Source organism: Schistocerca piceifrons, chromosome 2 (genome assembly GCF_021461385.2).
Source record: "Schistocerca piceifrons isolate TAMUIC-IGC-003096 chromosome 2, iqSchPice1.1, whole genome shotgun sequence".
In the NCBI taxonomy this organism is placed as follows: domain Eukaryota; kingdom Metazoa; phylum Arthropoda; class Insecta; order Orthoptera; family Acrididae; genus Schistocerca; species Schistocerca piceifrons.
In genome coordinates this window covers 664,275,165-664,406,477 of record NC_060139.1, presented here as the reverse complement: position 1 = coordinate 664,406,477, position 131,313 = coordinate 664,275,165, and the positions used below count along the sequence as shown (strand labels likewise).

The window sequence follows — 131,313 nt, the reverse complement described above, 5'->3', positions numbered from 1 at the left end:
TTCGCTTTTTTATCATCGAATGTAGCATATAATTTCATAGCAGTGCTCTGAGTAGTAGCAATATTCTTTTGTGAGTCATGTTATCACAGAGATATAACAGTCAAATCCGAAAGAAATGGATTTATATCTACACTGCCTTTCAACAAGAAATACATAATATGCCTTCATATAATTATTTGGTGGATCCAAATTCCACATTTAATGAGGAAATATTTCATTCCTTCTAATCAGAATACAAATTTTCTGTTTTTTAACATGATTATACAATGAAAAATCAATCAACTGATTATTTTTTTGATTAGTTTGAAACATAACGAAAATAAAATAAGTTATTTCAAGGTTTACTGAATAATAACATGTCATGATATCTAACTTGAAATTGTTCTATCCACTTAATCCTGCTACCTCAGCTGTTTGTATTTTATAGAAACGTACTGGAATATTAGGATTTTGCACTATATTTTCTTGGTGCTGAAGTTCATAATTTGGTTAATATTTAACAACAGGTACCAATATTTCCATAGATTCTACTACAATTTTACCTTCTTTTGGAAGTGTATTTTGTACTTCAACTAACTGTACTCCCTAAAGAAACCACTAAGCATATTTAATGGATAGAGCACTTCACTTTTCTTACTCTGTACTTTACCATTATTGAGTGTATGTTGCTCCATAGTTATTTTATCATCAAGAGATGAAGTTAAATACAACAAAACTACATGAAATAAAAGGATCTTCTATTCTACATATAACATCATCTCCTTTCATTACACTTATGAAATCTAATAGCTTTGCCATGTAATTAACAATTAATTTTTTAACATATTTTGCTGTAAAAGTTTGATAATCAACTCTAATAATACTGAAGCTCATGTGCAAGTGTGGATGATCAGGACGAAGCTGTCTATCTCCTGTATTTATGGTAATTACTGTATCCTTATTAGGAATAGCTAAATAATTTTTTGACATTTCATTCACAGGGAATATGTAGAACTTTCGTTTATTATTTATTAAAGCCAAAAAATTACTGATACACCGTAAAATAACTGTTTAAGTCACACCACTGAAGTCAATCAAATTATTATTTTCATCAGTTATAGTTATTTCTAATCCAGCTATAATTCAAAAAGTTGGCATATATACAGGATAATGTGGTTTGCGATTTGTTGGTCCATCAAATTCAGCATTAGCCTTGAAAAAAGCAATAATATAACTTTCTCAATGAAAATGATCAGCTTGCTTCACAAACATTCTATCAGCCAGATTAAAATTTGTGCTGATTAATTCGAATCATTAGCAGCAGTTTTTATTAGTTTCAATAATTTGGTTACTACATCCAGGATCACTTCCATTATTATCTTTTACATCCATGTACAATTTAACATCACTCTCAATGATAAATATAATTAATATTTCATGTACTGTAATGTGAATATGTAGCTTTCATGGCTGAATAAATTTTTCCAAGCTTCCCAAACTATATTGGCCCACAGGAATTTCTGTCAGTTCTCCATCACAATATAATTTATTATTTTTGTGTAATATTTGGACTTTGAAATGTCATACAAAAACCGACTAATGTGACATTATTAAAACTTTTGCATGTTTTTGAGAACAGATGACTTACGACTCAATGGAAACAGATGACACATTTAATGACTCATTTAATATTAATAAAATTTTATTCAGTTAATGGAAAACACTTTAGTAACGAAAAATAAGAATTCCAGAAAAGAACGAAAAAATACAAGTGATAAACTGTTACATAACTTTCTTTGATATGCTGAAATAGAACCAACTTATTGTGGAAAAACAATGTTAATGTTTCATAGCTATATTCTAGGTGCAGGATTGTTGAACTTGAATAAGATAAATCATTTGCATATTTATTCTAATAGTTTAAATCAAAGAAAATATCAAGAATTTATGAGAATGTTTAAAAAGCTCAACATAATGAGAAAATTACTTCATTTTTTGGAAATAGTGAAGGAATTATACTACTAGATCAATACCAAGATACTTCATTTGTAGTATTTGATGATTTCATTCTTGGAAATCAATACATAGTTATAAAATATTATACTAGAAGAAGACATAGAGGAATAGGTTGATTTTATTTAGCTCAGACATATTAAGAAATACCTTGCAATTACTAAGGGAATATGTAAATTTTAAAAATATTTTTATACAAGATGATGCACATTTAAATAGTATCTACCATGAGTTTTGCTGGTGGTGATTAAAATTTGATATTTTTAAAAAAAAATGTATATTAAATGTTGCAATGATCTCATTTTACAATAGATGTGACTAGAAAACCTAACAAAGGGAAATACAGATATCTTATAAAAGATTCCATTAACTACATATAAATTATATATGACTGAACAAAACCATTGCAAAATACAAGTAATTAATACAATAGATAATATAGTATAAATTGGATCTACTAGAAAGCTGTTGCAAAATAAAATGGGATGTCATAAACCTGATTCTAACAGAACAAGAAGTGCAAATATTCCGCTTTATGTCAATATAAGTCCTACTGCTTTAGAAAATTTTTGTATACAACCTACAAAAGTGGTAACAGGACCTGATAGAAATGAATTGTTTGATAAAGAATATACTGAAATTCAAAAAATTGATATAAATAAGTTGATTAATGGATATCAGTATCTGAGATCAAGGAAATTAGAGAATAAAAAATATTATGTTAACAAAATAGAAAAAATAAATTAATGAAACAATGAATATTATAATGAAAATAGAGAATAAATAAGGAATAAGGAAATAAACACATAGCATAAGAATAAAGAAAATACATAGTATTTAGAAAAAGAAGAGTAAAACAGTGATAACTATGTTATAAAAATCGAGAAAACAGAAAGTTATATGGACAGGAATGTTATTATAAAAAGAATCAACTGGAGAACACATTAAAATAATTATGCCATATAGACTTACATGAAGAAAAATTCATAAAATGAAGGAATGTTAGAGGAAAAGATTTTTTAACAACAAAAGGTAATATGTTAGTATTTTTATATACTTATTAAAGCAGCACTTTAAAAGATGATATTGCATATCTGTTAGACCATGGTGATAGTATTTTACACGAACACAAAAATGAACTTAAAGAAGCTCTTTACCATATAACAGTATATGAAGAATTACGAAGAATTTGTCACAAACTATTCATTGTGTAGTGATGAAGATACCTGTGGAACATATACTTGTGGTTGTTATTTTATAAGTGTAAAAGCAGAATGCAATATTAGCTTTTTAAAATCTATAAATTAAAAATAAGTTTTCTTAACGATTTTTATCCTTAGTAAACAGTTTTGATATATGACACCACAAATTAAACAATATGATAGTCCTCAATATGACTTTATGCTAAGTGAATAAGGAATACAATGTATATTGCCAAATGTGATGAAGAGGTTAAAGATAGAAGAAAGATGACTCAAGCTGAGTTTGCTGTTAAAAAAATTAAGGAGGGTGATATTAGAAAATTAACTATAAGCGAAAGAGTTTTGAAATATATCAACCAGTATTTTTAACTAAGGTAACTTGTTAGCAAAATTGGATAGAGATAAATTAACAGTCGATTATAAGGTAGAGATTGCTAATGAATCTATCATTTGGAAAACACATTTCTATATATGACATGGGTATAGAAAGTTGATGGTGTTGATTTATCAAATTATGCAGATATTTTGTACCAATCAAGAGTATTAGATTAAAAAAAGAATCGAAATAAATAAAATCAAGTGAAGGTAATAATGTAATCTGATAAAAGAAATTGTTGATGACCATTCCCCTAAATTAAGATGGTTACAATAAAATACAGATTCTTCAGAAGAAAATGAGAAACTAGCTTAATGCTTAATAAAAAAATAATGCAGAATTCCCAATTGAATATGTTTGAGTGAATGATGTTAGATATTTAATCGATGAGTTATCAGTTATTCATGGAGAAGAATCACCTGGAAATAAAAATTAAAGTAATGAATAAGTGGGAATAACAGAAATGTTAACAAATAAATTTAGTGATTTTACTATCAATAATCCTAAGGGAATTCCATGTTTGATATTTTTGAATAACGTCCTACACACCTTTTATAAAAATGAAACTTATGGAAAAATGTTAGTTAATACTTTCAATAACAAATTCCCATTGGAAATGTATTTCCCTGGCTATAATTATTGTGGTCCAGGAAGGAAATTAGATGAAACATAAGCTAGAGGCAATCAAGGAATAAATCCTCAAGATGAAGCATACAAAAAACATGATATTGCAAATAGAGATAATAAAGATTTAGGAAAGTGACATAAGGCAAATAAAAAACTTCCAGTAGCTGCAAAAGAAAGAAAGCCTGTTTCTGACCCTTCAATTGGAGAAAAATTAGCAGCAGTAGCAGTTAGAGAAATAACACTAGTGGTAATTTACTCACTACATTTACATTTACATTAGGTATACCTCTTGTGAAAAAAGTTATTTAATACCTAACAAAAAAGAAACAATATTCTGGATTAACAAAATACAAAGGAGGATTTCTTCCATTACTTTAGGTGGCATTACCATATTCAGCTGCTGCCAGTACAGTAGTCTGTATAGTAGCAAACACAGTAATAAATAAAAAACTGAAAGGTAAAGAGTAGAAGAACAAAAATGACATGATTGAACCATGGAGAAGAAAGCCAGCACTTGAATAAAAAACTGTAAAAAATAATTCATGTATATTCTAAGGCATTAAGTAATTAGAGATCAAATTATTAGATGTTGTTTATATGACTGATCAAGGATGTTTCGTTTTAAAATCAATTTAAAAGTGGTAGTGACCATAGACTGGTAAGAGCGAGAATAAACATAAAAGAGTTGCAAAATGGCAAAGCAGGGTGTCATGACGGTCTGACAACTGACATACTGAAGATTACACGGGAAGAAACAGAAAACCATCTGGCTAAAGTCTTTACTTGGTGTATACAGAAAGGCAGCATCACGACCTGCTGGAACAAAGCAAACATAATCTTACTACATAAGAAGGGAAGTATTCACCATCTGAAGAACTACTGCTTACTTTCTGTCATATATAAAGTGTTCACTAAAGTACTGATAAGTCGCTTTAAAATGTTAGTGGAGACTGCACAGCCCACAGAACAAGCTGGATTCTGCAGTGGTTTCAGTACAATTGACCATATAAATACACTGCATGAGGTAATCAGTCGAGCCAATGAGTGTGAAATGCCAATATACATAGTCTTCATTGGCTTCGAAAAAGCCTTTGATTCTGTCAGCCACACTGTAGTCATAAAAGCAATGGACGACAAAGGAGTGGAAACAAAATTTATAAACATATTGTGCAATTATGACATGTCTGTAACATCTATCAACATAGGAAAAAACATGTGCGAAATTCCCATTGGAAAAGGAGTAAAGCAGGGCGATCCTATATCCCTGTAGTTATTTATAGCTGTTCTCGAGATGGCTATGTCCAAAATTATTTGGAACAACAGAGGAATAACGATAAATGGTAAAAGGCTCACCAACCTGAGATTTGCTGACGGTATAGTGGTCCTAGCTAACAGTAAGATAGAAATGTAGTACTCTATAAAAGACTTAACAGATCGTTGTCAGGAAGTTGCACTCTAAAACTAAGGTTACGCATAATAAGTGGGTAGCTGCAGGACAAGTAACGCTGAATGGCAACATCCTAAACAATGTTACAGAATACGTTTATCTGGGGCATTTAATTGACGCATAAGGGGATTTGAAACCTGAAAGTTTTCGTTGAATTAAACTGGGTTGGAGGGCTTATGGAAGGAGTGCAACAGTGTCCAAATCTAACATGCCATTCTACTTAAAGAAGACAGTTTTTGATCAATGTGTCCTACTAGTCTTTAAGTAGGGTGTGAATCTTGGACTTAAAATTAATTTTTCAAAAGGAAACTTAGAACTGCTTGGAGAGCTATAGAAAGGTTAATGTTAGGTCTCACTAAGAAAGATCGAAGAAAAGTGAAGAAATTAGAGCAATAATGGGAGTAAAAGATATTATAGGGCGGGTTATGACTTTAAAATGGCAGTGGGTAGGATATATTGTACGAATGAAGGATGGAAGATGGACAAAATCAGTTTTAGGGTGGAGTCCCAGAGAAAAACGAAGACCATCACGGAGACTACCTGATCCCTGGGATAAGGAACTCAGGAAAGTTGCAGGCTTCAACTGGCAGAAGACAGCAACTGACAGAGGCGCATGGAAAAACCCCTTAAAAACGTATTTAATAACTTAACGAGGCTACGTCTTGTATAGATTGAATTAGCTGAATAGTAAATAAATAAATAAAGGAATATGACTGATGAAACACTTGATCATCTTAGACAATATGACTCTGGAATTCGTAATTACCAATTGAGACATCTGATCATGCTGTCTCACATTGGATCTGTTATTACAAGAATAAAGGTAAAAAAATGTGTTTGATTCATTTGGAGGAAATATTCGTCAAGAAGAAAATATCTTGGCCCAAGTGAGTTGTACTATACCAGACAATGAATACAAAGTTTTAATGAAGTTATTTGTGGCCATCCCCCCATGAACCATCGACCTTGCCATTGGTGGGGAGGCTTGTGTGCCTCAGTGATACAGATAGCCGTACCGTAGGTGCAACCACAACGGAGGCGTATCTGTTGAGAGACAGGCAAACGTGTGGTTCCTGAAGAGGGGCAGCAGCCTTTTCTGCGAACAGCTGAAAGCAAGGGGAAACTACGGCCGTAATTTTTCCTGAGGGCATGCAGCTTTACTGTATGATTAAATGATGATGGCGTCCTCTTGCGTAAAATATTCCAGAGGTAAAATAGTCCCCCATTCGGATCTCCAGGCGGGGACTACTCAAGAGGATGTCGTTATCAGGAGAAAGAAAACTGGCTTACTACGGATCGGAGTGTAGAATGTCAGATCACTTAATCGGGCAGGTAGGTTAGAAAATTTAAAAAGGGAAATGGATAGGTTAAAGTTAGATGTAGTGGGAATTAGTGAAGTTCGGTGGCAGGAGGAACAAGACTTCTGGTCAGGTGCCTACAGGGTTATAAACACAAAATCAAGTAGGGGTAATGCAGGAGTAGATTTAATAATGAATAGGAATATAGGAATGCGGGTAAGCTGCTACAAACAGCATAGTGAACGCATTATTGTGGCCAAGATAGATACGAAGCCCACACCTACTACAGTAGTACAAGTTTATATGCCAACTAGCTCCGCAGATGACGAAGAAATTGAAGAAATGTATAATGAAATAAAAGAAATTATTCAGATAGTGAAGGGTGACGAAAATTTAATAGTCATGGGTGACTGGAATTCGGTAGTAGGAAAAGGGAGAGAAGGAAACGTAGTAGGTGAATGTGGATTGGGGCTAAGAAATGAAAGAGGAAGCCGCCTGGTAAAATTTTGCACAGAGCACAACTTAATCATAGCTAACACCTGGTTTAAGAATCATGAAAGAAGGTTGTATACATGCAAGAACCCTGGAGATACTAAAAGGTATCAGATAGATTATATAATGGTAAGACAGTGATTTAGGAACCAGGTTTTAAATTGTAAGACATTTCCAGGGGCAGATGTGGACTCTGACCACAATCTATTGGTTATGACCTGTAGATTAAAACTGAAGAAACTGCAAAAAGGTGGGAATTTAAGGATATGGGACCTGGGAAAACTGACTAAACCAGAGGTTGCACAGAGTTTCAGGGAGAGCATAAGGGAGCAATTGACAGGAATGGGGGAAAGAAATACAGTAGAAGAAGAATGGGTAGCTTTGAGGGATGAAGTAGTGAAGGCAGCAGAGGATCAAGTAGGTAAAAAGACGAGGGCTAGAAGAAATCCTTGGGTAACAGAAGAAATATTGAATTTAATTGATGAAAGGAGAAAATATAAAAATGCAGTAAATGAAGCAGGCAAAAAGGAATACAAACGTCTCAAAAATGAGATCAACAGGAAGTGCAAAATGGCTAGGCAGGGATGGCTATAGGACAAATGTAAGGATGTAGAGGCTTATCTCACTAGGGGTAAGATAGATACTGCCTACAGGAAAATTAAAGAGACCTTTGGAGATAAGAGAACCACTTGTACGAACATCAAGAGCTCAGATGAAAACCCAGTTCTAAGCAAAGAAGGGAAAGCAGAAAGGTGGAAGGAGTATATAGAAGGTCTATACAAGGCGATGTACTTGAGGACAATATTATGGAAATGGAAGAGGATGTAGATGTAGATGAAATGGGAGATACGATACTGCGTGAAGAGTTTGACAGAGCACTGAAAGACCTGAGTCGAAACAAGACCCCAGGAGTAGACAACATTCCATTGGAACTACTGACGGCCTTGGGAGAGCCAGTCCTGACAAAACTACCATCTGGTGAGCAAGATGTATGAAACAGGGGAAATACCCTCAGACCTCAAGAAGAATATAATAATTTCAATCCCAAAGAAAGCAGGTGTTGACAGATGTGAAAATTACCGAACAATCAGTTTAATAAGCCACAGCAGCAAAATACTAACATGAATTATTTACAGACGAGTGGTAAACTAGTAGAAGCCGACCTCGGGGAAGATCAGTTTGGATTCTGTAGAAATACTGGAACACGTGAGGCAATACTGACCTTACGACTTATCTTAGAAGATAGATTAAGGAAAGGCAAACCTACGTTTCTAGCATTTGTAGACTTAGAGAAAGATTTTGACAATGTCGACTGGAATACTCTCTTTCAAACTCTAAAAGTGGAAGGGGTAAAATACAGGGAGCGAAAGGCTATTTATAATTTGTACAGAAATCAGATGGCAGTTATAAGAGTCGAGGGTCATGATTGGGAAGCTGTTGTTGGGAAGGGAGTAAGACAGGGATGTAGCATCTCCCCGATGTTATTCAATCTGTATATTGAGCAAGCAGTAAAGGAAACAAAAGAAAAATTCGGAGTAGGTATTAAAATCCATGAAGAAGAAATAAAAACTTTGAGTTTCGCCGATGACATTGTAATTCTGTCAGAGACGGCAAAGGACTTGGAAGAGCAGTTGAATGAAATGGACAGCGTCTTGCAAGGAGGATGTAAGATGAACATCAACAAAAGCAAAACAAGGATAATGGAATGTAGTCGAATTAAGTCAGGTGATGCTGAGGAAATTAGATTAGGAAATGAGACAAAGTAATAAATGAGTTTTGCTATTTGGGGAGCAAAATAACTGATGATGGTCGAAGTAGAGAGGATATAAAATGTAGACTGGCAATGGCAAGGAAAGCGTTTCTGAAGAAGAGAAATTTCTTAACATCGAGTATAGAGTTGTCAGGAAGTCGTTTCTGAAAGTATTTGTATGCAGTGTGGCCTTGTATGGAAGTTAAACATGGACGATACATAGTTCTGACAGGAAGAGAATAGAAGCTTTCGAAATGTGGTGCTACAGAAGAATGCTGAAGATTAGATGGGTAGATCACATAACTAATGAGGAGGTATTGAATAGGATTGGGGAGAAGAGAAGTTTGTGGCACAACTTGACCAGAAGAAGGGATCGGTTGGTAGGACATGTTCTGAGGCATCAAGGGATCACCAATTTAGTATTGGAGGGCAGTGTGGAGGGTAAAAATCGTAGAGGGAGACCAAGAGATGAATACACTAAGCAGATTCAGAAGGATGTAGGTTGCAGTAGGTACTGGGAGATGAAGAAGCTTGCACAGGATAGAGTAGCATGGAGAGCTGCATCAAACCAGTCTCAGGACTGAAGACCACAACAACAACAACATTTGTGGCCATCTGTGTCTATTTGAGTTAAAGCTGTTGTCAGATAATCATAAGTTTAATGATATTTTGAATCTAATAAATGAATATTTCTTGAACTAAGGCATGGCGTTACAACATAAAAAAGCAACTAAACGTATAAAAATTTTTAAAAATAGGAATCAGAATGAAAAACTGTATACTTTCAGTCAAATACTATGAAATAAATAAATCGAAAAACAAAAAATTTGATTAAAAACTTCAACAAGCTTCTAGCTGATGTCAATAATACATGTACAGTATTAAGATCATTAGTAGATGGAAAAATAGATAGTGTAACTAAGCACTTTCAAAATGAATTAAGTGACATTTTTAAAGCATCTAAAGGTTATATTGATTTTGAAGGTAGAATGCTAGTAGATACAAAATGTCCTGTGAAAGTTTATGATGCACTTACTAAACAATAATTAGAAAATGAGTAAGCTAGTCTTGCTAGAAAACCTGAATACATGAAGACTCCCACACTTATTAAGCAAAGAATAAGGATTTATGGTGGTATCATGGAACATTATAATAAAGAAATAAATAATATGAAAACAAGCCTTTATTACACATGAAATAAGATAAATTTACTAGAAAGTCAACTTAAGTCATTAGAGCCATTAATTAGTACGAATTAAGAAATGAAAGTGGATAAAGTTCCCGATAATCAAAGAAATGAAACTTAAGATTGTTATATTTGATGCCTATAATGTTGAAACTGTTTGCCAACACAAATCATCCAAACAGAATAGCAACAAAACATAGAAGACAAACAACTGAAAGAATTTGTGTAATATGTAAAACTAAGAAGAGTAAATTTCTTAAATAATTTTTATGAGTTATGGGGTGAAGTCTGATTACTGTGTGCAGTGCAGAGATTGTATAAGCTCTCACTGCTTCACCATTACTGTCTGCATACACATTGAAGAAGTACTTAGTCCTACAGGACATATTTTTGAAAAAGTTATTAATGAATTACGTAAACCAATGAGAAAATTTTTTAAAAGAATAGATGTAATATCACTAGATGTAGACAATTTATGTCATGTCAATCTAGTAGAAATGGATACTGGTAAATAAAAAGGAATTTCAGAAATAAATAAAGGATGTAAATATTTCTTAGCTCTAATTGATATTTTTTCCAAATATGCTTGGTCTATTCCAATTAAACATGAGACTAATAAAAATGTAGTTAATGCTTTTCGAAAAATATTTACATAGAGAACTTCAAGAAATTTACAAAGAGATATTGGCAAAGAATTCTACAATAAATATTTTTGGGTACTTATGAAGAAATATATTATTAATAATTATTCAGCTTTTAATGATTTAAAAGCATCTGTTGGAGAAAGATTTAATAGAAAATTTCATAAGTGACTCATGGGATAAATTAAGTTGATCTTATATATCAAGGTATCAAATATTATCTGAAAAATGTATAAGATAATATCAAAATAAAGTGGGCTGGGATATTATATCAGCATATCAAGAATTATTAGAAGACTTTATGTGAGAATAAGAAGATAAATTAAATAGGAAATACTTACCAGTTGACTAAGAATTATCTGAGGACTCTACGTGTGAATTTAAAATAAAATAAATTGCAGTGTTGTAGCATATAACCAAAAATTATCTGAAGATTTAATGAGAGAATTTCAGAATAAATTACATTGGGATGATAATAAAACCTTATGAAATATTATCTAGTTCAGAAAAAGGTTGTTCTGTTTGCTTAATTGGTGAAAATTTTTCATTTCATAAAAACAAAATATAATCATGTTTTTCAAACAGTATATATTAATAAGTGGTTGGAAGATCAAGACAATTCTATATGTCCAAAGTGTAGAAACGACATTAAAAAATATATCTGATGAAGACTAATTACATCAATAATCAGTTGTTGGTGTGTTACCTGTAGTTCTGCAAAGTAATAAAATAACTGTGTCAACAAGCAATTCTTAAAGTTTCTTTCATTCTTTGGTATAAATTTACTGAATATTTACGTTCTAACATTCCTTCACAATTTGGAGTTCTATCTTAGATTCTACACAATTTCCGTTGTAAATGTTTGTAATGCCCAAATTACATAACAATTATATTCAAAGTCTTCATCAAATAATTTTAAAAGAATAAAAACTGGTTTCAATTCTGATCGAATCTTTGCGGAACAACATGAGGTAATAAAGTACCAATGTCTCTTTCTTGTACTATGTCTAAAGCATTATCTACAATTCCCTTTAAATTGACCTTGATACATCTCTAATTTACATTCTCCATGTTTGCAAACTGATGGTAAAACTTGTTCAGAAAGCCAAGCATGGGAATTTACTGCAAAAGTCATTACATATAGAACAGGCTCATTGGTAACATTTGTTTATTTTTGTGTTTATTTTGGTAGCGCTACTGTAGCACTACTGAAATTTTCATATCTTTTACAATATTTTTCCTTAACATGGAATTCTACAGCAGCTCGAGAATAAGCATACTCTAAAAGATCACCAACTTGATTTGCATAATACCATAGATTGTTTTATCATTAATCGTTATTATGTGTAACCTTATTGTTGATGTGGTCTATGACTCACTCCATTGATTAAAAATAATTTTCATTAGAAATACTTTTTATTATTATTTTATAAACATACTTCATTGATAAACATCTGGCCTGTATTTTCATTTTATTTATTGATCCTCAATGATGATATTAAAATTTAAGTTTTCATCATCAGGATTGAAGTAAATAAATTTACAAGGTAGTTGCTCTTCTATGAATTTCTGTCTTTTTATTTCTGCTGTTATATTTTGGGCATTATGACCATTTTCATCGCATTCAAACACAATTCTGTATTTTTTGAAGTAATCCTATTCTGTGCTTTCCAGTAGAGAACTGTGTCTCAATTTTTTTGTTCTCAAAATTATTAATACTAATACTAATGAATTATTGTTCCTTTGATCAAGAAACTAAATTTAGTTTTAAATCAACATCACTAATGATCTTTTATTTTTCATTTTGTGAAGTGAATGTCCTATGTTTCCTACTAATGAATTTATGTCTTTTTTGTTAATGAACACTGTACAAGGTTATATATATTCATAAACATGTGAACTATTTTTCAGTTCATTACAAGTTTCATTATCTTCATTAGGTACATCGTATTTAATTGTATTCCTACGACTTTTATATCCTAAAAGATTGGCAACTTGACATACATTTTACCATAGGTTATTCTTTTTGCCAATAATCAAACACACTTTTTTATTATTATATGTAAGCTTGTTGCTGGCAAGGTTGATGACTGACTCCATTTAATAAAAATAATTTTGATTAACAAAACTAAAAACCTAAGAAATTTTTTCTTTATAAGTGGAAGCCATTCAATCTAAAATGCGTAAATTTGCATATGCCAGGAGTCAATCGACAATTTTACTTTACAAAAATACACAGAAGGTGATTATACGAGAATGTGTAGACAATGTATAAATGAAAATCACACAAGAGTATTCAATAGTAGACAAATTCCGTCTACGAGTGGAAAAAACGTTTCTATATATTATTATGAAAAGATTTATGACAAATTGTGAGTTAAGAACATTCAAAGTTATTGTTGTCGATGAAAAACGATGAACAACAGACTAAGACACATAACATGAAAAAATGTGTTGACTGTCAACAGGGTAAAGAAATAGAATATTATTATTCAGATCTATCACGTTTAGACAAACACGCAAGTAAATGTAAAAAAATTTCTCTAGAATGCATCAAAAATAAGAAAGCCCATTTTAAAATGCCGTAGTAACTTTTTTACATTAAATAAGAGATGAAAATGGAGTGATTCACGATTGTCCAACTTGGTGATTATTGTGGAAAAAATAATTTAATCGTGTATAGTAAATTAAGAAAGTCTGATCTACTAATATTCATTAACAGACACTGCAGTATAAATGTTTGGAAACGATTAGCTTATTCTATAACTTCCAATGAAGATGAAATTTGCCAAAATAATAAAGCAAACCACTGAAAGAAATATTTCCTTTTTCTAATGGTGTATGGAGAAATTATGAAACTTAAGAATAATTAGATGATATCAATGATACAGCATTTGAAAACAGACTATGGACTATAAATTTCGAAAACAATCTAACCTTGCTTGACCCACACTTCTTATTCAATGCATCTAAGGCGATTATTCTGAAAATTCTGAAACACTATCTAAGAATGCAACATGGCTTGAAATTTAAATTAAAATTTTTAGTGCATACATGATGCAGACGTATGAAAATATTATGGAATTTATATTTCAAACAGGAAACTACAGAATCACTAAAGAGAAAGAGACAATTAAAAAAATTTGAGGGGTTTGCTGTAAAAATTGGTGTTACCTCAAGTTTTCTGGTTTTAGAAAAAGGGAGTGAAATTTTAAGAAACCATATAAATTAACCATTACTGCTAAAAATATTGTTCTTTTTACTTGTAGTGATATTATTAAATGTATATATTTGCTCTCTACTTGAAGTTATAAAATGAGTTTTCAGTGTCAAAATTGTGGGTTACACCATTTTACCTCCAACTAGTACTTTTATACATCATTATTGCTCTCTACAGATAAAATATGTATTTACTGCTAGAGTGAAGTAACCTACATTGTCATAGTTGTAAGAAAAATAATGGAAATAAACAGGGTGTATTAAAGAAAATAAACAACATTTATTTAACAGTTTGCTACAACCATGAGATGCAAAGTACAACTTCATTCTTTACTGACTTTATTGCTCAAAATAATTTGGCTTTTTAAGGTAATATTACAAAAATGTCTAGGAATTTCTCCCAGTAAACAAGCAATCACTCATTTTCGTCTTGTTCACTCAAAGGTATGCCTTTACCAGACTCTGGAAGCGTAGCCTGTGAGTTAATAATATCTTCATAAAAGCTGTGATGAATGGTAGGAACATATTTCATCAGTTTTCTTAATCTTTAGCTTTAGCATGTGTTATTGTCAGTTTTTTCATCTCAGATAATTTCAAAAGTGTGAGAAAACTTGGTTTATGTATTTTATGTTCTTTTTTGGTTTTCTTGCAATTCATGGACGTGTATGGCATATCTCGATTTACTGTTTCACAGAAATCGATTTGAAAAGCTTTCTGCCTTGTGAAATATCAGCCACTGTATCTTAAGCCAGGTGATGTTATCACCATTCATACATAGTTTATTTTTAACAGTTATATGTTTCAAAGGCTTGATGCTTTTAAAATTGTCTTCCTATAGACGAGTGACTCGAAATTTATTTCCTTTCTTATGTGCCCCCCCCAAATTCTAATAAGACTTTCAGAATCAAAAATATATTGTTTTTTCAGCATCCCAATATCTACACATGAGAAATCCTGGTCACACACCACAAAAGAGTGTCTTGATACAAAAAAATCAAATGCAAAAAACATCTCAGGATCATATCTGGCCAGTTCTACATCTTCCTTCATTTGGGAGGTTATCATTTCAGTTATTGCTGTGATAGTTCCAGTATTTTCATCAGTTAAAGGTGCTATTTCTGTTTTCTTAATTTCACGAGTTTTTCACATATCATAATGTGGTGGATGGAATGAAAGAGTGACATCTGAAGTAAATACTTGACAGTAGGGAGATTCTGTTATGGGGTTGTAATCTTGTTCTTTGCACCAATCCAAATACAAACGTTGCTTTTTTGCAATGATCTGTTCAGGATTAAGGTATTCTCGATTTCGATTTTCCTTTCTGGATTAGTGACTGGTAGCTTGGTAATGAATCTGTGTGTTCTTTGACTTGATGTTTGACTTCTGCAAGAGTTTTATTTGCAGGTTCACATTTACCACGATTGACTGAGGCGACTTCTCCTCTTGTTTGTAAGAATTACCAAGATGAAACTGCCAAAAGGAAGCTTAAAAAGCCACACGAAATATGAAAGTTGTTTTGGAAACCACAAATTAACGTTAGTACCACCCTGTTTCTTTAAGGTGTATGTACAAGTGAATGCAAGATGTGGTTCTGTTGTTCCATATGACCGCTTTTGCACTGTTTGTTGTAGCAGTACACAGCTAAAACTTTTTTGAGCTAACTCACCTTCTTTGCCAACAGAATAGAACCTTTTAAAACTGCACTGCCTGTCTTCTGCAGCAACATTAACCTCACAGTTTCTAGAAGAACTGCAATGATTGAAACTAAACTTCATGTACTTGCCAGCAACACATTCTATCTTCTTCTCATTTCTTTCCCAGAATCAATATTCCTTGTTTTCTTTCCAGCCTTTTTTTTGAATGGCAGGAGGGTCATTTTCAATATCAATAATGAAACTTGGAAGGTAGGAGACGAGGTACTGGCAGAAGTAAAGCTGTGAGGACCAGGCGAGAGTCGTGCTTCGGTAGCCAAGATGGTAGAGCACTTGCCCGTGAAAGGCAAAGGTCCCGAGTTCGAGTCTCGGTCGGGCACACAGGTTTAATCTGCCAGGAAGTTTCATATCATTGCACACTCCGCTGCAGAGTGAAAATCTCATTCTGGAAACATCAATAATGTTTCCACATGCATCCATATCAGGAATTTCGTCTACTTCAAGGACAGGAACTTGTTTTATTTGAAGTACTTGGCATTTGTCCATCATTTCCAGTATCTGTGAAAGTTGGATTATCTCTTTTACTTTGTGAATCAGTTATAGGCACAACAGATGCTCGTAGTCTTGCTGTTTCAGCACTGGCCTGTCTTTTCAAATTTCCCCTTTTTAAGCTCCCTTTGGGCAGTTTAATAATCAGAGTTATTTTTGTATGAAGGAGCTTTTGAAACACATTTTTCATCAGAATCCGAATCAGAATCACTAAAATTTTCTTCAATAAATGAATCCAAAGTGGGTTACACCAATTTTGTATTCAATTAATTTCAAAATAGTTGTCTACAAGTTACACCATTAATGTTTTACTCCTGAATGACACCTGCTAGAAGTACCAAAATGATAGGTTATAAAAAACAATGTAATGAAGTAACCAAAAACAGAAAAATATAAAAAATGGGTACTTGTGGCCTACATTATATCTGAATGAACCCCTCATTTAAGACTGTTGAATAAAGTGTTTTATCACAAATATCTTCTTTTTAACCTTGTGGTTCTGTTTGGTCTTTAAATAGAATTATTGGCCTAGAAATCGGAATTAATAGGTATGTTCCATTAAGAGCTTTATCTGGTACTGGCTTGCCAGAAACAATAAAATAATAGAAAGATTGTATTAATGTAATAAATAAAGGTCAAATATAATTTCTATATGTGATAAAATTTGTATTATAACCTGTGAATAAAAATGTGGATAGAGTCATGAAATATGGAGATATAGGTCATAGTATTGCTCAGAAATTCGAAAATTCTGAATTTCCTGTAGTGGTTGATAATATTCCGAAAAGTAAAACTAAATTGATGTGTCTAGTAATGTTTAATCATTTGATGAAAATTATCAATTGTCTCTCTTAAAAGTAACACTGTCTAAAAGACAGAATCATGTAAATCCCCTTGTTTCACAAATGAAAGTAGTTCACACTACTGTCATATAAAAAAATTTATCTAGGCTTGTTTCAAGTCAAATTACAAAACATGACAAAGTGAAATTAATTTGTGATATGTGTTTACTCCTCTTCAATAGTAAAGAAAAATTAAATCACATTGCTAAGTTAACAAGACACTTTAAGTTAAATTATGAGAGAAAGCTGAACACATGAGTTTTAAAAATTATCAGTATACGCAGAAAGTTTTGTTCATTATTTATGCTGATACTGAGAGTTTGCTGTTGAAGACAGATACCGCCCAACCTGACCCCAAAAATTCATATAAAATGATATATAAGAACCATAAGCTAAATGATTTCTATTACATTAAATATATAACTGGACACTACAAAGATCCGGTTGTTTATCATGAGCCAAATTGCCATAAATAATATATTAAATCTGTGAAAGAAGGGGTTGAAGAAACTAGAAGTTATTCTGCAACTTAAGAAATGAGACCATTTACATCTGAAAAACGATCAAGACATGCAAGATCAAAAATTTGTTCATTATGTAGATGTCATTATTTACAAACGAACAAAAAAGTTCTTCATCATGAACATTGGACTACAAAATATATAATACATTATATAATGGTTGTAATTTACAGTGAAAACACCCAAATTTTATATCTATTTATCTACATCATTTATCTGGATATGATTCTCATTTGTTTGTAAAAGAACTTGGTTATGATAGAAAGGATATAGATTTAATACCAAATAATAAAGACAGATATATTAGTTTTGGCAAGAAGACAGAAAACATGAATATGAGGGTTTTTGACACAGTTTCATTTATGATTTCAAGTCTTGATAACCTTTCATCAAATTTGAAAAAGGATCAAATGAAAAACATTTTTTCCCAAAACTCTAGTAAATCTGGTAATTAAGAAAGTTGTCTATCTGCAAGATTACATGAATAGTTGGAAGAAATTGGAAGAAAAACAGCATCCATCAAGACATGACTTTTGAAAAAATTGAACAACTGTGAAATAAGTGATAAAGACTATAATCATGCACAATAAGTTTCGAAAAAATTTAATACAAAAATCTCTCTGACTAACATGTTTGATATCTTAAAACTGATGTTTTCTTTTGGCTGATGTATTTGAAAATTTTAGACAAACTTGTATAAAAGCTTGTTATTTAGACCTATCTTGGCAAGTTCTGCATATGATTTATCTATTGATGATGTGGTAAATATGTCTGGACAAACACTTGAATTAATACATGATTACAATATGATTTTAATACTTGAAAAACGAATAAGAGGGAGTATATACAAATATTGTAAGAAGAAAGTGAAAGCAAATAATAAATATATGAAGTACTATGATGTAAGAAAGTGGTTGAAATATTTAGCATATTTAAACGCAAATAATTGATATGACTAGGCTATGAGTCAATATTTACCATATGAGAGGTCTGACTGGGATCATCCAATTTCATTCAATTTTACAAAAATAAGTGAAATTTCTAGCAGGTCATCACTTGGATATATATTCAATTTGATCTAAAATATCCAAAAAATTTCCATGATGCCATAAAGATTTAGCAAATAAAATTGTGTCTGGATCTAAGGAAAGCTAGTTATTAACCACTCTGCAAGGGAAACATAATTATGTAGTTCACCACAGAAATTTTAAATAGTATTTGTATCTTGGAACAAAGATAGCAAAAATTGATAATGCTTTAAAATTTAAAGAATTTCATTAGTCAAAAAAATATATAAATTTGAATAATAATTGATAAAGCTTTAAAATTTAAAGAATTTCATTAGTCAAAAAATATGTAAATTTGAACACAGATTTGAGAACTAAGGCAAAGAATGATTTTGAAAAAGATGTCTACAAATTGATGAATAATTTTATATTTGGAAGAAGATGGAAAATATATAAAGCAATGTAGACATAAAATTAGATTTGGATGGAGAAAAATTTGAAGTGCTTGTAGCAAAGCGAAACGTTAAATAGAGAATACATTTAATCAAAATCTTGCTGCTATCCATATGAATAAAACAGAAATTGTGTTTAATAAGACAGTTTATGTTGGAATTGGTATAGTTGATTTATCTAAAGAACTGATGTATGATTTTCACTATAGAGCTATGGAATCAACAAATGGTGAGAAAATTTAGTTGTGTTATCAAAATAGATAGTTACATATACAACAGGAGTCTGAAGATTTCTATGATGAAATGAAATCAATGACTGATATATTTGGTACTAGTGACCATCCAACAGCTAATATATACAATATTCCCCAAGTAAACAAAAGAATGGTAGCAACACTGAAAGATGAATGTAACAGTAAAATAATGGAAAATTTCGTTTTTAAGATAAAAAATGTATGCCTATAACATAGGTCGCCGTTGGTGAACGGTAGACAGAAATGCGAACTTGTACGATGGATGCTTCTTCTGATTTAAGATTGGATGATTCATTGCCTGGATATGCAGTAGTTGTTAAATCTTATGACATCCGCATGATACACACCACCAATTGCAAGGAAACATTGTAATTATCAGTATTCTCGTATGTTGTTGGCTCATTGCTATTGAGTTGTTGAACCTGTACAAAGCGAGATCACGTCTGAGTGAACCTATGCCGTAATGTTAAAAACAAATTGTTCTAAAATTCTCTTTTCAATTAGGTATTTTGATATTCACATTAAATTGTCCCTGCTGAACAGTCGTTGGTTAACTATCATTGATTAAATCACTTAATAATGTAGTCCACGCTTGATATTTCACTTAGAACGAACAGTTTATTGTTCCCTGGCCACTAAATACTTCATAACTTTCGCACCACATGCACACGCAGTTGGTTGGTAAAGTCAGTTCTATTAAAATTGAGTTTCTTGACAATTACGACAATTTGACTCTTCAGTGTAATTGTATTATCTTCGTGAAGTCGTGTAATTGTGTCCAACTCAAGACTAATTGAGTGTAGTCCTTTGATATACTATCCACTCTTCTTTTAGTTCCAACTATTTGCAAGTCAAGTCCAACATTCACTAGTATCGTCAATAACGTTCAATTAACCCATTATGCATGGTTAAACGCATCTATCAGTTCCTGTCTGTGCTTAGAAAATCAGTTTCCGAAGTTCGTGAATCACGTCCCACAAGAAACACTCCTGAACTCAAAAAAATCTCGTCGCGTTCCGTACTCTCAATAACTAAGACAAGAATTGTTCTCGCACGTCTTTACAGGATGAGAGCCAGCAAGCGACTTCTTCTGTGAAAGAGTATTGTAGGCGCATTGAATTTCTTTGTTGTGCTTACAACTCTCTTACACATAAAAGATATCTCTGACTAACGTGACCTTGGACTTAGCTTTCAAGATTTTAATTGCAATTATCACTTGCCTATTTGTCCATTAATGAAATCTGAGGGTTCTTCCTCCTCTTTTCATAACAAAAACTCTCCGTGATGTATAAGGTGGTTGTTATCAGAACTTCTTGGTGTTAGCTTTTCGGCTAAGATGTCGTATTTGCCAAGATAACTCTATCCTACTTCATATTATGATATTCTGTCTTAATTGACTGTGAGGGGGTCGTTGGCGTGTTATACTTGCCCCCTGGATGATGAAGTGGGTATTTCATTCCTACTTCGAAGTCCTTACTTATTTCGGGTCCTTATTTTGGGTTTTCCATTCTCACATACATTTACAAATTTGAACTGTACACCATTCATACATATACATCGTCCTTTACAGAAAATGAACGTAATGTTCATAACTCAAATAATCCATTTTATTGCACTGTTGACGTCGCATCGTCGCACTGTCTCTGCGACAGCACTGGACCATGTGGTCTGCGAGACATGGCCCAGTTCGAAGCCTGTTCTTCCGCTCCGAACCGCTGGCGACGCTGCTACTGCATCAGATCGTACAATGCAGCGATTATGATCCGATTGTCGCCGGTCGAGGGTTGATCTCGTTTTCCTGTGGTGACATCAGCAGTAGACTGAACCACAGCTTAGTGCAGCCTGCAGCTTGGCTGTCCGCAACATCACAGTCGTAAATCTAAAACACTTATTACACTCCCTCTCTTTGAGCACACACCCACCCAACACTAATGGTTCACTGTTTACTAACGACAGTATATTTTGTTTCTGCCTAATAATGTCATCCAATAGTTCGAATGGTGTCTGATTATTCTATGGAAACTTCTTTAGCTTATTACTCTTGGATTGTTCACACTATTATCACTTAATTGTTTTGCTTATGTCATTTAAAATAGTTCTCACTATCTGGTACCTTCATGGTTACTTGGTCTCTTTCCATAGCAACTTCGTTTGCTTTCCCCAAAATAAGTGATCTTATTTTAAAATTAATCTCCTATCCCCATTAATCCTGAGTGTAGTTTTCATTGTGCTTGCGTGTGTATATGTGGTGCCTTTGTTATCACAAAACATGTCAACAATATTCCAAATAAACATTCATCTTAATCTAAAACAAACACATAATTAATCGACTAAAATTCCAATATATTATTCTTTTTTATGGTTTGATCAATTAATAATTCAATTGAACTTATATTCATTGATTAATCCATCTTGACTTAATTAAACTTAATTAAGAAAACACTAACGATTACAAATTATTAATCTACTAATCTAAATAGAAAATATGAACTGTCTTGATCTTGTATCACTTTACAAATCTCTTGATATAAAATTCTTTCTTATAAACTAACTAAAATATCTTTTTAACTCAAAATGAGGATAAACTACTTTTACTTTTCTATGTTCTTCATCTCTGAGAAGGTAACTTCCAGCATGAGGTATCTGAATAATTCGATAAGGTCCATTATACAGATTACACCACTTCTTATTCAATCTCTTTTTCCTTGATTACTTGTTTTGATTTGTTTTGTTCTTGTGGTGGATGCTGTCACACTGGTCGACGATAGACACACACGGTCGTGGCGACCGATCGCCATGCTTTTCTGCCTGTGAATGGGACCCAAATGTGTTTCACTTTGTGTGTTAAGTATAATATTATTGTACCTACGACAGAAACAGTAAAAAACAGAGCAAAGAAAGAGTTGGCAATGGAAATCACCTGATGCTACGACATTTTTAACAAACGGTTGAATTGGCGGTATTATTGACATATCAGCGTGATTCACACCCCGTGCGATATTAGTAGAATGTTATGCAAACAAGGGAAAATGAGACTTTATGGGGAGCATCATTTCGGTGTCAGGACTTCGGTTATGAATTAAATTAGTGATACAAATTTCTAGACTTCAGAATTAAATATTGGGTAGATGCTCTCTTGTGGGCTCTTGACCCTGCTGGAGTGGCTGTGCGGGTCTAGGCGCTACAGTCTGGAGCCGAGCGACCGCTACGGTCGCAGGTTCGAATCCTGCCTTGGGCATGGATGTGTGTGATGTCCTTAGATTAGTTAGGTTTAATTAGTTCTAAGTTCTAGGCGACTGATGACCTCAGATGTTAAGTCGCATAGTGCTCAGAGCCATTTGGGCTCTTGTGACGTAAAGACCGTGTTCAGAATTTTTGTTATGACGTGAGACACTTGATGCCACCTCAGTCACGACAGTGTTATGATACACACCCTTGCTGGAGTCAGCCGTTGCCGTCCGACATAGTCCATTGTGCACGTCAACAAAAATAGATCAGACAGCCATGTTCCGAAAGCAGAAAGTAAGTCTACAGTGGGAGAGATTAAATGCAACCATGCAAATATAATCTGAAAAGTTTCAGTAATACTGGCAAATTAATCAAAAATCAGTGTATTTTCAAAAAACTATTTAAATTTTTTTGAAAAGTCTATAAATGTCGAGTAGTCACATATCTGGCACACTAGTAAATCTTATAATTCATGAAAACACAAAATTTACATAGTCTGGGCTCAAGTGTTCTTAAACATTAATGGCAATAAAAATTGGTACTTGATCTACATAGCTACAGTAATTCTTGTAACTGAAGCAGCTGATGAACTTTAACATTTCACTGCCATTGCGTAATCAATTCCACTGTACATTTTAATTTAACTAAACATTCTGTACACACTACTCACCTGCAGCATACACAAGACAGAATGCTAGCATTTTCATTTACAAGAATTTTTTAAACTTTGTTAGGTGGTCTAATGGAGCAGTCAGTGCCCATTTCTTCTCACAGAACATATCAACACGTTGCACTGTATGCGCATTGATTTCAGTTTTCTTACGGTATGGTGCCCTCCAAGAATTAAGTTGCTTTGTGGTGCAATCTTATTTCTCCCCAATGATGTAGAGCAAGATGTAGACAACATGGATATTACAATTTAAATTTAATCTAAGATAGTCAAAAATATTGAACTAATATTTGTCTTTGGGCAATTGGGCGCGTAAGTCGAAACATTTTTCATTAATATTACTTGTACCTCAGTCGAAGAAACATTTTGTACGCGAGTTTACGGTCAACTAGAGCACGCCCTGCTTCTGAAAGTGAGGAGACAAGTATTCGATGCAACTGAGGTATGTAGGGTTGCTGTAAACCTTGGTGAGTATTTCAGCTTGCTTGTCTTCGCTGCTGTAGCTCTGTTGTATGTCGACTCCGTGGGCCTCCACCCCGAGTATGACGCCCATGAGGATTGCGCAATGAAGGGCGATGGGAGCGCAGCGGTCCATGTCCCTCCGGAGCTCCTGCAGTGGGTAGGCGTCAGCTTGCTGGTGCAGCCCCAGCGCCTTCAAGGTGGCCTGCAGTGTGCCGTGGTACTCAGACACCAGCTGCTCCAGGTGCTGGCGGTGGGTTTCCTCGCTGGCGTTTGCGTACAGGAAGTGCACCACATCTATCGTGGGAGCTCCAATGTTCACCATCTGTGGATTTGGAAGTGGGATCTGTTATTATCTGGTGAAAAGTAGAAGGTAAAGAGACTGTTCATTAATTCATTAATGGCGTTTCGCAGATCCCATCAAGTAGGATAACCTTCACTGATGTAGGACAACTTACGTTACACATTAACAAAAGACATGGGTATCGTAGAAACATAATGAGTTCGCTGTACTAACAATGGACTGTCAGTACACTACTTAATGGTATTCCTCTTCAGTTACACTAGATATTTACCCTTCATATTCTATTTGTAGCGTAATATTTGCTTCAATGCAGTGGTATTTGAAACAATGTTATCAGTATCTCTTAATATAGAATCCCGTTGACAGTATATTACTAACTGCCAGGCAGCTTTACAGTGAACAACAGTTCAATGTTGAATGAGTCCATAGTAATCATGTAATTACAAAATATGGTCGCTTACGCTTACCGTTGTCAAAATTTGTTTTTTTATTCGTTGTTTTTCTCATCTTCAGGGACAAATCCCAAGTGCAAGTTTGCACACAGGCGTAAATACAGCCGCTAGTCCATAACTTAAGCAAGTTAACGAATACACTAAAATATCTTGGACCACCCGTCAAACAGCAACTGAGATGGAAGCCTCGGGTACTAACCACCCAAGAGGAAGCCTGCAATAGACTGAACTACTGACTGGCCGAAATTCGGGGATTACACCACTCAACTATCCTCCGCATCCACAAATCCTATGGTTCAAATGGCTCTGAGCACTATGGGACTTAACATCTGAGGTCATCAGTCCTCTAGAACTTACAACAACTTAAATCTAACTGAGGACATCACACACATCCATGCCCGAGGCAGGATTCGAACCTGCGACCGTAGCGGTCGCGCGGTTCCAGGCTGCAGCCCCTCGAATCGCTCGGTCACACCGGCCGGCACACAAATCCTTTATTTCACCAGTTCTCCCCTACGAAAATGTGACATGGTTGTATCGCTCCACCTACTAGTGCCTCCAAATCCGTGAACGTAATGCACTCAGCCTTATTTCTTTGCATCATTCGCCTACCTGTATCGCCTACCACCTCATCATATTCGACCCCTCCTGATGCACATTAAACATCTCCACATATCCTATGCTGTCAGCAAGCTAGAATCCTAACCCTACTGTTTACCCTCAGATCATCAATTCCGATATGCTGCCGCGCCTTTACCAATACATCCCACTGTCCCTACACATACATAAATTCCGTATTTTATCCCAACGTAACTTCAACCGACTTCTAAAACCAGACAATAAAATTCGCCCTGATATTTATCCATCCTGTCAACAGTAACTCTACCCTACCCATCTCACTATACATAGGGCCTACCCCCTCACTCTTCCCTCTCTTTTTCCTTACTCTTCTCTTTTCCTCGTCACCCACCCTCTCCCTCCCAACCCCTCCTCAACCCAGCAGACTTCTCCTTACTTTTGTCGTTCCTCCCACTATCAAATTCAAGATCTACTCTCATCGCCATAATTGATATCTGTGGGATCCAAACAACGTTAATCACAACCTTCATCCATATAGAATCCAGGTCAGCAACTGGAAGCAGTTAATTCCATAAATTATCTGGGAGTACGCATTAGGAGTGATTTAAAATGGAATGATCATAAAAAGTTGATCGTCGGTAAAGCAGATGCCAGATTGAGATTCATTGGAAGAATCCTAAGGAAATGCAATCCGAAAACAAAGGAAGTAGGTTACAGTACGCTTGTTCGCCCACTGCTTGAATACTGCTCAGCAGTGTGGGATACGTACCAGATACGGTTGATAGAAGAGATAGAGAAGATCCAACGGAGACCAGCGCACTTCGTTACAGGATCATTTAGTAATCGCGAAGGCGTTACGGAGATGGTAGATAAACTCCAGTGGAAGACTCTGCAGGAGAGACGCTCAGTAGCTCGGTACGGGCTTTTGTTAAAGTTTCGAGAACATACCTTCACTGAAGAGTCAAGCAATATATTGCTCCCTCCTACGTATATCTCGCGAAGAGACCATGAGGATAAAATCAGTGAGATTAGAGCCCACACAGAAGCATACCGACAATCCTTCTTTCCACGAACAATAGAAGGGAATAGAAGGGAGAACCGATAGAGGTACTCAGGGTACCCTCCGCCACACACCGTCAGGTGGCTTGCAGAGTATGGATGTAGATGTAGATGTAGATTTTCTCTTCCCCGTATCCGTTTCTCCCAGTGAAATCCCTTCAGATTTTAGTGAAAATGCAGCCAGTTTTTCTTTCTTTCTTTCTTTTTTTGGAACACAGTTTCTCAGTATTTTAAAAATATATCTTTTCTTTTAATCTTTTAGTCTTTAGATTTTAAATCCAAACAAATAAAATCAACAGCTTTAATGTTTTTTTTTATAAACGGCAAGAAAGCAAGAAACTTTATCTTTTTATAAATTTTAAAAAGACGTGGAACTTCCCTTCTTTTAAAAAAATCAGGTGTGTTTCGTCTTTGTTTATGTTCCTAAGCCCTTGGCTGAAAAGCGGAATCTTGTACCGCTGACAGCCGACCACCACCCATCTGGAGTGAAGGGAATGGAACAGAAATAAAGAAAAAAAGAAACATCAAACGAGTACTAGTGATATCCATATCGTGGACTACATGAATAAACACCAAAACAGATAAAATCCACCGCTTTAACATATGTCTGTCGCTCGTATGATCCCACTTGATAGATGTCGTATTTTTCGACCATCGTTTTTATCTGGTTTTGTGTTTATATTTATGTACTCCTTGATTTGATACCGTTCATACTCGCTTGATCGTTGAAACAGGCTACATTTATGCTAGTGTGCATATTTGCATTTCAGTATCTGCATGAAGGCGAGTAATACTCGAAATTACAACCACAATAAATAAAAATTAAAATAAATTTTAATAACTGTAACCGGAAACGATCATGTTTAATATTTACAACCAACACTGCTGCTCTTGCTGTTGCTAACAGAACTTTTCAACCCTTGCCTCTACATATGCAGATCTTTCGGAAGAGTAGCTGATGAGAAATGCTTTTAGTTGTTTTTTAATTGAAAGGGATTTCAAAATCTGTAAGTTGTATGGAAACTTGTTGAATATACACACCACAGTAAATAATCAAGTTTGAACCCTAGACCACCAGGTAAAGCTTACAAGAAAGTTACTTTTCTGATTTGTATTGTAAGTGTGGAAACCACAATTCAGCCATGACTGATTACTATTCTCAGTAACAAAATCCACTCAGGAAATAATGTTTTGGGAAGTGAGCCAAAGAATTCTAAGATTCCGGCAATGTGAATAGTTATCTAATTTACACAAGATTCTCATTGCTCGTCTCTGACGAATAAACACTTTATTTACTTCAGGTGCACAGCCTCAGAAGAAAATTCAATACGCTCCCAGGAGTGAACACATGCAAAGTAAGCCAATATTTTTGTTGTTAGGTAAACACAATGAGAGGTACTTCACAGAAGAAAACACGTTGAACTTTGCTTCCTGATTAGGTTAACAGTTTTACAGAAACAGATAACCACATATACACCGCCAACTGCCTTAAAATGATATCCTCCTGGGTGTGGCACGCGCAATGTTTGTAACAAGTAAAGAACAGCGTACCTCTTAGCCTTCGACCTCAAAGAAGACACAGTCCTGTTGCTTGAACACAACGAAAGATCATGGATCATGTACAGCACTCACTCTGGTTTTATTCAAAATTGTGACGGGAACAATGAAACAATTGAATGCAGACATTGCAAAAACGAATTCATCAGTAGGCAGTGCTACGAAAGTGGGTAATAAAATGAGGGAAATTTGCCAATACAAATCGTATCCTCTTCAGACAAGTACATAGTATTGGAAATCGGTATAAAGGCATGGACATTTGTAGGGAAATCAAAATTGCCGGTTGGAATAATTGTGTCCAGTATGTACGCAATAGTATGAGATCCAGTATACTGACAAAAGCAGTCAAATAATATCGCATGCGATGTCAGTAATACAGTATACAACAAGACATCAACGATTCAGGTGCTAGAGGGTGGAACTTGGTGTGTGTGTAAGTGCCATTTCTGCAAATTGGAAACAGAAAACATTATCGACAGTGTGTATTGTGTATAGAAGCCACGATTGGGACATATCCACGCGGAAAACAATTATCATGTGATGAAAAAGTAAAAATCTGTGCGTAGAAGAAAACGGCACTCTCTAATCGTCAAGTCGCCAAGTAGTTGAACCGTTAAAAATCAGTGATTTATAATTTCGTTAGATTCGGCGCACAATATGGACAGAACGGAAAATATAGGCAAAGTAGAAAATAGTCCGAGACATCGAAACGGTTACATTTCCGCAAATGAAAAGCCACAAATCGTTAATCTTTTTACGTTTTTGCTGATTTACCCTTACCAGTAACAGCCAGACGTGTACGACAAATTTTGTCAAATGAAAACATCTTGTATTAAGAAACGCCTGCATAAACAGGCTAGATTGAAGTTTACTGAAAACATGTGCCATGGACTTGAGAATGGGATAAATTTATCTTCATTAATAAGAAGATGCTTATTTTAGGTAGTCCGAATGGATTTCAATATGACTGGCATGACCTGAGAAAAGAGCAACAGGTAAGAACGAGCAGAAATTTTGGTAGTGGAAGATTATGATTTGGGCAGCATTCTCCGCTGAAGGTAAACCATACATTGCTTGAGTGAGGATTAGAATGAACTCAGATTCTAGAGACAGAACGAATTAGACTGTACGAGGGCCTAGGGGCGAAAGTCTAATGTTTCAATAAGATAAGGCACCTGTGCATGTTTCTGCAGAACGACAAAAATGTTTAAAGATAATGATATCAATGTCTTGTTTGCCCTGACCTGCCCGTAGCCTTGATCAGAAGTCCGTGGAAAACATTGGGAAACACTTGCAAGGCGTGTTTCTCGCAATGTAAGACAATTTGTGGCCATATGTGAGCTGAAAAGAGAGAAGAGTAGGCGATAATTTCATTTCAAGAACTACAAACCATAATAAAATCAATGGCGAAAATAATTTTTGAGGTAATTAGGAAGAACGGAAATTGGACAAAATACTAACAGTGTAATAACACAACAGGACAGCGAGTTCTTTAACACCAATTTTCATGCAGGAAATTGGAAACGCCTTGGTTTGTTACCCGTGTTGTGAAGGAAATTATGTAATTACGTCCAGATTGTTTATATCTACTTATACATATCTATTACATTCACAATAAATTCGATATATGAATGCTTCAACAATTGTATATTACTTTCGTAGGAACCCTGCCTTAATACTGATTTCCATTGCTGTAGATGGTGTTGGAACACAGAAGCCACTTCAGCTGGTGGAAACAACCATACTTACAGTACAGTAACAACACATTTTGTAAGGAGGAAGGCAATATAAATTAAGGAAGCCTTAGAATATTCAGAAGAAAAAATACATTGCTACAAACAGGATGAATATACAATCAGGTCACTGAAGATGTTTCACATATAACCGAAACAAAATGTGTGTGACTGTGCTCATACAATCAAACAGGTTGGTGACTTATGATAACGTCAACAGTCTTGTAAGTCGAACGGTTGCCCATATGGAGTATCGCAAGCCCGTAGCCGTCGGCATGCGGACCATGCTTTCGAAAGTCAACGTTGACGGTGTCAAATTCAGCAACCTGCTGAACGCTCAGAAACGAAGCGACCTGTGCATACGGTCCGTGTGCCTCAATGTGGTATACGCGAACGCAGCACGCTCCAACGGAAGTTGCCGTCTGTAATTGGCTCGCAAAGAATACTATTTACGAAATGGACGGCCATGAAATTCCTACGACAGTTCTATTAAAACCCACATTTTCTTCTCTTGTCCACATGCTAGTGATGTTGTTCTGACGGTAGTCTGCATAAAGAAAAATTTCAATATCCATGAACATGGTATAAGGCAAAAAGGAAAGCCCCACGTCCAGTTAGTAAGGATATCGGCTTACGAAATTTCCATTAGAAATAGCGCCATGAAAATACAGCATAGTTCTCTTCACAAGGTAAAAATTACTTCATCATTCTCACTTTTCAGTAAAGACCTAACGTCATTCTTACTATATCTCTGTTTCTGTTCGGCAGCAGAATATTTACAACATGTGAAATACAAAACTTGAAACAAGAATGTGCAAAATGTCTTTCTACAAGCAGTGTAAGTACTCTTGTACATAAACCCAGTCTCATTAAATCTCTCCTCAGTCTGAGTACACTGATTTTTACATAACTTCCATTATTATAAAATATTCTTATTGGTAAGAATGTATCAGAAACTATTAGAAAACACGGAGGTTAGAAAAAAAAATATACGTCGCTGCTCATTATGCCACACCTACCCCAAACAATTTACGACGAAAATTTGTGTCTTACCATCTCCTGAAAGCTTTAATTGTAGATATATTGTTAACAGCCATTGAACAACAACGCACTGTATAAAGAACAAAGCGTTCCGGTTCTTGTTGGATCCTCAGTATACGACATAAATTCATAATACGCAGTTTACAACAATTCTTTAACCATCAGAATTCAGCTTAGAGGAAAAACAGGCGAGGCTTAGAGGATGACTGCACAGAATCTCAGGAAAACGACAAGTAAATTCGTTAATGTACAAGGAATGGCACGGACACATAGTAAAAAACTAAGTGGGAGTATTAGGGAGTGACGGGCACCAGGAGTCGAAACGGAATTTGGTTGGAATCCGTGTAGGGAGCATACATAAGGAGTAAGAAAAGTACGAGTGGGGAAGGTTGGTGTAGTCAATTCGAATAAATACGTGAAAACATATCATAAATTCATTTTTTCCTTCGGGCAGCGTGTGAACGTGCCCATAAACACGTTTCTGCTTACTGTTTCTACTCCATATCTTCGCAATAACGTGAATTCATCTTCTTCACAATTTTATAAATTTGTAAACTACGACAGGGAATTACAATGTAGTTAACGGTGATTGGTGAAAGTCTGTAGTCATCTGTGCTATCACTAATTAATTCGACACCGCTTGCGGTTTTTATTATGCACAGCTTATCTTCAGAACATAAAACGTTCTATCAACATACTCAACACCAGCGTTGTCAATGCAACAAAGTCGTGGCTAATTTCCTTTTCCGATCCTCGCCCAAACTGATAATACACTACTGGAAATGGAAAAAAGAACACATTGACACCGGTGTGTCAGACCCACCATACTTGCTCCGGACACTGCGAGAGGGCTGTACAAACAATGATCACACGCATGGCACAGCGGACACACCAGGAACCGCGGTGTTGGCCGTCGAATGGCGCTAGCTGCGCAGCATTTGTGCACCGCCGCCGTCAGTGTCAGCCAGTTTGCCGTGGCATACGGAGCTCCATCGCAGTCTTTAACACTGGTAGCATGCCGCGACAGCGTGGACGTGAACCGTATGTGCAGTTGACGGACTTTGAGCGAGGGCGTATAGTGGGCATGCGGGAGGCCGGGTGGACGTACCGCCGAATTGCTCAACACGTGGGGCGTGAGATCTCCACAGTACATCGATGTTGTCGCCAGTGGTCGGCGGAAGGTGCACGTGCCCGTCGACCTGGGACCGGACCGCAGCGATGCACGGATGCACGCCAAGACCATAGGATCCTACGCAGTGCCGTAGGGGACCGCACCGCCACTTCCCAGCAAATTAGGGACACTGTTGCTCCTGGGGTATCGGCGAGGACCATTCGCAACCGTCTCCATGAAGCTGGGCTACGGTCCCGCACACCGTTAGGCCGTCTTCCGCTCACGCCCCAACATCCTGCAGCCCGCCTCCAGTGGTGTCGCGACAGGCGTGAATGGAGGGACGAATGGAGACGTGTCGTCTTCAGCGATGAAAGTCGCTTCTGCCTTGGTGCCAATGATGGTCGTATGCGTGTTTGGCGCCGTGCAGGTGAGCGCCACAATCAGGACTGCATACGACCGAATCACACAGGGCCAACACCCGGCATCATGGTGTGGGGAGCGATCTCCTACACTGGCCGTACACCACTGGTGATCGTCGAGGGGACACTGAATAGTGCACGGTACATCCAAACCGTCATCGAACCCATCGTTCTACCATTCCTAGACCGGCAAGGGAACTTGCTGTTCCAACAGGACAATGCACGTCCGCATGTATCCCGTGCCACCTAACGTGCTCTAGAAGGTGTAAGTCAACTACCCTGGCCAGCAAGATCTCCGGATCTGTCCCCCATTGAGCATGTTTGGGACTGGATGAAGCGTCGTCTCACGCGGTCTGCACGTACAGCACGAACGCTGGTCCAACTGAGGCGCCAGGTGGAAATGGCATGGCAAGCCGTTCCACAGGACTACATCCAGCATCTCTACGATCGTCTCCATGGGAGAATAGCAGCCTGCATTGCTGCGAAAGGTGGATATACACTGTACTAGTGCCGACATTGTGCATGCTCTGTTGCCTGTGTCTATGTGCCTGTGGTTCTGTCAGTGTGATCATGTGATGTATCTGACCCCAGGAATGTGTCAATAAAGTTTCCCCTTCCTGGGACAATGAATTCACGGTGTTCTTATTTCAATTTCCAGGAGTGTAGTTTCGTCCTCAATTATGACGACGTCCTAGGCGCATTAGATTTTACATACTTGTTTTTCCTGTTGCACGTCCTGACAGTTGATTAAGTGAACAGCACAAAGCATTTGAAGAGTGAAACAGTGAAAGATGTATGAGTGATCAATGTAAAAGGTCCCGTAGGACTGCATGTCAATCATCGTGACTTGGTTCAAATGGCTCTGAGCACTATGGGACTTAACATCTATGGTCATCAGTCCCCTAGAACTTAGAACTACTTAAACCTAACTAACCTAAGGACAGCAGACAACACCCAGCCATCACGAGGCAGAGAAAATCCCTGACCCCGCCGGGGATCGAACCCGGGAACCCGGGCGTGGGAAGCGAGAACGCCACCGCACGACCACGAGATGCGGGCTCAATCATCGTGCTGCAGAGTATTACAGCTATTTAACTTCTCGTAAAATAATTTTAGGTGTAATGTGATTAGTTATTATTGTATTTTGAATAACCACTTAAAATGAACATATGTTCTACAAACTACACACACAGTTGTACCAGCTTTAGTACACAGGTTTGGTTTTGTAGTTGAGTACAGAAAGAAATTTTCATTGTAGTTGTCGCATTTCTGCAGTACCCTGAGGAAGATCGAACGGTAATCGTCAGTTTGCAAATAAAACGGAGGCTTTGTGACGCACAGAAGACGCACAGATAACGTTTAAGGAGCTATTGAAAGAAGCTCAAAACATCGCACACTACAACGGAGGATTCTGCTTAGTGATTCCTGGAGTCTGTAGGGGACACTGGGAGGATTTCTCCTCCGAATTAGGGGTACACAATTTTGTTGGTGAGCAGAATGATGATACATGGTAAGGCTTTAGTAGAATACACGACAATAAGAGGAACGTAACTTTGCAAGTTTTATTAACAACTAAATATGGCCCATTTTCGACTTCTAAGAAGGGCTAGCGACAGGTGCATAACTGTTTTTTTATATTTATTGGACTCTAAAAATTATATGACCTGCTCTCCATCTTTTGAAACGACTCTTTTTTTGCCTTTTTGCACTCTTCCATGTTTCAGCAGTATTCAGACTTTACCTAAGACATTTTGTCAACAAAATCCTTTGAGTTCTGAAGCGGTCAGTAACACACTCTAATATCACAGATAGTTACTCAATGAAATCATATGAGGGTGGAAGCATCAGAATGACTGGATGGCAGTTTTGAATCATGTTCCTCCCGAATACGGGTCCAGTGTCTTAAGGTCGATTCGCTCTGGACATCGTGCAACGGAACGTCAAAACCTCCCACAGCGTATTTCAATCGGCGGCATGCGCACAGTACGTCAACGGGACTGGTCGGAACGAAAAGGGACTTTTCTGGGGGACAATGACGACGTCTGCTAACGTTGGAAGTTAATCTGTTCTCACTCAAATCACTTAGGTACCAGCAGTCTCTTAAGTTTTTCTATTTTCTTAGTATTTATTTTATGTTTGTTTTCGTGAAAGATTGATTATGTTCCATGAGGACTTACAAATATTTTCTGTGACTGTTCTTCGACGAAAGAGGTCAAATACCCGTAAGGGAAAATTGATTTACGTTTTACAATAACCGGACAAAGAAAATGCCTGCACTGCACATACACAATAACAAAAATAGTTAAAACAACTTTAATTGAAAAACGTTTTTCAGCTGTGAAAAAGTTAGCGCTAGGGATAAAAATACAGTGGTTTTCAACGTTGTTTGGTACTTGAAACGAAAACGAAACATAATGGATGAGGTAAAGAGACTCTACATACGGTCTTTTAAATTCCGTTTGACGCGTATGAAAGCGTAAAAAAATGGTTCAAATGGCTCTGAGCACTATGGAACTTAACAGCTGAGGTCATCAGTCCCCTAGATCTTAGAACTACTTAAACCTAACTAACCTAAGGACATCACACACATCCATGCCCGAGGCAGGATTCGAACCTGCGACCGTAGCGGTCGCGCGATTCCAGACTGAAGCGCCTAGAACCGCTCGGCCTCCCCGGCCGGCTTGTAAGCGTACATTTTGTTGGACGGTTACTTGTCGGTGTCTTGAACTGTGTGGATAACACCTTGATACACTTTCATTCCTCAGCACTGTGGGAGATTTATTATTCAACCTTCGTCAAGAACGTAAATTATGAATTTTGCTTCGGGTATTAATAAGCTCTACCATTGCTACTTCCTTATTTCTTATACTACACTGCGCAACAGAATTAAAGGATCACTTTTTCGAAACGTCGTAATTGTCTCCCGTTCCGGCGCATAAGTTTTAGATCTGACTCAAAGATGTCTACGACCTTCTTCTGTAATGGTGCAAAAGCGTGGCGCACTGGAACGCCACCCACGGACTCGAAAACGCTTCAAACAGCCAGGAGTCGACACATGCGAAAAGAAGGCAGAGCTCAGAAGTGTAAAGTTGCTGGACGATGTGACATTGTCACCAAATTTCACAACTCTGCCCAACGCCGCTGTGGACGTGTCACACTATGTGAAGGTCGTCACAGTCCCCCCCTTACCAACATTTCATCCCTCCTTTTGAGACCTCTGCGGTGCAGGAAATAACCGCGATGCCCAGTGTTTAAATTACGTAGTTTTCTTAGGAGTGGCCGATGAAAACATTTCAGATACTCAGCTGCTCAGAATCGAAACGTAAAGCCTTCAAGGGAAAGTGCCGGTTGATCAAAAAGTCAGTATAAATTTGAAAACTTAATAAACCACGGAATGATGTAGAAAGAGAGGTAAAAATTGACAAACATACTTGGAATGACATGGGGTTTTATTATAACAAAAAATAAAAAAAACAAAGTTCACAAAATGTCCGACAGATGGCGCTGGACAGCAAAACGTCAGTGATTGCTCATGACAATCGTGTATAATAGGAGCTGTAACGAGAGAGAGAGAGAATCAGATGCGCCAGCAGTCGCAGCATGTTGGCGTTACCTGAAAAGGCACTTTTAGTGAAGCTGTATTATCAGAATGGGGAATGTGCTAGTTCAGCGTTACGATCCTATCGCCAAAGGAAGGGGATTCGAACGGGTAAAGGTCCGTTGACAAATGCAGCTGTGGCGAGAATGATTTCGAATTTCGAAGCCACGGGTTGTTTAGACGATAGACCCCGTAGTGGCCAACCGAGCACAAGGCGTAATGCTGCTGATACAGTTCAGGAACAAATGGAGATTGTGGCTGGTTCGTCTATGCACGGGGAAGTCAGCGCTCGTGCAGTCGCACGTCGCACCGGCATTCCATACACTACTGTTTGGTTGGCACTTAGGCGTACCGTCCGATGCTATCCGTACAAAATCAATCGGCATCATGAACTGTTACCCGGCGATTTAGTGAAGCGGAGGGCATTTGCGGTGTGGGCGTTTCAAAAGATGGCGGAAGATGACGATTGGTTGAGTACCGTGTTGTGGACTGACGAAGCTCATTTCACGCTCCGAGGGTCTGTCAACGACCACAACTGCAGAGTTTGGGCTACCGAAAATCCTAGAACTGTCGTGGAAACTCCACTGCACGACGAGAAAGGCACGGTATGGGTTGGATTTACCACATCTACCGTTATCGGGCCTGTTTTCTTCGAGGAAAAGCGTGATTCTGGTTTTGTAACTGCTACCGTGACGGGTGAGAGGTACGCCGATATGTTACAGAATCGCATCATCACCAGCCTGGGTGATAAACACCTGCTGGAACGTACGATGTTTATGCAGGCTGGTGCTCCACCCAATATTGCTAGACGCATGAAAGATATCTTGCGCGCGTCGTTTGGTGATGATCGTGTGCTCAGTCGCCACTTTCGTCATGCTTGGCCTCCCAGGTCCCCAGACCTCAGTCCGTGTGATTATTGGCTTTGGGGTTACCTGAAGTCGCAAGTGTATCGTGATTGACCGACATCTCTGGGGATGTTGAAAGACGACATCCGACGCTAATGCCTCACCATAACTCCGGACATGCTTTACAGTGCTGTTCACAACATTATTCCTCGACTACAGCTATTGTTGAGGAATGATGGTGGACATATTGAGCATTTCCTGTAAAGATCATCATCTTTGCTTTATCTTACTTTGTTATGCTAATTATTGCTAATCTGATCAGATGAAGCGCCATCTGTCGGACATTTTTTGAACTTTTGTATTTTTTTGGTTCTAATAAAACCCCCTGTCATTCCAAGCATGTGTGTCAATTTGTACCTCTCTATCTACACTATTCCGTTATTTATTCAGTTTTCAAATTTATACTGACTTTTTGATCACTCGGTATAATGGAGGCCAATGAAACCACCACTTCCCTCAGGACGTTGATTCCCACACATTTTAAGGTCGGAAACATCAGTTCGTGGTTCGACGAGCAGAAGGGCAACCTGTGGCACTCCCGGCACATTCTGCGCGGTTCTACCGTTCTCAAAGAACATTTCGAGGCTGCAGTCTCATTGAATTTGGTCTCAAAACTTTGGAGTCCAGTGTGATCCCGATTTTTGCTCTTGTGTACCGGATGGAATCCTTAGGGACCGTTCAAAATAATTCGACGAAATGTGAACGTGATCTGAAGCAGCGAAGTTTCATCACGCTTTTTCAGTGCTCCTGTTTTGCGCGCTCCTGTGGCGTGATCAGGGGGAGGTGTGACGTCGACACATGCATGAATAAAACGGCGAAGGGTTCCTCAAAAACCTCCGAGTTTGGCAAAACTATCTGTAGCAAACCACCCACATTTACTGAGAATTTTAAAAAGATATGTGTCTTTGTGGAGAAAATGTGATGTAGCTCGAGCTGCCTGGAGGCAGGCAACCACTTGACACTTCTACGAGGCCAGTTGTGTGCCTGCAGGCGCTCAGGAGTGTTTTGCAGGTTTTCTCTGAACTAGCACATTTTCAAAACAATAAATGTGGTCAGATACCACCGAGGGTTTTGCTGAACTGGAGGGGAGGGAGGTCTTAGAGGGGTGTTTTTCTGTTTTATGCATGCATGTAATCACGTCACAGGAGGGTATGGAACAGAAGCACTGAAAAAGCATAGAGCAGAGGGAAACTTCGCTGCATCGGATCATATTCAGATTTCGTCGAATGGTTTTGAACGGTCGCTAGTGGTTCCATGCCCTGCACCAGAGAAAAAACTGCGATCATACTGCACCCCCAAGGGGTGATATCATGTTTCATGAGACTTGTAGCGTATTACTATCTTTACGACTTTTCTCACCGAGCCATATACGTTATCTCGCATTTGTAGCTACTTCTCTCACACAAATAATGATAAAAATTCAGAAATTCAGGGTCGCCACCAGCCCAAGCCCTTCCTAACCATTAAAAAAAAAACGGAGCTGGAAAATTATTAGTTTAATTACCTTAATAACTTCATTACAAGTACGTAAATTTATTTAAGTAGCCAGATAAGCAGCACTGCATGTCGTGCATGAAGCAACTTGATTAATTCAGGATTGGAAATCGGAGTAAGTGGGTAAGAACAACAATACAGAATTTATCTTTCACGTAGATTATTAATTATATCTAAGTATTTGGTTGCACATCCCAACTACACATAACTGGTGCCTGACTAGAAATATTTAAGTAAGAATTGCGTGAGAATGTAACAGAGCACTATTTAATTACAGCAAGAAGAAACACAGAAAACGGGGGAGGGAGACAATGATACTATCATCTCCTCTTCATTCATACCATAAAAATATCTCAGTGAGATTCGCATTACGATTCTACGCATGCAGTATTCTGGACAGAGGTTTAACCAATGCACGAGGTTGTGCGATAATTATTCAACATACTAACTGCGTCTGCTGCTTGCAAACGGCCGAACTAGAGCACGTGGTGCATTCCGAATCAAACTGTTGCGCTGCTTTGTAGAAAGCGCACGAAAGGACAGATATTCTTGCAGAAATTATAGCTCATTAAACAAGCAGTTAAAATAAAGCGTATTGCGCTGCCGTGGTGGGCCAGAAGGGGCACTGATTAGCAAACACGTGACCAAAGTCGATACACAAAGACAAAAGCAACTTCCACAAAAAATAAGATTAAAAATCATACTCGCTTCGACACAGTACTACACTCACGTACGGTTGAAGTGATCCTAACCAGCTTTTCCTAATCAGTTTTACCGTTTGAAATTCTACTTCACCGTTGTTCAAAATGAACAAAGTAACTTCCGCACTTTTAACTCAAACACACAAAAATCGCCTATTTAAAGCAATATAATCATGGCACTTTACACGCTTCAGTTAAGCTGAAGTATTTCAACAGGTAAACATAACGAAGTCCTAATTCAACCTGATTCTCATCACCTGAAACCCCCCTTAAGAGCTGCTATCCGTACTCACCAAGCATTCACCGAAGTGTGCTCCTTTCTCTTTCGAGATTACCTAGCTCCCCGTGCAGCGGAAGCTACCAGAGGGGTAGCCCTCCGTCACCAACCTCACACACAAAAAACAGCCTTCGACTAAGATGGGTAAACCTCTCTGTTCCGCTATTGGAAACCTATGTTAGCCATCCTGTGCTCTCCTTCGAACTAGAAGCAACATCGTCTGTTCCCAGCAGACGATAACCAACTCAGCATTTCCCACAAAACAAAACCGAAACTCCACATTAAAACACACATATATTATTCAACAGGAGTTATTTGAGTGCTCAGTCTTTCTGGAAGAGTTCATGAATTGAGTTAAAATCAGGTAGTGAAGTGAGTAAGTTGTACAGAATTCGACAAGCGTCTTATGAAACGACTCCACAGAGACGTTTCAGACTGCTGTTCCGAGATGTCTATCAAGTCAGATGAATCGCACAGGAGACGTCAAGATTGCCAAAGGCTGTCTACAACGTCGTCCTTTTGTTTATTGCTCAGCAAACTGTCATTTTCTACCCTGAAATGTATGAGGGTGAACACCCCAAGGAAAGGCGTTGTTTCAGTGACGCCCTTTATGCCATGCCACCCCCTAGAGGCCCTTTCGTGTCGAGTCTGAGCGGCGGTATGTCTCAGCCACTCATAAGGAAACCGCATGATTTCAACTCTGGACATCGCGATCCACCGCAGGGGCGCAAAAATAAGGGTTGAAATGTTGGTAAGAGAAGCTGTGACGAAATTCCCATCTAGTAACACGTCCACGGTGGCACTTGGCAGTATTCTGGCGAAATTTGGTGTCAAAATCACATAATTAAGTCAACTTATACCTCAAATGAACTTCTGAACTCTAGCCTTTTTTCCGTAAATGTCGAGACCTTGGCGTTTGAAGTATCACCGAGCCGGACGGTGACGGTGCAGCGCGCCAAGCTTTTGCACCAGTAGCCGGCCGTTGTGGACGAGCGGTTCTAGGACCTTCGGTCTGGAACCGCGTGACCGCTACGGTCGCAGGATGGAATCCTGCGTCGGGCATGGCTGTGTGATGTCCTTAGGTCAGTTAGGTTTAAGTAGTTCTAATTCAAGGGGACTGATGACCTCAGATGTTAAGTCCCATAGTGCTCAGAGCCATTTGAACCATTTTTTGCACCAGTACAGAGGAAGGTTATAAACGGGTACCTTTGAGTCAAATTATATGCTTAAGCGTTGGAATGGGAGACATTTACGGGGTTTCGAAAAGTGATCTTGTAATTTTGATGGACAGTGTATATTTGTAGAGTGAGATTTTCACTGTGCAGCAGAGTGTGCGCTGATATGAAACTTCCCGGCAGATTAAAACTGTGTGCCGGACCGAGACTCGAACTCGGGACCTTTGCCTTTCGCGGGCAAGTGCTCTACCAACTGAGTTACCCAAGCACGACTCACGCCCCGTCCTCACAGGCAAAGGTCCCGAGTTCGAGTCTCGGTCCGGCACACAGCTTTAATATGCCAGGAAGTTTCAGTGTATACCTGACTTTCTGTAATGTGGGCGGTTTCTCATAACCTCACTTTTGTTGTTCGCTACTGGTCTACGAAAACTGACGTCCTGTTGGTGTTTTCGCTCGTGTGAACACGGTTGCATACCGTCCTGTTGACGTTTAGTCATTGTGTTACCGTCCCGCTAAGCTAGAAGAGTAGGCAGTGCGGTACCACTTGCCTGGAAGTCGAGTAGGCGGACGTCGGTGGGCTGCTGGCCCGAGTAGCGGAAGAGGAAGTTGTTCTTCCAGACGTCGCCGTGCAGCAACACCTGCAGCGCCGGCGGGCCGCTGCCGTCCAGCTGCCTGAGGCGGCCCACGATGCGCTCGGCCGCCGCCTCGTACCTGTCGGCTAGGCCGCCCCGTCCGCTGGCGGCGAGGGCGGCGGAGAGGGCGAGCGCGTGACGCGGCACGATGCTGGCCAACTGGTCACAGGCCTCGCGGCTCGTCAGCGGCGACCGCAAGAACAGCGCGTCCGTCCGCAGCGGGGGCGAGTCCTCCAGCAGGCGCGCGGAGGCGGCGTGGAGGCGCGCCAGAGCGCGCAGGCCCAGCGAGCAGTGCGCGCGGTCCAGCCCCGCGCCGGGTGGCTGCGTGCGGAAGCCGCTTGCGCGCAAGTCCTCCAGCAGCAGCCAGGCGGGCCGGCCGTCGCCCCCGGTCGCCGCCCCCAGGGTGCGCGGCGCCAGCGGCCGCCACTCGCCGCCGCCGCCCCCCTCCACCGCCCGCAGCGCCTCCTCAGCCCGCGGCAGCAGCTCCTGGTAGACGCGCGCCTCGCGCTCGAACACCTGTGCCTCCTCGGCCAGGTCGGCCATGGGCCCCGCACCCAGCCCCACCTTGAGCACAAGACTGCGCGCCTCCGCCGCGCCGCCGCCGGCCAGCCGCACCTCGCACGACAGCCGCAGCAGCGAGCTCATGAAGTTGGCCCCCGGCTTCACCGCCGGCTCCACCCTCACACACGACACCTCTGCTATCTGCTTGCCCTCCGCTTCACTGAGCGCTTCCTTTACGAATTTCTCGTCCACCCAGGCTGGCGTGATCACAGCGTTCTTTTCTGATGAAGACATGATGATTCGTCACGAATACCTAAAGCACAAGAAGGGAGATGGTTGGCTAGCTATTTCCCACGTTCCGTGCATCGTAACTACGATTTCTCAGTGGGATGTGGAACGACTACGTTTGGCAGTTATAATGTACATCCTCAGTATGGTAACACTTTCACCATTTGCGTGATTTAATAATTTTTTGAAACGTAAATGTAATGAAATAGCGCTCTGGTTACCTAACTTTAAGTGACAATCACTCTTGACTGCAATTCTTTTTATTAAAAGTTAAAATCACGTGTCAGTGGTAACCCATTTCGATCATACGCAGATCATCTTCAGATCATGTCTCTGGAACGCAAAATAATAATCCTCCTTACAGGGTAACAGTTATCAAAAATATTCAAATGTGTGTGAAATCTTATGGGACTTCACTGCTAAGGTCATCAGTCCCTAAGCTTACACACTACTTAACCTAAATTATCCCAAGGACAAAGACACACACCCATGCCCAAAGGAGGACTCGAAACTCCGCCGGGACCAGCCACACAGTCCATGACTGCAGCGCCCCAGACCGCTCGGCTAATCCCGCGGGGCTAAAAGTTGTCAAATTTATACAATGCATATACTCACCAGGGGACGTCATGACGGATATACTTCAAACTTTGTTCACCCTTAGTTGGTCATTAAAACAACATAATGTGCAAGTAGTAAAGTGCAGTACTGCGGCAATTCCGAGAAAATCGCAAGGGAAGGTTCATATGTCTGGTGTATCTATGCGTAGGCTACAGACATTAATGGTGGTCTAGTGGTGCCGACAGGGTAGCTCAGAGTGTTCGGTCAGAGGGTTAGCAGCCCTCTGTAATAAAAAAAACAGACTCAATGCAATGACGACTGACTTGAACAAACGTCATGGGACGTCCACCCCGAATACATAAAACGATCCATCACGAGCAAAATGAGATCAAACAAAATAAAAGAAAGTGGTTAGCGTTCGAGCTTCCGAAGACGAACATATGTAAGGCGGTGGGTCGACTCCAGCTAAAAACTCCATTTTTTGTAATATAAGTGTAAGTTCTGTGACTGCACCTACACTAATACTTCTTGCTACTTTAGCAACGCCGCGCGGGATTAGCCGAGCGGTCAACGAACGGTGCAGACGTCCCACCTGACAACCTTGCCGCCGAACAGGCTCCCACACCGGACGCTGAGGAGACCAGTACATCTTCACAACACCTGTTTGACAATTTCATTGTACCCACCGACGCCTTCGAACCAGGTCGACGCTCCTCCTTGCCGTCGTCCGACACTGAGGAACACGTGCGCAAACAACGCTCGCCACGTAGGCGCAAATGGGCTCTCAGAGCGTTGCCACCCGCGACGACGAAGACGACACCCAAGCAGCCGACATTTCCACGCAGAGGTCGGCAAACAACTTCCACGATGAACAAGACGTTTCGCAGGACGGGACCACTATGGAGGTCGCCACGCACAATGTAACGATCGGTGCGCCGGTTGAGACGCCTGTCTCCCCGCCGACAACTCCAGATCTCTCTCACCACGACGCAATTCCCATGGACATTGGACAGACCCACGGCACAGGAGCATGGGCCGACGACATTGAGGAAGGTACGCCTCCTCCTCCGGATGAGTTGCCTCCGCCGGACGAGGCTGCCTGTTAACATCAAAGCGAGGCATTGCAGCTGGTGGGACGGGACTTCCTGTCGGTGCCCTCCTCTTACTTCCCTTGGTGATGGTAGATGCGCGTCCACCACCACTGAAACAAACGTACCGGTTTGCCACACTGAACATCAACATGATCGGCACTGCACCCAAGCTGCAACTCCTATGTGACATGCTTCGGGCCTCTGACGTCGACGTCGCCCTTCTTCAGGAAGTACCCGTTGCCACACTACCACCAGTCTACGGCTACGACTCATACACGTCCACATGTGATCAATCAGGGCGTGGAGTGGCTTTCTACATACGCGAAGGAATCCCACTCACGGACACGACAATCCTTCCCTGTGGAAGAGGCATGGCTGTTACCATCTTCGACACGCGCGTCATCAATATCTACGCTCCGTCTGGCTCCACGAACCGTCGGCAGCGGTCCACTTTCTTCGGACATGACGTGGCGCTCCTGTTTTCTGGACGCTATGATCGCCTTATCATGGGAGGCGATTTCAACTGTGTCCTCCATCCGCAGGACCAAGTGCCTGGTTATTCGCCATGCCCGGCGCTGCTCACCTTAATCGAAGATTTTCATCTAGTGGACGTTTGGGAGAAAATTCAGGGCAATGCCCCTGGTTTTACCCATTATACAGCACATTCTGCGAGCAGACTGGACCGGTTTTATGTCTCTGCTCACCTCGGCAATGAAGTCGCCCAAGCTGAACGATGGCCCCTTGCATTTTCGGACCATTGCGCCGTCATTTGCTCCCTGGCTCTGCCACCTCAGTCAGTGTGGCGCAGCAGAGGTTACTGAAAGCTTAATACCTCCCTCCTTAATGATCCACACTGCCGACAATGTATTGCCACTACATGGGCGTCTTGCGAAAGACGCCTTCCGCAGTACACATCCACGTTCCATTGGTGGCTCAAATGTGCCAAACCTGCGATCAGAAAGGGCTTCATACAATGTGACAAGGAAGCAGCAGCATGGCATCGAGACACCCCAAATTTTCACTACGCCGTCCTCCGTGAGCTCGATGCGCTCCCTCCATCACCTGACACCCACAGGGAACGACAACGTACTAAAGCTCGTCTCCTCTCTCTTCAACGTGTACGACTGCATGGTGTCGTGGTGCGTTCCCGACGACAAGACCTCCTCCACGACGAAACCCCATCCACAATCCATGCCGCATCCGACCATAGTCGTCGACGTCGGCTTCTCGACCCCAACATCACGACCTCCGATGGTGTTCACCACACAACACAGGCGGCAGTCGTGTCTGCCTTTGCTGAACATTATCGCCAATTTTATGATGATGAACCGATGGCGACGCCCATTCCTGATTATCTCCGTCCTTCCCCTTATCGGACCCTCACCGTAGCGGAGTCAACGTCCATGATGTCTGCAATCACCGCAGAAGAGGTGGTAGATGCAATCAACAAAGGGGCCAAGAACAAATCACCCGGACCAGATGGCCTCCCAGTGGAGTTTTACCGGTCGTTCAGCACGTTAATGCTTCCTCGCTGGACGGAAATGATTCAGGAACTCTTTACTCCGTCCTTCCCGATTCCACCTGAATTCGTCACTGGCATTCTTCTACCTGTGCCTAAACCGAAGGGAGGGTCTCATGTCTCTGCATATCGCCCCCTTACACTACTGAATGCAGACTATAAAATCTATGCACGCCTCTTAGCAGCGCGCGTATGCACCGTCTTACCTACGGTCCTTTCACCTGAGCAGACTGCACGTGGTTGTGGGGCCACCTTACAAACAGCCCTAGGAGAATGCCGTGACCTCATCGCACTGGCGTCGGTTTGTCGCCTTCGTGCAGCACTGGTATCCGTCGATTTCACGAGTGCCTTTGATCGCGTTCGACACCCATTCCTCCTCATGGTGGCGACACGTATGAGGTTCCCATTGCTTTTTGTCGATGCCATTCGCCGGTTACTACTTCCCGCGGTCTCGATGGTACAAGTCAATGGGAGGCTTGTAGGACCGATTCCTATACGCCGCTCTGTGCGTCGAGGATGCCCTATGTCTACTTTACTATATGCCATTGCACTTGAGCCCCTCATCACTGGACTTACCTCTAGACTGCAGGGCCTCACTTTGCGTGACCACATCTTTCACTGTAGGGCTTATGCGGATGATCTCCTCTTTCTCAACTGCTCCTCCACGGAACTCAATGACGCCATCCAATGGATCCACCAATATGGACGTCTTTCTGGTAGCATTCTTAATGTCCGTAAATCGACTATGATGCACATTGGACGCGGCCTCCCAGCTATGGTGCCGACCCCACTCCCAGTCAGTGCCACCCTTCGTTACTTGGGTATCGAATTTACGAGCTCCACACACCGCACAGTGGCCCTGGCTTACCGGCGGCTTTTGCAGTCGATTCGGCACCATGTCCGCGGTCAAGTGCACCGTAACTTAAACCAACTCCAACGTGTGTCCTACGTCAACATCTATGTCGCCCCTAAACTGGTACACGTCGCCCAGATCCTCCCAATGCCGTTACTCCTTGGCCGCCGCATCCAATCAGCCTTTGGATATTTCGTGTCAGCAGGGGCACTTTTCAAAGTCCGCTACAACACTCTAACACTGACTCCTGCAAAAGGTGGCCTCGGACTCATCAACGTGCGGGCACGCTCTTCTGCACTCTTTGTCCACACTCTGTTGCGGCACTGGCAGGGGCCGGTCCCGTCCTTAACACGCAATCTCTTAGATATCCTCCGACCAGCTTCTCTCGATCCACCGATCAATGTGGCACCTATTTCTCCATTATTGTACTACGTCGCCAATTGTTTCATAGCACTCAGCTACGTTCGGGCCGATCTTCCAGTCACCCGTCCTCCCCGTAAAAAAGATTATTATCGTTTGTTTATGCTGTCCAACCCTTGCGACCCCATGGTGCTACAGCATCCTGACATTAACTGGCGCACGGTTTGGGGGTGTGTGCATGCACCCTTTTTACCGTCGTCTGTGTCTGCACTCTGGTACGTTATAGTCTATGGAAAATTCGCGACTAATAGTCGACTTTATCGCATAGGACTGGCCACCTCCCCACTCTGTCCTGACTGTCAGCTCGAAGACACCGACGAGCACCGTCTTACGTGCCCCCTCAAACAAAACGTATGGCTCCTCATCCAACGAATCGTGGGCTTTTACCTCCGTGCCCCGCCAACGACGGTAACCCCGGATTTCCTGTTGTTGCCCCAGACATTTCACTACCCTCTTGCTAAGCACCATACCCTAATCTGGTTTCGAGGACAGGCTTTAGAATATCTCTTTCAGAGTGGTCCGCATACAGTCCTTGACTTCTGGTACAAAGTTGTGACCGCGCATAGCACCCTCACCCGAAAACCATCTTACCGACAAACTTTTTCCGGTTTTCTCCGCAGCGTCTTCCTTGACCCCCCTCAAAGTTGGGGTGTACCATGCCTACCTGTCACATGATGCAACACCCTTATCCACGTTCACATGCATCGACCAAAAACAAACACAAATTTGTTTTTTTTTTAAAAAGGAAGAAGACAGAATATGTTATATTTTGTTGTATTTAATGTTTTTCTTTTTTAATATTTTTTTTGTTTAACTAACAGTCATTTGTATATTTTTAAATGGTACCTTGAAGAACTCTTGCATAGTGAATATATATGTACTTTTAGTTTGTTCAATACAAATTTTTAAACAAAAACAAAAACAAAAAAAGAACAAAAAAAGGAAACAAGATATGTACTATTTTGTTGTATTTAATGTTATTCTAATAATTTGTTTACCTAACACTCATTTGTATATGTTTAACTGGTACCTTGAAGAACTTTTGCTTTGTGTATATATATATGTACTCTCCGCTTGTTCAATAAAAAAAAAGAAAAAAAGGGGGTGGACAAAAATATGGGAACACAAAAAAAAGCGGTCTGCGTCTCACCACTACGCAGGTTAACTGCCAAATGGGACCTGCCTCTGTGTCTGCTGCTTGAAGCGTCGATGTGCGAACTAGTTCCGGGTGCCTTACCAGAGTGAATGTATAATGGATTTCGCAAATTACGACAGGCATACGTTTTCAGCAAAACTAAGTATGTCTTCATTTATTTATCGATAGTTATAAATATGTTTGTCCTAATACTAAAAATAGCAAGTAGTCAAAAACATGAAATTGACTATAACTTTACGCAAATACATGTGTTTTTTTAATTATACTGTATCTCAAACGTCATAAATTAAATGATATGGCCAATGACGAAACAAATATAGATTAAAAATTAAGACTAAGCGGGACTTGAACTGTCACCTTTTACACGTTTGTCTAACATACCTCGAAGATAACCACTCGACCACCGTGAACTTTAACGTGCAGCACGTACGCACAGATACATCAATTACATAAAAGACATATAAAACTTCTCTTGCGATTTTCTCGGAATTGTCGAAGTAGTTCACCTTATCAGATTATTTTTGTTTTGATGGCGTTCTAATTGTACAAAGTTTGAAATAAATCTGTCGTGGCCTCCCCATGCCAATAAAATATGGAGACAAGAACATAGTAGGATATAGAGAGCTTTCTCACCGTTAGTTGTCGACCAGAGACGATGAGCGGAACGATGACGTGTGTCGCAAGGTCACCTCCAGCAACTGATAAGCAGCACCAAAACGCTACGCGTTATAAAGCGGAAGCTCCGCCCCTGGCCTTCTGCATAATGTCATCGGGAACCAATAGCTTAACATAAGATCGTAACGTATGTGAAAACTTAAAACATCAATCGAGATGCAAATAGAATAGTAATTATTCTTACGGCAAACTTACGTTTCTGTAATCTTTCATATTGTTCTTATTTTCTATCTCGATTGATATTTACGTTTTGACGTATGTTGCCATTGTACGTTAAGCGCTATTGGCTCCCGATGAGATCATTCAACAGGTGAGGGGCGGAGCTTCCCCTTCATAACGCGTAGCTCTTTTTTTCCTTTTCTCTCCTTTTTTGACGCTATTCAGCAATTGCCGGAGGAAAGGCTCTACTTAAGCACGACTCCCGCTGTTCGAACAGTTTAACTCACACTTCGAGAAATCTCGGGTTCTTTTCGATCTTTTGACCGGCCTGCCATCTAGTGGGTTTTGTTGGTTTATCACAACGATCTGTCTTAACGTTTTTAATCTACTATGCATTTTAAAAACGAAAAATAACTGAAACACTGACTGAAATATCTTCTAGGGTGCAGGCCATCCGTAACAACCGCAGCTAATAAATAATATCTTTCCTTAAAACGCAGCATAAATGTTTATACATCCAAACCTACCAAATACTGTATGGGAACTCGTAAATTTGATCAAACACAATAGGAGTTTATGCATTGGTAGGATTCAATGCTATTTTCTCCACTGTTTCACCCAGTCTCCAGTCATGAAGAGTCATAGCTTACTGTTGTGTCTAGTTCGTAGTATTCCTACGTATTCCTTGCACACCCGCCGAGCGAATCAAAAGTCATGTGATTGTTCGAACAAGCTCGATACTGTATCGAATGCAGCGGCGTATCACGAGGCTATTCGAACGCGATATCGTTTGCACAGCCCTAGCCGGAGGTATCTGGCGACATTTGTCAGCGCACCGCTTGTCACCTATGCTCACCATGCTCACCACATAATGGTACATAGCTCCTTCTATTTTATTATGATCGCGCATCCATGATATATTCTGTACATTGACTGCATAATTTTGGCATCTGTTAACCTCTAAGGAGAATTACATTTTTGCATTGCAGGGACATGATCTGACGATGATCCAGATCTGATCGAAACCGTCTACCATTGGCACGTGATTTTAATTTGACAAAATGGCAATCAGGATTGATTATTATATTAGATTTAGATGATTACCTTAAGTTTTTTTTCAAACTTCCTAGATATTACACAATGAATTTTTGTCCCAATTTTCCTAGCCGGACGAAGAGTTAGAAATGGGCAGATGGGGTATCAAACTATACAGCATGAGATATAGTTTTGCAAAGTTTTGCAAAACTGCTTGGAAGTAATTAGGGTAATTCGGAAAAACTTAATGAGTGACTTGAGTAAAAATATAAATATTTCACAAATATCAGCTGGTAACAATCTAAATGAAGTATCAAAAAGTTCATTTCTTCAAAGGGAAGTTATTTTCGCATCAGACATTTCACTGATGTGATATTGTCAATAAAAAATTTTGGAACTACAAGCTTTGAAGAAAAAGGTCAATTATTCTGTGACACCATTTGCATAAAAGTAAGAAATAAAACAAATTAGAGAATCATTTGATGCTCGAAACCCTGTACAGAAAATGAGGTGCCCATTGAGAATTTAAAGTTCAATGTTTTAAGTCGGAACCTCAGAATTTTAAAGAGTGGCAGAGGATATTTGTTTGGTGGATTATATAGACCGTGTAGTCTCATTTGCTATTCATAATTTCGAGCATCATACAAAGCGGCATCAAGAAGAAGAAGAAGAACTCCGTCCGAACAGGCCTTGGAAGGCAAAACGGTACCGACCGGCCTCCGTGTCATCCTCATCCCACAGGCGTCACTGGACGCGAATTCCTTTAATTTTTTTACATATGTAAGGTTAGTGGGTAAGAGTTGCGTGAAAATCGACAGGTGACGGAATCGAATTCCTGTCGGCCCATGTAAATTTTCGCTCTTCTATTAATCTAGCCTTTACCTCTCAATTACACGTGGTTCGGATTCCACGTTAAACTGCCTGTGCTAGATCAGGGACCGGCAAGTCGTCTAAGTCGTGTCCAATTGAAACACTTGCTAGACGCATTCAGCTGCACGCACTATTAAATATGTTTAAACACACACACACACATTATGTTGCTACACATTCGGTAGTTGTGCTATCTTGTAGAACGAGATTTAAAGCATATATGATTTCACTAAAACTATTTTTAGTTGTTAATCGCATATATAGGGTGTTCCATAGATAGTGACCAGGCCAAATACCTCACGAAATAAGCATCAAACGAAGAAACTTCAAAGAACGAAACTCGTCTAGCGTGAAGGAGGAAACCAGATGGCGCTATAGTTGCGTGGTCGCGCGGTTCCAGACTGAAGCGCCTAGAACCGCTCGGCCACACCGAGCGGCTGGGTCTAGTACTTGAGTGTTGTTTCACTGAGCAGGTCCATTGTATCCGTAAATACCAATAGGCCACATACATTCACCCATGCAGAACATGCAGACATGTTGTTTGTGTACAAATACTGTAAACGCAGTACCCGTGCAGCTGTGACAGAAGACCACAAACGTTTCTCTGATCGATGAACCACCTGTGCCAGGGTATATCCCAAGTTTTTCAGCATTATATCAATCCAGAACACTACCCAGTGCACACGCAACCTCAGAACGTGAAGCCGACCGGTCAGCCGAGGAAAGAGAAGACATTATTGCACTGGTACAACAAATTGGTTCAAATGGCTCTGAGCACTATGGGACTTAACATCTATGGTCATCAGTCCCCTAGAACTTAGAACTACTTAAACCTAACTAAACTAAGGACGTCGCACAACGCCCAGTCATCACGCACTGGTACAACAGAGACCCGCCACCGACACACGGCGCATTGGCGCCAGCTCGATATGCCACAAACACGACTGTGGCGTACGTTACATTCCGAGGGCTTGCACCCGTTCTATGTGCAACCTACGCAACATCTGCATGCAGGTGACTCTGTAAGAAGACAACAATTTTGCGAACGATTGGCTGTACAAAGAGGCGTCGTGCAGTACACTTTATTTACAGATGAGGCTACATTTGTATGCAATGGTATCATGAACACCAGCATTGTTCATACAGGGGCGATGGAGAATCCACATAACACCAGGCAATCAACATGTCAAGTAAGGTTCTCAGTGAACGTCTGGTGTGATTTGATTGATACCCTGGTGTTATCAGGTGACGTTATGACGTGGTAGAATACTAGGTCGACTGGAGGCTGGTCAAACACACCAGGCAATCAACATGTCAAGTAAGGTTCTCAGTGAACGTCTGGTGTGATTTGATTGATACCCTGGTGTTATCAGGTGACGTTATGACGTGGTAGAATACTAGGTCGACTGGAGGCTGGTCAAACACAGCAGGTCGTAGCACGGGCCCTTCGTGTGCCACAAAGTGTGATCTCAAGATTATGGCAACGATTCCAGCAGACAATAAACGTGTCCAGGCGCTACAGTACGGGGCGTCCACAGTGTGCAACAGCACAAGATGACCGATATCTCACCATCAGTGCCCGCAAACGGCCACGGAGTACTGCAGGTAGCCTTTCCCGGGACCTTACTGCAGCCACTGGAACAGTTGTCTCCAGACACACAGTCTACAGGCGACTGAACAGACATAGTTTATTCGCCCGGAGACCTGCAAGGTGCATTCCACTGACCCCTTGTCACAGGAGAGCCCGTAAAGCTTGGTGTCAAGAACACAGCACATGCTCATTGAAACAGAGGTCTCAGGTTATATTCACGGACGAGTCCAGGTATAGTCTGAACAGTGATTCTCGTCGGGTTTTCATCTGACGTGAACCAGAAACCAGATACCAATCCCTTAATGTACTAGAAAGGGACCTGTATGGAGGCCATGGTTTAATGGTGTGGGGTGGCATTATGATTGGTGCACGTACACACTTGCATGTCTTTGACAGAGGAACTGTAACAGGTCAGGTGTACCGGGACGTCATTTTGTACCAGTATGTCCGCCTTTTCAAGGGTGCAGTGGGTCCCACCTTCCTCCTGATGGATGATAACGCACGGCCCCACCGAGCTGCCATCGTGGAGGAGTACCTTGAAACAGAAGATATCAGATGAATGAAGTGGGTTGCTTGTTGTCCAAACCTAAACCCCATCGAGCACGTCTGGGATGCTCTCGGTCGACGTATCGCTGCACGTCTTCAAACCCCTAGGACATTTCAGGAGCTCAGACATGCACTGGTGCTAGAACGGGAGGCTATACCCTAGCAGCTGCTCGACCACCTGATCCAGAGTATGCCAACCCGTTGGGCGACCTGTGTGCTTGTGCATGGTGATCTTATCCCATACTGATGTCGGGGTACATGCGCAGGAAACAGTGGCGTTTTGTAGTACATGTGTTTCGGGACGGTTTTCTCAACTTTTCATCAATACCGTGGACTTACAGATCTGTGTCGTGTGTGTTCCCTATGTACCTAAGCTGTTAGCGCCAGTTTTGCGTAGTGCCATGTGTGTGGCACCACATTCTGCAATTATCCTTCATTTATGAGCATGAGTGTAGGAGGGTTGTCTGTGTTGCACCACGGACGCGCTGCACTCTTGACTTTCAACAGGAGGTCTTTCGTCGTGTAGAGGAGAACCCGAGGGCACATGTACTCTAAACACTGCCCATGGAATGTGCTCCTGCAGCACACGGCTCAGAGCTCACTGAGTCAGTCATGTGACTACGTGAAGCGGGAGATTTGAAAGTGATCCGATCCTCAGGCTGATTCTACATCCAAACGGTACATTTCCGAATATCTGTTCCTTATCAAAACTTCATCTACAATCCCTAAGAAGCTGTACTATCACCTTGTATATTCACTATTATCACTGAACACGGTGACGCTTGAACAGCACCGAATGACAGTCAAAGATCACAATGCATTTGACTATTAACTTTCTTACACAGTTCTGACTAATGATACTAACTCGGTGCCCCGATATTAATTATTATGTTGCTGTTATCAGACTCGGCTATCAAAGACTAGGACTGAGCGGCGCTGCGTTCTGACATAAGTAGACTTCCCGCAACGACGGCGTACGGAACCTCTGGAGACGTGTCTTCGTCGACGTCTCTCATTCGTGATTGCGTCTGGCAACGACTGTCCTTACCTCGTAGTTCCGTCGTGAGGTACCAACTTTACCTAAATTCGGATGACACCACACATCTGAAATCTGATATCTCGCAAAAAAAAGAAAATATCCATTTGTTGATAACAGCACATAAAGCTTCAATTCTTCAACGGGCCAAACAGCATAGCAATTGGACAGCAATATTTACAGTTAGTGCTACGAATCACCATTCTGGCGCTTTCCAAATGATGTAAAGGGTGTCGAAGGTGTAGTTCAGTCCAGACAAGTTTTTCGTACCATGACTTGGGGCCACACGTTCAGATCACCTGAACATGACTAGAGTTTTATTTCACGAATGCTGGTGGACAAGTGGCGGGCTTCCTTCTGCACGCTCATGGAGAGTAGGCTGTCTGACAAGATGACAATAGCAGTGCTCACAGAGCTTACTCGCTTTTCTTGACTGGAACGCTAAATGGCCAGATATAGATTCCATAGAAAATATCGCGGAGTGCTTGAAACAGTGGGTGAAATTTATCAGTTAACATATAAACAATTTGGTATATCTGGGGGTATCTAAATTATGAACGAGTGATTACATCTGGGAACGAAAAGCCTGAAGAAATGTGTGGACCTTCATACTCGGTCGAAAAGACGCTATTACCAAGGCTACACTTGGTTTTGAGGCGCGTTAGCATCAGGTTCCCTGGACACAATTTTCTTATGCAGCGTGCGTATTTGCGTCTTTGAATCACTAGGAAGCTGTTACGAATTTTTATGAGCTAGCACATCACTTGTTTCTGTGTCACACCTGAGTGATGGATTGAGTAAGGCTCTTCACCTTCTAGTATTACGTATATGATGGTTACCGTTATTTTCAAATTTCGATTGAGTGTTCACAGCAAACGCACACGAATACAGGCACAAGCAGACAAACGACAAGCCGACTTAAACACTAAATTTAGCCAAGAAGGGCAAATGAAAAGGAAGTTGTTTCCAGTGTGGTTGGAACAATTTTGGTTATTGACACTTTTGCAGGAAGACATTTCTGCAGAGCTTGGGATAAGCGACATTCCGCAGATAGTCTATAAGTTGGCGAAGCCAACGAATATGAAAGAAAATGTCCTGGTTGTTGACACAGACTTAAGAAATGTTCAAATGTTTGTGAATTCGTAAGGGACCAAAGTACTGAGGTCATCGATCCCTAGACTTATGCACTACTTAAACTAACTTGTGCCAAGAACAACACGCACACCTATGCCCGAGGGAGGACTCGAACCTCCGACGGGAGGGGCCGCTCACTCCGTGACATGGCGCCTCAAACCACGTGGGCCCCTCCGCGCGGCGACACAGACTTAGATGGAGGTCTACGTTAGGTTGAAATGTTTGTGAGTTACCGAAGCCAACGAATCTGAAAGCAAAAGCTACCTTAAGTGTCTTGGGCCCCATGTCAACATATTCAGTCTCCGCAAAAGTGTCAGCCTGCACGTGTCACAAATTCGTTTTAAACATGCCATTCGTTTAAAGAGCAGATTCCAAGATTGGTTCAATTAAATGTTAAGCTTGGCTTCTCGTTTGTCAACTACCGTCTGTATTCATGTGTGTTGCATGTGATAAAGGACAGTTGTTTATCTGAGAGATTAAATTGTCAAGGTTTCCGCCATTCCAATACCGTTTAATATTTATTACAATGGAAGCGCTGAAGTTGTCTATTAGACGTTTCCAAATATACTCATATCTTTTATGTCCAACACAAGACACACACGCTCGACAGAATTGATTAATTGTTTATTCATAAAATTTTGATTATTTGCACAAACAACTTAAAATTACTTGGAGAATCTTCCACATTTAACACCAAATAAACAAACACTTATTCCGTAATTCTTAGTTGGCATGAAAGGCTATTCTTGCTACTGCCAAGGCTAAAGTCACTTGCTAGACTATACAGGGTGGTCCATTGATCGTGACCGCGCCAAATATCTCAAGAAATAAGCGTCAAACGAAAAAAACTGCAAAGAAGGAAACTTGTCTAGCTTGATGGGGTAAACCAGATGGCGCTATGGTTGGCCCGCTAGATGGCGCTGCCATAGGTCAAACGGATATCAACTGCGTTTTTTAAAATAGAAACCTCCATTTTTTATTACATATTCGTGTAGTATGTAAAGAAATATGAATGTTGTAGTTGGATCGCTTTTTTCGTTTTGTGATAGATGGCGCTGTAATAGTGACAAACATATGCTCACAGTTTCAGACGAACAGATGGTAACAGGTAGGTTTTTTAAATTAAATTACAGAACGTAGATACGTTCGAACATTTTATTTCGGTTGTTCCATTGTGATACATGTACCTTCGTGAACTTATCATTTCTGAGAACGCATGCTGTTACGGCATGATTACCTGTAAATGCCACACTAATGCAATAAATGCTCAAAATGATGTCCGTCAACCGCAATGCATTTGGCAATACGTGTAAGGACATTCCTCTCAACAGCGAGTAGTTCACCTTCCGTAATGTTCGCACATGCGTTGACAATGCGATCACGCATGTTGTCAGGCGTTGTTGGTGGATCACGATAGCAAATATCCTTCAACTTTGCCCACAGAAAGAAATCCGGGGACGTCAGATCCGGTGAACGTGCGGGCCATGGTATGGTGCTTCGACGACCAAGCCACCTGTCATGAAATATGCTATTCAATACCGCTTCAACCGCACTCGAGCTATGTGCCGGACATGCGTCATGTTGGAAGCACATCGCCATTCTGTCATGCAGTGAAACACCTTGTAGTAATATCGGTAGAACTTTACGTAGGAAATCAGCATACATTGCACTATTTAGATTGCCACCGATAAAATGGGGGTCAATTAGCCTTCCATAATGCCGCACCATACATTAATCCGCCAAGTTCGCTGATGTTCCACTGTCGCAGCCATCGTGGATTTTCCGTTGCCCAATAGTGCATATTATGCCGGTTTACGTTACCTCTGTTGGTGAATGGCGCTTCGTCGCTAAATAGAACGCGTACAAAAAGTCTGTTATTGTCCCGTAATTTCTCTTGTACCCAGCGTCATAACTGTACACGACGTTCAAAGTCGTCGCCATGCAATTCCTGGTGCATAGAAATATGGTACGGGTGCAATCGATGTTGATGTAGCCTTCTCAACACCGACGTTTTTGAGATTCCCGATTCTCGCGCAATTTGCCTGCTACTGACGTGCGGATTAGCCGCGACAGCAGCTAAAACACCTACTCGGGCATCATCATTTGTTGCAGGTCGTGGCTGACGTTTCACATGTGGCTGAAAACTTTCTGTTCCCTTAAATTACGTAATTATCCGGCGAACGGTCCGGACACTTGGATAATGTCGTCCAGGATACCGAGCAGCATACATAGCACACGCCCGTTGGGCATTGTGATCACAATAGCCACACATCAACACGATATGGACATTTTCCGCAATTGATAAACGGTCTATTTTAACACGGGTAATGTATCACGAAGCAAATACCGTCCGCACTGGCGGAATGTTACGTGATACCACGTACTTATACGTTTGTGAGTATTACAGCGCCTTTATCAGAAAGCGAAGAAAGTGGTCCAATTAAAACATTCATATTTCTCTACGTTCTACACGAATATGTAATAAAAATGAGGGTTTCTACTTTAAAAAATGCAGTTGATATCTGTTTGACCTATGCCAGTGCCATCTAGCGTGCCAACCATAGCGACATCTGGTTTCCCCCTTCAAGCTAGACAAGTTTCTTTCTTTGTAGTTTTTTCGTTTGACGCTTATTTCGTGAGATATTTGGCCCGGTCACGATCAATGGACCACCCTGTATAGAGGGCTGTGAGTGATCAAACGGGGCTGCGTGTGTTTATTGATGACACAGCTCGTCTGAATCACGAAAATCAGATCAATCTTCGCCATTCCAGGAATGTATGAAGTAACTAGCTCAATTTTCTCATAGGTTATAGATATTAATTTTTAACGTTAATACATACCTCAGTAATTCTGCTTCTTTGTACAGTAATGGGACGATATATTCCAGAAGTCTTCATAGAATGTAGAAAACATTCGTGTGTTACACGTCAAAGCCATCTTAAAATGTTATGTTGAAAACTTCTTTGCGCTATTTCATGTTTTTCATTGTCAGAACAATAATTGCGTTAACTGCGTTTCGGTACCTATTTCTTACGATTTTACCGTAATTTTCACTCTGATAAAATCATTCTAAAGTTAAAAATTTATTTCTGAAAATCCTAGGTTCACATGAAAACGTAGATCTAGTTAGATTCGTGCGACACATGTGTTCCACTTTACCGATTTTCGAGCCTGGGCCAACTCTGAATCCAGCGACGTTACGCGAGTGTGCGTTGGCGGCGTAGGCTACGGAGGCGGGTACAGCTGTGGAGAGTTTATATAAAGAAACACCAAGGGCCGTGGGTGGACGCTCTAACAAGAGCTCCGAGGAACCGCTCCAAGGTTTCTTAGGATAAGGAGCAAGAGCAGATTCTCAGACTCAGTTCCAAGAGAACTGCTGCATCAGTCACTTTACCTGAGAATCTTTTTTCAAAAATTATGATTGGGTCTGCCGGTTTCGGTCAAACAGCAGACCATTACCGCTGCCCTCGTTATTCTTTTCCTTGTTGAGGGCCTGTTCCTTGAACGAAACTCGTAGTTTCAATAAAGCGAAATACCTATTGTGCTAGGTCATGGTTTAAGAAAAAAAAAAGAAATTCGAAAACTTCCGGACAGAGACGATGATACTCTTCGAGTCGGTACATCGTAGCTGATGTAAGACCTTGTCATTCATAACAACTGCTACGTCCGCTTGCTAGATCTGAGCATGAAGATCCCTGAGAACACACAGATTGACACCAGCACTAATGTTAGACGCTGAAGGTCTCCGTACGCGAGGCTTCCGACTGCGCCGGCAAGTAATACTAAGCTTCTTATATCGTCGTCCTCTTAGTAAGAGGATAAATTGGCTTTTATGACGATCACGCTGCGCGTTGAGAACAGAGCGCTAATGTATTTCTAAGTGTGACAGTGCTGATGCAAGAGCAACGCCAACGTTATCGGCATCCAGAGAGGTCAGTTGCAAATAGCCCATACAGCCTGAATACTGAGGCTTTCCGAAGTGTTACACCTGCCAGCTGTACTGCGTTAGGAGCCCCATTTGTGTTAGCTGTGCTGGCAATCAGCATTCGGGGTGGTTTGACGCGGAACGGCATTGTCTCCAGGCAGTCGCGATCATTTGCTGTCTGTGCAGGTTTTCCAATCCCTCTTTGTTTTTTCTTCCATTTTGTTAAACCTCTAGGGCTCCCTCTAACATCACAGAAGTTATTTCCTGATGCCTTAGCAAGTGTACGGCCATCCCGTCCCCTATTCCTGGTGGATTTACCACGTATTTCTTTTCCCGTCGATGCTCTGGAAACCCCTCCTTATTTCTTACCTTATTAGCCCACAAAATTTTCAGCATATGTAAAACATTATCTCAAAAGTCTTGATTCTCCTGTTGTTAGATTTTCCCACAGCCCATATAGCTAAACACAGTGTATGTATTTGAACAACTTGCAAAATGTGCATTATCAGACTGAATTTGTCATAGATATCACGAGGCACTGCAGTCACCAAGACCGTAACTTCTAGCAGCACATAGTCCAGATAATGTTCCTGTAACACCTCCATCTGATGGTGACCCTGCAGTGGTTTGAACGTAAGTGATACAAAAAATAAGTTGTATTAAAATTAGAAAAAAAGACTGGTTATATCCACATAAATCGGCAACTGTTATTGCGTAAGTTTCTCTCAGACCGTCTACAGATTAGGTTTGCTCACCTCTCATTACTTTATTGTCGCACTTCGTATAAGTAATGAGACTGATTTTCTTTGCAAAATGTGGCAACCCTACAGGCTTGTGTAGGCACAATATCTTTGACCTTGGTCTATAAGCTGCTTCTACTCCAAGCGGCACATCGATGAAACTGCTCAATCGTGAGTTGTGCTGTAATAAGTTAACATGTGTTTGTGCCTCTCGTCACGGAAATGAACCGCATAATACTGCACAACGGTATGCCATTTCTTTTTGCGTTAAATTGGATGAAAACTCGACGACACCTTACAGTAAGCCTCAGAAGGCTTTTGGACAGGAGGTTATGTCGTGAGCTCAAGTTTTTCGTTTAGTGAAAGCTGAATGGATACCGAAGATGAAGACAGCAGTGGACGACCATCAACCTCACGGACAGATGTCATCTTGGACAGGGTGCGTGAACTCGTACGATCTGATCGAAGATTATCCGTGAAATGATTGCAGAAGAACTGAACATCAATCGAGAAATGGTTCGTCTAATAATAACTGAAGATCTTGGTATGAGAAAGATTTGGGTTCTGCATCATGATAATGCGCCATCCCATACTGCTCTGTTAGTACAGCAATTTTTAACCTCAAAACAAACTGAAGTACTACCACAGCCACTTTATTCACCAGATATCGCTCCGTGCGACTTTTTTCTATCTGCAAGGGTCAAAATGGCGGTCAAGGGACACCATTTTCAAACAACACAAGATGTCCAAAAAGCTGTGATGAGGGTCTTGGAGGATATTACAGAAGATGAGTTCCAGAACTGTTACCATCAATGGCAGAAGCGCTGCAAAATGTTTGTGCAATCAGAAGGGAACTACTTTGGAGGAGACAAAACTAAACTTGACTAAAACGGTAAGCAACATTTCTTTGACGTCAGTCTCCTTACTTTATTGTCGCACCTTGTATGTGGTCCCTGTTGCCATGTGTTAGCTTCGTGAATCTTACATTCTGACAAGAAACAAAAATTGATCTTTGCTTTAAGAATGAGATCAGTGTGGTTTCTGTAGGAAGTCCTGAGAAACGACTCCATGTTAGGCATTTTGAGAACGTTCATGAACATGTAAGTGAATAGCAAAATCTCAGAATGTCTTAAATACACTGTCGTGATTAAAGGCATGGGATAGCGATATGCACACATGCACATGCGCTAGTATAATGTATGCAAGGTATAAATGGGAAGTGGTTTGGCGGAGCTATCATTTGCACTCAGGTAATTTATATTAAAAGGTTTCCGTTCCAAGTGATAGTAATTGATAGACTCTGAACGCGGAATGGTAATCGGAGCTAGATGCATGCGACATTCCATTACGGAAATCGTTAGGAAATTCTCTAGTATCCTGGCTCGACACCTTTGAGAGCCGGAAGGCCAGAAGGCATGGACGTCGACGACAGCCGCTGGGCGGCGCCCTTATAACTTGGGAGCGCTGCTATCGTCGGCACAGCGCTATTCGCGGGCCACATCCAACGCGGCGGCGATCGGTGCTCACGGCGGTCCTATAAGCCGGCAGAGCAGGGGCTCAGAACGTACGTTACCATCTGCACCCGTGCTGTCCGCCTCCCCCTACCCTCACCTACCTTGGCCTCACCATTGACAGTTACCTCACCTGGATCCCTCATCTCCGCTCTATCCAATCCAAAGCCCACAACCGCCTCCGACTCCTCAAACTCCTCCCTGGCCGGCCATGAGGGTTGAACTCGTCTACCATCCTCCACACCTACAAATTCTTAATCCGTCCCATCCTCTGTTATGCCAGTCCCACTTGGATATCAACCCCACCCCTCCAAATTCTGTAAGTCCCTCCAGAACCTCGAGCACCATGCACTCCACCTCGCCTCCCGTATACGCCTCCCATTCCCCATGCGGGTCCTCTATGACCTGATTCCTTTTCCCCATCTGCTCCTATTCCTCGAACATGTCCGCATACTCTACACCTCCCGCCACTTTGATCCACTTCATCCCCTGGTTGCTCTTCTCCAACCCCACTCTCAGCCTTCACTGTTGTGTCCCCTCCCCCCTACCCTCCATCTCACAACCTTCATCTCCTTTCTCAAGGTGGCTTCCATCAACTCCTCCTCCCAGATGATGCCCTCTCTCCTTCCATTTATCCCTCCTATCAACTCTGATCCTCACCTTCCCCTCCTTTCCTCTGTCCTTTGCTCGGGCTCCCTCTTCCCCCCCTTCCAACCTGTTTTTTCCCCACCCACCCTCTCTCTGCATCCCTTCTCCCCCCTTCCCTCGAGTCCTTTTGCATTCCCCTCCTCTGCCTTTCACCTCTTCCTCTCGCCTATGCCCAGCCCCCACCCCCACCCCCCTTATGAGTCCTCGTCCTCTGTCGGCTCCTTTCCCCCCTCCCCCTATTCATTTTTCCTCTCCTTCCCACCTTTCTTTCCCATCATCTGTCCAGGTTCCCCCCATCTGCCCTCGGCTGTGGTGTATCATATTTGTGCCAACTTTTTAGAGCAGTGTTGAAGTGATTGTGCAGTGTTCGCCGTCTTTCCAAAGTGTTGCGAACAGAAATCATGCTGTCGCTGCGAGTGATTTTTATATCTCTTACGAACAGAAACCAGACTGTCGCCGAGTTTTTTAATTGTCTGTCTATTATTTTACCTGTCAGCTTCCTGTGTTTTTTATTTGCATCGTCAACCCTTTGTTTTATGATGTAAGTTCCAAAATTTCCAGCCATTGTACCATTTAAATCACCGATTTTATCGCCTGCTTTTATTATTTATTATCTTCATTTTTCAAAACAAATTCAGTAGGCTGTCGAGCGGCGTACTAAGCTGCTGCCAGCCCGCCCCCTTCGGGGGGAATCGAATCTCAATAAAGGAAAAAAAAAAAGGCTCAGAACGCGGTCCAGTACCGACAGCGCTCGTGATGGTTTATCTATTCATCGTTGCTGTGGTCGCTGATAGTTGCTATGTCTTGGTATCCGGATTCGTTTTCCTCTCTGGTCTTGGTATTTCGCCGTGCGGCCTATGTTGTCAATAGTCCCTGTTGTGTGTGTCTGCGTTAAACCGACGATTCTACTTTCACGCCATAGGTCGGCCGGGCGGTGCGCTCCGGCCTCGTTCGATCACTAGAAACCCAGTTTTCCGAAATCCATAGCATCAATAACGTGCCGAGAACACCAAATGCAAGGCATTGCCTCTCACCGTGGACAAAGCAGTGTCCGACGAGCAGTTGTGTTTGCGTTGACTTGCCAATGTTAACAGGCAAGCAACACGGCGTGAAATACTACAGAAACAAGTTGGGCCGTGCGACGACCGCATCCATTAGGACAGTGCGGCGAAATCTGGAGTTAATGGGCTATGGCAATAAACGACCGAAGCGAGTGCCTTCGTTAACAACACGATATAACCTACAGCACCTCTCCTGGGCTCGTGACCATAACGGTTAAACCTTAGACGACTGGAAAACCGTGGCCTGATCAGATGAGTCCCGATGGTACGAGGTGATGGAAGGGTTCGAGTGTGGCACAGGTCCTGCGAAGCCGTGGAACTAAGTTGTCAACAAGCACTGTCCAAGCTGGTGGTGGCTCCATAATAGTGTGGGCTGTGTCTCCATCGAAGGGACTGGGTCCTGTACCCCAACTGCACCTGTCATTGACTGGAAGTGGTTATGTTCGCCTACTTTGAGACCATTTGCAGGCATTCGTGGACCTCAAGTTCCCAAACAACTATGTAATTTTTATGGATGACAATGCGCCGTATCACCGGGTCACAATTGTTCGCAATTGGTTTGAAGAACACTCTGGATAATTTGACTGAATGATCTGGCCGCCCAGATCGCCTGACATGAAACTCATCGAACATTTGTGAGACATAATCGAGAGGCCAGTTTGTGCACAAAATCTTGCACCGGCAACACTTTCGCAATTTTGGACGGCTATAGACATAGCATGACTCAGTATTTCTGCACGAGACTTCCGACTGACTACTTGTTGAGTCCATGTCAAGTCGAGCTGCTGAACTACGAGGGGCAAGAGGAGATCATCTCGATACCAGGAGGTGTCCCATGGCTTTTGTTACCTCAGTATAAGCTGCTACACATAGGAGTTTACAGATCGATTTCTTCATTGAAATTCGTTAATGGTTGCGATAGGTGTAGAGGGCTTGTTGCCAGTGGTGACTAATTCACTGCACGTGAGATAGACAGTGACATTACCTCATATTTACTCACTATGTGGAGATGTGCCTTAACGCAGCCTCTGATTTAATATTCAAATTGTCCTTAGAGGATACCAGTTGCATCAGATACTTACATCTGATGACTGAAGGTTCATTCTTAAGCAGCCTAAATATAGAGAATTATTTAAACAGCTTCTCGAAATGACAGTTGACTTCTAAGACATTTACTTATAACAAAGATGTGAAAGAAATGAGTTCAAAGTGATGTCGCATTTTGGTAAATATTTTCATGAACGATTATTCTAAAATCAAAGATCAATCTCTATGTAAACAACAGTAAACGGAAATCAGTCATGTTTTCAGACTAAATGTAGATACCTGTGTATTATGTTTGAACCACCTGATATAAAAGCTGCATTTTTCACTGCAGATAAGGTTTCAAGGCTGCACTTGGAAGGTGAGTTATATGTAGAGTAATACTACTGCAAAATGTGTATAGTTTTTATCATCATTTCATCCCCATCGACGGGCAGGTCGCCGAAGTGGCGTCAAATCGAAAGACCTGCACCAGGCGAACGGTCTACCCGACGGGAGGCCCTAGCCACACGACATTTCCATTACCCCTGCTAAACTTGTTTTCAGGGCAATGCAGTCTACATGAAATGCACCACATATGACGGTTTATACATCGTTCTGGAATCTGATACTGGAAATTTCACCATGAACTACTGGCACTTGGGCATGTCGGTAGCATTCAGGCTGTTACGTCACTAGAGAAAGTGTAAGTCTTCCTTAAATTTGGGCCTCAACTCGACCCGTCGTGTACTCGCACCTGTAAGCAGCTCCAGACGACAGCTGGAAAGATGTATGTTTATAAAACGCCGTTAAATATATTAAAATATTCATTCCTTGCGCCGGCCGGGGTGGCCGAGCGGTTCTAGGCGATACAGTCCGGAACCGCGCGGCCGCTACGGTCGCAGGTACGAATCCTGCTTCGGGCATGGATGTGTGTGATGTCCTTAGGTTACTTAGGTTTAAGTAGTTCTAAGTTCTAGGGAACTGATGACCTCAGAAGTTAAGTTCCATAGTGCTTAGAGCCATTTGAACCATTTCATTCCTTGCGTACTCATTAACAATTTATCCAGGTCTCTCCGTCCAACAAAATAAATTTGTAGTTCCTCAAGGATACGCAAGCGTTTTCCTTTACCAATTCTGCGCAGAATTTTTGAATTTTCATTCTCGTTAATAACACTACGTTTTTCTTTACTATGGCGAAGTCTCACCGTCGATTTGTTGCTGTTGTACGTATGATCTTTGAAACAAACGTCGAAGGATAATTGTTTGCCGTATATATTGCCGGTGGTGAACTGGAGCCGAGCTCGCGGCCGCAGACTGTATGTACCTGGCGCGCCAACGTCCGAGGGCTTCTCCGCGGTCATTTCCGGTGCGGTTCTCCACTTGCTACCTGCGACTGACGTTCGCTGTAGTACGGGAAGCCAGGATCCGTTTACCTTAAGGCTTTCCTCTTTCTTGTTGAAGCTGTTCACGTGTTCACGTGTTTTTTATTTCTACAGCTTCTCTGAACAAGCACGTGTGATAGTGTTTCTCTACAGCAAGAACTTCCGTGTCGGCGAATTTTATTACGTGGTCGGTCTCACTCAGTGCGTGCTCTGCCACGGCCGATTTCTCCACCTGCTCCAGCCTGCAATGTCGCTTATGTTTTTTGATCCTGGTGTTGATTGATCGTCCAGTCATTCCGACATAAACTTTTCCGCATGTGCATGGTATACGGTATATTCCCAAAATTTCAAGTGGGTCCCTTTTCTCCTTTGCCGAGTGTTGGGCTCTGTTACACTTCTAATATAATTTGTGGAGTACCCATTGCTTCTCAGAACACTTTCCAGGGGTTGCATTTCGCGTTTGAGATGCTGCTGCTCACGTATTCGTCCTGCTCTCGTTACGAGTGTATTAATCATGCCTCTTCCCTGGCTCAGATGGTGGTGTGATAGTTTGTGCAGGTATCGGTCCGTATGTGTCGGTTTTCGATTTGGGACACAACGTGTATCGAAATAATTCACGAGGTCACACTGAAACACTTGACAGTATACGTACAAGTGTCTTGAAATATCTGACAGTGTGATACGTTTTCCTCCGTCACCACTCTAATTGTTTCGTTACTGCGTGTTTTCTATAAGGGGAGTGTCTCGCACCAGTAAAACACCAGGCTGCGCTGACGTTTCAGACCGGAAATTGATATCACGTCACCATACTCTACCAGCTTCAGAGATCACGTGGCTGTGCATGTTATACCATTCCGAAAGTCGCTGCTAAGACGTGTACTACGCTTGCCTACTCCTATGTCGCTTGCTTATTCTCATTTCTCTTCCTTTCTTTGTCATTTTTTGTTTGTTGTTTTACATTTACTACTGAAATGTACTTATTTTTTACGCAGTTTACGCTATTTAAAAGATGAATACAATAAGCAGGTTCAAAATTATGTAGGTTGCCGTAGTTATTTGGAGATGGAGAGGCTTGCGCAGAATATTGTGGATTGAGTGATTGATTGATTGATTTGGGGGAGGGGACCAAACAGCAAGGTCATCGGTCCTATAGGATTGGGGAACGCTGGGGAAGGAAATTGGCCGTGCCTTTTCAAAGGAACCATCTAGCCATTTGCCTGAACGTCTGAACCGTTGTCCTCCCGAATCCGAGTCCAGTGTGCCAACCGCTGCGCCACATCGCTCGGTAATGTTGTGGAGAGCCGCGTGACACCAGTCCTCGGTTTGAACGTAACAATAACGACGACGTGGTTATTGTGACGCCCATCACTGTTTAAATAGCCTGCTGTTCCTTGCCCATTACTTTAATCTTAGAAAACGTATCTCCATAATGTAAATACACAGTAACGGTAGCATACCTGAACTGTTAAACAGGGGTTTATAGGAGTTTCTAGATTTACATCCTCCCCATGAACCATGGACCTTGCCGTTGGTGGGGAGGCTTGCGTGCCTCAGCAATACAGATAGCTGTACCGTAGGTGCAACCACAACGGAGGGGTATCTGTTGAGAGCCAGACAAACGTGTCGTTCCTGAAGAGGGGCAGCAGCCTTTTCAGTAGTTGCAGGGGCAAAAGTCTGGATTATTGATTGATCTGGCCTTGTAACACTAACCAAAACAGCCTTGCTATACTGGTACTGCGAACGGCTGAAAGCAAGGGGAAACTACGGCCGTAATTTTTCCCGAGGGCATGCAGCTTTACTGTATGGTTAAATGATGATGGCGTTCTCTTGGGTAAAATAGTCCCCCATTCGGATCTCCGGGCGGGGACTACTCAATAGGATGTCGTTATCAGCAGAAAGAAAACTGGCGTTCTACGGATCGGAGCGTGGAATGTCAGATCCCTTAATCGGGCAGGTAGGTTAGAAAATTTAAAAAGGGAAATGGATAGTTTGAAGTTAGATATAGTGGGAATTAGTGAAGTTCGGTGGCAGGAGGAACAAGACTTCAGGTCAGATGACTACAGGATTATAAACAGAAAATCAAATAGGGGTAATGCAGGAGTAGGTCTAATAATGAATAGGAAAATAAGAATGAGGGTAAGCTACTACAAACAGCATAGTGAACGCATTATTGTGACCCAGATAGATACGAAGACCACGCATACCACAGTAGTACAAGTTTATATGCCTACTAGCTTTGCAGATGACGAAGAAATTGAAGAAATGTATGATGAAATAAAAGAAATTATTCAGATAGTGAAGGGAGATGAAAATTTAATAATCACGGGTGACTGGAATTCGTCAGTAGGAAAAGGGAGAGAAGGAAACATAGTAGGTGAATATGGATTGGGGGTAAGAAACGAAAGAGGAAGCCGCCTGGTGGAATTTTGCACAGAGCACAACCTAATCATAGCTAACACTTGGTTCAAAAATCATAAAAGAAGATTGTATACATGGAAGAAGCCTGGAGATACTGACAGGATTCAGACAGATTATATAATGGTAAGACAGAGATTTAGGAACCAGGTTTTAAATTGTAAGACATTTCCAGGGGCAGACGTGGACTCTGATCACAATCTATTGGTTATGAACTGTAGATTAAAACTGAAGAAACTGCAGAAAGGTGGGAATTTAAGGAGATGGAACCTGGATAAACTGAATAAACCAGAGGTTGTACAGAGTTTCAGGGAGAGCATAAGGGAACAATTGGCAGGAATGGGGGAAAGAAATACAGTAGAAGAAGAATGGGTAGGAAGTGCAAAATGGCTAAGCAGGGATGGCTAGAGGACAAATGTAAGGATGTAGAGGCTTATCTCACTAGGGGTAAGATAGATACTGAATACAGGAAAACTAAAGAGACCTTTGGAGAAAAGAGAACCACTTGTATGAATATCAAGAGCTCTAGTGGAAACCCAGTTCTAAGCAAAGAAGGGAAAGCAGAAAGGTGGAAGGAGTATATAGAGGGTCTATACATGGGCGATGTACTTGTTGACAATATTATGGAAATGGAAGACGATGAAGATGAAATGGGAGATATGATACTGCGTGAAGATTTTCACAGAGCACTGAAAGACCTGAGTCGCAACAAAGCTCCGGGAGTAGACAACATTCCATTACAACTACTGATAGCCTTGCGAGAGCCAGTCACGACAAAACTCTACCATCTGGTGAGCAAGATGTATGAGACAGGCGAAATACCCTCAGACTTCAAGAAGAATATAATAATTCCAATTCCAAAGAAAGCAGGTGTTGACAGATGTGAAAGTTACCGAACTATCAGTTTAATAAGTTATGGCTGCAAAATACTAACGCGAATTCATTACAGACGAATGGAAGAACTGGTAGAAGCTGACCTCGGGGAGATCAGTTTGGATCCGTAAAAATATCGGAACACGTGAGGCAATACTGACCCTACGACTTATCTTAGAAGCCAGATTAAGGAAAGGCAAACCTACGTTCCTAGCATTTGTAGACTTAGAGAAAGCTTTTGACAATGTCGACTGGAATACTCTATTTCAAATTCTGAAGGTGGCAGGGGTAAAATACAGGGAGCGAAAGGCTATTTACAATTTCTACAGAAACCAGATGGCAGTTATAAGGGTCGAGGGACATGAAAGGGAAGCAGTGGTTTGGAAGGGAGTGAGACAGGGTTCTAGCCTCTCCCCGATGTTAATCAATCTCTATATTGAGCAAGCAGTGAAGGAAACAAAAGAAAAATTCGTAGTAGGTATTAAAACCCATGGAGAAGAAATAGAAACTTTGAGGTTCGCCGATGACATTGTAATTCTGTCAGAGACAGCAAAGGACTTGGAAGAGCAGTTGAACGGAATTGATAGTGTCTTGAAAGGGGGATATAAGATGAACATCAACAAAAGCAAAACAAGGATCATGGAATGTAGTCGAATTAAATCGGGTGATGCTGAGGGAATTAAATTGGGACATGAGACACTTAAAGTAGTAAAGGAGTTTTGGTATTTGGGGAGCAAAATAACTGATGATGGTCGAAGTAGAGAGGATATGAAATGTAGACTGGCAATGGCAAGGAAAGCATTTCTGAAGAAGAGAAATTTGTTAACATCGAGTATAAGTTTAAGTGTCAGGAAGTCGTTTCTGAAAGTATTTGTATGGAGTGTAGCCATGTATGGAAGTGAAACGTGGACGATAAATAGTTTGGACAAGAAGAGAATAGAAGCTTTCGAAATGTGGTGCTACAGAGGAATGCTGAAGATTAGATGGGTAGATCACACAACTAATGAGGAAGTATTGAATAGGATTGGGGAGAAGAGAAGTTTGTGGCACAACTTAACTAGAAGAAGGGATCGGTTGGTAGGACATGTTCTGAGACATCGACGGATCACCAATTTAGTATTGGAGGGCAGCGTGAAGGGTAAAAATCGTAGAGGTAGACCAAGAGATGAATACACTAAGCAGATTCAGAAGGATGTAGGTTGCAGTAGGTACTGGGAGATGAAGAAGCTTGCACAGGATAGAGTAGCATGGAGAGCTGCATCAAACCAGTCTGAGGACTGAAGACCACAACAACAACAACAACATTATCCTAGTGACCCGTTATTCGTATTCTGAAAACTGGCTTAGCTGCTGCAAAATTATCCCAGAGTATTACTCAAACAGCGCGAACTTCTACAAACAATGTACCGACTAACATTGTCTACAGACCATAAGAAAGCTACTAACGTCAGGCGAAAAAACAGCGCAGTGATCTGGTTAATGGAGGAATACACAAGCTATTTTTTAACAGTATTCGAAGTGATGAGCTCCTGCTACAACTTTCAAAACATTCTCGCAATATGCAACACATTCTCACGGTACACGCTAACAGCAAGATCGTATAACGTTATGGATTACGAAAAAGGTGCAAAAATTATGCTTTTGTGTGTTTAAAAGTAGCTGCAAGGCATCCAATGAACGTGAGTACATGAAAGACTACGTAACAACTTAGTACACACCAAAACTATATCCAAAACACTACAGAAATCCCAATAGTATAAGGCTCACATACAGAAATTCACTTTTTCATGTTTGTTTTCTAGGAGCCATTCTTACAGTTACAGATGACATGTTGTATGCCGAAGAAACAGCAACAAAAATACAGAAAATGTGCCGGAAACAGTAACAATGAACGTAAAAACCACGTTGTGACGTAAAGTAAATAAGGTATTATAATACGATTTACAGACGATAATAATTTGGAACCAAACAGAACACATGTAATAATGTTTTTCAGTGTTTATAAGTACGCTATTTTTGAATGTTTTAGAATTAAAGATCCCACTGATGACGGCAATACTGTCGTTGAAAGTACACTTTTGGCCATTTCAATTGCTACACCAAGAAGAAATGCAGATGATTAACGGGTATTCATTGGACAAATGTATTATACTAGAACTGACATGAATTACATTATCACGCAATTTGGGTGCATAGATCCTGAGAAATCAGTACCCAGAACAACCACCTCTGGCCGTAATAACGGCCTTGAACGCCTGGGCATTGAGTCAGAGCTTGGATGGCGTGTACAGGTACAGCTGCCCATTCAGCCTCAACACGATACCACAGTTCATCAAGAGTAGTGACCGGCGTTTTGTGACGAGCCAGTTGCTCGGCCTCCATTGACCAGACGCTTTCAGTTGGTGAGAGATTTGGAGCATGTTCTGGCCAGCGCACCAGTCGAACAGTATGGCGATGATGAATACACGCTTCCAATGTGCTTTCACCGCGATGTCGCCTAATACGAATGCGACCATTATGATGCTGTAAACAGAACCTGGATTCATCCGAAAAACAGGCCGTTTTGCCATTCGCGCACCCAGGTTCGTCGTTGAGTACACCATTGCAGGCGCTCCTGTCTGTGATGCAACGTCAAGGGTAACCGTAGCCATGGTCTCCGAGCTGATAGTCCATGCTGCTGCAAACGTCGTCCAACTGTTCGTGCAGATGGTTGTTCTCTTGCAAACGTCCCCATGTGTTGACTCAGGGATCGAGACGTGGCTGCACGATCCGTTACAGCCATGCGAATAAGATGCCTGTCATCTCGAGTGATAGTGATACGAGGCCGTTGGGATCCAGCACGGCGTTCCGTATTACCCTCCTGAACCCACCGATTCCATATTCTGCTAACAGTCATTGGATCCCGACGAACGCGAGCAGCAATGTCGCGATACGAGAAACCGCAATCGCGATAGCTACAATCCGACCTTATGAAAGTCGGAAACGTGATGGTACGCATTTCTCCTCCTTACACGAGGCATCACAACAACGTTTCACCAGGCAACGCCGGTCAACTGCTGTATGTGCATGAGAAATCGGATGGAAACTTTTCTCGTGTCAGCACGTTGCAGGTATCGCCACCGGCGCCAACCTTGTGTGAAAGCTCTGAAAAGCTAATCATTTGCATCTCACAGCATCTTCTTCCTGTCAGCTTCGTTGTGTAGCAATTTTAATGGTCAGTAGTGTAGTTTGGGAATAAACAAATATAAAACATAAGTTCAAAATGGTTCCAAATGGTTCTGAGCACTATGGGACTTAACATCTTAGGTCATCAGTCTCCTAGACTTAGAACTACTTAAACCTAACTAACCTAAGGACACCACACACATCCATGCCCGAGGCAGGATTCGAACCTGCGACCTTAGCAGCAGCGTGGTTCCGGACTGAAGCGCCTAGAACCACTCGGCCACAACGGCCGGCAAAACGTAAGTATTTTGCATCAAGACGGATCCACAGTCACATACTGTTATTTCTGTTATCCCCCCTCCTCCCCCACCACCACAGTGTGTATCAGATATAATCGTAGACATACTCGTACATGCGGATGTGGACATATAGAATAATGAGTTCAGTCACCCGATACTAGTTACAAAAATTCTGCACCGAGTATTTCCACGAAATGCTAAGATCTGCATTACTGCCTAATAAAATACTGTGCAGTTAGGAGTATTCATTGTTACCTCTTCCAGAAATTGCAGATTAGGAGTGCAGCTTGCAGATACAGTGCGGAGACTCAGCTATTATGGAACATCCAGGAAACAGCGACTACTGATTCCTGGAACGACAGAGCTGCGCCTTTTTAAGTTGTGATCTGGAGTGAGGGGCGGGCGTGTCGCGACCCCCACACCATGATGCAGGCAGCAAGTGGAGTACCGGCTGATAGCGACCAGGTCAGCGGCCGCCCCAAGGTCGCAAGCGCTCGGCTTGCTGACCCACTGGCGGCGTCGTATCCGCACCTGTCTCCTCCAAACCACTTTAAAGTCCCGGTCATTCACCTCACTAATCGGTAACTGCCGTAGCCGGGCAAGAATGCAAGGTACGTGATGCAAGCAGCGTTCATGGTTGCTCCGCTATCAGACACTTCAGCTGTGATCAACGTTTCCTAATTCTGCCGAGTTATCTGAGAGATGTGAGTATTTCAGTGTGTCGAGTTTGATGTACTTGTTGCAGGGAGTATCCAACGTGCATTTTTAATGTAATAAGGAAGCAGTAATTCTAGAAACGCATCAAGGTCGCTGCACAAACATCAGTGACGAGACAGTGACGGGACCGGCCCGTGATTACACCGGCCATGGTGCCACAGTGACGCCTATTCACATTGCTCAGTGTTTCTTCCGGCGTGTAGCAGTGCACTAGAGCGGCCATGGTGGCTTTGTTCGCGGACGACGATCTCAAGCCGTTCGCTTTTGCATGAAGAGAAGGAAAAGTAAGTGAAAAAACGGAAGTTGATCCATCAGTTGTGGAAAGATAAAGCAACAGAAAGAGAATATGCCACTCTGCACAGTGAACTGATGGACGACCGAGAAATGTTTTATAAGTATTTTAAAATGTCAGAAAATTAATGCAAATTACTACTGAACAACTCGGAAGTTCATCTGAAAAAAAAAAAAAAAAAACATACTGGAAAAACCATCACATCATGAGAAAGGCTCACAGTCTACTTCAGGCTAGCAAATGTGAAACATAATTAACATACACTTTTACAAAGTGGTACAAATGGCTTTGAGCACTATGGGACTTAACTTCTGAGGTCATCAGTCCCCTAGAACTTAGAACTACTTAAACCTAACTAACCTAATGATATCACACACATCCATGCTCGAGGCAGGATTCGAACCTGCGACTGTAGCAGTCCCGCGGTTCCGGACTGAGCGCCTAGAACGGCTAGACCACCAAGCCCGGCTCAGCTATTTTCAAATGGCTCTGAGTACTATGGGACTTAACATCTTAGGTCATCAGTCCCCTAGAACTTAGAACTACTTAAACCCAACTAACCTAAGGACATCACACACATCCATGCCCGAGGCAAGATTCAAACCTGCGACCGTAGCAGTCCCGCGGTTTTGGATTGTAGCTCCTAAACCGCACGGCCCTTGCGGCCGGCTGTCAGCTAAGTGTGTGAAGCGGCGTAAATGGATAATAATTTTTAGTGAGGATTTTATAACAAAAACTTCTTCCACCTTTCGTAAAACAGACACACACACACACACACACACAGAGAGAGAGAGAGAGAAAGAGAGAGAGAGAGAGAGAGAGAGAGAGAGAGGGAAGGGGGCGAGAGGGAGAGACAGAGGGAGAGAGAGAGAGAGAGTTGTCAGTATCCCAACTGAGTTAAGAAATATCGTGCTCCGTGATCAGACCCATAGGACCATGGGATTCCGACTAGTTGTCGTTTTCCCGAAATTTATTTACGTGCTTACTATGCGATGTGTAAGTGGGAAGAATTGGCATATCTTTGACTCTTACTGGAATACGTGCCCACGAAATTTTCGGAGTAATCCTCTGAACGTCTGGATCACAGCATATCCTATTGGAGTTACCAGAGTATTTCGGTGTTGCTCACGCATCACATAAGCAAACAAGTGACGAAACGCGTCACTTTCCTTCCCCCCCCCTCCCCCTCCTCCCCGTCACGCGCCCGCCAGCCCCTCATCTGTCTCACTCTCTCTCTCTCTTGTGTTAACGGAATTTCGCAACCGTGCCACGCTGGTGAATGGCACTTCGGAACTGCTCGAACAGAGGTGTTGAAGGAGACTTTGTTGGTGGGTTATTTATATTTCCTTCGGCTTTCTCCGATATATTTCAGTCTAAGGCGGAAGCAGTGAGTGCATTATGTCGGAGGTAAGTGAAGTTGAACGTGAGAACATCGTTGGTGCTCCTATGGTGGTTGATTCCGTAACCGAGGATGTCGACGTGTTTGGTGTTTCATGAAGCACCGTATCGAAGATTTGTACTGCATAGAGGCAAAGAGGAAAAATGTTGTTCTCTTCGCCGGCCGGTGTGGCCGTGCGGTTCTAGGCGCTTCAGTCTGAAACCGCGTAACTGCTACGGTCGCAGGTTCGAATCCTGCCTCGGGCATGGATGTGTGTGATGTCCTTAGGTTAGTTAGGTGAAAGTAGTTCTACTAAGTTCTAGGGGACTGATGATCACAGATGTTAAGTCCCATAGTGCTCAGAGCCATTCGAACCATTTTTCGTCATCCTCTTCATAACAACGGGGAGAAAAATGTGTCGTGGATGGTGGTGACAGACTGCAATGAAGAGGATTGTGATGAAAAATAAGAGGACGACACCTGCAAAAACCACGGCATAACTGAATGTCGCACTCGCGAACTCTATCAGCAGTAAAACAACATCAATCAGCGATTGCAAATGCGCGTAACAGGAAACTGATGTGTCGAAGCCATAAAACTCGGATTATGGAGTAATGGAAGAATGACGTTTGGTGGGATGAGACTTGTTTCACACTATTTCCAACTTCTGGCCGAGTTTACGTCCCAAGTGAAGCATGGCGAAGGCTTGGAGATGATTTGGGAGGCCATATCGTGGTATTCCATGGACCCGATCCTTGTTCTGCGAGATCCCATTGCTGCCTAAGATTATGAGACCATTTTGGCAGATCAGATCCCTCCCGTGGTACCATGTTAGATCCCCAGTGGGGATGCTGTGTTCCTAGCTGACAGGGCCTCTGTCCACACAGCTCACGTTGTTGAGGAGCAATTTTCTGAGCATCACAATGAATTGTGGCTTTCCAGTCACCAGCTCTCAGTGTTATTCAGCCTTTGTGGTCTACTTTGGAGAGAAGATGCGTGATCGCTATCCACTTTCACCATCATTATCTGAACTGGTCACTATTTTGCAGGATGAATGATGTAGGATTCTTCATTTGTGTGGCCATATTGTCCGTAGTTGCTTTGTAATTCCTGAGGGTATTTTCGTTCTGTCGTTGCAAGAAATAGCGTGCTTTTCTCAGCAGTAAAGTTTCGCTTTATTGAGCTAAAGGATCATCAGTGGCCAGTAATTAATGATATTTACAATCTGATTTGTTTTTAAGATCGACAAACAGTTATTTAAAAATATGTTTGTTTTTACTTACAGTGATTTCCGCTTGTTTTCTCTCCTGCATAGTGAAATACCGTCTGATAGCACATCTTTGGTGTTTTTCTTCGTTAGACACTGATACATGTAGCCTAATTTTCAGTTGATATGCAGAAGTAGCCATTTCTTACGTTTTACACAGCATCCTTTATCGCACATCACTACTTTTACACAGTATATAGATTCGCAGCAACATAGTTAAATAAACTTACACACATACAATTAACGAATAAAGAAAAAAAGAGTATACGTCATAGACAAACCAGTGGCAGTGTTACGTTGGCAAAACTATAAAACACAAATCACAATACATACTTAGAAGCATAAAAATAAACAGGAAACAGTGCTGCACGAGAAAGTGTGCTGTGTAAAACGTAAGAAACGCCTAGTTCTGCACAGCAACTAAAAATTAGACTACAAGTATCAGTGTCTAACACAGAAAACACGACAAAGAAGCAGTGGGCATTTTTCGATGTAGGTGAGAAACCAAGCGAAAATCACTGTAAGTTAAAAGCAACATATTAATAACGAACTGTTTTTCGATCTTAAAACAAATCAAATTTTAAATATATTTAATTACAGACCGCTGATGATGCTTTACCTCAATAAAGACAAGTCGCGTCTGGTGAAAAAAAAAAAAAATGCGATTTTAAGTAGTTGCAAAGACAGAACGACAATACCCTCAGGGTATAGGATCCACGTGGGAAGCGTGCAGGACCGGTATTTATCCATTGCCAGGTGAATGGAAGCTGTTTTGAACTTCAACCGTTTTCCTACACCGTATTAGACATGGTAATTAGTTGCGTTTTTGGTGTCTCCATGTTTTTGACCACTACCGGTAGGTATAACGAGAGTGCACAGTGTCTTTCGGAGACGCCGTATCGAGTCTGCGCTAATGAGAAGTTTAATAACACTCACCAGGTGATTGAATTTTCTGATGTTGAGAAAGAAACCAGATGGCAGTTATAAGGGTCGAGGGACATGAAAGGGAAGCAGTGGTTGGGAAGGGAGTGAGACAGGGTTCTAGCCTTTCCCCGATGTTAATCAATCTCTATATTGAGCAAGCAGTGAAGGTAACAAAATAAAAATTCGGAGTAGGTATTAAAACCCATGGAGAAGAAATAAAAACTTTGAGGTTCGCCGATGACATTGTAATTCTGTCAGAGACAGCAAAGGACTTGGAAGAGAAGTTGAACGGAATTGATAGTGTCTTGAAAGGGGGATATAAGATGAACATCAACAAAAGCAAAACAAGGATGATGGAATGTAGGCGAATTAAATCGGGTGATGCTGAGGGAATTAAATTGGGACATGAGACACTTAAAGTAGTAAAGGAGTTTTGGTATTTGGGGAGCAAAATAACTGATGATGGTCGAAGTAGAGAGGATATAAAATGTAGACTGGCAATGGCAAGGAAAGCATTTCTAAAGAAGAGAAATTTGTTAACATCGAGTATAAGTTTAAGTGTCAGGAAGTCGTTTCTGAAAGTATTTGTATGGAGTGTAGCCATGTATGGAAGTGAAACGTGGACGATAAATAGTTTGGACAAGAAGAGAATAGAAGCTTTCGAAATGTGGTGCTACAGAGGAATGCTGAAGATTAGATGGGTAGATCACACAACTAATGAGGAAGTATTGAATAGGATTGAGGAGAAGAGAAGTTTGTGGCACAACTTGACTAGAAGAAGGGATCGGTTGGTAGGACATGTTCTGAGACATCGACGGATCACCAATTTAGTATTGGAGGGCAGCGTGAAGGGTAAAAATCGTAGAGGTAGACCAAGAGATGAATACACTAAGCAGATTCAGAAGGATGTAGGTTGCAGTAGGTACTGGGAGATGAAGAAGCTTGCACAGGATAGAGTAGCATGGAGAGCTGCATCAAACCAGTCTGAGTACTGAAGACCACAACAACAACAACATTATCCTAGTGACCCGTTATTCGTATTCTGAAAACTGGCTCAGCTGCTGCAAAATTATCCCAGAGTATTACTCAAACAGCGCGAACTTCTACAAACAATGTACCGACTAACATTGTCTACAGACCATAAGAAAGCTACTAACGTCAGGCGAAACAACAGCGCAGTGATCTGGTTAATGGAGGAATACACAAGCTATTTTTTAACAGTATTCGAAGTGATGAGCTCCTGCTACAACTTTCAAAACATTCTCGCAATATGCAACACATTCTCGCGGCACACGCTAACAGCAAGATCGTATAACGTTATGGATTACGAAAAAGGTGCAAAAATTATGCTTTTGTGTGTTTAAAAGTAGCTGCAAGGCATCCAATGAACGTGAGTACATGAAAGACTACGTAACAACTTAGTACACATCAAAACTATATCCAAAACACTACAGAAATCCCAATAGTATAAGGCTCACATACAGAAATTCACTTTTTCATGTTTGTTTTCTAGGAGCCATTCTTACAGTTGCAGATGACATGTTGTATACCGAAGAAACAGCAACAAAAATACAAAAAATGTGCCGGAAACAGTAACAATGAACGTAAAAACCACGTTGTGACGTAAAGTAAATAAGGTATTATAATACGATTTACAGACGATAATAATTTGGAACCAAACAGAACACATGTAATAATGTTTTTCGGTGTTTATAAGTACGCTATTTTTTGCATGTTTTAGAATTAAAGATCCTACTGATGATGCCAATACTGTCATTGAAAGTACACTTTTGGCCATTTCAATTGCTACACCAAGAAGAAATGCAGATGATAAACGGGTATTCATTGGACAAATGTATTATACTAGAACTGACATGAATTACATTATCACGCAATTTGGGTGCATAGATCCTGAGAAATCAGTACCCAGAACAACCACCTCTGGCCGTAAAAACGGCCTTGAACGCCTGGGCATTGAGTCAGAGCTTGGATGGCGTGTACAGGTACAGCTGCCCATGCAGCTTCGCCACGATACCACAGTTCATCAAGAGTAGTGACTGGCGTTTTGTGACGAGCCAGTTGCTCGGCCTCCATTGACCAGACGCTTTCAGTTGGTGAGAGATTTGGAGGATGTTCTGGCCAGCGCACTAGTAGAACAGTATGGCGATGATGAATACACGCTTCCAATGTGCTTTCACCGCGATGTCGCCAAATACGGATGCGACCATTATGATGCTGTAAACAGAACCTGAATTCATCCGAAAAAAATGCTGTTTTGCCATTCGCGCACCCAGGTTCGTCGTTGAGTACACCATTGCAGGCGCTCCTGTCTGTGATGCAACGTCAAGGGTAACCGTAGCCATGGTCTCCGTGCTGAGAGTCCATGCTGCTGCAAACGTCGTCCAACTGTTCGTGCAGATGGTTGTTCTCTTGCAAACGTCCCCATGTGTTGACTCAGGGATCGAGACGTGGCTGCACGATCCGTTACAGCCATGCGAATAAGATGCCTGTCATCTCGAGTGATAGTGATACGAGGCCGTTGGGATCCAGCATGGCGTTCCGTATTACCCTCCTGAACCCACCGATTCCATATTCTGCTAACAGTCATTGGATCCCGATGAACGCGAGCAGCAATGTCGCGATACGAGAAACCGCAATCGCGATAGCTACAATCCGACCTTATGAAAGTCGGAAACGTGATGGTACGCATTTCTCCTCCTTACACGAGGCATCACAACAACGTTTCACCAGGCAACGCCGGTCAACTGCTGTATGTGCATGAGAAATCGGATGGAAACTTTTCTAGTGTCAGCACGTTGCAGGTGTCGCCACCAGCGCCAACCTTGTGTGAATGCTCTGAAAAGCTAATCATTTGCATCTCACAGCATCTTCTTCCTGTCAGCTTCGTTGTGTAGCAATTTTAATGGTCAGTAGTGTAGTTTGGGAATAAACAAATGTAAAACATAAGTTCAAAATGGTTCAAATGGTTCTGAGCACTATGAGACTTAACATCTTAGGTCATCAGTCTCCTAGACTTAGAACTACTTAAACCTAACTAACCTAAGGACACTACACACATCCATGCCCGAGGCAGGATTCGAACCTGCGACCTTAGCAGCAGCGTGGTTCTGGACAGAAGCGCCTAGAACCGCTCGGCCACAACGGCTGGCAAAACATAAGTATTTTGCATCAAGACGGATCCACAGTCACATACTGTTATTTCTGTTATCCCCCCTCCTCCCCCACTACCACAGTGTGTATCAGATATAATCGTAGACATACTCGTACATGCGGATGTGGACATATAGAATAATGAGTTCAGTCACCCGATACTAGTTACAAAAATTCTGCACCGAGTATTTCCACGAAATGCTAAGATCTGCATTACTGCCTAATAAAATACTGTGCAGTTAGGAGTATTCATTGTTACCTCTTCCAGAAATTGCAGATTAGGAGTGCAGCTTGCAGATACAGTGCGGAGACTCAGCTATTATGGAACATCCAGGAAACAGCGACTACTGATTCCTGGAACGACAGAGCTGCGCCTTTTTAAGTTGTGATCTGGAGTGAGGGGCGGGCGTGTCGCGACCCCCACACCATGATGCAGGCAGCAAGTGGAGTACCGGCTGATAGCGACCAGGTCAGCGGCCGCCCCAAGGTCGCAAGCGCTCGGCTTGCTGACCCACTGGCGGCGTCGTATCCGCACCTGTCTCCTCCAAACCACTTTAAAGTCCCGGTCATTCACCTCACTAATCGGTAACTGCCGTAGCCGGGCAAGAATGCAAGGTACGTGATGCAAGCAGCGTTCATGGTTGCTCCGCTATCAGACACTTCAGCTGTGATCAACGTTTCCTAATTCTGCCGAGTTATCTGAGAGATGTGAGTATTTCAGTGTGTCGAGTTTGATGTACTTGTTGCAGGGAGTATCCAACGTGCATTTTTAATGTAATAAGGAAGCAGTAATTCTAGAAACGCATCAAGGTCGCTGCACAAACATCAGTGACGAGACAGTGACGGGACCGGCCCGTGATTACACCGGCCATGGTGCCACAGTGACGCCTATTCACATTGCTCAGTGTTTCTTCCGGCGTGTAGAGTGCACTAGAGCGGCCATGGTGGCTTTGTTCGCGGACGACGATCTCAAGCCGTTCGCTTTTGCATGAAGAGAATGAAAAGCAAGTGAAAAAGCGGAAGTTGATCCATCAGTTGTGGAAAAATAAAGCAACAGAAAGAGAATATGCCACTCTGCACAGTGAACTGATGGACGACCGAGAAAAGTTTTATAAGTGTTTTAGAATGTCAGAAAATTAATGCAAATTACTACTGAACAACTCGGAAGTTCATCTGAAAAAAAAGAAACATACTGGAAAAACCATCACATCACGAGAATGGCTCACGGTCTACATCAGGCTAGCAAATGTGAAACATAATTAACATACACTTTTACAAAATGGTTCAAATGGCTTTGAGCACTATGGGACTTAACTTCTGAGGTCATCAGTTCCCTAGAACTTAGAACTACTTAAACCTAACTAACCTAAGGACATCACACACATCCATGCCCGAGGCAGCATTCGAACCTGCGACAGTAGCGGTCGCGCGGCTCCAGACTGTGGCGCCTAGAACCGTTCGGCCACTCCTGCCGGCATACAATTTTAGAGGTAGTTGTTAACTGAGTATATGAAATGAACATTCATCATTATTGGCTTTTGTTATACAGTCTTGAGTGTTTTCTTCTGTTTATCGCGATACTGATTCATAATCGCTAAGACCACTTGCGAAATCTTTATCTTCTCCCTGCTGTTTACCTTTTTTTTCAGATATTTAGCCACTGGAGATCGCTGAATACGATTTCATTTAGTTATCGCGGGGGGCACAGTATGGTTCACAGGATCGTACGAGAAACCTGCAAGATAACTACAGACATTGTATTGGACGAAACGATGCCATCTTGGCAAGAACAAGTGTGAAAGAACGTCTCTAAGTACATTTACGCAGCGTGGAATTTTACGCAACTATATAGGGAATTTGGATCGCAAACACATTACTATTCAGGCGCCTTCGAGCAGTGGGTCAGAATGATTTAATTACAAACAGACGTTATCAAATTTATTGGCTCTTGTAGATACTCAAACGCCATTGATGTGGGGGAATGTGGAAAGGAACACTCTCAAACAATAATATTTTACCTACCTGGTTCTATTCATTGTTGTAAAATCAGAAAAATACACGTCTGTACTGATAAATTGGTTTTATTTCTGCTCCTGTTTCATTCCAGTGTGTGTTCTTCAGCTCTGTGTCCATCTATTTGGGATTGGAGAGATCATACAATACGGGATAGTTGTGAACTAACTCAATAAATTTTCGCCATTCATGTTTGTGATGACAGACTACTAGACGACAACACAATACTCTGATCGTGCCGCAACCGTGAAGTGAGTTCCCTATAAATTCATAGAACAACGTTTCAAACAAATGACGGTGTAGCTGGCCGGGCACTGTCGCGTCAGCTATGTTCAAAAATGGTTCAAATGGCTCTGAGCACTATGGGACTTAACATCTTAGGTCATCAGTCCCCTAGAACTTAGAACTACTTAAACCTAACTAACCTATGGACATCACACACATCCATGCCTGAGGCAGGATTCGAACCTGCGACCGTAGCAGTCCCGCGGTTCCGGATTGTAGCGCCTAGAACCGCACGGTCACTGCGGCCGGCTGTCAGCTAAGTGTGTGAAGCGGCGTTAATGGATAATAAATTTTGGTGAGGATTTTATAACAAAAACTTCTTCCACCTTTCGTAAAACAGACACACACACACACACACACACACACACACACACACACACACACTGAGAGAGAGAGAGAGAGAGAGAGAGAGAGAGATAGAGAGAGGGAGGGGGGTGAGAGGGAGAGACAGAGAGAGACAGAGAGCCTTGTCAGTATAACAACTGAGTTAAGAAATATCGTGCTCCGTGATCAGACCCATAGGACCATGGGATTCTGACTAGTTGTCGTTTTCCCGAAATTTATTTACGCGCTTACTATGCGATGTGTAAGTGGGAAGAATTGACATATTTTTGACTCTTACTAGAATACGTGGCCACGAAATTTTCGGAATAAGCCTCTGAACGTCTGGATCGAAGCATATCCTATTGGAGTTACCGGAGTATTTCGGTGACGCTCACGCGTCACATAAGCAAACAAGTGACGAAACGCGTCACTTTCCCTCCCCCACCTCCCCCTCCTCCCCGTCACGCCCCTGCCAGCCCCTCATCTGTCTCACTCTCTCTCTCTTGTGTTGACGGAATTTCGCAACCGTCCCACGCTGGTGAATGGCACTTCGGAACTGCTCGAACAGAGGTGTTGAAGGAGACTTTGTTGGTGGGTTATTTATATTTCCTTGGGCTTCCTCCGATATATTTCAGTCTAAGGTAGAAGCAGTGAGTGCATTATGTCGGAGGTAAGTGAAGTTGAACGTGAGAACATTGTTGGTGCTCCTATGGTGGTTGATTCCGTAACCGAGGATATCGACGTGTTTGGTGTTTCATAAGCACCGTATCGAAGATTTGTACTGCATAGAGGCAAAGAGGAGAAATGTCGTCCTCTTCGCCGGCCGGTGTGGCGGTGCGGTTCTAGGCGCTTCAGTCTGAAACCGCGTAACCGCTACGGTCGCAGGTTCGAATCCTGCCTCGGGCATGGATGTGTGTGATGTCCTTAGGTTAGTTAGGTGAAAGTAGTTCTACTAAGTTCTAGGGGACTGATGATCACAGATGTTAAGTCCCATAGTGCTCAGAGTCATTTGAACCATTTTTCGTCATCCTCTTCGTAACAACGGGGAGAAAAATGTGTCGTGGATGGTGGTGACAGACTGCAATTGAAGAGGATTGTGATGAAGAATAAGAGGACGACACCTGCAAAAACCCCGGCATAACTGAATGTCGCACTCGCGAACTCTATCAGCAGTAAAACGACATCAATCAGCGATTGCAAATGCGCGTAACAGGAAACTGATGTGTCGAAGCCATAAAACTCGGATTATGGAGTAATGGAAGAATGACGTTTGGTGCGATGAGACTTGTTTCACACTGTTTCCAACTTCTGGCCGAGTTTACGTCCCAAGTGAAGCATGGCGAAGGCTTGGAGATGATTCGGGAGGCCATATCGTGGTATTCCATGGACCCGATCCTTGTTCTGCGAGATCCCATTGCTGCCTAAGATTATGAGACCATTTTGGCAGATCAGATCCCTCTAGTGGGACCATGTTAGATCCCCAGTGGGGATGCTGTGTTCCTAGCTGACAGTGCCTCTGTCCACACAGCTCACGTTGTTGAGGAGCAATTTTCTGAGCATCACAATGAATTGTGGCTTTCCAGTCACCAGCTCTCAGTGTTATTCAGCCTTTGTGGTCTACTTTGGAGAGAAGATGCGTGATCGCTATCCACTTTCACCATCGTTATCTGAACTGGTCACTATTTTGCAGGATGAATGATGTAGGATTCTTCATTTGTGTGGCCATATTGTCCGTAGTTGCTTTGCAATTCCTGAGGGTATTTTCGTTCTGTCGTTGCAAGAAATAGCGTGCTTTTCTCAGCAGTAAAGTTTCGCTTTATTGAGCTAAAGGATCATCAGTGGCCAGTAATTAATGATATTTACAATCTGATTTGTTTTTAAGATCGACAAACAGTTATTTAAAAATATATTTGTTTTTACTTACAGTGATTTCCGCTTGTTTTCTCTCCTACATAGTGAAATACCGTCCGATAGCACATCTTTGGTGTTTTTCTTCGTTAGACACTGATACATGTAGTCTAATTTTCAGTTGATATGCAGAAGTAGCCATTTCTTACGTTTTACACAGCATCCTTTATCGCACATCACTACTTTTACACAGTATATAGATTCGCAGCAACATAGTTAAATAAACTTACACACATACAATTAACGAATAAAGAAAAAAAGAGTATACGTCATAGACAAACCAGTGGCAGTGTTACGTTGGCAAAACTATAAAACACAAATCACAATACATACTTAGAAGCATAAAAATAAACAGGAAACAGTGCTGCACGAGAAAGTGTGCTGTGTAAAACGTAAGAAACGCCTAGTTCTGCACAGCAACTAAAAATTAGACTACAAGTATTAGTGTCTAACACAGAAAACACGACAAAGAAGCAGTGGGCATTTTTCGATGTAGGTGAGAAACCAAGCGAAAATCACTGTAAGTTAAAAGCAACATATTAATAACGAACTGTTTTTCGATCTTAAAACAAATCAAATTTTAAATATATTTAATTACAGACCGCTGATGATGCTTTACCTCAATAAAGACAAGTCGCGCCTGGTGAAAAAAAAATGCTATTTTAAGTAGTTGCAAAGACAGAACGAAAATACCCTCAGGGTATAGGATCCACTTGGGAAGCGTGCAGGACCGGTATTTATCCATTTCCAGGTGAATGGAAGCTGTTTTGAACTTCAACCGTTTTCCTACACCGTATTAGACATGGTAATTAGTTGTGTTTTTGATGTCTCCATGTTTTTGACCACTACCGGTAGGTATAACGAGAGTGCACAGTGTCTTTCGGAGACGCCGTGTCGAGTCTGCGCTAACGAGAAGTTTAATAACACTCATCAGGTGACTGAATTTTCTGATGCTGAGAAAGCAACTTTCTCAGCATTAGTAGAAACTTTCAAAAGCCAAGATCGTATAAATATTTCTTTATTCACACAACCGGTTTCGACATTTTGCTGTCATCTTCAGGTATTTAAAAACTGTTGCTATGAAACGTGTTCATTTCGAGTTGATAACTCACGGCCAGATTCATGTTAGCGGATGAAATGAAACACGTTATACAAAGGTTATTCATAAATAAAACATTTAAAATCAAAAAGCATCTTATACACATGGTCATGTCCATACACACTGAGGAGCCAACGAAACTGGTGCACCTTGCTAATATCGTGTCCTTGCTAATATCGTGTCGTGCCCACGCGAGCAAGCAGAAGTGCCGCAGCATGACGTGGCATGGACTCGATTAATGTCTGAAGTAGTGCTGGAGGGAAATGACATGATGAATCCCGCAGAGCTGTTCATAAATCCGTAAGAGTACGAGAGGGTGGAGATCTCTTCTGAACAGGACATTGCAAGGCGTCCCAGATACGCTCAGTAATGTTCATGTCTGGGCAGTTTGTTGGCCAGCGGAAGTGTTTAAATTCAGAAGCGTGTTCCTGGAGCCACTCTGTAGGAATTCTGGATGTGTGGTGTGTCGCATTGTCCTATTGGAATTTCCCAAGTCCGTCGGAATGCACAATGGAATGAATGGATGCAGATGATCAGACAGGGTGCTTACGTACATGTCACCTGCCAGAGTCGTATCTGGACGTATCAGGGGTCACTTGTCATTCCAACTGCACGCGTTCCACGCCGTTACAGAGCCTACATCAGGTTGAACAGTCGCCTGCTGACGTGCATGGTCCACTGATTCATGAGGTTGTCTCCGTACCCGAATACGTCCATTCTCTTGATACAACTTGAAACGAGACTCGCCCGACCAGGCAACATGTTTCTAGTTATGATTTGTCCAAGTCGGTGTTGACGGGCCCAAGGGAGGCGTAAATATTTGTGTCTTGCGGTCATCAAGGGTACACGAGTGGGTTTTCAGCTTCGAAAGCACATATCTATGATGTTTCGTTGATTGGTTCGCACTCTGACACTTGTTGATGGCCCAGCAATGAAATCTGTAGCAATTTGCGGAAGGGTTACACTTCTGTCGCGATGAACGATTCTCTTCAGTCGTCGTTGGCCCCGTTGCTGCATGATCTTCTTCCGGAGATGTCGGAGATTGATATTCAGAGTACACTCGTGAAATGGTCCTACAGGCAAATCCTCACGTCATAGCTACCTCGGAAATGCTGTGTCCCATTGCTCGAGCGCCGACTATAGCGCCACGTTCAAACTCACTTAAATCTATCTGTTTAAAAAATCTGATAAAAATGCTCTCAACGCCTTTTTAAGAGACAGTCTGCACTCCTTCCCATCTGATCACGTAAGCGTTCAAAAGTTGTGGAATGATTTCAAAGCGATAGTATCGACAGCAATAGAGAGATACATACCACATAAATTACTAAGGGATGGTACTGATCCCCTATGGCACACAAATCGGGTCAGATCGCTGTTGCGGAAGCAGCGAAAAAAGCATGCCAATTTTAAAAGAACGCAAAATCCCAAAGACCGGCAAAGTTTTGCAGAAGTTTGAAGTAGAGCACGTACTCCAATGCGAGATGCTTTCAATGACTTCCACAACAAAACACTGTCTCGAAATCTGGCAGAAAATCCAAAGACAATCTGCTCATACATAAAGTACACCAGTGGCAAGATGCAATCAATACCTTTACTGTGCGATAACAACGGTGAAGTAATTGATGACAGTGTCACTAAAGCAGAGTTATTAAACACGATTTTCCGAAACTCCTTCATCAAAGAAGACGAAGTAAATATTCATTAATTCCAATCAAGAACAACTGCCAAAATGAGAAACATAGAAATAGATATCCTCGGTGTCGAAAAGCAGCTTAAATCAATTAATAAAAGCAAGGCTTCCCGTCCAGATTGTATACCAGTCAGGTTCCTCTAAGAATATGCTGATACAGTAGCTCCATATTTAGCAGTTTTATACCACCGCTCGCTCACGGAAAAATCCGTACCTAAAGACTGTAAAATTGTTCAGGCTACACCGACACCCAAAAAGGGAATTAGGAGTAAACCGTTGAATTACAGGCCCACATCATTAACGTAGATTTACATGAGGGTTTTGGAACATATATTGTATTGTATTCGAACATTATGAAGTACCTCGAAGAAAGCGATTTATTGTCATGTAGTCATCACGGATTCAGAAAATATCGTTCTTGCGAAACACAACTGGCTCTTTATACTCATGAAGTAATTAATGCTATCGACAGGATCGACAGGGGGTGTCAAATTGATTCCATATTTCTAGATTTCCGGAAGGCTTTCGACACCGTTCCTCACAAGCGTCTTCTAACCAAACTGCGTGCCTATGGAATATCGCCTCATTTGTGCCACTGGATTTGTGATTTCCTGTCAGAAAGGTCACAGTTCGTAGTAACAGACGGAAAGTCATCGAGTAAAACAGAAATAATATCCGGTGTACCGCAAGGAAGTGTTATAGGCCTTCTATTATTCCTGATCTATATTAACGACGTAGGATACGATCTCAGTAGTCGTCTTAGACTGTTTGCGGATGATGCTGTCATGTTCAAAAATGGCTCTGAGCACTATGGGACTCAACATCTTAGGTCATAAGTCCCCTAGAACTTAGGACTACTTAAACCTAACTAACCTAAGGACATCACACACAGCCATGCCCGAGGCAGGATTCGAACCTGCGACCGTAGCAGTCCCGCGGTTCCGGACTGCAGCGCCAGAACCGCACGGCCACCGCGGCCGGTGCTGTCATGTACCGTCTTGTAAAGTCCTCAGATGACCAAAACGAATGATTTAGATAAGATATATCTATGGTGCGAAAAGTGGCAATTGACCCTGAATAAGGAAAAGTGTGAAGTTATTCACAAGAGTACTAAAAGAAATCCGCTAAATTTCGATTACGCGATAAGTCACACAAATCTGAAGGCTGTAAATTCAATTAAATACTTAGGGATTGCAATTACAAATAATCTAAATTGGAACGATCACATAGATAATGTTGTGGGTAGAGCCAACCAAAGACTGCGATTCATTGGCAGAACACTTCAAATGTACAACAGGTGTACTGAAGAGACTGCTTACACCACACTTGTCCGCCCTATTCTGAAGTATTCCTCTGCGATGTGGGATCCGCATGAGATGGGACTGACGGATGATATCGAAGGAGTACAAAGAAGGGCAGCTAGGTTTGATTTATCGTGAAGTAGGGGAGATAGTGCCACAGACATGATACGCGAATTGGAGTGGCAATCATTGAAGACAAAGGCGTTTTTCGTTGCGACAGGATCTTCTCATGAAATTTCAATCACCAGTTTTCTCCTCCGCTTGCGAAAACATTCTGTTGGCACCCACCCCAATAGGGAGAAATGATCATCACGATAAAATAAGAGAAATCAAGGCTCCCACTAAAAAATTTAAGTGCTCGTTTTACCCGCGCGCCGTTCGATAGTGGAACGGTAAAGAGACAGCTTGAACGAGGTTCATTGAACCCGCTGCCAGGCACTTTATTCTGAATAGTAGAGTAATCACGTAGATGTAGATGTGGACTTAGAAATGTTGATAACCTGATATTGTAGCAGCAGTAACTGATCTAACAACTGCGCTAGACACTTGCTGTCACATATAGGCTTTGGCGACTGCAGCGCCGTATTCTGCCTGTTTACATATCTCTGCATTTGAATACGCATACCTTTACCAGTTTCTTGGGTGCTTCAGTGTATGTAGCGCTCACAGATTATTGTTACGTCGCAAAAATCATAGCACACAATAAAATGCATAGTAGCTCTAATCATTAACGATCCACCTTAGACGGCGCATATGATACAACTCATGTACCTTACAATGATTAGAGCATATCCAGTTAATGTAAACAGATGTGCTACTATACATTTTATTGTGTGCTGCGATTTTTACGACGCAACAATCATCAATGAGCGCTACATATATGGACATGGCTACGGGGACAAGGCGCTTTTTGATTTTAAATGTTTAATTTAAAGGTAACTTTTGCATAATGTGCTACATTTTACGATTGGCTTGAGGTTCCAATTCAAAATGAACACATTTATATTAATTTTTTTTAAAGACCTGAAAATACAGCGAAGTCTGTCGAAACCGGTTGTAAATAAAGAATTATTTATCCTATCTTGGCCTTAGAAAGTTTTTACTAAATAGTCACCGCTCTGCAAGCTGTTCTTTGTTACTCTATCCACGAAGTGACAGATAGGTGAGCTGTAAAAGAACACGGTACTTGTACTAGTATTTCTCTGTCGCTGCGTTTGCGTATGTCGCAACCACCAGAAGAGGAAACCAGAATTTTGAAAATCTTTTTGATTGTTGTGTTTACAGGTTAAGGATTAAAGTGGTTTTTCTGGATGGATCAAACATCAGTTTTCCGATCGTCAGTTATTTTGTACAACGGCGTCTGGAAATTGGGTCGCTCCGATTCCTGATTTAGTAAGGACAATTTCGGTTCCTCTTCAATTAGATATTATTGGTAGACAGCTTTATGCTCGCTGTAATAATTCAACTTGTTCTTCACTGCACGAAGAGTCACTGCGTCCCAACTAGCCGAACATTTTTAGAAGCCAGACGAAACCTGACAACCCAAGCACATTTCAAAAACAGATTGCGTTTGGGTGGGAGCGAAAGCAACCGTTTCTGGAAGAGGAAGTCCGGCAGCTACACCTGGATCAGAATAAGAAAGTGATTGACTGTTATAACGGATAGGGTCGTCGTTGTCAGTTAGCTGTTAAGGCCCCCGTGAACGATCAAACATTTTCTCAAACTTAACTATGCTTGCCAAATAGTTGACCGTGTACAGTGCTGTTTGCCGTATTTGTCCAGCATACATTGTGCTTGAGGAGTTTGTGAGAAATTTTAATTGACGGAGTTTGATAAGATGGTGGACAGCGTTTGTGTCAATGATACGCTGCATATGTTGTCCGACTGTTTATCTGAGTGGTAACGGGTTCGCCTACGATACAGTGGCGCGGGTTCGATTCCGGCGGCGTCTGAGATTTCCTCGCCAGTGGACTGGGTGTTGTGTTGTCAGCATCATTATCACCTACACGCAAATCGCTCAACTTGACGTCACGCGAAATAAGACTTGCAACCGGCGACCGAACTCGCCGTAAGGGCACTCCGGGCCAGCAGTTCCATACGATCATTTCATTTTGCCGCGTATGTTTAGTGAAAAATTGTTTTATTGTAAGCTATTTCACTGTATCGTGAGTTTTCGCAACTATGGAAACCACGATCAAGGATAAAAACGAAGTAGTATGTCAGTTACCAATTTGGTAGAGGCATATATTACGTAGGAAGAGGCTATGAACAAAAGCTATATTTTATGCATAACATACAAGTGGGCACCCAGTGTAATAAATGAAATCTCTGGTTCTTAGACGGACGATGTGGGCTATAATTTTCCAAGCTGTGATATTTTAATGAATGTCTGTCATTACAGGACCAAGAAGAAGAGACTAAATTTTCGCTTACATTACTTGTGTTTTCTTTTTCAACGTGAGGGTGAAGTTACTACAAGTTTCAATGTCCATCCGCACATAATTGATATAATCGTCAGGTTCTCTCATTTTAAACCATTCCCTGGACCAGTGTCTTGTTTTCTTCTTCTTCTTCAAACATAGTTCCAAAGTCAATGTCAAGACTGATTTGGCTTTGTCTGCTTTTGTGAGTATTCTCATTACTGGCAAAATACTCACGAACACGGACAGCGTCTGCTTCTAAGGCGAAGTTACAGTGACAAACATTGCTTGTACGTGTACGGACTTGCTTGGCAAATCCGTGACTAGATAAGAGTGAGTTTGTCAAATACATTTATCGTTTACGTTGACCTTTACACGCAAACCCAATACGGCTGCGGCAGCAACAGCTATTTAGATTACTAATGAGCTCTTTCGAATGTTTTTCGTTACTCTTCAGTACTGAGTTCGGTTTGCTGGGACGTAATAACCTCATCATTTTGCTGCTCATTTTCATTATTAGCTACGGATATTCTTTTGTGAATTATGAAAAATAATTAGCATAAAGAAAGCATATGATGAAAAGGAATGGCAACATTAACGTTAGAAACCATAACTGTCGTGCGCAGAGCTATTTGGCAACTGCTAACGAAACGGAAGGCACGGACAAGCTAGTTCATTTTGGTTTGATGCTATGGCAGTTCTTTTATAAACAACTAGCTCGTCAAACACCTTGTTATCCTGACTCGCGTACAGGACCGCGTTTCCAGAATCGATACTGGGAGGTTTACTTGACAACCCAGAAGTGATACGAGGAAATCAGTGTACTACATCCCTTTTTGGGATCCCCGTATGAAAATACAGTCACGAAAAAAGTTGTTGTTCATATAGAATCCTTTATTTATTAGAACTAAAGATCTTAATCAGAGAAGTTCTTTGGTAAAATAATAGTACTGGGTTTCCTTCCTAATATAAATATATAGAAAGCTTAACTAAAGCCATCTGCAAAACGTATTTAAAAATTCTGAACCACCTGGCTTCATACAGTGGGGAAAAAGTATTCACACAGAACTAGAAATGTAAACGTAGAAATGACCAACGAACTGGTTACAGCAAGAAACGCCTCAGAGGCAAGCTGCACCTCTTGCATGTTGGTTCTGATATGCGGTGAATGCCGTGCAAGAGTAAAATGTGCCGCAAAGCGTAGGAAACAACTGTAGAGGAAAGGCCAATACGAAAGGCAAAATGAAAGGCCAATATGAAAAGGAAAAATTATTTTCAGACATAGTTAATATTATTGGAAGATGTCGGGCAACTGTGCAGTACATAATAACTCGATTTAGAGAAATAAATTCTCTTATTAACAGCGAAAGAAGAGCTCAATCACAGAAGGTAGTGCAAAGAGGATGCAATATGTTAATGAGGATGGTAGAAAAAAGACAGCTTCTGTATTGTCTGCACATGTTAATCATCAGTTTGGGAGGAAATCTCACCAACGACTGTTTGCTACAATTTAAGTAGTGGAGGTTACGGAGCTAAGATACCTAGAAGGAAACCATACGGCAACAAGAAGGAGAAACTGAATTTGCTCGAGGACATGTAAGTAAGAATGCAAGTTTCTGAGAGAAGATACTGTTCACAGATGAAAGTGAATTTAACATATTTGTACGTGATGGGAGAATTTTGATGTGAAGACGTCCAAATGCTGAGCTGGTTCCCAAACATGTTGAACCCACAGTAATGCACGGTTGTGGAGGAGTTATGGTATGGGAACGAATGTGTGCTGGACAACTTGTTTTCATTGAATGTAAGGTGAATAGATGTCAGTATTTAAATTTCCTAAAGAAAAATCTTCGAAAAAGTGGCGATAGCTTGGGCTTAGGCACAGATTACTACTATCTGCGGAAGTTGCTTGTTTGTCATTGTTGTGCCATATTGCCCATGTTCTGAAGTTTCCACCACAGAGCGCAGACCTAAATCCAATTTAACATCTTTGGTTTACGAGTGAAAAAATTGTGATAAAACAACCGACTGCTCTGTAACAAGGTCTACACCGAGAACGGCAAAAGATTATCTCAGAGACTGCTAAAAAACTGGTGCATTCCACGCCAGCGAGGTTAACAGAAGTGATACAAAGAAGAAGAATGGTTACAAAGTATTAATAATGCCATTAAATTTATATACTTATAATTTTCTTTGAATAATACGTTTCTTGTAGTGGCCATTTTCGCAGCAGCTGTATATAAATTGCAGTTGTTTCAAAGAAAATGCCTTTTTTGCATGCTGCACATCGAAATTTTTATTTTTATTTATGCACCCAGACGCGTTTCACCTTTTTTACAAGGCATCTTCAGTGGGTGTCAGGTAACGTCTAATTCCCTGCATCCAAGCGAACTGCTTTTTCTCATCTGGCAACCAGATGGACATATTACAGTTCACTTTCAGTTCACTTTTTACGTTACACACCACTGTTCAGTGATGTGTAACGTAAACAGTGAACTGAAAGTGAACTGTAAGGTGTCCACCAGTTACCCAGATGAAAAAAGGCAGTTCACTTACGTGCTGTGAATTAGACGTTATCTGACACCACTGAAGATGCTTTGTAAAAGAGGCGAAACGCGTCTGGGTGCATAAATAAAAATAAAAATTTCGATGTGCAGCATGAAAAAAAAGCTAGAATGTACGAATAGTTTTCTCCGCTCTATGTGAAGCCATCTGCTACAGAATTTTAATTTACTTTATGCAGAAGGATAATTATTTAATCCTTTTATACAGGGTAAACATTAATAAAACCGACAAAGCTCAGTGACAGATTTCAGCCTGGAAATGAAAGAGAAAACGTCTGGTATACATGTATCCGGAAATGCATCGTTGCCACTGTAGATGGCGCTGACGAATGAGAGTTCCCCGGCCACGTGCCGTATGCTTTTTGTGTGTTGCAGGCTGTGTGACTGACGCACGGTACAGTACGCAGCAGAATGGTCCTGTGTTCAGGTCGGACACAAGCCGAGATGTTGTTTGTGTACGGCCAACAGATGAAATAAATCGAGAGGCAGCACTGTTATACCAAAACAAGTACTCTCACGGATACCAGCTACATCACACCACATTTCAAGCCTTTTGTTCTTGGTCATTTGGGTGATCGTGTGTCCTCTGTGATCACGTGTCCTTTCAGATTGATTAACGTACAAGGAGGTGGCGGACTGTGAGTACACCAGATTTGAACACCAGAGTCTACAGGATACTGAGACAAAGCTCAGTACAAGCTCCAGGCAAGTTGCCCACCAACACAGTGTAAGCCAAAGTAGGTTTACGTGTTATATATGAAGTCTTCACGGGTTGTCAACCGAGTAGCATCGTCGTATCGTAGTAACGTTTCGATGGAATGCTTCTCCATCATCTTCAGGCGGAGTCACTTCGCCTGAAGATGATGGAGACGCATTCCATCGTAACGTTGCTACAAGACGACGATGCTACTCGGCTGACAACCCGTGAAGACTTCATATATGAAATTCGCCGAGAAAGCCCGCACTCGCATATAGGTTTACATGTATTCTGCACGTCAACCGCGTGCATTGCATCCCATGAAGGACGCTTTGAATATCTGTTGTGATGTGGATGCGATGAAGCTCTGCATTGTGTTCGCGGACGAATTATCGTCCTTGCACGCACACCGTCATTTTCCGGATACATGTTCACACGACATTTTCTCTTCCAATTCCAGTCTAGAGTCCGTCCCTGCAGTTTTTCGGTTTAATTAATGTTCACCCTGTAGGTTACAGATTAGGAAGCAAAACCCGGTTATCGTTAGTTTAGTAAATAACATCTCTGGCGGTGATATGTAGTTAGTTATTCTACATGAGCAACGGTGTATGAACCCTTTTTTCCATGACTGTAGTGTGTGAGCGCGAGCTGAGCGCCAGCGGAACTCACCCGTGTGGAGCCGCCAGCGCGCCGCTTCCTCCGCTCTGGCCGCACCTGCGCAGCCAGTGAGGAGAAACGGCTATAAGTTGCCACGCCGCATCCCCCCCCCCCCCCCCTCCGACAGCCGGCAGGCGGTACCTACCCAGCTGATAACAACGCCCGCGCCAAGGCCGGCACCACTGCCTCGCTGACCCACTGGCGGTCTCCCCCTCCCCCTCATCCCTCCCCCATCCCCACCGCCCTCGCCGCTCGCCCGACGGAGCTGAGCGGGGATATCCCGGTCGTTCACCTCGCTCGAAGTGTGAACAGTAAACTGCGTCTCTGCTCAAGACAACACAAGGTGGCAGGGACAAAGAATCCAGTGACATTTTTTTAAGTGCATTATCGGAAAACTACCTTGAGCAGTTAAACAGAGAAACGACTCGTGGCGATAACATATTTAGACCTTCTGGTGACAAACAGACCCGAACTGTTTGAAACGGTTACCGCCGAACAGGGAATCAGCGATCATAAAGCGGTTACTGCATCGATGATTTCATCCGTAAATAGAAATATTAAAAAAAGGTAGGAACATTTTTCTCTTTAACAAAAGTGACAAAAAGCAGATTTCAGAGTATTTGACGGCTCGACACAAAAGTTATGTCTCAAGTACAGATAGTATTGGGGATCAGGGGACAAAGTTCAAAACCATCGTACAGTATGCATTAGATGAGTACGTGTCAAGCAAGATCGTAAGAGATGGAAAAGAGCCACCGTGGTACAACAACAGAATAATAAAACTGCTACAGAAGCAAAAGGAACTTCACAGCAAACATAAACATAGTCAAAGTCTTGCAGACAAACAAAAATTAGGAGTGATTTAAAATGGAATGATCATATAAAGTTGATCGTCGGCAAAGCAGATGCCAGACTGAGATTTATTGGAAGAATGCTAAGGAAATGCAATCCGAAAACAACGGAAGTAGGTTACAGTACACTTGTTCACCCACTGCTTGAATACTGCTCACCGGTGTGGGATCTGTACCAGATAGGGTTGATAGAAGAGATAAAGAAGATCCAACGGAGAGCAGCGCGCTTCGTTACAGGATCATTTAGTAATCGCGAAGGCGTTATGGAGATGATAGATAAACTCCAGTGGAAGACTCTGCAAGAGAGACGCTCAGTAGCTCGGTACGGGCCTTTGTTGAAGTTTCGAGAACATACCTTCACCGAGGAGTCAGACAGTATATTGCTCCTTCCTAAGTATATCTTACGAAGAGACCATGAGGATAAAATCAGAGAGATTGCACACCGTCAGATGGCTTGCGGAGTATGGATGTAGATGTAGAAGGTCTGTGAGTGGAGATGGGCAAAGTGAAACAATACAATGAAACAACGATACAGTTTGTTTTTTTCTCTTCACGGGACATCCACAACTGTTATTCATTGTAAATGATAAAATCTGCTACAGCTGTACAAATTATTAATATCTAAAAAGGAAAGCACCGCCCGGTTTCAGGACATGTCTCACCTTCAGGCGCATATTAGAATGTGAGACCACAAGGATGCTTAACTAATGTTAAAACAGGTAAAAATGTGAAACAATACTGCAACCGTGGTACATGAAATGCCAGACAATATTCTTTTCAGTCCTGGGTCTGCCAGGAGGTATAGGCTTCACACAGTTGGCGGTGCCGTGTTTGTTGCTGTTAGAAGTAGTTATCTTGTAGATAAGATAGTTCCTGTTAGTATGGGTAGGGATCATTCTTGGCAACCGGAAGAAAACAATAGATAGATCCCTTTACCGACCTCCCAACGCAGATGATACAATTGCTCAAAGGTTCAAAGAAAACTTGAGTTTAATTTCAAACACGAACCCGACTCATACTATTATAGTTGGTGGTGACTTTAGTTTACCCTCAATACGTTCGCAAAAATACATGTTTAGATCCCGACTTATGCATAAAACATAAGGAATTTTGCCAAACGCATTCTATGAAAACTCCTTCGAGCAATTAGTACTCGAATAGTAAACAGTTGTGAAAACACGCTTGACATCTTAGAAACAAAAAATCCTGAGCTAATAACGAACATCAAATTCATAGCGGTGTTTGTGAAGACCAAGTAGTCGTAGCGAGACTCAATAATGTAACTCCCAAATCCGCCGAAAATAAACGAAATACACATCTATTCGAAAAAGTAGATAAACATTCGCTTGATGCCTTCCTGAGAGGCAATCTGCACTCCTTCGACGTCAGCATTGTAAACGTAGACCACATGAGGCTTGAACTCAGAGAAACAGAATCGACAGCAATTGAGAGATTTGTGCCACATAAATTAACAAACGACGGAACCGATCACCCATGGTACACAAAATAGGTCAGAACGTTGTTGCAGGAACAACGAAAAATGCATGCCAAATTTACACGAACCCAGAATCTCCAAGACTGGCGATCTTCTACAAAAACTCGAAATTTAGCGCGGATTTCACTGCAAGTTGCTTATAATAGCTTCCACAACGAAACTTTGTCTCGAAACCTGGTAGAAAATCCAAAGAGATTTTGGTCTTATTTATGGTGTGTAAAATCTATGAGTCTTGGAAAAGCGTTCGACAGTGTCAAATGGGTCAAGATGTTCGAAATTCTAAGGAAAATAGGAGTAAACTATAAGATGGGACTGGTAATATACAATTTGTACAAGAGCTAAGAGGGAATCATAAGAGTGGAAGACCAAAGCTGACGTGTTCGGATTAAAAAGGGAGTAAGACAGGGAGACGAAAATTCAGTAGTCATGGATGACTGGAATTCGATAGTAGGAAAAGGAAGAGAAGGAAACGCAGTTGGTCAATATGGAATGGGTGTAAGAAATGAAAGAGAAAGCCGCCTGGTAGAATTTTGCACAGATCATAACTTAACCATAGCTAACACTTGGTTCAAGTCTCATGAAAGAAGGCTGTATACATGGCCTGGATAGATTATATAACGGTAAGACAGAGATTTAGGAACTAGGTTTTAAATTGTAAGACATTAACAGGGGTTGATGTGGACTCTGACCACAATCTATTGGTTATGAACTGTACATTAAAACTGAAGAAATTGCAAAAAGGTGGGAATTTAGGGAGATGGGACCTGCATAAACTGACAGAACCAGAGGTTGTGGAGACTTTCAAGTAGAGCTTAGGGGAACGATTGTCAGGAATGGGGGAAAGAAATACAGTAGAAGAAGAATGGGTAGCTTTGAGAGATGAAATAGTGAAGGCAGCAGAGGATCAAGTAAGTAAAAAGACGAGGGCTAGTAAAAAAACCTTGCGTAATAGAAGAAATATTGAATTTAATTGATGAAAGGAGAAGATATAAAAATGCAGTAAATGAGGCAGGCAAAAAGGAATACAAACTTATCAAACATGAGATCGACAGGAAGTGCAAGAAAAGGCTAAGCGGGGTCGGTCAGAGGAAAAATGTAAAGATGTAGAGGCATATAATACTAGGGGTAAGATAGGTACTACCTTCAGGAAAATTAAAGAGACCTTTGGAGAAAAGAGAACCACTTGTATGAATATCAAGAGCTCAGATGGAAACCCAGTTTAAGCAAAGAAGGCAAAGCAGAAAGGTGGAAGGAGTATATAGAGGGTCTATACAAGGGCGATGTACTTGAGGACAATATTATGGAAATGGAAGAGAATGCAGATGACGATGAAATAGGAGATACGATACTGCGTGAAGAGTTTTACAGAACACTGAAAGACCTTAGTCGAAACAAGGCCCCGGGAGTAGACAAAATTCCATTATAACTACTGACAGCCTTGGGAGAGTCAGCTGTGACAAAACTCTACCATCTGGTGAGCAAGATGTATCAGACAGGCGAAATACCCTCAGACTTCAAGAAGAATATAATAATTCCAATCCCAAAGAAAGCGGGTGTTGACAGATGTGAAAATTACCGAACTATAAGTTTAGTAAGTCACGGCTGCAAAATACTAACGCGAATTCTTTACAGAAGAATGGAAAAACTGGTTGAAGCCGACCTCGGGGAAGATCGGTTTGGATTCCGTAGAAATACTGGAACACGTGAGGCAATACTCACCCTACGACTAGAGAAGAAAGATTAAGGAAAGGCAAACCTACGTTCCTAGCACTTGTAGACTTAGAGAAAACTTTTGACAATGTTGACTGGAATACTCCCTTTCCAATTCTGAAGGTACCAGGGGTAAAATAAAGGGAGAGAAATGCTATTTACAATTTGTACAGAAACCAGATGGCAGTTATAAGAGTCGAGGGACATGAAAGGGAAGCTGTGGTTGGGAAGGGAGTGAGACAGGGCTTTAGTGTATCCCCGATGTTATTTAATCTGTATATTGAACAAGCAGTGAAGGAAACAAAAGAAAAATTTGTAGTATGCATTAAAATCCATGGAGAAGAAATAAAAACATTGAGGTTCGCCGATGACATTGTTAATTCTGTCAGAGACAGCAAAGGACTTGGGGGAGCAGTTGAACGGAATGGACAGTGTCTTGAAAGAAGGGTATATGATGAACATAAACAAAAGCAAAACTAGGATAATGGAATGTAGTTGATTCAACTCGGGTGTTACGGAGGGAATTAGATTAGGAAATGAGACACTTAAAGTAGCAAATAAGTTTTGCTATTTGGGGGGCAAAATAACTGATGATGGTGGAAGTAGAGAGGATATAAAATGTAGACTGGCAATGGGAAGGAAAGCGTTTCTGAAGAAGAGAAGTTTGTTAACATCGAGTATAGATTTAAGTGTCAGGAAGTCGCTTCTGAAAGAATTTGTATGGAGTGTAACCATGTGTGGAAGTGGAACATGGACGATAAATAGTTTGGACAAGAAGAGAATAGAAACTTTCGAAATGTGGTGCTACAGAAGAATGCTGAAGATTAGATGGATAGATAACATAACTAATGAGGAGGAATTGAACAGAATTGGGGAGAAGAGAAATTTGTGGCACAACTTAACTAGAAGAAGGGATCGGTAGGTATGACATGTTCTGAGGCATCAAGGGATCACCAATTTAGTATTGGAGGGCAGCGTGGAGGATAGAAATCGTAGAGGGAGACCAAGAGATGAATACACTAAACAGATTCAGAAGGATGTAGGTTGCAGTTGGTACTGGGAGATGAAGAAGCTTGCACAGGATAGAGTAGCATGGAGAGCTGCATCAAACCAGTCTCTGGACTGAAGACCACAACAACAACAACAACAACAACAAGGCAGGGACGTTCTCTTTCGCACCTACTGCTCAATCTGTACATCGAAGAGGCAATAATGGAAATGGAAGGAAGGCTCAAGAGTGGAATTAAAATTCAGAGTGGAAGGCAATTAAGGAAATAAAAGAGGGATTCAAGAGTGGAATTAAAATTCAAGGTGGAAGCTGGTGAGATTCACTGATGACATTGCTGTCTTCATTGAAAGTGAAGAAGAATTACAAATTGAAAAATTGTGGTAAGTTCCTATGGGACCAAATTGCAATGGTCATCGGTCACTACGCTTACACACTACTTAATCTGACTCAAACTAACTTAGGCTGAGGACAACACATACACTCCTGGAAATGGAAAAAAGAACACATTGACACCGGTGTGTCAGACCCACCATACTTGCTCCGGACACTGCGAGAGGGCTGTACAAGCAATGATCACATGCACGGCACAGCGGACACACCAGGAACCGCGGTGTTGGCCGTCGAATGGCGCTAGCTGCGCAGCATTTGTGCACCGCCGCCGTCAGTGTCAGCCAGTTTGCCGTGGCATACGGAGCTCCATCGCAGTCTTTAACACTGGTAGCACGCCGCGACAGCGTGGACGTGAACCGTATGTGCAGTTGACGGACTTTGAGCGAGGGCGTATAGTGGGCATGCGGGAGGCCGGGTGGACGTACCGCCGAATTGCTCAACACGTGGGGCGTGAGGTCTCCACAGTACATCGATGTTGCCGCCAGTGGTCGGCGGAAGGTGCACGTGCCCGTCGACCTGGGACCGGACCGCAGCGACGCACGGATGCACGCCAAGACCGTAGGATCCTACGCAGTGCCGTAGGGGACCGCACCGCCACTTCCCAGCAAATTAGGGACACTGTTGCTCCTGGGGTATCGGCGAGGACCATTCGCAACCATCTCCATGAAGCTGGGCTACGGTCCCGCACACCGTTAGGCCGTCTTCCGCTCACGCCCCAACATCGTGCAGCCCGCCTCCAGTGGTGTCGCGACAGGCGTGAATGGAGGGACGAATGGAGACGTGTCGTCTTCAGCGATGAGAGTCGCTTCTGCCTTGGTGCCAATGATGGTCGTATGCGTGTTTGACGCCGTGCAGGTGAGCGCCACAATCAGGACTGCATACGACCGAGGCACACAGGGCCAACACCCGGCATCATGGTGTGGGGAGCGATCTCCTACACTGGCCGTACACCACTGGTAATCGTCGAGGGGACACTCAATAGTGCACGGTACATCCAAACCGTCATCGAACCCATCGTTCTACCATTCCTAGACCGGCAAGGGAACTTGCTGTTCCAACAGGACAATGCACGTCCGCATGTATCCCGTGCCACCCAACGTGCTCTAGAAGGTGTAAGTCAACTACCCTGGCCAGCAAGATCTCCGGATCTGTCCCCCATTGAGCATGTTTGGGACTGGATGAAGCGTCGTCTCACGCGGTCTGCACGTCCAGCACGAACGCTGGTCCAGCTGAGGTGCCAGGTGGAAATGGCATGGCAAGCCGTTCCACAGGACTACATCCAGCATCTCTACGATCGTCTCCATGGGAGAATAGCAGCCTGCATTGCTGCGAAAGGTGGATATACACTGTACTAGTGCCGACATTGTGCATGCTCTGTTGCCTGTGTCTATGTGCCTGTGGTTCTGTCAGTGTGATCATGTGATGTATCTGACCCCAGGAATGTGTCAATAAAGTTTCCCCTTCCTGGGACAATGAATTCACGGTGTTCTTATTTCAATTTCCAGGAGTGTATACCCATGCCCAAGGGAGGACTCGAACCTCCGACGGCGGTAGCCGCGCGAACCGTGGCAAGGCGCCCTAGAAGAAGAATTACAGGATCTGCTGAATAGAAAGAACAGTCTAATGAGTAGTAGATTTTGTGAGAACAAAAATGTCTTACAGCCATCATTCACTGTTAACAGTGATTTAATTTGATTTTAATTTGAGTCACTGCACAGAAAGGTGCTTCAATGTTCAGATCATGTAGTTCGTATTCGTTGCCATCACTTACATTAAAATCTAGCATTATCACCCTCTTCTTCTCAGATTTGGTGTCGCGTATCATAACTTTATTCATTTTCAGTAGTATCTTTGGTGACTGAATAAGTGGTAAAATTACGCATTCACTCACATAGCCGGTAGTAACCCGGAATAAAGCTATAAAAGTGGCTAGTACATGGCGATAAGGGAATTAATCTCTTGGATCAGGCATACAAACAGCACGATATCACATACGCTGCAAATAAATGTTTGGCAGAATGTCATACTGAAAACTGAGATCTAGCTGATAAAACCAAACAAATACGTGCGAGAAGGGACACTGGTATAGGACAACATTGAATTTGCAGTTAATAGAGCAATTTGTAGCAATCTTAAAAGGATAAGTTTCCAACAATGTATGAGCACCACTTGTCACCCACTTAAGAAGAAGGAAACTGAGGGAAGTTTAAGTAACTGCATCCAGTCATTAGTGTCAGTGACTAGAAGTATCCTGAAACAGAAAGGGATAAGGAGGAGAAGGACTGGTTAAACCACCTTGGGATCTGTCATTATTATTATCTCATTCGTAATTTCCACACTTTTGGGGCTCTCAGCTATTGGTTCATTATCTGGAGGAGCATAGGCCAATTCCCCAATAGTGAAAAATGTAGGTTTATGACGCAGAAAGTTGTAATAACATTACGCAAAAAATTCCACATACCACAGTTTGGTGGAGTGTTAACGCAGAATATGGCACTGAAGAGTATGTGGAAATTTGAAGAATGCAGGATTGTAAATTTACATGCCGGAGTTGGACCTGGAACCACTTGGCTGACGTGTGTAAAAGAAAAAAGAAAAAAACAAGGATTTCTACTACTTTGATTCATTGAGAGACTTACAGTCAACAGGAGAATTGTGCCATTACATTACCATCAGTAATATCTTTCATAATTATCGACATCACAAAAACTTTGATATCGATATGGGCATTTATACTTCATATTCCTCCTGAAAACTGTATAAACACAAGCACAATGCATATCTAAGCATCAGTTGAGGTTTGGGAGTGGTGATGTATGCCCTGCCTTTAAAAGAGCGATAGACAGTTATACATGTGAAACACTTTCCACCAGTTGATTTAAGTGCTGTAAAAAGGAGTGTGCATAAGTAAGGCTGGAAACATACAACAGCATTCCTAATACCATCAAGACAAATAATGAACTGAAGGTAGGAAATGGTAAAGTTGTGGAATTATCCCCCGGCTCATATGATATTGATGATTTAAATGCATTTATAAAACAATATCTAAATGGGTTTGAGTTATGTGTAAACGATGATAGTTTATACCATATGCTGCACAATCTTCATTCATGTCATTTATCGTTTGAGGCAGCGTCTCTGGATTTTCTGCGAGGATCGCCATGTCATCTGCAAATCTTATACATAAATTTTCCGCCCACCTATCCTGAGGCCTCTTATCCCATGCAAACAGATTTCCAGTGCTTCCTCCAGACAGCTGTTAAATAGGATGGGCGAGAGACAACAACCCTGCCTAATACCTTTCCAAATCGTGCTGTCTTCAGAGATCCCATTATATATTCGTACCCGAGCTTTCTGATTCAGATACAGATTTGCGATCAAGCTCCTCTCCTTCCACTTTACTCCCTTCTTTTTCAAGATATCGAACAGCTTATCCTACTGCACTCTATCAAAGGCATTTTCGAGGACAATCAAGACAACATAAACTTATTTGTCCTTTTCTATGTATCTTTCACCGATGGTTCTTAGAAGTCGAATGCTAAATGACCTGACTGAAACCTGTGCAGCATATGGTATGAATATTAACAAAAAGAAAATCAAAAGTATCTTCATAGGCCTAGAGTAAAGAACAATGAAAATTAAGTTGGTGTCAGAAATCATAGAATAGGTAAGAGCATTCAAATATATGGGAAGTTGGATTAACAAAGACATGGATTGCCAGCAAGATATCAAAGTGAGAATGGTTCTGGCGAAAGAGGCATTTCAAAAGCAGAGAAGACTCCTAACTAGTTATTTAAACAAGGAATTAAGGAAGCGACTGGTTAAGTGCTTAGTATTGAGCATGCCCTTGTATGGAGCAGAAACGTGGGCTTTGAGAAAGCCGGGTGAGAAGAGAATTGAAGCTTGTGAAATGTGGATATGGTGTAGAATGGAGAGGATCAGCTGGACTGATAAAGTCGGGAATGAAAAAGTACTGAGGAGAGTTGGAGAAGAACGGAGGATGCTGCTGACGTTGAAGAACTGAAAACTAAACTGGATAGGCCACAGTGTAAGGAGAGATTGCTTTCTAGTAGAGCAAATTGAAGGTTTGGTTCCGGGAAAGAGAGGGAAGGGCAGAAGAAGGTTCCTGATACTGGATGATGTCAGCAGGTCACAAGGAGGGTACCAACGAATGAAGAGGAACGCAGAAGACAGAGAAGCATGAAGGGCTGTGCAGTCAAAACCTGCGGCAAGTCAGACCACCCGATGACGATAACAGTTTAAAATGGAAAAAATACCAGAACAGACAATAGACTTTCGATACAAACATTCAATAAGACCACAACTAGGTCTCTCAAGTAGCCAGGTTTTGCAGAATAATAGTGATGAACTTGACAGGTCCACTCAATCTGTTGATGTACTATGATGTACTACCAGTTATCACAATCAACACGGACTGTAATACTGGAATGAGTACATATCTCAAGGATAAACTGATTCATACAGTCTGCAGGTTCTTCCCTACAAACGGCCTAGGATAAAATATCGTTGAAGTGTCTGACAACAGCATATACCTTGCGGGTGACTGTTCAGACCCTAGACCAAAATGCACATCTATTCGACTTTCAGTGTGAAGAAATCTTCATACATCTACAACTGAAATAGGAGCAGTAAACTTTTAAGGTACAAAAACCATTCATTCAACATAACAACCAGAGTCCAATATGATGAATGAATGATACGTCAGAAATACTTCTCCCACAAACCTTTCATTTCAGCGATGTGTAGTAATAATGAGATTAGAATTCTTATTCAACATCAGTATACTTTAATAATTCCAAGCACCAGCTTACTCTATTTTTTAAGAAAATTTCTGAAAAAGATGGAGAGCCTACAGCGACTTAGCAACTTACACATAATGCTTTAGTCTTTCTGTTACAACAAATAAGATATGAACTAAAAGATGTTTAATCTGACCACACAAGAAATGTCAGAATCGCATCGATCCTTCAAACATAAGTTTCAGCAACACTGAATTGCCTACAACACTTAGAATGGTTCATAAACAGATCCACAGGTGACTGACAGCATTTTATCACATGTATACCACTCAAGATGTTAGTGGGATACTTCAGGGAAATAGGATGTATTAACATGAACGCCAAGGAACAACTAATTCTTGCACAAAATGCAATGATAAAAACTCCTATATACAGGGACAGCAAGGTGATCAGGAAGAGAACAAAACTGTGTATGAAAAAATAGTATGGAAAATGACTTATACACTAAGTGATCAAAAGTATCCGGACATTCTTTTTCATATTAGTTGCATTGTGCTGACACCTACTGCCAGGTACCCCATTTTAGCGATCTCAGTAGTCATTAGACATCGTGAGAGAGCAGAATGGGACGCTCCGAGGAACTCATAGACTTCGAACGTGGTCAGGTGACTGGGTGTCAGATTTCCACATTCCTAAACATCCCTTGAACCGCTATTTCCGATGTGGTAGTGAAGTGGAAAGGTGATGGGTCACGTTCAGTACAAAAGCGTACAGGCCGACTTCGGCTGTTGTCTGACAGAGACCGCCGACGGTTGAAGAAGGTCGTAATGCGTAACAGGCAGATATCTATCCAGACCATCACACAGGAATTCCAAACTGCATCAGGATCCACTGCAAGTACTATGACTGTTAGAAGGGAGGTGAGAAAACTTGAATTTGATGGTCGAGCGGCTGTTCATAAGCCACACTTCACGCCAGTAAAAGCCAAACGACGCCTCGCTTGGTGTAAGGAGAGTAAACATTGCACCACCGAACAGTGGAAGAACGGTGAGTGGAGTGATGAATAACGGTACACATTGTGGCTATCCGATGGTAGAGTGTGGGCGTGGCGAATGCCTGGTGAACGTCCTCTGGACGTAGTGTCAAAAGTAAATTTCGGAGTGTGATCGTGTTTTTCACGGAGGGTGCTTGCACTCCTTGTGGTTTTGCATGGCACTATCACATCAGAGGCCTACATTGATGTTTTAAGTACCTTCTTGCTTCCCACTGTTGGAGAGCAATTCGGAAATGGCGATTGCATCTTTCAACATGATCGAGCACCTGTTCATAATGCACTGTCTTTGGCGGAGTGGTTCACGACGATAACAACCCTGTAATGGCGTGGCCTGCACAGAGCCCTGACCTGAATCCTACAGAACACCTTTGGGATGTCTGGAACGGCGACTTCGTGCCAGGCCTCACCGACCGACGTAGATACCTCTCCTCAGTGCAGTCCTGTGTGAAGAATGGGCTGCAATCCCCCAAGAAATCTTCCATCAGCTGATTGAGCGAATGCCTGCGAGAGTGGAAGCTGTCATGAAGGCTAAGGGCGGGCCAATACCATATTGAATTCCAGCATTAGCGATGGAGGGCGCCACGAATTTGTAAGTCATTTTCAGCCAGGTTCCGGATGCGTTTGATCACATAGTGTATTTCTGTAAGCGATGAGGAGAAATCAAAATTTTTAAAGGCAGTGCATCCTGTTATTCAACTGCTATTGATTTTCCATTCATAAAAACTGCTTGAAAATTCTGTGTTGCCAATCACCCCGTGGTCTAGGGGTAGCGTCTTTGATTCATTAACAAAACGTCTTCGGTCCCGGGTTCGATCCCTGCCACTGCCTAAATTTTGATAAATAATCAGCATTGGCGGCCGAAGACTTCCGGCATAAGAAGTCAGCGTCATTCTGCCAATGGCCTTGTCAAAGCGGGCGGAGGAGCGGATAGAGGTTCAGGGCACTCTCTTGTCCTAGGGGTGGGAAATTGCCCCTAAAGGCGGAAGAATCAGCAATGATCAACGACATGAGGATGCAGAAGGCAATGGAAACCACTGAATTAAAGACACGTAACGTGTATCACAAGGACATGTGGCCTGTAATTGAAGAAGTGTCATGATGATCTCGCCATTGGCAAAAGATTCCGGAATCTCCGGATCTCCGGGAGGGGACTGCCAAGGGGGAGGTTACCATGAGAAAAAGGTTGAATAATCTACGAAAGGATAACGTTCTGCGAGTCGGGGCGTGGAATATCAGACGCTTGAACGTGGTAGGGAAACTAGAAAATCTGAAAAGGGAAATGCAAAGATTCAATCTAGATATAGTAGGGGTCAGTGAAGTGAAGTGGAAGGAAGACAAAGATTTCTGGTCAGATGAGTATCGGGTACTATCAACAGCAGCAGAAAATGGTATAACAGGTGTAGGATTCGTTATGAACAGGAAGGTAGGGCAGAGGGTGTGTTACTGTGAACAGTTCAGTGACTGGGTTGTTCTAATCAGAATCGACAGCAGACCAACACCGACAACGATAGTTCAGGTATACATGCCGACGTCGCAAGCTGAAGATGAACAGATAGAGAAAGTGTATGAGGATATTGAAAGGGTAATGCAATATGTAAAGGGTGACGAAAATCTAATAGTCATGGGCGACTGGAATGTAGTTGTAGGGGAAGGAGTAGAAGAAAAGGTTACAGGAGAATATGGGCTTGGGACAAGGAATGAAAGAGGAGGAAGACTAATTGAGTTCTGTAACAAGTTTCAGCTAGTAATAGCGAATACCCTGTTCAAGAATCACAAGAGGAGGAGGTATACTTGGAAAAGGCCGGGAGATACGGGAAGATTTCAATTAGATTACATCATGGTCAGACAGAGATTCCGAAATCAGATACTGGATTGTAAGGCGTACCCAGGAGCAGATATAGACTCAGACCACAATATAGTAGTGATGAAGAGTAGGCTGAAGTTCAAGACATTAGTCAGGAAGAACCAATACTCAAAGAAGTGGGATACGTAAGTACTAAGGAATGACGAGATACGTTTGAAGTTCTCCAACGCTATAGATACAGCAATAAGGAATAGCGCAGTAGGCAGTACAGTTGAAGAGGAATGGACATCTCTAAAAAGGGCCATCACAAAAGTTGGGAAGGAAAGCATAGGTACAAAGAAGGTAGCTGCGAAGAAACCATGGGTAACAGAAGAAATACTTCAGTTGATTGATGAAAGGAGGAAGTGCAAACATGTTCCGGGAAAATCAGGAATACAGAAATACAAGTCGCTGAGGGATGAAATAAATAGGAAGTGCAGGGAAGCTAAGACGAAATGGCTGCAGGAAGAATGTGAAGACATCGAAAAAGATATGGCAGTCGGAAGGACAGACTCAGCATACTAAAAGTATTTGGGGGAAGTAGCAACAAAACGACTATTCACGTTGGTGTGTAGAATATATGAGTCTGGCGATATACCATCTGACTTTCGGAAAAGCATCATCCACACAATTCCGAAGACGGCAAGAGCTGACAAGTGCGAGAATTATCGCACAATCAGCTTAACAGCTCATGCATCGAAGCTGCTTACAAGAATAATATACAGAAGAATGGAAAAGAAAATTGAGAATGCGCTAGGTGACGATCAGTTTGGCTTTAGGAAAAGTAAAGGGACGAGAGAGGCAATTCTGACGTTACTGCTAATAATGGAAGCAAGGCTAAAGAAAAATCAAGACACTTTCATAGGATTTGTCGACCTGGAAAAAGCGTTCGACAATATAAAATGGTGCAAGCTGTTCGAGATTCTGAAAAAAGTAGGGGTAAGCTATAGGGAGAGACGAGTCCTATACAATATGTACAACAACCAAGAGGGAATAATAAGAGGGGACGATCAAGAACGAAGTGCTCGTATTAAGAAGGGTGTAAGACAAGGCTGTAGCCTTTCGCCCCTTCTCTTCAATCTGTACATCGAGGAAGCAATGATGGAAATAAAAGAAAGGTTCAGGAGTGGAATTAAAATACAAAGTGAAAGGTTATCAATGATACGATTCGCTGATGACACTGCTATCCTGAGTGAAAGGGAAGAAGAATTAAATGATCTGCTGAAAAAAAACCAATCACAAACAGATAAATATCGCCTATTAAAACGTCCATGGCGAGGTCCATCTTTGACGACAGTATGCAGCGCGGTACAGATGGACCCAGCAACATGCCGAATGGACACCTAAGGATTGGCATCACCGATGAGTATCGCATATGCCTTCAACCAGACTATCGTCGGAGACGTGTTTGGAGGCAATCCAGTCAACTGAACGCCTTAGACACACTATCCAGCTGGTGCAGACAGGTGGAGGTTCCCTGCTGTTTTGGGGGTGGAATTATGTGGGGCCGACGTACGCCGCTGGTGGTCATGGAAGGTGCTGTAACGGCTGTACGATACGTGAATGTCATTCTCCGACCGATAGTGCAACCTTATCGGCAGAATATTGACGAGGCATTCGTCTTCGTGGAATGTGAATGACTTCCTTCAAGATAACATCGCTCGACTAGAGTGGCCAGCATGTTCTCCAGACATGAACCCTATCGAACATGTGTAGGATTGATTGAAAAGGGCTGTTTATGGACGACGTGGCCCACCAACCACTCTGAAGAATCTACTCCGAATCGCCTTTGAGGACTGAGACAATCTGGACCAACAGTGCCTTGATGAACTTGTGGTTAGTATGCCACAACGAAACAGGCACGCATTAATGCAGGAGGACGCGCTACTTGGTATTAGAGGTACCAATGTGAACAGCAGTGTGGACCACCACCTCTGAAGGTCTCGTTGTATGGTGGTATAGCATGCAATGTGTGGTTTTCATGAGCGATGTTTACGTTGACAACTATTCCAATTTTCTGTACAGGCTCCGGAACTCTTGGAATCGAGCTGATCCAAAACTTTTTTTGATTTTGTAGAAGCACTCAATTAAATATTATAGTTCTGCAACTCGAGAGGACAGGGAGCCCCTGAAATGTGATTCAACTGAATTCAACAACAAGTAACAACTGCTGAAACTTACCATAATTTATTAATTTAGGGTTCTACCCAAGTGATACTTTAACCCTAGGCTGGGGTAATGACATCTGCATACTACTGTTTGACATGTATGGGAGGTTTTGTTCTTCTTGCAATGAGGGTGTTAAGAGAAGACGACTTCGGATACACACTCAGCCCACAGAAATTTAAAGAATTGGTACCCATTATCACGATGGATTGCTCAAGACAAAACGAAACTGTGGATTCAAGGATGATACATGTTCGCATAGAATCTTAATCTTCGGGAAATTTTCCCAAGGACACTCCAACACACACATTAATGCTGCAAAACTATGTGATTAATTATTCACCACTCATAGGAAATATGTAACGAGTAGTATAATATATGCTATATCACATTAAAGCATTTCACAATGACACCATAAAGGGCAATCTTCATTATCTTGTACAACGAATTTGGACCAATATTACTTTAGGATATTGCTTTGATTGCATTCGCAAATGTTGGACGTGTTCTTACAGTGTTCTCCACAAAAGTTGCATTACTGAAAGCATACAGAGATATAAAGTATGCCAAAAAAGTGCATTATGGGTATGGCATCATTACTATGGAATACTCTGGATGAATCTGGGTTAGGGTATGAATATATGCTGACATCACTTCGAATAATTGATCATACAGATACAATCATGTCCATGAAAGGTGGCAGAAAAGCTTCATGGAAACATGATACTTACAATTATGTTTCAATTGTTAACCTAGGATCATATCGGTACCCATCAGTCCAGTGGCTTAAGAATAAGTATGAAGAAGAAAATAGTGATTCAAACATTTTATGTGTGCTTCACATAGCGTAAATTTATTATTAAGTTGGGTAACAAATAAATAACTTTTTAAAATACATTAGCGTTATAACAATGTGGTCAACCATCACCCTCTGTCTTTACCAGTAGGCATGAAAAGGCCCCTCTATACATGAGTGTAAGGTTTGATCAAGGTTATATAGTAAAAAAATATTCACAGTATGTGAATATGTACATGTATATATATATATATATGAATATGTAAAAATATTCACAGTATGTGAAAATTCCATCTGCATACACTCCTGGAAATTGAAATAAGAACACCGTGAATTCATTGTCCCAGGAAGGGGAAACTTTATTGACACATTCCTGGGGTCAGATACATCACATGATCACACTGACAGAACCACAGGCACATAGACACAGGCAACAGAGCATGCACAATGTCGGCACTAGTACAGTGTATATCCACCTTTCGCAGCAATGCAGGCTGCTATTCTCCCATGGAGACGATCGTAGAGATGCTGGATGTAGTCCTGTGGAACGGCTTGCCATGCCATTTCTACCTGGCGCCTCAGTGAGACGACGCTTCATCCAGTCCCAAACATGCTCAATGGGGGACAGATCCGGAGATCTTGCTGGCCAGGGTAGTTGACTTACACCTTCTAGAGCACGTTGGGTGGCACGGGATACATGCGGACGTGCATTGTCCTGTTGGAACAGCAAGTTCCCTTGCCAGTCTAGGAATGGTAGAACGATGGGTTCGATGACGGTTTGGATGTACCGTGCACTATTCAGTGTCCCCTCGACGATCACCAGTGGTGTACGGCCAGTGTAGGAGATCGCTCCCCACACCATGATGCAGGGTGTTGGCCCTGTGTGCCTCGGTCGTATGCAGTCCTGATTGTGGCGCTCACCTGCACGGCGCCAAACACGCATACGACCATCATTGGCACCAAGGCAGAAGCGACTCTCATCGCTGAAGACGACACGTCTCCATTCGTCCCTCCATTCACGCCTGTCGCGACACTACTGGAGGCGGGCTGCACGATGTTGGGGCGTGAGCGGAAGACGGCCTAACGGTGTGCGGGACCGTAGCCCAGCATCATGGAGATAGTTGCGAATGGTCCTCGCCGATACCCCAGGAGCAACAGTGTCCCTAATTTGCTGGGAAGTGGCGGTGCGGTCCCCTACGGCACTGCGTAGGATCCTACGGTCTTGGCGTGCATCCGTGCATCGCTGCGGTCCGGTCCCAGGTCGACGGGCACGTGCACCTTCCGCCGACCACTGGCGACAACATCGATGTACTGTGGAGACCTCACGCCCCACGTGTTGAGCAATTCGGCAGTACGTCCACCCGGCCTCCCGCATGCCCACTACACGCCCTCGCTCAAAGTCTGTCAACTGCACATACGGTTCACGTCCACGCTGTCGCGGCATGCTACCAGTGTTAAAGACTGCGATGGAGCTCCGTATGCCACGGCAAACTGGCTGACACTGACGGCGGCGGTGCACAAATGCTGCGCAGCTAGCGCCATTCGACGGCCAACACCGCGGTTCCTGGTGTGTCCGCTGTGCCGTGCGTGTGATCATTGCTTGTACAGCCCTCTCGCAGTGTCCGGAGCAAGTATGGTGGGTCTGACACACCGGTGTCAATGTGTTCTTTTTTCCATTTCCAGGAGTGTATATTGTCTAGAGCAGACATCTTTTGCAGGAAAAAGTATTTTACTCATGCTTCCTATACATCTATGAAACCAGCAATGGTCAAGTATCACCTGCTCCAATGGACTAATACATGTGGCACAATATGCAAAACCTCATACAATTGTTTGTGAACTGAGCTGCACTTTATCTGCAAACTGCACATTTTTCATTGAAACATGAATACTTCCTTTTATATTGAGTGATTTCAACTCATACATCTATTACTCTTTCTGTGCTGAGAAGGTCCAACTTACAGTATATACATACCCATGATTGGGCTTAGGAAAGAAGGTATGTTCTTTGTAAGTAAGAAAAGCAGTGAATACATGATAAGAAACTAGTTTTTGGTTGTGTGTGTGTGTGTGTGTGTGTGTGTGTGTGTGTGTGTGTGTGTGTGTGTGTGTGTGTATAGTAAATTGCTTTGTACATCATGTTTAATTGAAAATAAATGCTTCTACGTATTTTCTATAATCTAAGTGATTTGTGTATGACAGGTTTCTGATTCCATTCTCACAAATGACCCACTTATCGAGTTGCTATGCCGATTTTCAGCTGCAATACCGTTTGTATCTCATGACTTCATGATTATTAAGTTGATGCATTGTATGCCGAGGAGGAGAGGCTTTCCAAATAGATGATAACTATGAGTACCAGTGAGACCCACAAATACCTCCATCTGCTACCCATTTGCAAATACATTGTTGTTTGCAGGCATTATACCATGAGCATTATTAGCCACATATCCAGACACGTACTCTATTACAACCCTGCGCTCAATAAATGAATTCATAGAAAGTAGCTTTGGGTCTGCAAAATCTGTCTTTGCAAACTCATAACGAAACTCCTACATGTGGTGATTGGGTAGATTGTACCGAAACTACAGCCACCTCCAGAGTAATGAATGCTTTGTAAAAGTGTGTGGCCTGTTTAGTACTTGGCCTGGTTATATAAGTTTTCTAAAGCCCATCCCATTTCTTTGTTACGTGCATTTGATGGTGGTTTTTAACATTTTCCAACGTTTTCCCAAAATCTGTAAAAATATTTCTCAAAACCCACACATCTCAAAAGCTCTCTCAGTGTGGTGTTAACGTCAATGAATTTCTTCGGGCAATGTCCGATCGAATTTAAAAGTGAGGAGGATTCTAATCAATCCATCACCAAACTGTAACTTTGCTAGTCGTTTTTATGATGGATTATATATCTTTTTTTTATCCCGCAGTGCTGTAGCCAGGTTTTAAGGGAACCATTTCAAGAAACTCAGGTTCTGGAGGTAGCAGTAGATTGCTGTGCATATCATGCAAATTATATATAGGGTACGTCATGTCCACCTCCATGAAGTAGACTGTCATACATCAGAATCCGCCACCACATCTCAGAAATCCCCTAAGCTGACAATTTCGTCATGAAATAGCCACCTAAACCCTTCATTTGGCTAAGATGGAGTGGCACGTCTGTATAAGTTGTTCACATTAAGTTACAGGATGTAACTGAAATCGCCGGATATTTTGTTGATGTCTTTTTGGTGTGATAATAGACTAATATCGACAAACGTACCTATGAATCCCACTCTCAAAAAACGACTGTCTACATCGGTTAGGAGTTTGACATTGACGTCTGTGTCTCGAAAACCTCATCTCATGAAAGCCCTGTATTCTATGAATACATTATCGAATTTTTCGAAAATGTCTGCAAGTAAGCGTACGTCTGTGTCCATATAAAGTTTTGCATACCGCCCCTATAGCAGAGATATTAAACTCTAGCCAAACAGTCACTGAAAAACATTATTCAGCATTTGTTATGGCATTGTCTGTAAGATTACTGTAAAATGTAGTTATGTTGGGCAGTGTAGTTTGATTGAGTTCTTTCACCGAATCCAGATATTAGTATGGAAAGAACTCTTTCTTCATCACGGCCTGAAGCTTAAAATCATTGGAATATTCAGCTTGAGTGAATTGCATGTCCTCTTGACATAGATTCAGCGAGTTTCTGTAGTGATGCGGGTGTAGCGACTCCAAGAAGCACAGCGTAATGTCCTTCGTGATATGCTTGGAAAATTAAACATATTCAGGTAGGACACCAAGCCAGTGATGACTCAAGTCAAAATCACCCAAGTACTCAACAAGAAAATAAACTTCTTATCCGATCACACCGTGGGAAAAAACTGTTATGTATCATGACAGTTAATAGTTCAGGTTGAAAGCTTTGTGTGCTGCACTTACAAACTTGTCAGTTACATGCAATGATCCCTAAGCAGAGTTTAAGCTTGTTTATCTAATGGCATTTAACTATTTTCTCATACAGTGATATATTTTCGTCGAATTTGGTCTTGGTAACGTTTGTGCGATAACCCAAATGAGCTTCCCTTGCGAGGTGTACCAGCTTAGAGAGCAATTGTCTCTCAGGGCTTTCCACGATGTGTAATCCAAAATGATTAGCACTTGAGTCATATGAACCATGTCATGTGCTAAGGGTGCAGGTGCTAGGCATAAGTACTACAAATGCATACCGGAGCTGTATAAATTTTGAAGCAGATTCAGTTGCAGTCCTGCAGTACTAACAAGATGCCAGGGCTGTGCTACACGATGATATGAGTGGCTGCCGCCAGCTGCTGCTGCGGGTTCAAGACTGGTTTGGGGCAGCTGTCTCTTGCACTAAGTCCTACCTGTGGGACTTGGTGCCACAGCACAGTGGACCTGCCATCTGCACCTCCTCCCGTCAGACTCTTGTTTGGAGGCAGCAGGTCATGTCATTTGCACAACCGTCTTGCCTTCTCGCTGCAGAAGACGCCGACCGTGTCTGGGTCACCTAGGTGGAGGCGTGTGACAGGAGGAGACTGACATAGCAAGGAGAAGAAGCGTACTGCCGATATGAGGGCCTTGGCCTACTGCTGGCCTGCCAGTTTGATGTGTGGCTTGACATCAGCATTGCAGGGCACTGGCATGAGTACCATCCCATTGGGTAGAGGGCAACCGTCCGCTGACAGCTTGTCTGCCTCAAGTTGATGACGAGTTAATGTGTAACCGAAAAGTAAAAAAGTGTTTTTACTTCGAGCAACAGTCTATCACTGGGCTCCACCGGCCTGCTGCTAAACCCCCCCCGCCCTCAGCCAGCTGCCCCGTCCGAGTGATACCAGAGTGTCCCAAGCTATAGAGCAGTGTCAGGAATGTTGACGTCGCCGCCAGTACACAGCGGAGGGTGTGCCGCCTTCCAGCTTCCCCCCCCATCGCATCCTGCAGTGTGACGTCCAAGTCGCAGCCTACAGTATCTTCATTGTGGGATGAGTGAAACTGTTGTGTGCGTTTTGTGACAGACGTGGGGTCAATAATTAAGGGTCATCATAGCTGCAAAGTTACTTTCGTGATGCCAGAAGAACTGATGGATGTCTTCTAATTTAGGGGTCGTTGTAAGGATCAGTAGTTAGAACCTGTGCAAAGGGCACAATGTAATTTACTTGGGCATTCTACTCCTTGCCTTATTCCAAATATGTGGCGTTTGTCTTTTTTACATGTCTCGTTATATGACCAAACAATACTGGAATCCGATACAATGCAGGGAGTCCAGATGGCTCAGGATTAGACGTAAGATATAAGCATGGTCGTGTTGGCGACTAAGGACTGCTCTGTTGTTGTTACTGTTGAATTGGTAAAATAAGAGTAAGGTTATTGAAATGGTGGAATCAGACACTTAAGGTGTCACCAGTCTGGAAAACGTGCAATTGTCAGTTAATGAAGTGGCATGGTTAGGAGCAGAAAATGCACTTGAAAATAATGATCTGACGAGGTTATTGAGCCGTGTTGCTGCTCGATTTGATTAAGGCGCTGATCAGACTTACTTGAAAACATTGGGACACGTATGTTTTCCCTGTTCTCCCCGATCACCGATTACACGTGGACACGGGAGGTGGGGGGTAGGGTGCTTGGCAGTAAGCGTGTACGTCGTACGTAACGTCAGCCGTGCCTGTGCAGAGAAAGAGAAGAGTCGGCAGCTCTCCGTTTAGGACATCGAGGTGGCAGCTGGTGGATGGAAACATACACAGCTGGACAGCATCGCGTGGCAAGCAGCGCTACTTCCCTCATGTGGGACGAACTACTGCTTGGACGATTAAGTGGAAGTTCTCGGACCAAGTCGCTCCTCAGTATATTGTACATTACGTGACGCTCATCCATGGTCACCCCGAAGAGGGTGCTTTGGACTAATACATCTTGGTTTTTGTGCCACCGTAACCGTAACTGGTGAGTATTTGTTCTGGGAAAACCTCGTGACTGTGTTCAGACCCGTTTGTTCTTGTAATGCCCCTGGCCATGCTCTGACATTTATTTCCTCCGTGCTGGTGTGCTTCTCCAGTGAAATAGTGTATGCATTTTAAGGGTGGCAAAGAATTAGTTGTTATTTTTATTTGAATGTTTCATGGAATACCTCCAGCAGTGAGTCTCTGAATTCGTGCCATACTTCAGCTATCTTTTATTTTCATTTGAACAGTGGGGTAGATGGTGACAGCCTCGACGTGGCCTACCCCCCCCCCCCCCCCCCCAGTATCGTGCCGCACAACGATCGCATTGCGAGAAGAAAATCGAAATGCTCAGAACGAGCTGCGACACGAGAAGCAAATGTCACCACCAAACGGCGGCCGGACGTAGTAATACCTCCCGGCCCTCACAGGCGAAGTTACGCAAGAGAGCGAGACAAATGCCTCAGTTTCCCCCCCCCCCCCCCGGAGCCAAGTGCGTGGACGAATACGTATATGCCAAGTTAACATAGAAGGATACACGAGGACAAAAGGAGACATCCTCACAAAGCTACTAACAGAAGAAAAAATTGATGTGCTGACCTTGCAGGAAACACATCTATCAGAAGAAAATATCTCGAGACTTCTAATACCAGGCTATGAAATTGTGGGCTATAAAGCCCATAATAAACACGGTATTGCAACACTGATCAAGAAAGAACTGGTTGATAATATTGAGGAAACTATGCACCACGAATTTGCCGTGGGAATCAAACTAAACGATATGACTGTGTATAACGTGTACAAGCCACCTTCAGAAAAATGGGAACAACCTGTTTTACCTAACCCACAACACCCTGCAGTCATAATTGGCGATTTTAACTCCCACCACCCCAGATGGGGCTATCAGTCTTGCGACAAAGAAGGACTCATGCTGGCAGACTGGGCAGATATAAATAATTATACATTAAAATACGATGCAAAAGATACCCCCACCTTATGTTCAGGAGCGTGGGGCACAACATCAACGCCCGATCTTTGTTTTGTCTCATCTGGAGAAACTGGAATAGCACTCCCGTCCAAGAGAACTGTACTGAGCCGTATTCCTCGGAGCCAACATAGACCAGTTATTATAGACCTTGGGATCCAAATACCAGTAATAAAGAGCCCCCCTATAGCCCGCTGGAACCTCAGGAAGGCTAACTGGGTTAAGTTTAAAGATACCATTGAAAATAATGTAAACAGAATTCCCCCAATTCCAGAAAATTACGACAGATTTACGAAGTTAATTATTAAAGCGGCACATAACTCAATACCAAGAGGAGCGCGGAAAGAATACATCCCATGCTGGACAAAGGAGTGCGAACAACTACTCGATGAATATAACAAAACAGAGAATCCAGAACTAGGAGGACAGCTCATAAGAACTATGGACGAGGAACGCAAACAGAGATGGCAAAAGCGGATGGAACAAATGGACTTTACGCACTCCTCACAGAAGAGCTGGAGTCTACTGAGGAAACTTGGCGGAGCACAATTCAAGGGACGGAACATCAATAATAAAATGACCCCTAAAAAGATATGCTCTTCTATACTACAAACATCCAGAATCCATGCCTCCGCCTCGAAGAAAAAAGAACTGCGCCAACTGATGAACGAAGAGCTAGATGCAAGCGAGGAGGAAGCAGGTTTAGCGAACTGGGTAACACAAGAAGAGATAAATATAGCACTAAAGAAAATGACACCTGGTAAAGCAGCTGGCTGTGACGGCCTCCTTCCAGAATTCTTGAAGAACCTCGGGCCAAAGGGAAGAGCATGGCTGTCTTCTCTTTTCTCTAATATCATAGTTACCAGCCGGTTACCAAAGCAATGGAAAAACGCACAAGTCATAGCCATCCAGAAACCAGGGAAAACAGGAGAGAATGCTAAAGATTATAGACCGATATCTTTATTGTGCACCACTTACAAGCTGTTTGAACGAGTCATCCTAGGCAGAATAGAAAGTAAAATAGAAGCTGCTCTTCCCCCAGAGCAAGGCGGTTTTCGAAAAGGAAGAGATTGTTGCGACCAAGTTCTCGCCCTAACCACTTTATTGAAAGAGGTTACCAAAACAAAAAGAAAACGGGCATGGTATTATTAGATCTCACCTCAGCATACGACACCGTATGGACAAAAGGGATACTGTATAAACTGTCAAAAGTCGTGAAATGCAAGAAGATCATAGATCTAGTCAGAAATATGTTGATAAACAGGAGATTCAAGGTATCTCTGAATGGGAAAACAAGCAGCTACAGGACACTACAAAATGGTCTCCCCCAAGGGTCTGTGCTGGCTCCATGCCTTTTCAATTTATACATGGCGGACATCCCAAACCTGGAATCTCGTTCTTTTATGTATGCAGATGACATCGCTATCGCGGCTCACGCCAACACTTTCGAAGAACTGGAAGAAATTTTAAACAGGGATCTGGAACGATTACAACAATATTATGACAACTGGCACCTCAAAGTAAATCCGACTAAATCCGTGGCATCAATAATGCACTTGTGTAACAAAGATGCAAATCGTGAGCTAAAAGTGCAAATAAAAGGTAAATTGTTGAAAAACGATAGAACGCCAAAATATCTGGGTGTTAAGCTAGATCGCACTCTCACATATAAGAGCCACCTGTACGAAGTCGCCCAAAAAATGAAAACAAGAAACAACATCATAATGAAACTGGCAGGAACAACCTGGGGATGTTCCACTGAAACTCTACGCACATCAGCACTGGCACTTCTGTATAGTGTAGCGGAATATTGCGCACCCGTCTGGGCCCGCAGTAGGCATGTCAGATATATTGATGTGCAACTTAACGAGACAATGAGGCTCATAACAGGAACAGTAAGACCCACCCCGAAACCTTGGCTGCCCGTCCTTGCCAATATCGAACCACCCTCGATTAGACGTGAAAGAGCAATCCAGAGGTACAAAGAAAAGTTCAGGGACCTACCTCCTCCCCCCTGACAGATTGATGTCAAGAAATCCCTTCTGGAAAGAACTCAAACAACAGATTGATATCGATAACCTGTGGAAACAGCAACGGCAGGAAAGCAAAGTGAATAACAGTTTCCTTATTGAGGACCCATCTCAACGAGTTCCAGGCTTCCAACTCCAACGTAGAGTGTGGGTAACTCTAAATCGTCTGCGGACAGGTGTTGGTCGGTGCGGATATTTGTTGAAAAAGTGGGGTTTCTCCCAGGACCCCAATTGTGAGTGCGGAGAGAGTCAAACCATGCAGCATATAGTTGAGTGCGACGTACACGGACTTAAGGGAGGAAATCTGATGGACATACATGTGATAAGTGACCAAGCACTTTTGTTGCTGGAAACCCTGAAAATTTTATTGTAAATCATTGTTAATGTTAATTTAAATTTTTATGTTGATGTTTGTAAGTGTATCACGCTTTGCCTGTAGCTGAACGAGAAATAATTTGAACAGTACACAGTGTGCTCCCTGCCGCCGTTGGATAAGCAGCTGAGCAGCAAGTCGTATACTCCTAGCTCACTCATTTGTTACATAGTTTAATTCTTAATTTCTTTGCGTGTTTTTGGTACTTGCATTGTTTAATTCATAAATTTCGGGCGTATTATAGTATTTGAGAATGTAGCATCGCGTTTTAGTACCTGAATTATGTAATTTCGCTTAGTCTCCTTCCGCCGCCGAGCAGTGTCAGCAGTGCGCAAGTAGCAGCATTACTGCATTTACTAGGCAATCTTGTATTTTAATAACCGTTTAAATTTTGTCGATTTGTTTGCGCTCTCTGTAAATTAGTTCAGACGTTCTTTGCAAAACAGTTTTTAGCATGGATAGGGACTGCAACTGCTGTGTTCGGATGCAGGCTGAGTTGGCATCCCTTCGCTCCCAGCTTCAGGCAGTGTTGGCTTCGGTCACACAGCTTGAGGCTGTTGCCAATGGGCATCACTGTGGGGTTCCGGCTGGGGGTTGTCGGGGACGGCCAGCTCGTCCCACGCATCCCCTGATCGGACTACGACTGTGGTTGCCCGGGATACTGCCCGCATTGAGGCTGATCCCTCACCTGTGGTAGAGTGGGAGGTCGTTTCAAGGTGTGGCAGGGGGCGAAAGACATTCCGGAGGGCTGAACGGAAAGCCTCTCCAGTTTGTCTGACGAACCGGTTTCAGGCTCTGTCTCAGGCTGATACTGATCTTCGGCCTGACACGGCTGCTTGTCCTGTTCCAGAGGTTGCCCCTCAGTCTGCAAGACCCGGGCAGTTGCAGAGGGTGGGCTTACTGGTAGTTGGGAGCTCCAACGTCAGGCGCGTAATGGGGCCCCTTAGGGAAATGGCAGCAAGAGAGGGGAAGAAAACCAATGTGCACTCCGTGTGCATACCGGGGGGAGTCATTCCAGATGTGGAAAGGGTCCTTCCGGATGCCATGAAGGGTACAGGGTGCACCCATCTGCAGGTGGTCGCTCATGTCGGCACCAATGATGTGTGTCGCTATGGATCGGAGGAAATCCTCTCTGGCTTCCTGCGGCTATCTGATTTGGTGAAGACTGCCAGTCTCGCTAGCGGGATGAAAGCAGAGCTCACCATCTGCAGCATCGTCGACAGGACTGACTACGGACCTTTGGTGCAGAGTCGAGTTGAGGGTCTGAATCAGAGGCTGAGACGGTTCTGCGACCGTGTGGGCTGCAGATTCCTTGACTTGCGCCATAGGGTGGTGGGGTTTCGGGTTCCGCTGGATAGATCAGGAGTCCACTACACGCAACAAGCGGCTACACGGGTAGCAGGGGTTGTGTGGCGTGGGCTGGGCGGTTTTTTAGGGTAGATGGCCTTGGGCAAGTACAGAAAGGGCAACAGCCTCAACGGGTGCGGGGCAAAGTCAGGACATGCGGGGACCAAGCAGCAATCGGTATTGTAATTGTCAACTGTCGAAGCTGCGTTGGTAAAGTACCGGAACTTCAAGCGCTGATAGAAAGCACCGAAGCTGAAATCGTTATAGGTACAGAAAGCTGGCTTAAGCCAGAGATAAATTCTGCCGAAATATTTACAAAGGTACAGACGGTGTTTAGAAAGGATAGATTGCATGCAACCGGTGGTGGAGTGTTCGTCGCTGTTAGTAGTAGTTTATCCTGTAGTGAAGTAGAAGTGGATAGTTCCTGTGAATTATTATGGGTGGAGGTTACACTAAACAACTGAACTAGGTTAATAATTGGCTCCTTTTACCGACCTCCCGACTCAACAGCATTAGTGGCAGAACAACTGAGAGAAAATTTGGAATACATTTCACATAAATTTTCTCAGCATGTTATAGTCTTAGGTGGAGATTTCAATTTACCAGATATAGACTGGGACACCCAGATGTTTAGGACGGGTGGTAGGGACAGAGCATCGAGTGACATTATACTGAGTGCACTATCCGAAAATTACCTCGAGCAATTAAACAGAGAACCGACTAGTGGAAATAACATCTTGGACCTACTGATAACAAACAGACCCGAACTTTTCGACTCTGTATGTACAGAACAGGGAATCAGTGATCATAAGGCCGTTGCAGCATCCCTGAATATGGAAGTTAATAGGAATATAAAAAAAGGGAGGAAGGTTTATCTGTTTAGCAAGAGTAATAGAAGGCAGATTTCAGACTACCTAACAGATCAAAACGAAAATTTCTGTTCCGACACTGACAATGCTGAGTGTTTATGGAAAAAGTTCAAGGCAATCGTAAAATGCGTTTTAGACAGGTACGTGCCGAGTAAAACTGTGAGGGACGGGAAAAACCCACCGTGGTACAACAACAAAGTTAGGAAACTACTGCGAAAGCAAAGAGAGTTCCACTCCAAGTTTAAACGCAGCCAAAACCTCTCAGACAAACAGAAGCTAAACGATGTCAAAGTTAGCGTAAGGAGGGCTATGCGTGAAGCGTTCATTGAATTCGAAAGTAAAATTCTATGTACCGACTTGACAGAAAATCCTAGGAAGTTCTGGTCTTACGTTAAATCAGTAAGTGTCTCGAAACAGCATATCCAGACACTACGGGATGATGATGGCATTGAAACAGAGGATGACTCGCGTAAAGCTGAAATACTAAACACCTTTTTCCAAAGCTGTTTCACAGAGGAAGACCGCACTGCAGTTCCTTCTCTAAATCCTCGCGCAAACGAAAAAATGGCTGACATCGAAATAAGTGTCCAAGGAATAGAAAAGCAACTGGAATCACTCAATAGAGGAAAGTCCACTGGACCTGACGGGATACCAGTTCGATTCTACACAGAGTACGCGAAAGAACTTGCCCCCCTTCTAACAGCCGTGTACCGCAAGTCTCTAGAGGAACGGAGGGTTCCAAATGATTGGAAAAGAGCGCAGATAGTCCCAGTCTTCAAGAAGGGTCGTCGAGCAGATGCGCAAAACTATAGACCTATATCTCTTACGTCGATCTGTTGTAGAATTTTAGAACATGTTTTTTGCTCGCGTATCATGTCATTTCTGGAAACCCAGAATCTACTATGTAGGAATCAACATGGATTCCGGAAACAGCGATCGTGTGAGACCCAACTCGCCTTATTTGTTCATGAGACCCAGAAAATATTAGATACAGGCTCCCAGGTAGATGCTATTTTTCTTGACTTTCGGAAGGCGTTCGATACAGTTCCGCACTGTCGCCTGATAAACAAAGTAAGAGCCTACGGAATATCAGACCAGCTGTGTGGCTGGATTGAAGAGTTTTTAGCAAACAGAACACAGCATGTTGTTATCAATGGAGAGACGTCTACAGACGTTAAAGTAACCTCTGGCGTGCCACAGGGGAGTGTTATGGGACCATTGCTTTTCACAATATATATAAATGACTTAGTAGATAGTGTCGGAAGTTCCATGCGGCTTTTCGCGGATGATGCTGTAGTATACAGAGAAGTTGCAGCATTAGAAAATTGTAGCGAAATGCAGGAAGATCTGCAGCGGATAGGCACTTGGTGCAGGGAGTGGCAACTGACCCTTAACATAGACAAATGTAATGTATTGCGAATACATAGAAAGAAGGATCCTTTATTGTATGATTATATGATAGCGGAACAAACACTGGTAACAGTTACTTCTGTAAAATATCTGGGAGTATGCGTGCGGAACGATTTGAAGTGGAATGACCATATAAAATTAATTGTTGGTAAGGCGGGTACCAGGTTGAGATTCATTGGGAGAGTGCTTAGAAAATGTAGTCCATCAACAAAGGAGGTGGCTTACAAAACACGCGTTCGACCCATACTTGAGTATTGCTCATCAGTGTGGGAACCGTACCAGATCGGTCTGACGGAGGAGATAGAGAAGATCCAAAGAAGAGCGGCGCGTTTCGTCACAGGGTTATTTGGCAACCGTGATAGCGTTACGGAGATGTTTAATAAACTCAAGTGGCAGACTCTGCAAGAGAGGCGCTCTGCATCGCGGTGTAGCTTTTTCGCCAGGTTTCGAGAGGGTGCGTTTCTGGATGAGGTATCGAATATATTGCTTCCCCCTACTTATACCTCCCGAGGAGATCACGAATGTAAAATTAGAGAGATTAGAGCGCGCACGGAGGCTTTCAGACAGTCGTTCTTCCCGCGAACCATACGCGACTGGAACAGGAAAAGGAGGTAATGACAGTGGCATGTAAAGTGCCCTCCGCCACACACCGTTGGGTGGCTTGCGGAGTATCAATGTAGATGTAGATGTAGATGTAGATGTAAGATTTTGTATCTTTTGCTATCGCAGTTTAGCAATATCTGTTGTGAGCTGTGACTGCCGTTCTGGTAAGATTTTGTATGTAGCAGTAATCCGAGCGTTGCTGTATCACGCTGTCTCGTATTAACGGTTGCACGAGCATGTAAGGTGCAAACAGCATGGCGCCATTTGACTCCTTTCTACAGAAGTCAGTTCCTTCACCAATGTGGGTTATGTGGTTCTTACTATTAAATTTTCTCACTGTGTAAAAAATGTTTTTAATCAACTGGAAATAATGCCTTCAGAGTCGTAAGTAATATCTGGTTAGTTAAGCTTTGTGTAAATTAATGGTGAATATTGAAAGATTGACGAAAATCCATCCGTGTTAAAACGCGGTAGATTCTCTTTATCATTTCTTTTAGTTGAAACCTTTTATTTAGAATTAAGATAAAAGCAGTAATAACTGAGCTCAGTACATTGGTCCAGCATTTTAATTATTGTTAGTAAAGAATTGATTTTATACAAATTATATTACCAAATTATATTGTCAATGGCAAAATTCAAAGTTTTCATTTCTTCTCCCTGAACTTCAACTCCTTCTCGTTTTCTTATTCCCTTTTCTGGTTGCTAAGTGTGCAAACTGAATAATTTAAGCGGTATGTTAGAACATGTCTCACTTCATTGCCAACTACAGCTCCGCTTTCATGTGCTTTCACCCTTATAACGTCAGTCCGGCTTCCGTACCAGTTGTAAATAATCATTCGCTCCTTGTATTTTAATCCTACTATCTTCAGAATTTGAAATAGTTATTCCATTCAACTTCATCAAAAGCTTTCTCTGATTCTGCAAGTGTTACAAACGTAGGCTGGCCTTTGGTTAACATATGTTCTAAGATACGCCGTAGGGGCAGTATAGACACGCGTACTTTTACATTTAATTAGAAATCACACTGATTTTTCATTAGGTCGTCAACTGCCAGTTTTTCCATTACGCTGTAAATAATTTATGTCAGTATTTTTCAACCATGGCTTACGAAACTGGTATCTCAGTAATATTTACGTCTGTCAGCAGCTGCTTCCTTTGTAAGTGAAACTATTACATTCTTCATAAAGTGTGGAGATATTTCCTGCGTCTCATGTGTATTTCAAATCGTATGGAATAGTTTTGTTGTGGCTGAGTCTCCCAAGGATACCATTGAGAGGTTGCGTCTATTCCAGAGTTTTTGTTTCGACTTAGGTCTTTAGTGCTCTATCAAATTCTTCCTGCAGTGTCATATCTCCCACCTTCATCTACTTCCTCCTCCCTTTGTATAGTATTAGCTTGAAATTCATTTTCCTTGTGTAGCACCTTTATATATTTCTTCCACCAATCAGTTTCTCTTTTTTGTTTAGTACTGGCTTTCCCTCCAAGCTTTTGATATTAATTGCGCTGTTTCTCTTTTCTTCAACGGTCTCTTATTTTCCTATATGCAGTATCTATCTTTCTCCTAGTTATACAAGCTCCTACAACCTTGCGTTGGTTCTCTAACCATTCCTGCTTAATTATTTTGCACTTTCGTCAATATCAGTGTTGAGACTTCTGTATTCCCATTCGCCTGCTCCATTTTGATATTTTCTCCTTTCACCAATTAAACTTAGTATCATCTGTGATATCTGAGCCTTTATACTAGGCCTCATCTTTTTTTCAGCTAACCTGTCTTATTCTACTGTATCCCTTTCACCTGTTTCAATCAATCGGTTCTTTTACACCCTTAAAATTCTCAACAGTTTCTGGTGTTTCCAATTTATCCAGATCCCATCTCATCAATTTCCTACATAGTAGCAGTTTCTTCATCTTTAATCCACAGTTCATAACCAATAAATTGAGATTTATGTAATATTATACAATTTATAGTATAATTTGGCTTTGTGTCTACCTCGGCTATGAGACTGCATGCACTAGGCTTTTCACTGAAACTTACTTGAACTCAAATTTTATTATTCATTGTTCGGTCTACTCTTGCATTACCTCTGTTTCATTTTGTATCTCCATACTCGCTTGATCAGAAATCCTCATCCTCCCACAACAAAACTTGCCTGATTCCCACTATATCTAACATCAAACTATGCATTTCCCGTTTAAAATTTTTATGCCAGCTGCCCAATCATGGGATCTGACATCCCATTACGTGGCCCAGAGAATACGTTTTGTTTTTCTAGATGACAGTATCCTCCTGAGTAGTAACCACCTGGACATTAGAAAGGGGCAGTATTTGACCTGTAGAATATCTTACTGAAGAGGATGTGCCCATCATTTAGCCACACAGTATATCTGCACAGAAATTTCCCATTGCTCCCCGCTGTTTGCAGTACCAGAACAGGAAGGTCTGTCTGCAGTAACAGCATAGGGATAGCTCTACACAGATACCCAGTTGTGGTAGTTGCACCTACGGTATGGCTATCTCTATCATTGAGGCATGCAAGCGAACCCACTCGTCCAGGTCCAGAGTTACATAGTTCATAAAATAACATTATATCCCCTGTTCTTTATGTAACTGATGGTCATTCCAAATAGCGCTCTTTTAATGTAGGTCTTCCCACTTACCCAAGTACCTTCCATTATGATACATTAATGCTGCTAATAGAGGGAAGGATGTTTTCAACCTATAAACATCCGAAACTGCAAAAATATTTCAAGCTTAAGTCTTCCCTTCCAGTCTTATGTTGGCATCTAATGACCAATCATGAATGATATTAAAGTGAATATAATTTTTGAGTTGCAACTCTAATATCGAGTCAGTCTTATTATTAGATATCGTCATTATCATGCTCTATTCATGGATGGAAGTTATTTATGTGTTCCATAGATCATTTGAATGGTTCTTTCATCGAAATGATGTGGAACAAGTCAGTTTGTGGGATACGTATATGGCACACTTTTGGTGTGACGTCATAAACGCGTGACTGTGTGTGAGATCGCTCTCTAAGTTTTCATCTATTTTTAGCTTTCAGATATATATTTTAACGGATTTTGTGATAATATTTACTATATAAGTGACTTATTAGCGGTTTCTTCATTCACCTCAGCCTTTCTTGTGTTGTGACCAGTTGCAGCTATAGCGGCGCATCGAAAGCTAAGTACCAATTAATTGTTTGTGTAGAGTGGTTTATTTAGGAACTTTCGTAGTCTTCAACCGGCGTTCTTGGTGTTTTCTGGTGAAATAATTTCAGAAGAAATGTTTGGAAACTGCTTTCAGTTTCGTTACTGTGTCATTAGACGTTTGATTTTCTTTCTGTGTTAGTCTTTTGTTATATTCTCATTTGTTGTTGATTAATACTGTCAATAATAGTAGTTTCTTCGCTTGTAGAGCAGGTTTGTGATTATTGTAGTCAGGTTTTAACATCTTCTTATTGTAGTAGCGGAACTTAGTTAAAGTAGTTTTCTTGTTTCAATAACTGTAAAATTTTACTATGAGTGAGAAGTGTGAGCTTTGCCGTAGATTCGTGAGTAGTGGATTGCGGTGTGAGACTTGTTCGAAGTATTTTCACTGGGGGGGAATGCAGTGGGGAAGCCAGTGGGCATTCTGGTGAGATCCTCTCCTGGAACTGCAGGTTATGTAGCAAGAGTAAGTTGATAGAGGAGCAGGAGTGTAAGATCTGTGCCCTTCACGTGCAGTTGAAAAACGCACAGGAAGAGCTAGATAGGATGAGGAGGGAGAAGGGGGTTGGGGAATTGGAGCTGGCTGTTGGCAAGAGATCTGCTAGGAGAAGGAGATTTTTAGATAGTTTTACTATTGGTGTTTTCAATAGATATGACCAACTGTCAGAGTATAGTGGAGAGGAATCTCTAGTAGCTGTAGATGTAGGAAGTATGCAGCAGACCTCAGCAGTTACGGTGGCTAGGACAGTTGCAAACTCTAAGAGAAAGAAGAAGGTTCTGCTGTTAGGTAGTTCTCATGGTAGAGGTGTAGGCCAGCAGTTGCAGGAAGTGTTGGGGAGTGAGTACCAGATCACCAGCATTGTGACGCCTGATGCAGGATTGGCTCAGGTGACTGTTAACATAGGGGGGTTATGTAGGGATTTTACTAAAGAGGATCAGGTAGTGATTGTGGGTGGGGCTGGTAATAGTATTAACAGGGATGGGGAGTATGAGATAGATGGTGACCTGGAAAAGATAGCCACTCAGACTGGCAACACGAATGTGCATTTCGTGGAACTGTTTCAGGTCACGATCGGCCTCACCTTAATACAGCCGTCAGGCGTAATAATATGAGACTTGGGGGTGTGTTGATGACAGAAGGCATGAGTCACATTTCAGTGGTGTTGGTGGAGTCTATCAGCAGGACGGGTTTCACTAGACATGGCCTACACCTCAACAGGTATGGAAAGGGGAGGTTGGCAAAGCTTATAGGTGACAGCATAGGTGAGGATGGTGGAACACTCATGGGAAAATTCCTGTAGTAGTGGGTGTTAGAGCTGTACCTTTGATTGAAGTCAGCTGATAGGTATTCCCGCTTAAGGGAAGTCTCTCTAATAAAGAAACCACTTTTGACAATGCTTAGGTATCCGATTAATGAGGGAATTAGTATATTTCATCAAAATATACAAGGTATTAGAGAGAAAGTTAGTGAACTGCTTATAGATGTTGACTCTGAAATTATTGGTATATCGGAACACTTCTTAAATAAGAAGATAATTCAGAGGCTTCCTTTACCAGGATACAGGTAGGCTGGCAGCCTTTCTAGGAGCTCTTTGCGGTGTGGGGGAGCAGCCATGTATGTGAAAAACGGTATCCCATTTGAGTAAATTGATGTTTCAAAGTACTGCACTGAAAAGGTGTTTGAATGTTGTGCAGGAGTGGTTAAATTTAGTGGAGCTAAACTTCTAACTGTTGTTATTTATAGACCCCCAGACTCCGATTTCACAACATTTTTGCTAAAGCTAGAGGAGGTTCTTGGTTCACTTTATAGGAAATACAAAAAGTTAGTTATATGTGGTGACTTTAATATTAATTGTATAAGTGATTGTGCAAGGGAAAGGATGCTGGTAGACTTCCTTAATTCATATAATCTTATGCAAACCGTATTCTTTCCAACGAGAGTGCAAGGGAACAGTAGAACAACCATAGACAACATTTTTGTTCATTCCCCATTACTAGAAGGGCATTCTGTTAGCATGGCCTTTCAGATCATGATGCACAAATTTTAACTCGAAAAGATTTTTGTGCTGCAACACATGTTAAATTTAGTTATCAACTTTTTAAGAAAGCTGATCCAGTTGCTGTAGAGACCTTTGTAAACCTTATCAAGGAGCAAGAGTGACAAGATGTTTATAGTGCTGATACAGTAGAGGATAAATATAACGCTTTCCTCAAGACTTTTCTCGTGCTCTTTGAAAGTTGCTTTCCGTTAGAACGTTAAAAATAGGGTACTAGCACAAACAGGCAGCTTGGGTGGCTGACTAGAGGGGTAAGAATATCCTGTAGAACAAAGTGGCAATTATATTATCAAAACGTTAGAAATAGTCAAAATCTAAATGTAGCAGCCCATTACAAACAGTATTGTAAGGTGCTTACAATAGTTATTAGGAAGGCAAAAAGTATGTGGTATGTAGATAGAATAGTTAAGTCTCAGGATAAAATTAAAACCATATGGTCAGTCGTAAAGGAAGTGGCTGGTCTGCAGAGACAGGTCGAGGACATAGAATCAGTGCATAGTGGGAATGTCCGTGTTACTCATAAGTCACATATATGTACAGTAATTAATAATCACTTTCTAAATATAGCAGGTGAACTAAATACAAACCTAGTCCCAACAGGGAATCATAAAGCACTCGTAGAAAAAAGGGTTCCGAGACTGTTACCTGAAATGCTCTTCCATGATACTGACAAGAGGGAGATTGACTTAATAATTAAATCACTAAAGACCAAGAACTCTCATGGATATGACGGGGTATCTAGCAGAATACTGAAGTATTGTTCTATGTATGTTAGCCCAGTACTTAGCCATATCTGTAACTTCTCCTTTAGGAGTAGTCGGTTTCCTGACTGATTAAAGTACTTGGTAGTGAAGCCACTTTATAAAAATGGAGACAGGGATAATGTTGACAATTATACACCTATTTCTATACCGTCGGTGTTTGCTAAAGTTATCGAGAGGGTTGTATATACAAGGTTACTGGAGCATTTAAATTCACATAATTTGCTGTCAAATGTACAGTTTGGTTTTAGAAATGGTTTAACAACTGAAAATGCTATATTCTCTTTTCTCTATGAGGTTTTGGACGCATTAAATAAAAGATTGCGAACGCTAGGTGTTTTCTTTGATTTAACGAAGGCTTTTGACTGTGTGACACAAAATATTACTGCAGAAGTTGGACCATTATGGAGTAACGGGAACAGCTAACAATTGGTTCACCTCTTACTTTAAGAACAGAAATCAGAAGGTAGTTCTCCGTAATATTGAGAGTGGTAGTGATGTTCAGTCCCAATGGGGCACTGTTAAGTGGGGCGTTCCCCAAGGGTCGGTGCTGGGGCCACTGCTGTTTCTTATTTATATAAATGATATGCCTTCTAGTATTATAGGTGATTCAAAAATATTTCTGTTTGCTGATGACACCAGCTTGGTAGTGGAGGATCTTGTGTGTAATATTGAAACAGTATCAAATAATGTAGTTCATGAAATCAGTTCATGGCTTGTGGAAAATAATTTGATGCTAAATCACAGTAAGACTCAGTTTTTACAGTTTCTAACTCAAAATTCAACAAGAACCGATATTTTGATCGGACAGAATGGGCATATTATAAGCGACACGGAACAGTTCAAGTTCCTAGGCGTTTGGATAGATAGTAAGCTGTTGTTCAGAAACTAAATGGTGCTTTATTTACCATTAGAACAGTATCTGAAATAAGTGACAGTTCAACACGAAAAGTAGTCTACTTCGCATATTTTCGTACGCTTATGTCATATGGTATTATTTTTTGGGGTAATTCTTCTCATTCAAAAAGGGTATTTTTGGCTCAAGAAGGGGCTGTTCGAGCTATGTGTGGTGTAAATTCGAGAACCTCTTATCGACCCCTATTCAATAGTGTCAGAATTCTGACATTGCCCTGACAGTACGTATTTTCTTTAATGTCGTTTGTTGTTAGCAATATTAGCTTATTCCCAACAGTTAGAAGCTTTAACTCAGTTAATACTAGGCAGAAATCAAATCTACATGTGGAATGCACTTCCTTGACTCTTGTGCAGAAAGAAGAGCACTTTTCTGCTGCATCCATTTTTAATAAGCTACCACAAGAACTCAAAAATCTTAGCAGTAGCCCAAACGCTTTTAAGTCTAAACTGAAGAGTTTCCTCATGGCTCACTCCTTGTATTCTGTCGAGGAGCTCCTGGAAGAGCTGAAAAATTAAGCAAATTCCAGTGTTACATTGTTGATTTTCTTTATTTAAACTTACGAATTGTCGCCTGAATATGTTACTTATATTTCATTTTATCTGTTTCTACTATCGTGTTATAATTCCATGTATTGACTCGTTCCATGACCATGG

At 41.9% G+C, this 131,313-nt stretch overlaps 1 protein-coding gene across 1 annotated transcript; it reads right to left on the bottom strand.

The window, feature by feature from the left end:
• Window positions 1-23,171: 23,171 nt before the first annotated feature.
• Window positions 23,172-94,160, bottom strand: LOC124775724. Its single transcript, XM_047250550.1, has 3 exons — window positions 94,099-94,160; window positions 40,818-41,715; window positions 23,172-24,189 (listed from the first exon to the last, which is right to left on the bottom strand). The coding sequence occupies exons 2-3, from the start codon at window positions 41,694-41,696 to the stop codon at window positions 23,794-23,796; spliced, it is 1,275 nt and encodes a 424-aa protein (XP_047106506.1). The 5' UTR covers window positions 41,697-41,715; window positions 94,099-94,160; the 3' UTR covers window positions 23,172-23,793.
• Window positions 94,161-131,313: the final 37,153 nt, after the last annotated feature.

Coding starts and splice junctions, on each gene's coding strand:
- LOC124775724 (XM_047250550.1), bottom strand. CDS start 41,696: ATGTCTTCATCAGAAAAGAACGCTGTGATCACGCCAGCCTGGGTGGAC. Junction 24,190..40,817: donor TCCGCCTACTCGACTTCCAG/GCAAGTGGTACC, acceptor CCAAATCCACAG/ATGGTGAACATTGGAGCTCC.